Raw genomic sequence first — 144,179 nt, 5'->3', positions numbered from 1 at the left:
TTAGGTTTGAAGAGGGATGGAGAAAATGGAAAGGAGAGAAAAGATCTAGTATTTTTTTTTTTTAAAGAGAGAGCCTATATCAAATACTCTAGTGGCATTGCTAGTATGGACATTTTTGAGTTTAACCAATTGAGGCAGTGGGGATATTCTTTTGACAATAAGACACACTTTTACATTGGTATTATGCCATTAATACACACAAAACACATCACGTCAGCTTGAACACCAAATACATGGCTAGTATCCACAGATATTTGACTGGCTGCTCATTTGATCAACCCTGATAGAGGTGTGCAGGGGCATCATGCACCCCAAAATCAGATGGGGCACAAAGTACGTGAGGATGGCTTGGATAAAAAAATTAAAAAACACCTGGAACAGCTTTTTCCTGCAATCCAGAGCCATAATCATTATGCTTAATTCCTTGTAAAAAATATGTTTATTTTTCTGCATATTTAAGCATATCTAAGACTGGTGGTTATTTTAAGTGGTTATTTTTTTAAAATAAACTAAATATGCTTCCCTGCATCTCTGCTAAAATCTGGGTAACATTTTTTAAAGGAATGTGAGTCTTATTCAGTACATTTAGTAATTGCATGCCAGCAAAGATAGTTAGAAAAGCTTGCTACTAACGTGATTTATAGCCTGAAATGGCTTCTGGGGTAGCTAGTTATGAGGTTGGGAACCTATCTGGGCTAGCTAAAACCAACTTCATAAAATGCTAGTGGCTAGTAGTATTACAGAGAAACAACAACAAATTTAACAAAAAAATGCAATATATTTTTTTTAAACAGGACAAATCTGAGGGGGCACCTTCCCCTGTGCCTCCTATGGGCATGACGCCTCTGGAGGTGTGGGTGTATTCCCAGTTTCACACAACAGCATAATTACTCACCTATCCAGTCTATAGTGACACAGTTCCCCCAGTCACCTCTCTACAAGGATTCAGAACAACAGAAGTTGTGTTCCATCATCCTCTGTGAGAGAAATCAGTCAATGCAATTGTGCTCTCTGCCTGCCTTGGGTGGAGAAGGCTTTACTGACACAAACACGCTGTAAGGACAAACAAGTTCTACTGTTCCATTACAAAACATCTCCTCTAGACCGCAGGAAAAGTAATGAAGCCATTTATCAAAAATAACCCAATAACATCAGCAGTAAACTATAACTTTAAAACCTGCACAAGAGCGAAAAATAAGATGCATTATCAAATGTTTAGGGCTTATAGATTTAAAGGAAGGCTACTGCCTATTTTCATGAAATGGTTGAATAGAGGTATGGCATTATTTTTGTAAAAGTAGACCTGTGTTATATAGTCCAAGGTTTCACATTCTCTACTGTACTATATGTGCACCACATACTCTGCAGTCTCTGTGTTCGTTTAATTCCCCAAGCATCTCAATCTGTGAGGAGGCTGGAGAGAGAAAGATTTACCCTGTGTTACAACCACAGCCCATGACATTTAGCACATCCTTGAGCACTTTATGTATCAGGCCTTAAACGACTCCGTCTCCTCAGTATTTCATCCTCTCCACAGGTGTAAGGTGTAATGGGATTTAGCTCTGACAGCCTGATCATCTTATTGACCTCCATGAAGTGAGTCATCACTACCAGAGTCAAGATTTTCAACAGTGCAGTTCACATACAGTACCAGTCAAAAGTTTGGACACATCTATTCTATTATATCTATTATAAGGGGTTTTCTTGATTTTTACTATTTTCTACATTGAAGAATAATTGTGAAGACATCAAAATTATGAAATAACACATATGTTATCATGTAGTAACCAAAAAAGTGTTAAACAAATCAAAATATATTTTATATATGATATTCTTCAAAGTAGCCACCCTTTGCCTTGAAGACAGCTTTGCACACTCTTGGCATTCTCTCAACTAGCTTCATGAGATAGTCTCCTGGCAGTGGAGGTTCTAGCTTGCATGGCTCCCTGGGCTCCCTTTAGCACCCCCGCCCCCATATAAATATAAAATATATACAAAAATAAGACTCATAAATGTCAAAAAGAAGTAACAAAGACAAATAGAAACAAATTGTAGTATATAAATACAAAAAAAAAAATAAATTGTTAGTTTGTTGCATAGGCCTTTATCAATAAAACGCCACAATACAGTGCATAGAGTTCGATTTGGCTGCGAAAACCATTTTCAAGCATTGACGGTCTGGCAATTCTGGCAAATGCCAGAAGGGCCGGACCATCTTCTATTAAGGTGGGCTGGTCAAAAAATAAATACAAAATATAAAAAACGTTCATTCACATAAAAAGTCAAACACCCATCATCGAAGAGAATTTGTATTTTTATTTTATTTAACTAGGCAAGTCAGTTAAGAACGCTTCGTTTCCCAAGATGGCGTAGCAGTTCAGACGTCCTTTACCCCCCTCTTGTCGTGTCCTGTGTATATATATTTACATATTTTTCTTCGCATTATCTTTTTACATTTTTTCTTCTAAAACTCAATCCGTTGGAGTTCAGCTAGCCACTGTTAGCTGTCCTCAGCTATCCATTAGCTCGAAAAGCTATCGGCAGTTTTTGTACAGCGCGACTCAGACCAGAGCACACCGGACCTATTCTCTCTCCTTTCCCCGATTTCTACCGCAGGCTCTGGACAATTACACCTGGATCTTGCAGCTAACTAGCTGCTACCTGAGTGACTATTGACAATGTCGGTCCCGGAATTAACACACATTATCCCGGAGCTAGCCAGCTGAAGAGTTCCGTCAGCCACTCGTGGGCTTTTCCTGAGCTAGCCAGCTGAAGTGTCCCCTGGGCTACAATCACCTATCCTGACCCGCTTTACTGCCGATGCGGAGCCCCATCGGGCCCTCACGACTGGACCACCGACGTTATCTGCCCGAGGGAGTTATCCAGCTGGCCCCTCCTGTCGCGACGTAACCTGATCGCCCATCTGCGGCCCACTAATCGTTAATCGTTAGCTGTCTTATCGGCTGCGATCTGAATAGGTCTATCGGACACTTTTCTTGGGCCACTATAACTAACTATTTTGCCAACTTGGACTGGTCCCCCCTTCCACACGGAACCCCACTAACCCACAGACGGAAATGCACGAGGTGGCTAAAAACAGACCTCCCTCCATCTTCCACCAGCTTGCTACCTATGGCCCGGCTAGCTGTCTGAATCTCACTGGACCCTTTGATCACTCGGCTAAGCATGCCTCTCCTCAATGTCAATATGCAATGTCCATTGCTGTTCTGGTTAGTGTTTATTGGCTTATTTCACTGTAGAGCCTCTAGCCCTGCTCATTATACCTTATCCAACCTCTCAGTTCCTCCACCCACACATGCTATGACATCTTCTGGTTTCAATGATGTTTCTAGAGACAATATCTCTCTCATCATCACTAAATGCCTAGGTTTACCTCCTCTGTATTCACATCCCACCATATCTTTGTCTGTACATTATACCTTGAAGCTATTTTATCGCCCCCAGAAACCTGCTCCTTTTTCTCTCTATTCTGGACGTCACAGACGACCAATTCTTATAGCTTTTAGCCGTACCCTTATACTCATTCTTCTCTGCTCCTCTGGGGATGTAGAGGTGAATCCAGGCCCTGCAGTGCCTGGCTCCACTCCTACTCCCCAGGCGCTCTCTTTGATGACTTCTGTAACCGTAATAGCCTTGGTTTCATGCATGTTAACATTAGAAGCCTCCTCCCTAAGTTTGTTTTATTCACTGCTTTAGCACACTCTGCCAACCCGGATGTCCTAGCTGTGTCTGAATCTTGGCTTAGGAAGTCCACCAAAAACTCTGAAATCTTCATCCCTAACTACAACGTTTTCAGACAAGATAGAACGACCAAAGGGGGCGGTGTTGCAATCTACTGCAGAGATAGCCTGCAGAGCTCTGTCCTGCAATCCAGGTCTGTACCCAAACAATTTGAACTTCTACTTTTAAAAATCCACCTCTCCAAAAACAAGTCTCTCACCGTCGCCGCCTGCTATAGACCCCCCTCGGCCCCTAGCTGTGCTCTGGACACCATATGTGAACTGATTGCCCCCCATCTATCTTCAGAGCTCGTGCTACTAGGTGACCTAAACTGGGACATGCTTAACACCCCAGCCATCCTACAATCCAAGCTTGATGCCCTCAATCTCACACAAATTATTAATGAACCCACCAGGTACAACCCCAAAGCCGCAAACACTGGCACCCTCATAGATATCATCCTAACCAACGTGCCCTCTAAATACACCTCTGCTGTTTTCAACCAAGATCTCAGCGATCACTGCCTCATTGCCTGCACCCGTAATGGTTCAGAGGTCAAACGCCCTCCACTCATCACTGTCAAACGCTCCCTGAAACATTTCAACGAGCAAGCCTTTCTAATCGACCTGGCCCTGGTATCCTGGAAAGATATTGACCTCATCCCGTCAGTAGAGGATGCCTGGTTATTTTTTTTAAATGCCTTCCTCACCATCTTAAATAAGCATGCCCCTTTCAAGAAATTTAGAACCAGGAACAGATATAGCCCTTGGTTCTCCCCAGACCTGACTGCCCTTAACCAACACAAAAATATCCTGTGGCGTTCTGCATTAGCATCGAACTGCCCCCGCGATATGCAACTTTTCAGAGAAGTTAGAAACCAATACACACAGGCAGTTAGAAACGCCAAGGCTAGCTTTTTCAAACAGAAATTTGCTTCCTGCAACTCAAACTCTAAAAAGTTCTGGGACACTGTAAAGTCCATGGAGAATAAGAACACCTCCTCCCAACTGCCCACTGCACTGAGGATAGGAAACTCTGTCACCACCGATAAGCCCACTATAATTGAGAATTTCAATAAGCATTTTTCTACGGCTGGCCATGCTTTCCACCTAACTACCCCTACTGCATTCAACAGCACTGCACCCCCCACAGCTACTCGCCCAAGCCTCCCCCATTTCTCCTTCTCCCAAATCCATTCAGCTGATGTTCTGAAAGAGCTGCAAAATCTGGACCCCTACAAATCAGCTGGGCTTGACAATCTGGACCCTTTCTTTCTAAAATTATCTGCCGAAATTATTGCAACCCCTATTACTAGCCTGTTCAACATCTCTTTCGTGTCGTCTGAGATTCCCATAGATTGGAAAGCAGCTGCTGTCATCCCCCTCTTCAAAGGAGGTGACACTCTTGACCCAAATTGCTACAGACCTATATCCATCCTACCCTGCCTTTCTAAGGTCTTCGAAAGCCAAGTCAACAAACAGATTACCGACCATTTCGAATCCCACCGCACCCTCTCCGCTATGCAATCTGGTTTCAGAGCTGGTCATGGGTGCACCTCAGCCACGCTCAAGGTCCTAAACGACATCGTAACCGCCATCGATAAGAAACAATACTGTGCTGCCATATTCATTGACCTGGCCAAAGCTTTTGACTCTGTTAATCACCACATCCTCATCGGCAGACTCAGTAGCCTTGGTTTCTCAAACGATTGCGTCGCCTGGTTCACCAACTACTTCTCTGATAGAGTTCAGTGTGTCAAATCGGAGGGCCTGCTGTCCGGACCTCTGGCAGTCTCTATGGGGGTACCACAGGGTTCAATTCTTGGGCCAACTCTTTTCTCTGTATACATCAATGATGTCGCTCTTGCTGCTGGTGAATCTCTGATCCACCTCTACGCAGACGACACCATTCTGTATACTTCTGGCCCTTCTTTGGACACTGTGTTAACAACCCTCCAGACGAGCTTCAATGCCATACAACTCTCCTTCCGTGGTCTCCAACTGCTCCTAAATACAAGTAAAACTAAATGCATGCTCTTCAAACGATCGCTGCCTGCACCTGCCCGCCTGTCCAGCATCACTACTCTGGACGGTTCTGACTTAGAATTTGTGGATAACTACAAATACCTAGGTGTCTGGTTAGACTGTAAACTCTCCTTCCAGACTCACATCAATCATCTCCAATCCAAAGTTAAATCTAGAATTGGCTTCCTATTTCGCAACAAAGCATGCCTTCACTCATGCTGCCAAACATACCCTCGTAAAACTGACCATCCTACCAATCCTCGACTTCGGCGATGTCATTTACAAAATAGCCTCCAATACCCTACTCAACAAGCTGGATGCAGTCTATCACAGTGCCATCCGTTTTGTCACCAAAGCCCCATATACTACCCACCACTGCGACCTGTACGCTCTCGTTGGCTGGCCTTCGCTTCATAATCGTCGCCAAACACATTGGCTCCAGGTCATCTACAAGACCCTGCTAGGTAAAGTCCCCCCTTATCTCCGCTCACTGGTCACCATAGCAGCACCCACTTGTAGCACGCGCTCCAGCAGGTATATCTCTCTGGTCACCCCTAAAGCCAACTCCTCCTTTGGTCGTCTCTCCTTCCAGTTCTCTGCTGCCAATGACTGGAACGAACTACAAAAATCTCTGAAACTGGAAACATCTCCCTCACTAGCTTTAAGCACCAGCTATCAGAGCAGCTCACAGATTACTGCACCTGTACATAGCCCATCTATAATTTAGCCCAAACTACTACCTCTTCCCCTACTGTATTTATTTATTTAATTTATTCTTTTGCTCCTTTGCACCATATTATTTATATTTTAACTTTGAACTTTCTTCAAATTATAATTCTACCATTCCAGTGTTTTACTTGCTATACTTTATTTACTTTGCCACCATGGCCTTTTTTTGCCTTTACCTCCCTTATCTCACATCATTTGCTCACATTGTATATAGTCTTATTTTTGTCTACTGTATCATTGATTGTATGTTGTTTTACTCCATGTGTAACTCTGTGTTTTTGTATGTTGTCGAACTGCTTTGCTTTATCTTGGCCAGGTCACAATTGTAAATGAGAACTTGTTCTCAACTTGCCTACCTGGTTAAATAAAGGTGAAATAAAAAATTAAAAAATTAAAAAACGAGAAACACACAAACTCAATTGCACAACTGCCATCTAAACCCTGACCTTTCTTGCCTTCCTTGATGCAATTACATAAGAAATCTGCCCAGCAATTGCATGGTTAATACTGATGACAACAAGGCCACTAAGGCGTTCTTGTGACATGGTGGACCTCAGGTAGGATTTGATGAACCTCAGCTTTGAAAAGCTTCTCTCTGCTTCAGCCTCGATCAATGGAAGAGTAAGACAAATTCTCAGAGCAGTCCACAAATTTAGATACATTTCTGAGAGCTCCCTTTCGTGTATACATATCAGCAGCTCAAGCAGGGTCATGGTCTTCGATGGCAAGTCAGGCAAGTTCTTCAGTTCCTATGAAAGCTCTCTGTCATCCAAGTCGGAGTGTTCTTTATAGTGCAGTGTCATACTGAAGGCCTCACATTGTTCTGTCACCTCATTTGAGAGACATTGGAAGGTTGATAGCACTCCAAACTTCTCTCCCACATTTTCCAATGTGGATCATCTTTCCTGAAGGGCTGTTTGTGCAGTCATAAAGCCTGTTGCCCTGTAGTTGCTGAGACCTCTCTCTGTCTTTCTGAGAAGACTGACTGCAACATCCACATGCATACTTGGAGACTGCATCAGCTTGCTCACATGTTGGATCTGGCTCAAGATGTCATACCACACCACTGTACAGATACTGAAGCTGTATGATCCTATCTCCTCTAACAAGGACGTGTCTTTATCACAGGGTCTTTAGTTTGGTCCCTCACCTCAATCAGTGCCTCTCTCGCCACTGCTGCCTGATCCATCAGTTGCTCGACACTTAACTTTACATCTTCAAAGAGATGTCCACATGATTTCTCTGGATGGCCCATTGCTGTGGGGAGGCTGAGAACAAGGTGTACAGTTTGTGTAAAATGCCAAAGTAACCTGTGGCATCGACAGAACTTTTAGCAGCATCAGCCACAACCAGGTACAACGTGTGAGCCCCACCTGGCACAAATAGAGCTCTTGGATTAATTTCCAGGAGTCTGGCTTGGACACCTTTGTTTTTGCCTTTCATGTTGGCCCCGTTATCATAAGACTGTCCTCTGCAGTCCTCAAAAGGAATTTTTAGCTCCTCTAATCTTTTGAGAATCAGGGATGCCAAATGTTGGCCCGTGGACTCCTCTGCCTCCAAAAACCCCATAAAATGTTCCTTTATGTGGGGCTCCTTCTTCAGTGACACAATCCTAATAACAGCTGACAACTGTTCAGTGTGGCTGACATCAGAGGTGCAATCTAGAATGATAGAGAAGAATTTTGGCAGCTTGATGTCACTCACCATTATTGAAATGACCTTGCTGCTCAACAAATCAATTCAAATCAGTTCATTCTGCATTTGGTGGCCAAGGTAGCTGGTGGTGTGACTCGAGGTCCCTTTCTGGACACGGTTAAGGTGCTCTTTCATGACTGGATCAAATTGTGCCATCAGTTAAAACTCTTTGAGGAAATGTCCATTTGATGGAGAGTAAAGTGTTTCTGTGTGTCCCCTTAGTGTCAGATTTCTAACTGCCAGAGACTGCACAATAGCAGTCAGACGTGTCAACACCTCTCTCCATCTTATCCTCTCAGCCTCCATAAGTGCCACCTCATGCTTATCAATTGTGTCCCCTTTTTTAATCCTCATTGCCAGTTCTTTTCATGTTTTCATGCAGTTTTGATGTCGTGTGAAGTCAGCAAAGAACTTGCATGTTTCCAGTCTGTCAGTCCTGAGCTTGCTAAATTAATTTTCTTCTTAGAAAAGAGTTTGCAGCAGAAGCAGAAGAGGCTGTTGTTTCTTTCAGAATACACCTACCAACTTCTAGGGATTTTCACCAAGGTCTTCCTGAAATACTGGTGGTGGCAACTTCTTCCATCACTCTCATTCCTTTGGAAAACAAAGTTAGGTGGTACCTCACTTGGTCCTCTGCAAACTAGTAGTGTCCGAATTCTGTCAGTCAGAACTGAAGGCCAGTCAGCAGGATCTGAAGACAGTGGTTCATCCTCAGCAGCAGGATTTGGTGGGGATGCTGCTATAGGCATTTCTAATGGAGAGCACATGGGCATTAGTTTACACACGTTATTCACAGCATTTATAGTGGGGGATCATCCCACATACACACCCAGTAATAATAAAATCATCATTGTTACCTACAATATGGAAACTTAAAACTTTGCAGAAGGGAAATTATTTATTTTGTTTATGTTATGCAGGGATGCACACATAAACACGTGTGTGTACCCTCCCACACACACATACACGTGCACACAAACACACCTGAAGAATCCTATTGGGGAGAAGTGGAAGCAAATGGGTCTTCATCTTGAGGCTCTGAGATCATTTCTGAAGATGCCTGTGTGGCTGAGGAGGTAGATGGCTCCTCGTCCTGGCCAGTGCCAGAGGGTGCTCCAAAATATTTAATTAGTGCCCCTGAATTTGCATTGAAATACAGTATATGAGTCTGACACCCTAAATACATTTGTTGCACAATTAAATATACATGTCATTATGCACAATTTATCAAACTTTCAGAATTGGAACCAAAGGAACCATACAACCTCCTGGACTAATTCTAGGCATAAGACTAATTCTAGGCATATCACAAAAGATACAAAATATCAGCATAATATGAATATATATATATATATATAATATAAGCCTACAGCCTTGGATATTCCCCTTACTGAGCTCAGGACCTATTCAATACAATCACAGACAACCTTTATGATGTCCCCTCAATGAAAGTTAACCAAATCAATAATGTGCTAGTTAGGTTGTAATCATTTTGCTGCAGGCTACACACATCATCATGATGAAACTGTGTGAAATTATATCCAAGCTTTTATATATATATATAATAATATATATTCAAGCAATTATATGTAAGCTAGTTGGACAGAAAACGGAATATTGTCGCCCTATGTGTAATAGCATAGCAAGCAACATAGCAACATAGGATAACAAACACAACTGTTATACTAGCCTATTTCATGACATGCATAATATTATACTCATAAAGAGATGACATAGCTGCATACCTTTATCTTTTGCGCGTTTCTCCTCTTCTTCTTTCCTCTTTTTCCTAAACTGGGCACCTGATGGGTTAGATCTTTTCTTATCAATTTGTGTTGATTTGGCACTCGAGCATCAATACATTACCCATCCCCCAACACTGTCAACCAAGAGTCAAGACTAAACCAATTCACCTTGGTGGTGTGCAAACTGGTTTTATATTATTCTTAACAATTTCGCACAAACTGGAAAAAATGCAAACAATATGTCTGTGAAACTATATATTCACAGAATTATGAATGAATTGTGGTTTATTTGGTAGCATTTCGTAGTGTGACTGATTTGACTAATTTCATTAGTACTGTACAAAGTTAGAGGTGCGCTATTTGATAGATTCCCCCGCTCCCCCTACCTCGGGCATCCAGTGGGGAGACCTGAGGTCAACCTACCCCCGCCCCCCTACCCATCTCGTACTTCTGAGTGGGAGCTTCCCAGGCAGTACCCTGCCTAGCTCACAAACTAGAATCAGGGCGCCCACTCCGACAAGGTTAATTGACCCACAGTCCCACACGGTGACATGATATAATTGACGTGACGTGCAAATGAGCGATAGAAAACCGATCGCGCAAATGTCACCATTCCGAATTTTTTTGTGCGACTGCCCATGTCGCCCATACCTAAATCCGCCACTGTCTCCTGGAATGCATTTCAATTAACAGGTGTGCCTTGTTAAAAGTGAATGCGTTTGAGCCAATCATTTGTGTTGTGACAAGGAAAGGGTGGTATAGAGAAGATAGCCCTATTTGGCAAAAGACCAAGTCCATTTTTTGTCAAGAACAGATCAAATAAGCAAAGAGAAATGACAGTCCATCATCACTTTAAGACATGAAGGTCAGTCAATACAGAAAATGTCAAGAACTTTGAAAGTTTCTTCAAGTGCAGTCACAAAAACCATCAAGCGCTATGATGAAACTGGCTCTCATGAGGACCGCCACAGGAAAGGAAGATTCAGAGTTACCTCTGCTGTAGAGGATAAGTTCATTAGAGTTAGCAGCCTCAGAAATTGCTTCACAGAGTTCAAGTAACAGACACATCTCAACATCAACTGTTCAGAGGAGACTGCATGAATCAGGCCTTCATGGTCAAAGTGCTGCAAAGAAACCACTACTAAATGACATCAATAATAAGAAGAAACTTGCTTGAGCCAAAGACGAGCAATTGACATTAGACCGGTGGAAATTTGTCCTTTGGTCTGGAGTCTAAATTTGAGATTTTTGGTTCCAACTGCCGTGTCTTTGTGAGACGCAGAGTAGGTGAACGGATGATCTCCACATGTGTGGTTCCCACCGTGAAGCATGGAGGAGGAGGTGTGATGTGTGGGGGGGCTTTGGTGGTGAATTCAAGGCACACTTAACCAGCATGGCTACCACAACATTCTGCAGCAATACGCCATTCCATCTGTTTTGTGCTGAATGATGGAAGGAGAGTGATGGAGTGCTGCATCAGATAACCTGGATGAGTTGGACCACAGAGTGAAGGAAAGCAAGTGCTCAGCATATGTGGGAACTCCTTCATGACTGTTGGAAAAGCATTCCAGGTGAAGCTGGCTGAGAGAATGCCAAGAGTGTGCAAAGCTGTCATCAAGGCAAAGGGTGGTTACTTTGAAGAATCTAAAATCTAAAATATATTTTGATTTGTTTAACACTTTTTTGGTTACTACATGATTCTATATGTGTTATTTCATAGTTTTGATGTTTATTATTCTACAATGTAGAAAATAGAAAAAATAAAGAAAACCCTTTAATCAGTAGGTGTGTCCAAACTTTTGACTGGTACTGTTTGTTTTCCTAGAAACAAGGATTGCTCAACTTGCCCCTTTTGCTAAACTTGCCCCTGTCACGGTTGTCATAAGGAAAGGACCAAAATGCAGCAGGGAAGTGTATACTCATCTTCTTTATTACAGACAAAGAAGGAAAAAACCAAAATAAACACGTATACAAAAACACAGACGAACTAGACAGTCTTGTCAGGCACACACAGCAAAACAAGAAACAATCTCCCAAAAACACAAAACCAAACACATACCCATATATAGGACTGTCAATCAGAGGCAACTAGAAAACACCTGCCTCCAATTGAGAGTCCAACCCCAATTAACTAGACATAGATATACAAACACAGAACATAACCCGGAACTAACTAACCAAACACCCTACTAAATAAACCACCACCCCGAAACACATAAACAAAATACCCTCTGCCACGTCCTGACCAAACTACAATTACAAATAATCCCTAATACTGGTCAGGACGTGACAGCCCCTATGTTATAAATAATATTTTCCTTCCAATCTTTCAAATGAATAATTACACGATGTTGATGTAAGCAAAATTAAATCCAACTAAATTTGTTGAAAATGTGTCATTTAATGAGTATGAATGCAATACATATTTTAATATTTATGATTGAATATGTTTACCATAAGGAGGTTGTGCCTTGGAAAAGAACTAGGATATTAACTTAGTGGGCGAAATCAGGGTCACACAGAGTGTTTATTGGTAGTCTTAAATAGATCTACTTTGAAACAAAAGTATACACCTTCCACACATGGTTACAGGCTTAATTAAAATAAGATACCTGTACCATGTCAGATAGTTGAAATGTATTCAATTTTGAGTTTGCATGCCAATATTTCACTTTATATACATCACAGAAGACTGAAATTGTTTGACATAGAAACACCAGATTGTCAGCGGAAAGAATAAATGTTTATTCATTATGAAATTATGAAAAATATAAATAACATTCCACCCATGAGGCCTCTAGGTCATTTGACTGCAGGAAAGGGCTAGGACTGTTCACACTTCGACAAGTGTGCCAAGCCAACTCGCTACATGAATGCACCCTCATTCTCTGGATTACATACACTGTAATCTCCCAGCATGCTCCTTGGCTTTAGTGACCGCCTCGGCACCTGGAAAGGATACAACAACAGGTATGTTCTGAGTGAACCAAGCCAATTGATCAACAGTGATTTGATTTATAGTGAACTCTGCTGCTGAACTAGCAAAGACTGCAACATGCTCTGTTTCCTGGTGATTATACAGTGTCTTCAGAAATTATTCATACCCATTGACTTATTGCATATTTTGTTGTGTTACAGGCTGAATTCAAAATTGATGAAATATATATTTTTCTCACCCATCTACATACAATTCTCCATAATGACAAAGTGAAAACATGTTTTTAGAAATTTTAACAAATGTTTTCTAAATTAAATATAGAAATACTACATTTACATACAGTTGAAGTTGGAAGTTTACATACACTTAGGTTGGAGTCACTAAAACTCGTTTTTCAACCACTCCACAAATTTCTTGTTAACAAACTATAGGACATCTACTTTGTGCATGACACAGGTACTTTTTCCAACAATTGTTTACAGACAGATTTTTTCACTTATAATTCACTGTATCACAATTCCAGTGGGTCAGAAGTTTACCTACACTAATTTGACTGTGCAATAAACAGTTTGGAAAATTCCAGAAAATGATGTCATGGCTTTAGAAGCTTGGCAGGCTAAGCTGTCTGCCATCCAGGACCTCTACACCAGGCGGTGTCAGAGGAAGACCCTAAAAATTGTCAAAGACCCCAGCCAACCCAGTCATAGACTGTTCTCTCTACTACCGCATGGCACGCAGTACCGGAGTGCCAAGTCTAGGACAAAAAGGCTTCTCAACAGTTTTTACCCCCAAGCCATAAGACTCCTGAACAGGTAATCAAATGGCTACCTGGACTATTTGCATCGTGTGCCCCCCCCAACCCCTCTTTTACGCTGCTGCTACTCTCTGTTTATAATATATGCATAGTCACTTTAACTATACATTCATGTACATACTGCCTCAATTGGCCCGACCAACCAGTGCCCCCGCACATTGCCTAACCGGGCTATCTGCATTGCGTCCCGCCACCCGCCACCCACCACCTGCCAACCCCTCTTTAAGCTACTGCTACTCTCTGTTTATCATATATGCATAGTCACTTTAACCATATCTACATGTACATACTACCTCAATCAGCCCGACTAACCGGTGCCTGTATGTAGCCTCGCTACTGTTATAGCCTCGCTAGTGTATATAACCTCGCTACTGTTATTTTTCACTGTCTTTTTACTGTTGTTTTTATTTCTTTACTTACCAATTGTTCACCTAATACCTTTTTTGCACTGTTGGTTAGAGCCTGTAAGTAAGCATTTCACTGTAAGGTGCGAATACAACTGTACCTGTTGTATTTGGCGCACGTGACAAATAAACTTTGATTTGATTTGATTCCGACAGGCTAATTGACATCATTTGAGTCAATTGGAGCTGTACCTGTGGATGTATTTCAAGGCCTACCTTCAAACTCAGTGCCTCTTTACTTGACATCATGGGAAAATCAAAAGAAATCAGCCAAGACCTCAGAAAAAAAATTGTAGACATCCACAAGTTTGTTTCATCATTGGGAGCAATTTCCAAATGCCCGATGCTACCACGTTCATCTGTTGCAAACAATAGTACGCAAGTATAAACACCATGGGACCACGCAGCCGTCATACCGCGCAGGAAGGAGACGCGTTCTGTCTCCTAGAGTTTGACCAAGTTAAACAATTTAAAGGCAATGCTACCAAGTACTAATTTAGTGTATGTAAACTTCTGACCCACTGGGAATATGATGAAGGAAATAAATTATTAAATAAATAATTCTCTCTACTATTATTCTGACATTTCACATTCTTAAAATAAAGTGGTGATCCTAACTGGCCTAAGACAGGGATTTCTTACTAGGATTAAATGTCAGGAATTGTGAAAAACGGAGTTTAAATGTATTTGGCTAAGGTGTATGTAAACTTCCGACTTCAACTGTATATACAAAGATTTTTTAAAGTGACAAGGATTGCACAAGGATTGCAATGCCACCAAGTACTAAGTCATGTTTTGCAGAGGGGGTCAAATACTTATTTCCCTCATTAAAATGCAAATCAATTTATAACATTTTTTGACATGCGTTTTTCTGGATTTTTTGCTGTCTCTCACTGTTCAAATAAACCTACCATTAAAATTATAGACTGATCATTTCTTTGTCAGTGGGCAAACGTACAAAATCAGCAGGGGATCAAATACTTTTTTCCCCTTACTATAAGCATTATATTGTTAGATTATAGGAGTCACTCTGGTAGGCCTGAAACAGCCTTCCTCACCTCAAGTTCAAGTGTCGGAGTCAACTGTTGCACTGTCTTCATATCATCGCAGTGCTACTGTAGCTGTGCCACTAGAGATCCTGGGTTCGAGTCCAGTTTCTGTCGCAGCCTGCTGCGACCGGGAGACCCATGGGACGGCATACAATTGGCTCAGCGTCGTCCGGGTTAGTGGAGGGTTTGGCCAGCAGGGATGTTCGCAGTGCAAGTTAGGGCGCAGTGCACGTTAACACGGTCGTCAGGTGCACAGTGTTTCCTCCGACACATTGGTGCAGCTGGCTTCCAGGTTAAGCGGGCATTGTGTCAAGAAGCAGTGCGGCTTGGTTGGGTTGCGTTTCGGAGGACGCATGGCTCTCGGACTTCGCCTCTCCCGAGCCCATACGGGAGTTGCAGCGATGGGACAAGATTGTAACTACCAATTGGATACCACGAAATTGGGGAGAAAAAGGGCAAAAAAAAATAATATAAAGAAATAAATCATAGGCCTGCAATAGCTAAAGCTTAATAATACCATACCAAACATTCACAAACGTTTCTAAACTATATTAGGGTAATACCAAAAATAAGTCAGGCCATTGTTAATAGGGAAAATATGAGCAGAAGAGCAAATGTAAACCAGGGTAAAAACCCACTACCCTACCCAGTGCCCCCCCAAAAAACCACACAACCCTCCGCAAAGCAAAAACCTAAGTACGTTTTACAACCCTCCCCAGTACATTTGAATATGTCCCTTAGAATTACCTTTGACAGTGATTACAGCTGTGAGTCTTTCTTGGTAAGTCTCAAAGAGCTTTGCACACCTGGATTGTACAATATTTGCACATTATTATTTAAAACATTTATCTATTTCAGTCAAATTGGTTGTTGATCATTGGTTGTTGAACATTCAATGTCATCCAGTTTAAAAAAATACATATTTAACCTTTATTTGGTTAGCAACTCCAGTGTATATTTGGCCTTGCATTTTAGGTTATTGTCCAGCTGAAAGGTACATTTGTCTCCTAGTGTCTGTTGGAAAGCAGACTGAACCAGTTTTTCCTCTATGATTTTGCCTGTGCTTAGATCAATTCCGTTTATTTTTATCCTAAAAGACTCCCTAGTCCTTGACGATGACAAGCATACCCATGACATGATGCAGCCACCAACATGCTTGAAAATATTAAAGAGTGGTACTCAGTCATGTGTTGTGTTGGATTTGCCTCAAACATAACGCTTTGTATTCAGGACATAAAGTTAATTTCTGTGCCACCTTTTTTGCAGTTTTACTTTAGTGCCTTATTGCAAACAGGATGCATGTTTTGGAATAATTTTATTCTGTACAGGCTTTCTTCTTTTCACTCTGTCATTTAGGTTAGTATTGTGGAGTAACTACAAGGTTGTTGATCCATCCTCAGTTTTTCCTATCACAGCCATAAAACACTGTAACTGTTTTAAAGTCACCATTGGCCTCATGGTGAAATCCCTGAGCGGTTTCCTTCCTCTCTGTCAAGGGGTGAGTGTAGCTGGTGCATGGAAGTCAGGCGCAGGAGAGCAGAGATGAGTGGACAAAGCACTTTACTTAGGCAATCATTTGCACAGAATGCAACCGTGTCACAAAACAAATGCCCAACGAACAAGTGAGGCAGCACAAAGTACAAAAACCCAAGTACAAAGTACCGGCTGCCACAAAGCACGGGTATCAAACAAAACCCGGCGCAAACCAGCCGGAAGCGTACCAACCTTAACAATAAACAATTTCACACATAGACATGGGGGGAACAGAGGGTTAAATACACAACAAGTAATGAGGGAAATGTAAACCAGGTGTGTGGGAAAACAAGACAAAACAAATGGAAAATGAAAGGTGGATCGGCGATGGCTAGAAGACCGGTGACGTCGACGCCGAACGCCGCCTGAACAAGGAGAGGAACCGACTTCGGCGGAAGTCGTGACACTCTCTGGTAACTGAGTTAGGAAGGACACCTGTATCTTTGTAGTGACTGGGTGTATTGATACACCATCCAAATTGTAATTAATAACTTCACCATGCTCAAAGGAATATTCAATGTCTGCTTTTTTTTCTTCCATCTACTGATAGGCGCCCTTCTTTGTGAGGCATTGAAAGCGGTTGAATCTGTGTTCGAAATTCACTGCTTGACTGAGCCACCTTACAGATGATTGTTTGTATGGGGTGCAGAGATGAGATTGTCAAAAATCATGTTAAATACTATTATTACGCACAGAGTGAGTTCATGCAACTTATTATGTGACTTGTTAAGCACATTGTTAGTCCTGAATGTATTTAAAAATGTCTAAAAACACAAGTCCACTTTGACATTATGTGTAGGCCAGTGACACAAAATCTCAATTGAATACATTTTTAATTCAGGCCGTAACACAACAAAATGTGGAAAAAGTCAAAGTTTGTGAACACTTTCTGAAGGCACTCTATTTCAGTGAGGGACTAAACCACTCAGGCTGAACTAATCTTGATGGGGACAGAAATTTTCCAACAGCGATGAGATTTCAGGCCAAGAAAGGCTTTTGTTCATTGCTCTCTTTCACTTTTCCTCCCTTTCTCTCTATCACTTCTGAGTTGATGGTCTCATCCTCCATGGTCGCTTCCCCCAATTACAGAATATTAATCTTCCACACTGTACAGATAAGAATCCTCAATACTACTGATACCAGAATATACTCTGAATTGAAATAGCTTGCATTTCATTTTGAGTAATTTGATAAATCCATTACCCAAGACCACTTTCATAGGTCGGTTGCCCTGCCCAGTAATTGACTACTACCTAATACATCTCAAAAGGGTACAATTAGATTGATTCCATAACCATTCAATCATTTTCTTTAAAAAAATATTTTCTCACACTGTGCCGTTTGAATTCACTGAGCCAGAGTTAAAGCTGGAATCCTTAATTGTGAAACTGCCATGTCTGTTTGGGATATTACAACAATAAAGAAGTTATTGCAAACAACAAACACAGTTTTTTCCCTCTTAGATATCTATTACGAGCGTAATAGAACAGCAGAATACGTATAGAGTTTTTAAAACATGCTGTTCACTTCCATTAGGATGCTCCTCACCTCTGTTTAGTCAACATAACAAAAACAATAACAAATGCGCCTGAAGCGACCAGTGTCACTGTTTCCCCTTTTGTGGATCCCAGCTTTAAATAGTTATATATATATTCACCATTGATCATGACACACATAGATTTACAATGTTGGGCACGCATGTTTATCAAGGTTATCTGAATGAGCTGAAGTTTATTCACCGTAATTATACAGAATCAGTAAGCACTAAGATTACGTTGTTTCCCAATCCCTCTTCTGCATGAATTCACACAGCATCTCAAAGACTTGGCAAGCAGAACTCTCTCTCGGTCTGTCAAAACATAAACTTTCTAATAATGTACTACATTTCCTAATTAGTCTATTCAAACCTTTTGATCCCCTTCTCGTCTCAAAGATCAGAGTTTGAATTAGTAGGCTGGAGCACCCTCTGACCTTGCTGTAAAGGCACCACCTCAGATAGCAATGCTTTCCAAATACTCAGAGGAAAACTAAGCAATTTAGCTCGATTTCTTTTCTTTTTTTCCTAAAAGACTCTCTAGTCCTTGCCGATGACGAGCATAACCATACGCTCTTTCGGTTAAACCTGATGTCCTCTGCCTTTTAATGGCTGTAAAGTAAGCACATCTTCAGTAATACACTTGAGTTAATTAATTGACATTTCATATCTAAACTCAGTAATGAATTAATAGAAAAAGAACACTGTTTGACCCTTCTCTCACCTTTCTGGATAATAAAGAGATATACAAATAAATAATTTGATGCTTTCTTTTTAATTCCTCCATTCCTTTCAATCACCATCCACTCTGTACCACTCTCTCTCTCTCTCTCTCTCTCTCTCTCTCTCTCTCTCTCTCTCTCTCTCTCTCTCTCTCGCTCTCTCTCAATTTAATTCAATTTAAGGGCTTTATTGGCATGGGAAAAGCAAGTGAAATAATGTACAAAAGTGATATTGCTTAGTTAAATAAAGGTAAAATAAAATAAACAATAAACAATTAACAGTAAACATTACACTTACAAAAGTTCCAGAAGAATAAAGACATTTCAAATCTGTGCAGAAGATCTAGGTGCTGCTGTAGGCCCTCCTTGGTTGGAGACAGAAGCACCAGATCATCAGCAAATAGTAGACATTTCACTTCAGATTCTAGTAGGGTGGGGCTTAGGCTGCATCCCCGTCACACCCCAACACCACCTTCCATCAATTTGCATGGAAGGCCCTCATGCCAAATTGAGTCAAAAGCTGTTTGGAAATCAACAAAGCATGGGGAGACTTTGCCTTTGCCTTTGATTTGGTTTGTTTGTTTGTCAATTAGGCTGTGCAGGGTCAGTACGTGGTCTGTCGTTCGGGTAACTTGGTTAAAAGCCAATTTGACATTTGCTCAGTACATTGTTTTCACTGAGGAAATGTACAAGTCTGCTGTCAATGATAATGCAGAGGATTTGTCAAAGGTTGTTGTTGAGGCATATCCCATGGTAGTTATTGGGGTCAAATTTGTCTCCACTTTTGTGGATTGGTGTGATCAGTCCTTGCTCCAAATATTGGGGAATATGCCAGAGCTGAGGATGATGTTTTAAAGAGTTTAAGTATAGCCAATTGAAATTTGTGGTCTGTATATTTTATCATTTCATTTAGGATACCATCAACCACAGAGGCCTTTTTGGGTTGGAGGATTTGTATTTTGTTCTGTAGTTCATTCAATGTAATTGGAGAATCCAGTGGGTTCTGGCAGTCTTTAATAGTTGATTCTAAGATTTGTATTTGATCATGTATATGTTTTGTCTGTTTGTTCTTTGTTATAGAGCCAAAACAATTGGAGAAAGGGTTTATCCATACATCTCCGTTTTGGATAGATCTCTTCGTGTTGTTGTTTGTTTAGAGTTTCCCAATTTTCCCAGAAGTGGTTCGATTCTATGGATTCTACAATTACATTGAGCTGATTTATGTTCCTTCTTTTTCCGTAGTGTATTTCTGTATTGTTTTAGTGATTCACCATAGTGAAGGCGTACAGTAGGCTCAGGTTTTCTGGGTCTCTATGTTTTTGGTTGGATAAGTTTCTCAATTTCTTTCTTAGGTTTTTGCATTCTTCATCAAACCATTTGTCATTGTTGTTAATTTTTTAGGCTGTCTGCTTGACATTTTTAGATTTGATAGGGAAGCTGAGAGGTCAAATATACTGTTTAGGTTTTCTACTGCCAAGTTTACACCTTCACTATTACAGTGAAACATTTTGTACAGGAAATTGTATAGATGGGATTGAATTTGTTGTTGCCTAATAGTTTTTTGGTAGATTTCCACACTACTTTCCTTCAATCTATAGCATTTCTTCATATTATTCAGTTCCTTTGGCTTTGATGCCTCATGATTGAGCAAAGCTCTGTTCAAGTAAAGTGTGATTTTGCTGTGATCTGATAGGGGTGTCAGTGGACTGACTGTAAACACTCTGAAAGACTCTGGGTTGAGGTCAGTGATAAAGTAGTCTACAGTTTTACTGCCAAGAGATGAGCTATAGGTGTATCTACCATAGGAGTCCCCTCGAAGCCTACCATTGACAATGTACATACCCAGCGTCCGACAGAGCTGCAGGCCTTGTGACCCGTTTTTGTTGGTTTTGTTGTCATAGTTGTGTCTAGGGGGGCATTTGGCGGAGGGAATGCTGTCACCTCCAGATAGATGTTTGTCCCCCTGTCTACTGAGGGTGTCAGGTTATTGTCCAGTTCTGGCATTTAGGTCGCCACAGACTAGTACATGTCCCTGGGCCTGGAAATTGTTGGTCTCCCCCTCTAGAATAGAGAAGCTGTCATCGTTAAAGTATGGGGATTCTACTGCGGGTATATAGGTAGCACACATTAGATAATTTCCTTATTAATTTCTAGCCAGATGTAAAATGTTCCTGTTTTGACAAATTTAATAGAGTGGGTTAGGACCTTCATCATTTATTGTTAAAACGAGAGGTTGCCTGGATCTTTAACTTAAAGACCCTTGCACCCTTCGGTCTCAACATAGACTTTGACCTTAAGCCATTCTTGTGATTATTGTGACTTTGCCATTGTAATTGTTTGTAAGCTTGTGTAGTCTAAAATGAATCTATGATCGTATGCTATCCATTTGTTTTTTGTATGGTGTTCTTTGTATGCCATTTTTATATTTGAGAATTAACCAATGATATTAGGCCAAACTTGGCCATGATTACAGACACCTGTGTGTCTTTTGACACTATGTAAACGAGTCATCTCGCAGTGTTTGTGATCATACCCTGATGAAGACAGCTTGCCTGTCGAAACGTAGGATATAACATTTTTGCATCTGAGCTCCTAGAGTGTGCGGCTCTCCCTTATTTTCTAGGTCTGCTCTATACCAAATTAGCATACCCCCTGAGTCTCTTCCCTGTTTCACACCTGGTAGTTTGGTGGATGGGACTACCAGCTCTCTGTAACCTAGAAGGCAACCAGTGGGTCTGTCTCCTTTATACCATGTTTCTTGTAGGATGACAATGTCTGTATTTCCAATTTCTTTGATGAAGTCTGGGTTCCTGCTCTTTAGGCCAAAGGCAGATGTCCTCAGACCTTGCATATTCCAGGATGAGATAGTAAAACCTTTGTGCTCCATAGTGTCTAGTGTTATTTTGTGTGATTTAGGCCCGGACCATCACAGTTGGTGTGAGCAGATCTGATACATACCTCTTAGGTCGCAGGATGGGGCTTGGGCAGGTATAATAGTGAGGGTTGGGCCTGTTGCTCTGCTCACAGCACGGGCATATGTCCTGCTGTCAGCATAGGCACAGAAAGGGACAGATCCCCACAGTGGCTGGGTGAGGGATCAGCTGAGCGACTTGGGGACAGGTTCCAGGTGAGCTACAGTAATGTGACTGTGTTTCAGACCTTCTGCTCAGAACAAGGGGAGTCCGACATTCAATGGATGTGCCTGTGTGCCTGTGTGTTTAGCTCCCTCAGTCTGATGTTGCAGCTATTGTACACTGTGTAGCCCTGCCTGCTATCGCAGACTGCCAGGAGAAATCAGACTCAAACATGACTTGAAACTCTGATGCTCACTCACTAATTCAGCAAAGTGACTACATCACTACAGGCAACCTGACCTGCCTCACATCATAAGAGTGAAGTCAAATTCACTTTTTTCTACCCCACAATACCAAACAACGACTGTTTTAAGGGCTATGAAGCGGAAAACTCTAATGATGATGTACCCTGATGATTCAAGAAGTTACAAAAACATAAAAACTATATCAAGGGAAAGTCTGGTAAGACTCCTTTCAGTTTGACGGAATTCATCTCAGGTAGAGCTGTAATGAAATATACATATCAGAAATGTTTACTCCCCAAAGTATTCCTTTAAGGCTATGACGGCTCCGTGTGAAATTATTTCCTGTCATCATTAATTGGTTGAGTCATCAAGGCCAAACACAGCTTGAGTGATGGATAATCAAAGAGATGAGGAGGCTCTGACAATCAAATCAAACCGACATCTTCAGATACTGAGACGGAGGTTCCACTCCCTGCCTGCTGGAAAAGGCTCCTTTGATGTTCACTGTGGTTGGGCTGTGCCGATTCAATATCCGGGAATGAGAAGTAGAGGAGAGGCGCTTGCTTAATTATTTTCCTTTAGTACCATAACTCACTGTCAAGACAGGAGAGCTGAAGTTCCAGTCAAACATCGCCTGGTGAGAAAAACATTCTAATAAATCACAGGTGGTGTTAACACAGAAAGTATGAGACTGAGAACACAAAGGCAATTGCTCTGCTGGATGTTCAGTGTCAACCTTTTCTAAACAGAGGAAGTAAAACAAGGTTTTGTCAAATACCCCTCGCTCTGTGTGGTGTTCCGTTGTCTCTGTACTCTGAGACTGTGATTACAGCTCCTGTCAGGCTGGGCCGGTGATATTCTTCAACTACAATGACTATTTATCTCCTGCTTTTCAAAGTAATAAGGTAAAACATGGTAAAACAACCATGCAGGCAGTGTGAAACAAACAATTGTTGCCAACAGGGGCGCAACTTTCACTGGGGATGGGGGAGACATGACCACCACCCACATTCTGAAATTGTATTTTTCTCACCCCCGAGTTTATCATTGCCCTATGATACAAAAAGTGGCATCGGTGTGCTTTAGGACCATGCGGATGCAGCAGAGCGGTTGGGTAGGCTGTTTGGTGGTTTTACCCAGCTGGATTTAGGACCGCGTGGACACCACAGAGCGTGCGAACAGAGGCAGCTGTTGTCTGTGTAATTGACATGTAACATTAGCTAATGTTTCATCCCTCTTGACTGAAGTTCTGTCTGAAGTGAATGAACAAGCTAGCTAGCGAGCACAGCCAGTTCAGCTCTAGCCTCTAGCTAGCTGTCAGGTAGCAGTATCTAACAGCTGTTGTGTGTATGGAAATGTTTTGTAGACTTTGTTTTGTCCCATTTCAACAGAAGTAAATTTACTTGGCTCTTTTTTGCCAGTTGATATACCACTAGAGCTAGCCAAAAGTTGGCTAATGTTAGCTATTATATTTGCCTCAATCACACTAGACCTGAATCAAACGATGAAACCAGTGGCCAAATGATTGAAGACCGATATTCTGATGGTTTTTGACAGCGCAATGTGAGCTTTTTGGGGGTCGGTATAGCAATGTAATGTTATTGATCTGTCAGTTTCCCTAGCTAATTTCCTACTTTTCACACTGACACGGTCTAAATAGCTCTACAGGCTTCACTGTCATGGTGCACAGTTAGTACACAACACTATGCTCATCATGTCTTAGCAGGATCAGATGATGACAGGTGTTCCCAGCCGGGTCAGACAGCCAGTGAAGACCAGTCTATGGAGCAGAATTTTGCAGTATATTATAACAATCAGTGAATGGATACAAAGTTCCATCTTGAGTTGATGGGTAGGCTACAGTCTGGGATCTGGGAATAATGGTCATTTCAATTGTTGAACCATTGATTCTATTCTTGGATAATGTAATGTATAAATGTACACCAAAGTAATTTTTGTCATGCCTCATTTGAGCAGGATCAGATGGTGACAGTGGTCTCATCAGGGTCAGGCAACCAGGGAAGACCAGTCTGTGATGGCGCCGAGGTGAACTTTTGAAGATACACCACTTTATTCTCTCTGTGCAGAAAACACTGGATAAGCCAGAAGCTTCAGAGATTGAAACTATTTTAAGGCAGTCTGACAAACCTCTAAAGTTGATTTCCAAGCTGTATCAGGGTTTGATAGAGGCTTTTCCCAATGACACAAAACATGTAAAACAAAAATGTGAAGAAGACCTGGGAGACACTATTGATGATGATGAATGGATACAGATATGTTAGAATGCCCAGTCATGTTCATATAATCTCAGACATAAATTACTGCAGTTTAAGACCATCCATAGAACATACTATAGGCCAGTGAAACTGAATACCATGCACTCAGAAATGTTATTCCTCTGCTGGAGGTGTAAAACACAAAAGGGGACATATTTGCATGTTATGCTCTTGTGAAGGCTGGCTGAATTCTGGCAAAGAGTATGTTGTTTTATCTCAGCATGTCTACAGATTCTCCCTTCTCTCTGTTTTTGTTTATTTGGAAATGTTGATACTGGAGACTTTTATCAGAAGAAACTGTGTAACCAAGCATTCATAGCGGCTAAGAAATACATTTCCATTAATTGGAAGGTTGTTTATCCTCCCACAATGTCACAATGGATGGCAGAAATTGCAACATTCATAAGGTCTGGATGCCTTATATGGAATACTGTATGACAAAAATAGTCTGCATTGAAAACATGCCCACGTCAGGGGAGATACCTATTTAGGCAATCCCTAGCTGCTGGGCTCCACAGTCCTGGCCCTGGGGGTCTGTCGAACTGTTGGTTGTCACTCTGGCCTTGGCCTAACATACCTGAAACCAATAATGAATGTTTCACTCACTAAGATCCTAAAGCTGAGTGGGGTGTGTTGGGTTGGGGCGCTGTAGTGTGGTGGACCCCTTTGCCTAGTGGTTAGAGCTTTGGACTAGTAACCAAAAGGTTGCAAGATCGAATCCATGAGCTGACAAAGTAAAAATGTGTTGTTCTGTCCCTGAACAAGGCAGTTAACCCACTGTTGCTAGGCTGTCATTGAAAATAAGAATTTGTTCTTAACTGACTTGCCTAGTTAAATAAAGATAAAATAAATAAATAAAAAGAGTGCAGGACAGAGTGTAAAATAAGTAAAATAATCTCTACAGTACTATTTGGTCTATGGTATGAATTATAGTGCCTCTGTAACTATTGGGAGAGCGAAGCATTGAAATCAAAGAATGACTATGACGTTAAAGCGCAGACTGTCAGCTTTCATTTGAGGGTATTTTCATTCATATCGGGTGAACCGTTTAGAAATGACAACACTTTTTGTGCATAGTCCCCCTATTTTAGGGTAGCAAAAGTATTGGGACAAATTCACTAGTATGTGTATTAAAGTTCACACCACGCAATGACAACATCAAGCTTGTGACTATACACGTGTTCTATGCATTTACTGTTTATTTTGTTTGTGTTTCAGATTATTTTGTGCTCAATACAAATTAATGGTAAATAATATTTAGTGTTATTTTGGAGTCCCTTTTATTGTAAATAAGAATATAATATGTTTCTAAACACTTCTACATGAATGTGGATGCTACCATGATTACGGATAATCCTGAAAGACAAATAATGATGAGTGAGAAAGTTAGAGAAGCACAAATATCATACCCCAAAGACATGATAACCTCTCACGATTACAATAGCAGAGGGGTGGGGGTGGGAGTTTATAATGGGAGTTTATAATGGGGCGGCAGGTAGCCTAGTGGCTAGAGCGTTGAGCCAGTACCCGCAAGGTTGCTAGATCGAATCCCAGAGCTGACAAGGTAAAAATCGGTCGTCCTGAACAAGGCAGTAAGTCAGTTAAGAACACATTCTTATTTACAATGACGGCCTAGGAACAGTGGGTTTAACCCACTGTTCCTATTAACCCACTGTTCCTAGGCCGTCATTGTAAATAAGAATGTGTTCTTAACTGACTTGCCTAGTTAAATAAAAATTAAATAAATAACTTACTCACTCAACATTATTCACAATTCATTCAGGATAGAAGTGTTTAGAAACATTGTTATTTACAATAAAAGTGACACCAAAATGACCCCAAAAGGGTCATATTAAATTGTGTAGAAATGCAGGAAATTAGCTTTAGATGCCTAAACAATTCTGAGGGAGGATCCCCAGACCCCCCGACAGGATATATCCCCCCAACAGGATATGTCCCCCCCCAACTTCTAAATCCAAAGTTGCACCCCTGGTTGCTAATAATGTTTGTCATTGAACAGAAATGATTTGCTTCACAGTGAGACATTCACAAGATGCTGCTATTCAGCATTGTATTGAGCCTCACAACAACTATACAAGTCAATCAGAGCAGTTGCAACACAAAGAAAACACTCCTTTGGCCACATGCCCACTGTTCTCACTGCAACCCCTCTATTTACCACTATCTCTGTCCTGTCAGAGAGCTTCCATCCTCCTGTGAACTCTACCCAGCCATGCTCCTCTCCCTCGTTATCTGCCTGCCACGGAGGTGTGACTATCACGGATGACTGATTGTCTTTTGGGGCGGGTTGTCCTTCAGTCCCATAGCAGCATCTAATCGTGTCCTTGTCCCTTGCTAAACTGCACTAGCAGTCAAGTGCATGCATACTTTTATTACATTAGATTGTTTACGATAGTCTGATCCATAGCTATAATGAACTGTATTTCTGGGTAAAATCAAACTCTCTCACCTTTCCGACCGTCTCATCAAGGACAAGGTCACTTTTCTATTGTGATAGCTACTGCCATGTACTCATTCTTGGAATCAGAATGCTACTCTCCCCTCCAACTGTATGTGCTTTCTATGTCAAAAGAAGGTACATTTTACGTATATGGGAAGATACTCTGTTCCATGTCTTTATTGGTGGGGGGCTTACAAGTTGTTACTTTTTAACATCTGATTCCACTGAGGAAAATGTATACAGTTGAAGTCAGAGTTTACATTCACCTTTGCCAAATACATTTAAACTCAGTTTTTCACAATTCCTGACATTTAGTCCTAGTAAAAATTCCCTGTCTTGGGCCAGTTAGGATCACCACTTTATTTTAAGAATGTGAAATGTCAGAATAATAGTAGAGAGAATGATTTATTTCAACTTTATTTCTTTCATCACATTCCCAGTGGGTCAGAGGTTTATATACACTCAATTAGTATTTGGTAGCATTGCCTTTAAATTGTTCAACTTGGGTCAAACGTTTCAGGTAGCCTTCCACAAACTTCCCACAATAAGTTGGGTGAATTTTGTCCCATTCCCCCTGACAGAACTGGTGTAACTGAGTCAGGTTTGTAGGCCTCCTTGCTCGCACACACTTTTTCAGTTCTGCCCACACATTTTCTATGGGATTGAGGTCAGGGCTTTGTGATGGCCACTCCAATACCTTGACTTTGTTGTCCTTAAGCCACTTGCCACAACTTTGGAAGTATGCTTGGGGTCATTGTCCATTTGGAAGACCCATTTGCGACCAAGCTTTAACTTCCTGACTGATGTCTTGAGATGTTGCATTGATATATCCACATATTTTTCTTCCCTCATGATGACATCTATTTTGTGAAGTGCACCAGTCCCTCCTGCAGCAAAGCACCCCGACAACAAGATGCTGCCACCCCCGTGCTTCACGGTTGGGCTGGCGTTCTTCGGCCTCCCCCTTTTTCCTCCAAACATAACGATGGTCATTATGGCCAAACAGTTCTATTTTTGTTTCATCAGACCAGAGGACATTTCTCCAAAAAGTACGATCTTTGTCCCCATGTGCAGTTGCAAACTGTAGTCTGGCTTTTTTTATGGCAGTTTTGGAGCAGTGGCTTCTTCCTTGCTGAGCGGCCTTTCAGGTTATGTCTGCATAGGACTTGTTTTACTGTGGATATAGACACTTTTGAACCTGTTTCCTCCAGCATCTTCACAAGGTCCTTTGCTGTTGTTCTGGGATTGATTTGCACTTTTCGCACCAAAGTACGTTCATCTCTAGGAGACAGAACGCGTCTCCTTCCTGAGTGGTATGACGGCTGCGTGGTCCCATGGTGTTTGTACTTGCGTACTACTGTTTGTACAGATGAACGTGGTTCCTTCAGGTGTTTGGAAAATGCTCCCAAGGATGAACCAGACTTGTGGAGGTCTACAATTGCTTTCTGAGGTCTAGGCTGATTTCTTTTGATTTCCCCATTATGTCAAGCAAAGAGGCACTGAGTTTGAAGGTAGGCCTTGAAATACATCCACAGGTACAGCTCCAATTGACTCAAATGATGTCAATTAGCCTATCAGAAGCTTCTAAAGCCATGACATCATTTTCTGGAATTTTCCAAGCTGTCTAAAGGCACAGTCAACTTATTGTATGTACACTTCTGATCCACTGGAATTGTGATACAGTGAATTATAAGTGAAATAATCTGTCTGTAAAAAATTGTATCATGCACAAAGTATATGTTCTAATCGACTTGCCAAAACGATAGTTATCTTAACAAGAACATTTATTGGAGTGGTTGAAAAACGAGTTTTAATGACTCCAACCTAAGTGTATGTAAACTTCTGACTTCAACTGTAGGCTTCTTTATGAAAGATTATATGCATTAAACAGAATGTAAATGATTTAGTATCCACTCCAAGTAGGTACCTAAACAATCAGAGCAATGGTTGCCAAGGGACCATGGACTGCTATCCAGCATAGCAGGCACCCAGGAGGCCAAGCTTGCTTGGTGCATCTAAACACTAGATACCAGTTTTCTGTGTTGGAGAGTTACATTGTATTTCAAATCAAGATATTGGTTTTAGATCATTAAAAGGGTGGATTGTTTCTCTTAGCACTTTCCGATATGCAGTAGATGTGCCCCCAGCCACTTACTGATGAAGACTATAGTACTTTGTAGTGTTTTTTTGTTAGTTTATTCTAATCTCTCAAAGACAGATTCTCGTGAACCTATGAAACAGCAAGAATCTGTCATGGTTCACGTTGAATTAATTATTATTATTATTACGAGAAGCAGGAGTTCTTGGTTTTGGGTTTTCGTCATTGATTATTTAGAAGAATCAGTATTGGGCGAAGGCGGTGCTTAAACTGGTGCAGTGCTTTTCAAGCCTGTGTGTGGATAATAAGTGCTTCCCACTAAATTCCACAGCCACAAAGTAAAAATTGGCTATATCATAAAAATTCATGAAAACAAACATTTCCATTTTGACCATGATATATACGGATGAATTTTGCGGATGGAGAGGTTTGGCCGAGAGTTTCCGTTTGCGAGGGAGGAGACTTCGCTTCCTTCCTTTGCACAAAGGTAATCACAATTGTTAACGGCATTCCCCCCAGAAGTAAAACAGGAAATGACAAACTTTCGCGAGAGAATATTAGGTTTATTCTAATTCTCCTCTCATGTTTATATATTCATTAACATGTTTCTCCCCCTGTTGCCTGAGTAATAAAGTGATCCCAATATTCCCTCATCTCACAATGCTGGGGTAACATAGACATCAATAGCTTAATCCAATTATAATGAAGAATACACAGACTGTGTAATGGAAAATGTGTAAAAATAATAATCTAGTGGCTAACTCCTGTCTCTAGTGGCCATCAGCTGACATTTCTGGGATGAATTTAAAATAAAAAATGGAATAAAGCAATTTCTGGGTAGATAAAATATGTTGAAATTCATATTCCCAATTCGATGTGGAAAACATTTTAGATTTTACCTAATTCCTTATCTAATGAAGTCAATTACAAATCTGCACCCTCCGATTCGGGTACCTTACTCACAGTCAGACATCTATAACACTTTAAACACGTATCCAGTTTGGTGAAGTACTATGTAAGAGAAACAAAGCTTTAAGACAATTTAACACTCCTCTTTCCTCTGGTTCAATTTGCTTTGCCCAGTTCCTATTGATTTTGTTTCCTCAAGATTGAGACTGATGGGCTCTAAAGTTACAGTCAAATGAGATTCCAGAGGAGAAGTGTGGAAAGTTTTGCGGACTCATTCCCTGGGTGGCTTGTCTCTCACTTTCTTCTGGGCTCTGTGCAGTCTCTGTATAATTATTTTTGCTCAGTGCGTTAGTCGTTAGGAAACAATTTACTGCGGCTTAGGCTTTTTTCTCCAACAAATAAGTGACTTTTCTCGTGCCATTAAATATATTGTTTCAGATAGTATTTTGAGTGACGCCTGGATAATAAAAAAAACAATACTTTGCAGTAGGGAACTAATGTTTTAAGCAAATGCGAATTGAAAAGGAAGCAAATAATAACAAGATGCTGTTAAACTGAGGAAGAGTAGAGGAGGGATGAATAAAGTGTTATAATACACTTTAGTCTACCCTAATATAGGATACTCTATGCACTTAGTGATACTATATGTATGTACCTAACTCTACTCTAAAGAAACCCCTGAGATGTGTCTGTTACAGTACCTTGATTATTACTCAACTCAAAACATTCCAAAAGTCACGCCCATATATCACATATTAGAGTTCATTCAAGTACAACACACAGATTGTTTGGCACAATAAGACATTTTCAGACGTGGTGTTATGCTGTTGGAGTGGTGTGTCACTGAGCTGTCATCCCCCTGGCAGTGGCCTAATTCTCTGGGTGCTCCATTCCTGTAGACAGACAGGCGGTGTAGGAGGCAGATGCAGAGGGACCACTGTGTCTGTCTGCCTCTTCAAACAGCCACTTCACGCACGTACACACACACACACACACACACACACACACACACACACACACACACACACACACACACACACACAGGTGGCTGACGCAGAGGGACCACCTAGTCTGTCTGACTCTTCAAACAGCCACTTCACGCACGCACGCACGCACGCACGCACGCACGCACGCACGCACGCACGCACGCACGCACGCACACACACACACACACACACACACACACACACACACACACACACACACACACACACACACACACACACACACACACACACACACACACACCTTATTTGTCAAGGCTGGTGATGCCTGTCACTATATCTATCTCACAATACTAAAAAGGCAAAGAAATAATCCTGGCCCATACAAACGAGGTCTCTCATGAGATGTGGCAAGGGCACAATGTGTAGCTCAATACGTGGCTCAGTGATCAATATATTTGATAAACTGCTGGAGCACTCAGAAAGTTGATAGTCTGACTTCATCAGGCTGTCTCTGTGAGCACCACTCTGAATGACCTCACAGCACTTGGCCTTGCACTTCATCCTTCCCTGGCTGGCACCCCTTGTGTGGTCATTCCACAGTCCAAACTTCAAGGGCTTCCATTACTGTGTCTTAGCGCTGATATGAGCACATCGTCCCAAATGAATTACAGTAATGACTTCTTATTTTCTCCTCTCTCTCTCTCTCTCTCTCTCTCTCTCTCTCTCTCGCTCTCCCCTGTCTTGTTCTTTCTGTCTCACACATCCTTTGTCTCTCTGGGTAGAGTGCTGGCATGGATCAATATTTTGTACTTGCATATTGGTGTGTATGTGTGTGTGTGACCTTGCCCACTGCTGTGCAGTATCAAACACCCTCTACTGCTTCCAGTTTCCTCCTGACAGATATCATTAGCATATCAAACTATCTCAGCATCTGTCGCATCCCTTGTTCCGGCCAAGGAAACAACATCAGAGCTGCTCACTGTTAATGCGTCTGTGTTTCATGCTACTCAGGTCAAATGGTCTCAGTGGGGAAGGAGAGGCATATTAAATCTATGCCAAGTGTTTGTATGGTTTTGACCTAGAGACTGTCTGTTTGGATTCTCCCAGTTAAGTCTATTCTTCTACTCAACAAACTCAACACTAATATGATCAGCATGTGTGTAAATGAATGTTTATCCCTTAGAGAGTGCCATTTCTGGTTTCTTTAACCTGTTATGGCTAGGGGGCAGTATTTTCACGGCCGGATAAAAAACGTACCCGATTTAATCTGATTATTACACCTGCCCAGAAACTAGAATATGCATATAATTATTAGCTTTGGATAGAAAACCCACCAAAGTTTCTAAAACTGTTTGAATGGTGTCTGTGAGTATAACAGAACTCATTTGGCAGGCCAAAACCTGAGAAGATTCCATGCAGGCAGTGCCCTGTCTGACAATTTCTTGGCCTTCTTGATTATCTCTATCCATTACAGGGGATCTCTGCTGTTACGTGACACTTCCTACGGCTCCCATGGGCTCTCAGAAGGCAGCAAAAAGCTGAATCGTGGCTTTGCAGGCTCTGGCTGAAAAAAAGTAGCGCGTTTGGATAGTGGCTGCTCACAGTACTGTGAGACTCAGGTGCGTGCACAAGGGGACTCCATGTTTTATCTTTGAACGAAAACCACCGCTCCCGGTCGGAATATTATCGCTTTTTTACGAGAAAAATGGCATAAAAATTGATTTTAAACAGCGGTTGACATGCTTCGAAGTACGGTAATGGAATATTTAGAAATTATTTGTCACGAAATGCGTCATGCGCGTGACCCTTATTTACACTTCGGATAGTGTCTTGAACGCACGAACAAAACGCCGCTATTTGGATATAACTATGGATTATTTTGAACCAAACCAACATTTGTTATTGAAGTAGCAGTCCTGGGAGTGCATTCTGACGAAGAACACCAAAGGTAATCAAACTTTTCTAATAGTAAATCTGACTGGTGAAGGCTAAACTTGCTGGGTGTCTAAATAGCTAGCCCGTGATGCCGGGCTATGTACTCAGAATATTGCAAAATGTGCTTTCACCGAAAAGCTATTTTAAAATCGGACATATCGAGTGCATAGAGGAGTTCTGTATCTAGAATTCTTAAAATAATTGTTATGTTTTTTGTGAACGTTTATCGTGAGTAATTTAGTAAATTCACCGGATGTTTGCAGGGGGTATGCTAGTTCTGAACGTCACATGCTAATGTAAAAAAGCTGTTTTTTGATATAAATATGAACTTGATTGAACAAAACATGCATGCATTGTATAACATAATGTCCTAGGGTTGTCATCTGATGAAGATCATCAAAGGTTAGTGCTGCATTTAGCTGTGGTTTTGTTTTTTGTGACATTATATGCTAGCTTGAAAAATGGGTGTCTGATTATTTCTGGCTGGGTACTCTGCTGACATAATATAATGTTTTGCTTTCGCTGTAAAGCCTTTTTGAAATCGGACAGTGTGGTTAGATTAACGAGAGTCTTGTCTTTAAAATGCTGTAAAATAGTCATATGTCTGAAAAATGGAAGTTTTCGGATTTTAGAGGAGTTTGTATTTCGCGCCACGCCCATCATTGGATATTGGAGCAGGTGTTCCGCTAGCGGAACGTCTAGATGTAAGAGGTTAACATTATCAAACGATAAATCCTTTTCATAATCAATACAGTTGCATTGTTAACCCTGAGTGCCGCAGTACATTTCCAATATATACTGTATGTTTTGTTCAGCGGAGGTGATAAAACACAATCTCACACACTGACAATCTCAATAGCTATTATATTCTATTATCTAATTGTATTTATGGGTAACAATGGGCAACAAATAGTTTACGACCTGAACCTTTTTTTGTCATATCAAAAGCTATCATCTTCAGGCTTGTGGGAACTTTGCTCCCTGGGAAATGACTAATCTGAAACAAAGAGTCAGGGGGCAGGTTTGTCTGCAGGCAGCCTAATCAGTTCTGCAGCCAGGTTGCATTAGCGGGATGAGGATGATAAAACCTGCACCGCAGAGGGTAATACTGCAGCATCTGTGAGGCATGGAGCTTGTTATCACACATAGTTCTATCAGCATATTAATACAATGGTAACGCTCCTTCCTCCATGCCTCAGTTTCCCCTATTGTGTTTTGGATCGCAGCCATTAGACAATCATCGAAAGTCAGGAGAAGGGATGAAAGAGAACCTGGGGTGATCACACGTGAAAATACACATATAGACACTTACTCATAACACACACCTCCTGGCTCCCTACTGAGGCATCTGCCTCTGTGGAACTGTTCATATTGTTTGACAATACAAACCACAATATGAATGTGATTAATGCTGTGGTGAGGTTTGGTCCTGTGTCTAGTGTACAGAGTGAGCATCAGGTTGCAATATCTGTCCAAGATTAAACCTAAATCAAATCATATCACACATACAGTACAAGGAAGACAATTTATATTGTTGGCCAAGTGTCTAACTTCTGTTTAAATCTTTTGGCGCCCGGGTCTGGTCAGCCTCAGAAGGCCAGCCTAGTAGGAGGCCTCATTTAGTGTTGCCTTCTGTTTGTATCTATTCACCCCATGTCACTGTTCTGTGATCTCTACTTGACACAAACATGGGGATGTGCTGACATGTATTCCTGACATATACCTGTTCATTTTCCATTTAAAGCAAACCTTAGCTCAGCTGTATGAAAACACTGCCCCAGTGATTGAGCTGACCTGACCCCTATCTACCCCCCCACACACACACCCCCACACACACACAACCACCACTATGAGAACTGTCAGTCTTCTAATGGGGGGCTAGACCTCCCTGGTATTCTGAATGTATAAACTAATGGATTTCTTCGAAGTTGCAGTGTATGGCTTTCAGTTATCATCCATCCATGATAAAAGCCTGTTTTTCATTCCCTCATAAATTGCAGGTTGACGTTTACTTTCATGAGTCTTGTCCTGGAGGCAGAACTGAGCGATTTCTGCCAGATGGGCCAGCTGCTAAAATGTGCTTTTGGTCCTAATTTAAGGTTAGGGTTAGGCATTAGGGTTAGCAGTGTGGTTAAGGTTAGGTTTAAAATCAGATTTTATGACATTGTGGCTGTAGTGACCCCTCTGCAGAACTGCTTCCAAAACAAGATTCATGATGAAAAACGCTAACCTGCTCATAAATTAGCTCATGTCAAAGTGTCTTTAACTGTAAGAATTACAGCTCAAGTGAGAAGGTTACTGATGATGCAAAGGCAGAGACGTAGATAAAGAAATAAATATTGTCATTGCATGAACTTTTACTTTAGAGGAAGATCAGTAGCCTACACAAAAGATCAACCTTGCCTATAAAGGAGAAGTTTATCTCTCATATGTAGATGATTTCATTACACAGACCGCTAAAGCGCATGGAAAACAAAGTTGAGCTGAGATGTTGATCAAAAGTATATTAACTAAACTAGGAACGGCAGGGGAACAGAAAGCTTCTGGTCATGCTTCTGTTTTTGCAGACTTCAACGATGAGGTTCACATTACAACCCCGAAAATTATAAACGACTCAGACATTTATAAATCATTGCGCAAACTAGGACTCTAAACCCAATATGTAACACCAGGAATCACATTATGAGTTTCAATGCCATAAGCAATGTATTTTATGAAGCTGAGTCACAAGGCCATTCAGAAGTATTGATGGGTTTCCTACTGCAATATACAGAGGATTAGGGCTTATTGTATTGTGTGCACCGCCGAGAGAAGTTCACCACCAGGTGGTCATAAAATGGGTCTTTATCCCAGTAAAGTAAACACCATTGAAATATTGAACTCCAACTTGAAAGGTGCTGTTTGCCTAAGAGGTAATCTATGATTAATTTTGAATATAAGTCGGCGTATTTGATTGCACTTTTTAAGATCAAACATTCAGTACAACATCAAAATGTCAAGGTATTTTGCATGAAATATTCCTACACACTAATTGCAATTGATATTTGGTTGAGTTGAGAGGTTTTCTGAGCTGTGTGCATGTCTATTTATTTCAATAAAGATCCACTCACTCTTTTTATATTGCTTCCTAGGATAGTCTCTCCAAGTGATGAGCTCATGCTGAACAGAGAAATGCTGACTCTCCAAAAGGTTCTCTCTCCTCTCAGTATGTAATGAATTCATTTGCAGACTTGCTCCAAATCTGTCTGCTTCATGATGCCAAGATACCTGGGTAATTTACAGCTTGATTTATTCACACAGAGCTTAACAGAGGGTGTGGTTATATACAAGAGAAAAGTAATTTCACAACAGTCCACAGGAGGGTTTGGTGCAATTGGAGGGCCGGTACAATAACTATAGAAATGTTTACAGTAAGACTTGGCAAAAGAATAAAAGCAAAGCGCACTGGTATAAAAAGATGAGTCGACCTTTATTTAGAGGATTGGAACTCTTTATTCAAACACCATTCCATTGGGCTATGGCACAATCCGTCACTGCAGGCGCCGTCATACAACCAAATGGTTCTTAGGCAGTAATTGAGGTGTACAGACATACTGTATGTGTGCCTTGTGTAAATGAACAGTGTCATCCATCATACTGCTGTAATCCATAAGCATAAACAAAGTGAGGCCCAGGAAATGAGCCTTATGATTTATTAGGGCTCCCTCTGCCTCTCTGTGATGATCCAGAAGTTTGACAAATACAGAAAGCCGTACTATTCAGCTTCATTGCTCTATCTGGAGCAGAGAAGCTGACACTGACTGCTTCAATAACATGTATCGATCTACTGACAGACAGCCCACCTGACATTTGCTTTGGAGGAGCTTTGAAGTTGCACTAGTGGATGTCCAATTGAAACGAGCACTGTCAAAACAGTGAGGAAATGGGAAAGGACAAAAAAAAACTTTGAGTAGTTCATGGATGAGTTGCATGGCTTGAATTCACTTCAGATATGGTTTGAGTTTGGTCTGAGATGTACAAGGGGCCTAACCTAAAAAAGCTGATGGTACTGCATGCTATTGTGGTTGCTTTTTTAATACTTGTGAACCTCCGGAAAGCTATCCATCAGCGCATAGCACACCTCGTGAATGTTCTTTTTTCTCATGTCCCTTTTGTACCACACAGACCATAATATATGCAGATATAAGATGTTTGTCAGTCAGTTCCTGTGCATAGCTCAAGGCATTCAAGCATAATGTTAAAAGGTCAGAGATTAATCTTGTATCAGGACATGTGGATTTGTCAAGTTTGTATGTTCACCTCTGGTGTGATGTCTTGGGATCTGAAAATAAGGTGACTTAAATGAAGCCACGTTTCTACAGTATTGCAACATGAAACATCCTCGAAGAGACTGTGGGTAAAATGCACTTTAGATTTAGAAAACAACAGGGACATTTTACTATGTGTTGGATGTAGATTCACACTAAACCAGTGTTAAGCTATTTGACTATAAATCCATCTATTTTACAGCTCAGCAGGCTTGAAATATATATGCAATATAGATGACAAATGACTTTACTTTGAGCAAGATTTAATTGAATTTTCAATTGAAAGTTGGCTCCCCATCGCCAGCCCCAGTTCCAATATGTCTCTCGTATCCCCTGGGCCCTCCTGCGGTGGATCTTCTGCTTCACTTAGCCACCTGTATCTTACCTGCAGGATCCACAACTGATAAACTCTCTCCTCCAGTGAGTCCTGTGGGACATTTATTCATTCTCAATTCAGACAAGGCGCCGACTCCCTCCATTTGCTACCCAAACCTTTTCTGATTCCGATCATAGTGGGCTTGTTTTGTGCCAAGAATATATCTCCTCACTCTTTTTTATTGCGGCTGTGTCAGCAGTGACTGCGAGTGTACATGATTATCGCGGTGCGCCCTCTCATTGCCTTTCTCCCAAGAGGCAGAAACCTGAATTATAAATGTGGTTAAGGGTAATGGGACCGTCTCACGCACACAGAGCAAAGACACCACTACATTATTGGGTTAGGAATTCTAGATTTCTCAAAACGCTCTTGTTTTCAGATGAAAAAAAAAAAAACAAGAAGCGATGCCATTCATAGAATCATCAAACCCGTATTTCAGATATTGGAAAAAATGTTCAGTTGTCAAAGCAAGATGGTCATTACTCAGTGACATATCCAGGAATGCAATCAGTATCTTTACGTAAAGTTTGTACAATATCTGTAAAAATAAAATGTAATACTATTTCTCATATGATGCACGTTTTTTAGTCATTTTAGAATCACTGTTACTGGGATTGATTGAACAGGTCCATGTTGTCATCATGTTATACATCACGCTTCCATTTCTTTGGCTTTAATTCCTGAAACGGTATGTGAATCCTAATGCTTTTACTGTCACTATGAAGAGGACATTTCAAAGCAGGTGCTATCCCATCATTATGCTCATCTGAAAGGTTTTAAACATTCACGATTAACATTATGCAAAAAGGCCACCTACTGCATGCGTTAAGAAGAGCTCCAGTGTCATAAATAACTCAATGTCACGCTGAGATTCAAAGATTTGAATATCTCACTGAATGTGAGATTTGTTTGAAGAGTTCACTGTATGTGGTTCTGCATTATTTTATGAATTTAGAGCAATACAACTACTGTGGCAAAATTTGAGATGATGAATATGGTTTTCCACATATAAGGTTTGTGCATATCAGTTCGCAACCTTTGGAAAATCAATTCTGTTTTGAATATTTTCCTGATTTAAATCTGTTGGCGAAGGAAGCTCTGATGAAAGTGGGTTTACATGTATATTTAATGGCACGCCTCCCCTGGCCCGGCATGAATGTGGATGTTAATGAGGACTGGCATGTTGAAAACCGAATGTGCCACTCCTCTCCTCCCCTGGTACACACAACAGTCAGAATAGAAAGGCTTCGACAGAAACAAGCCCTGATTCTAGACTGCTGTCTGCTTCTACTGATATCACTCTGAGAAACTGACTAGATGTAATTTCTCCAATTTTCTCCCTGTGTACACAGTATGTGTGTGTGCGCGCTCACAAAATGTTTGATACATTACTGCACAAAACCATAAAAGGAGTATACAGATGTAGGATATTAATTTGAAAATAATCCTGCAGCAACAGGAAATGTGAATTATTATGTGGATAATTTTTCATTAGGGCAAATCAAGTCTGACATTTTAAAGTGGAAATTTGACACTGTAGAATACTTTTTAAACCTCGAATACACTACAAGTTCCTGCTGCTCAGCAACAAAAGAGTGATCAAATAAAGATCCTACATCTGTATGTGATCATTAATATAATTTGTGTAATCCGCATCCATTAAAAAGAGAACATAAATTATTAACTTCTGTATGTTGAGAGAGCTATAACCTTAAAGGCATGAGCGTAAGGGGAAAGACACGCATTCATTTTGATAACATGACATTTGCCTTGTGTCACATGGGACAGACGCACATACGGGACAGCTGGTGGCGGTTTACATGGAAAGGGCACACTCAACATTGTACCATTGGAAAAAAAAAAACACTACAACACATTCATATAGCATCAGTACTTTTACTGGCATATATTATAAATATTTACACTTAGAAAATAGTATATTATTTCCATATATATATATATATATATATATATATATATATATATATATATATATATATATATTCCAACATGTTGGCATTTCCCCAAAACTGTACAGCTTAATCGCATAATAAACTTCTCCTACAAACCTGAGACACTAGAAGAAAAGAAAACAGCGGAGAACTTTTCGTAATGCTTGCTACACAGTAGCAGTTATGTACCAAGTACAACAATGAACATATAGGACCCAGTACAACCTTCAAGTCAACAGAAAACCAGCTACACTCTTAACATATGTTTCATAACGTTGTAGTATCTCATAATGCACAATATCAACCATCTATGGCTGATCCATAGGCTAAAGAAAATGTTTAACATTTATCATGTGATGTCAACTGGTGAACAAAAGACATCATGGTGCTCCAATGACTGTCATTAACCATACACAATTCTCCTTTATCCACAACAGAAAGTCCAGAGGAGTAACAGAATAAGCACCCCACCCAGTCCAGTGTGCTACAGTATATCCAGTGTTCTCTCAGAGGAGCGCATCATAGGGCACTGCCAGGCAGTGCGTTTGTGATGGACCATTTCTGTCCAGTGCATTTTTGAAGGGCCAGCTGGTACCCAAACTCGTTGTCATTGCTGGCCACCAGCTCAAGGCATCGCTTCGATTTCCTGTTCTGAATGGAACCTCCCTGAAAGGAAAAACAGGTAGATCAAATTACAGTGGGATGCGACAGCATCATTGCTGTGTCACCTTAACCCCACAGTGCTATGAATTAATGGACAGGGTTAACAAGCACCCGCAGCTCTGTTTTGTACTGATTTCCCTTTGGCGCCAGCACTGGGGCCTTCCCAGATTGCATCAGCATGCTCACGAAGCAAGAACAACACTATCTACCATTATACTCAGTAGCACTCAGTAGGAATGCCAAGATTATGTGATAACAGAAGAAGACAGCATTAGATGAGAAGAAAACATTTTCACACGTCACCTGAGAAAACAACCCTCACACTTACGGGAAAAAAAACTCAATCTTTGTCACCTAAGGAATCGTGTGCTTCGAAGTGTCTCTCCATCTCATCTCTCTTTCCCATCTGTTAGAGTGGAGAGTCTCTCACATGTATTGGAGGCCTTAAAGCTTTGGGTTGGACTCAACTCTTGGGACCAGTGCGATGGGAGTCACTGCACAGATCAGATCAATTCACTATGTGCAACTTCAGGGCCTGGGATCAGAAAATCTCTCGTCACCTCTCAGTCAGGAGAAGGACGACTCAAACTGGAAAGGAAACCGTTTTAAAATGGGCTTTCGTTTTGGTTCAAGACTAGATGCTCTAATAAGAAAGAGGCTAGGGCATGTTAAGGTTCAGAAATTCAGACCAATACACATCCTTAAGATTTGCACTTACCAATTAATAATTAAGAGGACATTTTATAAGGGATTAATATTTATACGTGGAGTCAACAACCACCTCTAAGCAATCTCATTGTCAACTTGTCATTAATGTTTTGTTGCACATACAGCATACTGAGGATTTGGTCAGGTTCATTTGAAAGTGAATGAATCAATATGACAGAGTCGAGTTGATGTCACTCCGATTGAGGATATGATAGGTTTTCATTAGAATAGAATACTGTCTGTCTAGTTAAGAGTGCTTGTCAGGTCTTGCATGCCTAAAAGCTATGGAATGAAACAATTATCTGCTTGAGTGCATTCTGTAAAATACATGGGGGACGGATACAGTTTACATATTCACTAATAGTTTTTCATCAGTAATCAACATCTCCACGTGTAGTAATGGTTGTCAGATGTACAGCAGCATGAAATACAACATGGTGGATTCCATATGTTCAAGCAAATGAAAACAACATTAGCCATTAGATACACCTCATTGGTCACATGGTGCATATAGCCTGGAATGAGTACAAGGAAAACAACATTACCTGCAAATAAGATATGACAAAGAAAACAAATAGATCTACACAATGCAGTAGAACCAAAAAGTCCCATATGAAAAAAGTTGGACATGTACATTTGTTGTTATCATTGCTGCTGTATTTATTTAAGCTCATCAATTGTTAAGACTGTGTTTAGACATCTGAAGTTGTTTCAAAATATAAAACAATACTAAATTCATGTTTCATTCTGTCATTATCATACTTTGCCAGAGGCGCTTCCTGAAATATTTACGAGGCATCTACCAAACTGCTAAAACACGCATTTATTTACAGAAAATATTCATAATTTCATCCTGATTCTACTCATATTTGCAGGATTACCATCTTACAGCAGGAAGCCTGCCAAGTTACCCCAGGGCTTCGGCATAATGTTCTTGACCTGACGTTTTGGCTATACATGGCTAAATAGCAAACATTTTCTGAGGCAGTTGAATTCCAGTGAGTCACTGAACACTTCAGAACAATTTCACACAAGAACAAATATCAGCATTACTCAGCCTTTATCTGGGAAGTCAACATCAAAAGATTTAACACCAATAACCATGATAACCTTCAGGGTGCTTAAAAAGCCTGCGTTCTCTCCAGGAGAGGCTGCATTACAGTACGAGGCCTGAGGTTGAATTCTGTACTGGCAGAGGACCAGTCCTGTTTGCTCCCTGTGCTTGATCCCGTGGGCTGCTGCCAAACCAACATATTGATTTGCTATAGAGAGTGAACCAGCGAGCCAGAATGATAATGGTCCTGGGTTCACAAGCAGCAGTGAAAGGTTAACCAACTCTCCTGTGTTCTTTCATCTAATTGATCATTTTGGAGTGAACAGTTTGGGAGTCTGTGTGTGCATGCATGTGTTTATGTGTTGTGTTACATAAGGAGATAGGAAGTATTTACAGTGTGTAGGCCAACATGAGAGGTAGAAGATACACCGTGTAGTAGAAAAGCACAAAGGATAGTAGAAAACAGGAGCACTTGGGTAGGTGATGTCATCGAGTCAGTGAAAGCACTGAGGATGAACAGAAAGCTAATTAGATGTGTTTAATCAGCGTGTTAAGACTGTCTCCCAAGCAGGGCTCTTTACATCTAAACCCTCTGTCTCCATACTTCAGCCCACGCCACAGCCACCTTAACTGCTGACAAAATCTTTACAAATACAAAAACACCCACTTATTTTCTTCTGCTTCCCAAGATACATCATAATTATTTCACTTGTTGAATTTCCACTATAAGGCTCTAAAGCGAAGAAAAGTCCCAAAATTGTCAGGCACATTCAACCAGAGAGATTCATTGATTGCTGCTCGAATCCATCTCGAAGAATTTAAGTGTGGTAACACTTAAGCTAGAATGGGAATAGGAACATTCCTCCTCACTACAGCACTGTACAACCCTATGCTTGAGTTGTATTGATGCATCCTTCTTCCTTTTGAGGTAAAACACATTTCACACTATGTCTAGCAGAAATGTGATCAATAATGCATGGTGTCTGACTCCATTCCTTCCTAAATTATACAATGCTAAACCAAGTAACCACCTACAGAAGAGCCACGTAGATGTGTGACACGTGAGACAAAGCATTTAAATCATTTTACACCACAGAGCTACCTATACTTCAGTGAAACCAGGTCGGTACATTCTAACTAAGAATTTGACAGTTCCATCAACAATGATCTTTCAAACATAATCAAAGAAAACCAATCCAGGTATTTGACATACAGTACATACTACTGTATAGTATGTTTTCAAATGTCTCACTCCTTGTTATAATTTTTTGGGGGGGATACGGTACAGAACCTACAAGTTTGTAACATGTGCGGGCATCCACTCAAAATAAATAGGTGATCCACCAATGGAGAAAAAACACAATTCCTAGAAATTTAATTCAAGGTAAGCACCCCACTATTGAGTGGATATTTTGAGTGCATACATTATGACGACACCGAACATGATCAGAACGGTTTTAATTGCACCTTCAAAACTTCAGATGGGTGAAGCACTCTTCAGGCCATGTTGATGTAGCCCTCATTACAGGCCACTGTGCTCAGTGAGCCAGTCCAATAATGAAGACAGAGAGAGTCATTATGATGTATTTACTGTTCACGTCTAAATGGTTTTGAGGAATGTGGAGAGGTCTGTGGACCGTAAAACTCTTATTCCTGTGACACTCCTTAATGGGACCAACCCAACCACACTGAGCCATGGACTTCTACGAATATTACACCCTAAAATGTACCCAAGATATCAACCTCCACTTGTGCCACATTTACTAATGATCCAACTCTCTTGCAACAAAGTATTAATTTAGATCATTGACCTGCCATTTTCTATCGCTTGCTGGTCTATTTTCAGTGAGCAGTCAGTGTGTTGGTCAGGTCTGTATGGTTTCTTACCTGAGTAAATATCCAGTGGAGCTTCATGCGCTTGGCTGTGGCGTAGCTACACTCGATGAGGCGCGGTCGGCTGTTCACATCCACCAGGCACTTGTTGTCATCGTCATCGATGGTGGGACTGAGCACCCCTACATGTAACTGCTGACTGCTGGTGTAGTAAACATTCTGGAATGACAGAAGAGACAGCACATACATAAGCTACTGAGAGCTGGAAGGCATTCAAGCATTTCACTAAATGTTGATTTGTTTTAGGCTTTTCACTAGGACTTACATCACCCATATGGCATGTCTATTCATGCAGCTAACCTCACTGGACTGAAGCACAGGGCAGGAAATGGCACAGTGTGGGAAATGGCTTATTGTTTATGGAGAGGAGCGCTCTCCATCAACAATTCAAATCGACCAGCTAGCCCAAACACTTCTCATTGCACTCTCTGATGCGGTCCTTCCAGCCCGTATTTTCCAAGGGCACTTGAGTGCCCATATTTAGCCAACATGCCGTAAAACACCAGTGGCAGGAAAAAGCATCTGTTTGAACTGAGCGGAGCAGCAGAGTTAGTTGTGTGTGCTACAGATGGCAGCTACATCTGTGCTCTGACTATCACCGTGCATATGAGGGATGAGGAGGCTTGTCTGCACATGTGGGGTAGCTAGAACCCTGGGAGAGGCATGGGAATGTAACAGCTGGAGGGGAGGGAGGACATCACAGCTGGATAGGGGCGGGGATGGAGGTGGTAGGTAGCACAGGGTTAAATTAGGAGGGGTTTACTGCTACCTTGTCGCTCGCAAACAGTTGTCATAAATACACTGTATGCCACCTTAAACTATCCCATCAATCTTACAGGTAGAATACATCTCTATAGAATGACATGGCTGCCAAAGTTTTCGTTTTTATTTTCGGTACTACCAATTACCTCACCACCGACATTATTTTAAAAAGTATACTCGGTCATAGAATAAAAATTAAAAAAGTGTTACCTCTTCCTAAGTCCAAGGGTGGTTTTAACCTTCCACTCTGAATTGTATCAACTCGCCACCCAAGGCTTTTACTTGCCACATATAGTTAGATGCACCAAAGAGGAACAAGGGTACATATTGAAGATGCACATGCTCATCTCCAGAATATTTTTACTTGTCAATTTTCAAAGGATAAAGCTAAGAACATTAACAACTTCATAGTTAAGAACACTAGAACAATATGGAAGAAAATGAAACATTTTACAAGAACCAATATCACTCTAGAAACACAACCTTATGGAACAATCCTTGGATAGCTTTTCAGAATTCATCGAAAAATAGGCCCACATGGAAAACTAAAGGCAGAGAAACCGTAAATGACTTGGTAACAGGAAATACATTTATTTCCATGACAGAATTTCAAAGTAATTTTGCACTGACAAATGTAGATCGTTTCAAATAATTCACCGCTTTGTCTATGTTTTGATCCAAAACGGATCTTCGTCCGAGTGCTGACATCCCTATCATCCAACACATTTGCATACGCAGGATATGTAGTACACAGAGTGACTATGACAAACAAGCCGACTGTCTGGATGAGCTTTTCAGACAGCAGGGTTACCCAGAGGAATGGCTGCATGACGCAAGGGATGATAAAGAAAATGACCCAGAATGACATCCTCACACCCAAACCACCCCGGCCCCCTGACCAACGAGTTCAGAGTTTCCTTCAATACTCCCCACTTGGCAAACAGTTTGACCATATCATTAAAAAAAAACTGGCACATCTTGAGCCCTGATTCACAACTGGAAAATACGTTTTTTTTTTTAGAACCTCCACGGGTAGTCTCTCGACGCTCCCCCAACATCAGTCAAATGGTGGTGATGTCTGATCTTCCACCGGTGCCACGTAGTACCTTCCTAGACAATGTGCTGGACGGTAATTACAGATGTGGCCGATGTACCCAGTGTAACTTTACAAACAATGCACAATGTTCAATCACATATCATGATTAAGAGCATCATTACGTGTTCCAACAAAAATTTGAAACAAGGATAGCAGAACACAAGAGTAATATCAGGACTCTTAAATCAGAGAAACCCTGTGGCTGTGGATTTCATGGGGGGGGCTCTCAGATACATTGGTATCGAACATGTTAAGATTCTTAGGAGGGGGGGGGAGAGATGGTGATAATCTATTACTATGAAGAGAATTGTATTGGATTCACTATTTGTCGGCCATGTCTCCTAAAAGGTCTGAACCAGGAGTTTGATAGCAGACCATTACTTACATGAATTTGTCACGTTGATTTGTTCTGGCATATAGGTCTCAACTTGGTCATTTTGTACATATTCGATTTTTTGTAACTACTGATATTAAATTATTAGGAGGTACACAAGTTGTTTTTCAATAAGTCACTAATTATATCTATGGCCACTGCTCCGCATGTAATGGTCAAATGTGCGGGTATTCCAACAGTTTCCAACGTAATCTCATTATTGTTGCCTAGGTTTTAACTTGGACATTTTTGTATGTATATAATACTTTATGACCATATGTACAGTACCTATGTGATTAATTATGATTGACTATGCGCAAAAGTGAATTTAATGATTCACACCCACCATGCGTCATGGTGAGGTGAAATTTGTATATTTTGGGATGTGAGCACTCAGTCTGTTTGACCTGACGAAGATCAGGTTCGGATCGAAACGTAGTCAATAAAGCGGTGAATTGGGAGCAGAAACAGTGTGCGGGCCTTCAGGTTCTTTACTGGACGATTATTTTCTCATCACTCATCTTGAAAAAATGTATACTATAAACTTGGAAGTCAATCAATCTGCCATCTTTGACATAATGGAAAAAATAAACATTTATTATTGAAATAGCATGGGTGACCAAGAAAAAGAATTGGTACAATTTAAGGCCATTTGGCAAACAATAATGCAGGCACTAGGGATGGGGGTGTGAGCATGCGGATCTCGATAGATAAGATGTAGCCATTGTTTGTGTGTGTCTAAGTTGATGATCGTATGTATAAGTTTGTAAAAATAAAAAAATCTAAAAAGGGGAAATAAAATATTATAACAAAAAAATGAAAACTATCATTCAGTCCCTCACCATCAGTGGGAGGTAAAGCAGGAAGAAAACGGCATCAGTAGTGGTGTGAAATTAAAACGGATTCTAAAAGGAGTAACAGCACTGTAACCCGACAACTATTCAACATAGACATTTTAACAGATTTCGAACATTAATGAGTTCTTAAATTAGCCTTCTCTTGGGATGTGAGATTTGGTGTCATGTTCTCTCTGGAGTTATTTGTTAAGAAAAGTGTGCAAGGCATCTTGGGAAAGATCAGCTCCGACTGTCTTTCTTTCTTGTAAGAGATCACAGGAGATTCCTCCAGAGCTTTAATTTGTAAACCAGCGTAAACATCAATACATGTGCAATGAGTGTGAATGGTTTACCATGGAGATGTTTGAATAGGCAAGGATGATAGTGGATGCAACTTTTAGCTTCCCTTTCAAGGATTAGACCACTTTTTACTACACATCTGGCTAAAAGATTACTGTAGCTCTGTTGGCATAACTTTTATAGATAACGTTGACGCCTTTTGGAAATTGAATATACTCTACAGGAATGACGGAGTCCATCCAAATCATCTTGGTGCTTGGACCCTGTCCTCCCATTTCATGGCTGCGTTGAGACAATGATTTATCAGTGACCTAAGCCCTGCTCAGATAATCCCTACCATTGTGTTGCTGAGATGTCGTAGTGCTGCTGAGAATGTACAGTTTCCCAAGAGAGTTATCAGTCATAATGTAAGTAACCTAATTTATGTTCCTCTAACTCCCCTGAATGCCTCCGTCAATCTGACAGCAATTGTCAGCTGTAATCATGCGCCTATGAACCGGAGTTATACTGTTAGCACTGATACGGTTTGCTCTAGTAGGAAGTCCACAGTGAGTAGTTCACCTGCACTATCAGCTCAAATATAAATATCACTGTCATGTCTACCTCTGATAAGCCTCCCAGTAAAGCAATAACGTAACACAGAAGTGTTGAAAATAGCCCACATTACCATACTGTATGTAGCCAAAGAAACAAGGTTGATGTAATCAATACCTTGCAAGTAACGGATAGCCAGTATATTAATGCCATCTCTGAAACTCACTTAGATAATTCCTTTGATGATACAGTGGTAGCAATACTTGGCTATAAAATATACAGAAGAGACAGGAATACCACTGGGGGAGGTGTTGCTGTTTATATTTAGAGTCATATTCCTTTAAAATGAGAGAATCTAATTTCAAATGCTGTTGAAGTAATATGGCTACAGGTTCACTTGCCTCACCTAATGCCTATTCTTGTGGGAAGTTGCTATAGATCACTAAGTACTAACAGTCAGTATCTGGATAATATGTGCGATATCAACAGAGATATATTTTCTGGGTGACCTAAATATTGACTTTCATCAAGCTGTCCACAAAAAAAAAGCTTCAAACTGTAACCAGTGCCTGCAACCTGGTTCAGGCTATCCGTCAACCTACCAGGGTACTTACAGAAATCTGCTCTAAACTGGATGTAGTGATTGTAGTAGCCATATCTAACAAAACCAACATGTGGGCATAATATAGTGTTTAAGAGATCATACAAGAGGTTATGTACTGATCTTATGTTGAAGATGTAAATAATATTCACTGGTCTGTGTTTTTTAATGAGGAACAACCAGATACTGAACTTTAATAATTTATGAAATTGCTTATTCCAATTACTAATAAGCATGCACCCATTAAGAAATGACTAAAAACGGCTTAATCCCCATAAATTGATGAGAAATTGAAAAATTGTATGGTTGACAGGGACGAGACATAAGGAATTGCAAATAATTCTAGCTGGCTGCACAGCCAATTGGCAAACGTACTGTAAATTGAGAAATCATGTGGCAAAAAAGAAAGAAAAAGAAACTGTACCATGAAACAAAGATATAAAGGATGATAGTAAAAAGCTTTGGAGCACCTTAAATACAATTTTGGGCAAAAAGGCGAACCACTCATTGAATCAGATGGCTCAATCATCACAAAAACCCACTGATATTGCCAAGTACTTCAATGATTTTTTTCACTGGCAAGATCAGCAAAACTAGGCATGTCATGCCAACAACAAACTCTGATCCTACACATCCATGCAAAACAGACCAAAGTATGAAAGACTTTTAGAGAATGGCAATGGAGGGGATGGCTGCCGTTTCACGGGCCCTTAACCAACTGTGCTATTTTGTGTGTTTTTTCACATTGTTTGAAACTTATTTTGTACATAATGTTGCTACTACCACCATCTCTTATGATTGAAAAGAGCTTCAGATAAGGACAGCGATTACACGAACTGGACGAAGATTTTTTCTTTAATGAGTCCGAAGCAAAGGATACACTGTTTCTCCGAGACCAGGCCCAAATCCCAGTAAATTGCAGGAAGAAAAAACGGAGGTACAAGGGGCGGAAATCGGGGTGCTTTATGAGAATTCGTTGGTGAGTGGATAACCCAGCTCTACCATCTGTTCTATCGGCCAAAGTGCAATCACTGGAGAATAAACTGGATGAACTCCATTCGAGACTATCCTACCAACGGGACATTAAAAACGGCAATATCTCATGTTTCAGAGTCAAGGCTGAACGACAACACGGATAATATACAGTTGGCTGGGTTTTCTGTGCATCAGCAGGACAGAACAGCTACGTCCGGTAAGATCGAGGGTTGGTGGTGTGTCTACTTGTCAATTACAGCTGGTGCACTATGTTTAATATTATGGAAGTCTCGAGGTATTGCTCGCCCGAGGTAGGGTAACTCATGATAAGCTGTACTATTTACCAAGAGAGTTTTCAATAATATTTTTCGTAGCCGTCTATTTACCACAACAAACTGATGCTGTCACTAAGACCGCACTCAAAGAGCTGTATAAGGCATAAGCAAACAAGAAAATGCTCATTCAGAAGTGGCGCTCCTAGTGGCTGGGGTCTTTAATGCAGGTAAACTTAAATCCGATTTACCTCATTTGTAGAGGGGGAAAAAAAAGACCACCTTTACTCGACACACACAGATGCATACAAAACTCTCCCTCGCCCTTCATTTGTTAAATCTGATCATAATTCTATCCTCCTGATTCCTGCTTACAAGCAAAAACTAAAGCAGGAAGTACCAGTGACTCGCTCAATACAAAAGTGGATGCTACACTACAGGACTGTTTTGCTAGCACAGACTGGAATATGTTCCGGGATTCAACCAATGGCATTGAGGAGTATACCACCTCAGTCAACGGCTTCATCAATAAGTGCATCTACGACGTCATCCCCACAGTGACCGTACGTACAGTTGAATTCGGAAGTTTACATACACCTTAGCCAAATAGATTTAAAGTCAGTTTCACAATTCCTGACATTTAATCCTAGTAAAAATTCCCTGTCTTAGGCCAGTTAGGATCTCCACTTAATTTTAAGAATGTGAAATGTCAGAATAATAGTAGAGAGAATGATTTATTTCTTTCATCACATTCCCAGTGGGTCAGAAAATGACACACTCAATTAGTATTTGGTAGCATTGCCTTTAAATTGTTTAACTTGGGTCAAACGTTTCGGGTAGCCTTCCACAAGCTTCCCACAATAAGTTGGATGAATTTTGGCCCATTCCTTCTGACAGTGCTGGTGTAACGGAGTCAGGTTTGTAGGCCTCCTTGCTCGCACACGCCTTTTCAGTTCTGTCCATACATTTTCTATAGGATTGAGGTCAGGTCTTTGTGATGGCCACTCCAATACCTTGACTGATGTTCAGCCATTTTGCCACAACTTTGGTAGTATAATTGGGGCCATTGTCCATTTGGAAGACCCATTTGCGACCAAGCTTTAACTTCCTGACTGATGTCTTGAGATGTGGATATATTGACGCAACATCATTTTCCTTCATGACGCCATCTATTTTGTGAAGTGCACCAGTCCCTCCTGCAGCAAAGCACCCCCACAAAATGATGCTGCCACCCCCGTCCTTCATGGTTGGGATGGTGTTCTTCAGCTTGCAAGCATCCCCCTTTTTCCTCCAAACATAACAATGGTCATTATGGCCAAACAGTTTTATTTTTGTTTCATCAGACCAGAGGACATTTCTCCAAAAAGTACGATATTTGTTCCAATGTGCAGTCTGGCTTTTTTAATGGTGGTTTTGGAGCAGTGGCTTCTTCCTTGTTGAGCGGCCTTTCAGGTTATGTTGATATAGGACTCGTTTTACTGTGGATATAGATACTTTTGTACCCATTTCCTCCAGCATCTTCACAGAACATGTCTCCTTCCTGAGCGGTATGATGGCTGCGTGGTCCCATGGTTTTTATGCTTGCGCACTATTGTTTGTACAGATGAACGTGGTAGTTTCAGGCATTTGGAAATTGCTCCCAAGGATGAACCAGACTTGTGGAGGTCTACAATTTTTTTTCCTGAGGTCTTGGCTGATTTCTTTTGATTTTCCCATTGTCAAGCAAAGAAGCACTGAGTTTTAAGGTAGCCCTTGAAATACATCCACAGGTACACCTCCAATTGACTCAAATTATGTCAATTAGCCTGTCAGAAGCTTCTAAAGCCATGACATCATTTTCTGGAATTTTCCAAGCTGTTTAAAGGCAGAGTCAACTTAGTGTATGTAAACTTCTGACTCACTGGAATTGTGATGCAGTGAATAAGTGAAATATTCTGTCTGTAAACAATTGTTGGAAAAATGTATTTTGTCATGCACAAAGTAGATGTCCTAACTGACTTCCCAAAACCATAGTTTGTTAACAAGAAATTTGTGGAGTGGTTGAAAAACGAGTTTTAATGACTCCAACCTAGGTGTATGTAAACTTCTGACTTCAACTGTACATATCCCAACCAGAAGCCGTGGATAACAGGCAACATCCACACCGAGCTAAAGGCTAGAGCTGCCGCTTCCAAGGAGTGGGACACTAATCCGGGCACTTAAAATAAATCCTGCTATGCCCTCAGATGAACCATCAAACACGCAAAACGTGAATACAGGACTAAGATTGAATCCTACTACACCGGCTCTGACGCTCGTCGGATGTGGTAGGGCTTGCAAACTATTACGGATTACAAAAGGGAAACCCAGCCACGAGCTGCCCAGTGACTCGAGCCAACCAGACAGGCTAAATGCCTTTCATGCTCACTTCAAGCCAAATAACACTGAAGCATGCATGAGAGCACCAGCTGTACACACCTCCAAGCTGTGTAAGGGCTATTTTACCAAGAAGGGGAGTGATGGAGTGCTGTAACAGATGACCTGGCCTCCACAATCACCCGACCTCAACCCAATTGAGATTGTTTGGGATGAGTTGGACTGCAGGAAAAGCAACGAACAAGTACTCAGCATATGTGGGAACTCCTTCAAGACTGTTGGAAAAGCATTCCAGGTTAAGCTGGTTGAGAGAATGCCAAGCGTGTGCAAAGCTGTCATCAAGGCAAAGGGTGGCTACTTTGAACAATCTAAAATATATTTTGATTTATTTAACACTTTTTCTGGTTACTACATGATTCTATATGTGTGTTATTTCATAGTTTTGATTTCTTCACTACTATTCTACAATGTAGAAAATAGTAAAAATAAAGAAACTCTTGAATGAGTAGGTGTGTCCAAACCTTTGACTGGTACTGTATGCGTTATGGTTTTACTTCATATTTAACGGAAGCCTCTCCAATATAGTCCAGGTAGAGTTGTGAATACCTCAGGGCAGCTGTCGAGGCCACTTACTGTACCCTTTTCTATTTTCACTAATGACCTGCCACTGGCACTGAGTAAAGCCTGTGTATGCTGATGACTGAATATTATACACATCAGATACAACAGCAAGTGAAATCATTGCAACAAAGATCTGCAGCCAGTTTTAGAATGGTTGGCAAGTAATACGCCAGTCATTAATATTTAAAAAACTAAAAGCATTGTGTTTGGGACAAATCATTGTCTAAACCCTAACCCTCAACTATATCTTGTAATGAATAATGTGGAAATTGAGCAAGTTGAAGAGACTAAACTGCTTGGTGTAACCCTGGATTGTAAACTGTCATGGTCAAAACATATTCATACAATGGTAGCTAAGATGGGGAGAGGTCTGTCTGTAATAAAGAGCTGCTCTGCTTTCTTGACATTGCTATCAACAAAACAAGTCCTACAGGCCCTAGTTTTATCACACCTGGACTACTGCCCAGTCATATAATCAAGTTCCACAAAGAGAGAAATAGGCAAATTACAGTTGGCCCGGAACAGAGCAGCCCGGCTGGCCCTTTCGTGTTCACGGAGAGCTAACATCAATGACATGCATGCCAATCTCTCCTGGCTCAAAGTAGTGGAGAGATTGACTGCATCGCTACTTGTCTTTGTGAGAGGTATTGACAAGTTGAAAGCACGAGCTATCTGTTTAAACGACTAGCACATAGCTCAGACACCCATACATACCCCACAAGACATGCAACCAAGGGTCTCTTCACAGTATCCAAGTCCAGAACAGACTCTGGGAAACACCCAGTACAACATAGAGCCATAACTACATGGAACTCTATTCCACATCAATTAACTCAAGTAGTAAAATCGGATTAAAAAAAACTGAAAACACACGCACTGCACTCTACACAAGTACACTAATGTTGTAAATGTGTTGAATTGTGGTATTATACATTTTGTATTGTAGATACAATTGAAGTCGGAAGTTTACATACACCGTCGCCAAATACATTTAAAACTCAGTTTTTCACAATTCCTGACATTTAAATCCTAGGGACTTTCTACTGTTTTAGGTCAGTTAGGATAACCACTTTATTTTAAGAATGTGAAATGTCAGAATAATAGAGAGAATGATTTATTTCAGCTGTTATTTCTTTCATCACATTCCCAGTGAGTCAGAAATTTACACACACTCAATTAGTATTTGTTAGCATTGCCTTTAAATTGTTGAACTTGGGTCAAACGTTTTGGGTAGCCTTCCACAATAAGTTCGGTGAATTTTGGCCCATTCCTCTTGACAGAGCTGGTGTAACTGAGTCAGGTTTGTAGGCCTGCTTGCTCGCACACACTTTTTCAGTTCTGCCCACAAATGTTCTATAGGATTGAGGTCAGGGCTTTGTGATGGCCACCCCAAATACCTTGACTTCGTTGTCCTTATGCCATTTTGCCACAACTTTGGAAGTACGCTTGGGGTCATTGTCCATTTGGAAGACCCATTTGCGACCAAGCTCTAACTTCCAGACTGATGTCTTGAGATGTTGCTTCAATATATCCACAATTTCCCTTCCTCATGATGCCATCTATTTTGTGAAGTGCACCAGTCCCTCCTGCAGCAAAGCACCCCCACAACATGATGCTGCCAGCCCCATGCTTCACGGTTGGGATGGTGTTCTTCAGCTTGCAAGTGTCCCCCTTTTTCCTCCAAACATAACGATGGTCATTATGGCCAAAATGTTCTATTATTTTTGTTTCATCAGACCAGAGAACATTTCTCCAAAAAGTGCGATCTTTGTCCCCATGTGCAGTTGCAAACTGTAGTCTGGCTTTTTTTATGGCAGTTTTGGAGCAGTGGCTTCTTCCTTGCTGAGTGGCCTTTCAGGTTATGTCGATATAGGACTCGTTTTACTGTGGATATAGATACTTTTGTACCCGTTTCCTCCAGTATCTTTACAAGGTCCTTTGCTGTTGTTCTGGGATTGATTTGCACTTTTCGCACCAAAGTACATTCATCTCTAGGAGACAGAACGCGTCGCCTTCCTGAGTGGTCCCATGGTGTTTATACTTGCACTATTGTTTGTACAGATGAATGTGGTAGCTTCAGGCATTTGGAAAATGCTCCCAAGGATGAACCAGACTTGTGGAGGTCTACAATTTTTTTTCTGAGGTATTGGCTGATTTCTTTTGATTTTCCCATGATGTCAAGCAAAGAGGCACTGAGTTTGAAGGTAGGCCTTGAAATACATCCACAGGTACACCTCCAATTGACTCAAATGATGTCAATTAGCCTATCAGAAGCTTCTAAAGCCATGACATCATTTTCTGGAATTTTCCAAGCTGTTTAAAAGGCACAGTCAACTCAGTGTATGTAAACTTCTGACCCACTGGAATTGTGATAGTGAATTATAAGTGAAATAATCTGTCTGTAAACAATTGTTGGAAAAATTACTTGTGTCATGCACAAAGTAGACTTGCCTAACCGACTTGCCAAAACTATAGTTTGTTAACAAGAAATTTGTGGAGTGATCTAAAAACTAGTTTTAATGACTCCAACCTAAGTGTACGTAAACTTACGACTTCAACTGTATGTAGTGGTGTGGTGCATGTAGTGGTGTAATAATGTGCTATATGAATTTTTTATTTTTTGTGATGTAATTGCTTTAATCTTGTTTGGATCTCATTGGCTCATGGCAAAAAAATGTATCTTAAACAATTTGTTTTTTTATCTGTTTTAGTCAATTACAAAACTACATTTAAGAAAAGTACACCATGTCTAAAGATTACTTTTAAATATTGCCTGCTCCCTAGTGTTCTCACTACTTAGACAAAGTACTCACTACTTCCCTCAAGCCCCTTTTAATGACGGTGCTAGCTACCGACCGAAACATTAAGCTAGCCAAGACCAACACCACAAACAAATAGACTATACAGCTACAAGTGGTGAGTGGAATTACAACCAGACTGTACTTAACAAGTTAAATGTCTTACCTGTGATTAAATGTTTTACACACACATAGCTACGTGTAGCCTACTTGGACACCGCGTCCCTACATTTCCCACGCCGAATAGCCTGAAGCCACAGTGCTCTCCTCACAGGCTCTATTTCCCTACGTGGGAGCATTGCGAACCGTAGGTTGTGATTTTTGACCTGGCTACATGTACATTGAGAAATACTGCAGCTTTTCAGCATGTTTTGTTATTTATGTTTAACAAAAAATAAATAAAAATAGATGACGAAGTTGCCTCTCTTACAATGGGGTCAATAGAAAATGTGGTCGAGGGGAATTCCTTATTATTACGTGAATACCGACTGGGGATCATTACAAAATACAAATACTAGTCTGGTTAAGGATCACATAAAACTCTCTAGGCATTGTTCTTAGCCTCTGGCTAGCTAAACCACAGGCTAGTCTGGACCTGGGCTAATTTAGCCTGTGTCCACACAAGCATTTGTTAACCCTAGGCTAAGCTTGAGCCCCGGGCTAAGGATTCACACTTGTATTCCAAAGCCCTGGGATAACGGACAAACAACATGCGACCAACATTATATCTATGACACGCAATGTTATGAGCAATAAGACATTTATTAGCAGATGATTTCCTCTTGTTTCTAGTCTAGCATTTGATTTCCAACAGTGATGGTTTGTATAAACCTGTATAAGCCTGTCTAACCTCGGAAACAATGTTTTCATTTTGAAATTCGATCTTGCCCCTGTAGGTCTACACAGAGAATGCTGTGCACGAACAAAAAATCAATATAACTTTTCTGATCCAGGCCAAATTATTCAACAATATTATTGTCATGGATATATCAAATTAAAATGTCAATACAAAACCTATAAAAAGGCGAAGAAAATTAAACATATGCTGCACTTCCAGCTGTAGAGTTTGTAGCTTTAGTTGGCTAAGCGAGAAGACATTAAGCCAGCCTGCATAGCAACCATTTTTAGGCATAGCAACCAAGTATTTATTTTTTTATTCTTTTTTTCCCCTCAGATGGAAGGTTGAAATAGTATGAATTTACTAAATGATGTGCAGAATGCATTAGAGGCATCATCACAAGAATATGTCAATTAAGTGACAGTGCAGCTTTTGTGATTGGACAGTGAGCATTCCAGGCATTGTTCTTGACCCCGTTTCACACTGGCTATTTTGGCACTGTGTTTTCTGGGGCTAGCCCCGAAAAGTCAATGCTAACCCTGCTCCGGAAGAGGGCCAGCTACAGTTGGCCTGGGCTAAGGTTGGTGCTAGCCCACTTTAGAATGTGTAAGTATAAACACTCACCCTGGGCTAAAATCTCCCTAAGCCCAGGGCTAAAATCTCACCTTCTGCAAACGTGAGAGAAGTCTATTCAGAATCAATAGAACCAAAGCGCTAATAAGAAATGACTGCTGTGCATATTTATGGCAGAAAAATATACAACTAGGTAGCCGTTGTAGAAAGTTATTTGAGTTTCCATTTTTGTTTTAACATTTACATAGTCCATGGTATCTCAGTTTTCAAAACATTATGGAAATTGTTAGAGAAGGTGAGGCTGATAGTGCAGAGGCAGCAGTTGTGCTGAAATAGGGCTGTATCATTCTGCCAGCCTGACCCAGATAGAAACAGTGTCAGGGGATGCTCTCCATATCTCAACAGCGCTGTAGTGGCTTCCTGGAATTATCTGCTAATGCCTGTCTGGAGACCCGGAAAGTATACCATTTATAAACAATACTGGATTCAGATTTTTCTCCCTGTCTCTGGCAACAAATACAAACACAAAGTGAAGAAAGAGACACGTTTTGTCCAATCTCTGAGGAAGCTTCCTGTAAGTTTACTACTTCCTGCAGACTTGTCACTTTTGAAGTAGAAACAATCTACAAATGGATTCCACTTTGCATTCTGTCAATACAAGACAAATGCAGCTTAGGCTGAAGTTTAGAGACACGAAGCCCATGGTGGATGGGGGCCCTTGGCAGTGTGGTGAATGATAAGTGGAGTCCTGCTGGTCAGCTGGTAGATCATGATGGGTGCTGCCATTACTAAGCCATAAAAGAGACCAGACACATGTTTCATACAATAATAGCTCTTTAAAGGGACCAATCATACTATAGCAGAGTCGTGGACTGAATTTCACTGATAAGCCTTATGCAAGATAAGAAAGGGTCAAAAGGAGGGATAAGAAAAGGCGGGCTATACACATGTGGAAGATTTGACACAGACAGAAATGATGATGATGTAGTGATGTGGCTGAAGAGGGCTCGAGGGGGATCTAACCTGAGGTGTCATCCCATGACAGAGGTACAGGATGGGGATGTTGTCGGTGTCCGGCCCCTGGTCCAGACACAGGTCACTCTTCAGAGAGTTCTTCAGCTGAGGGAGGAAATTATCACAAAGGGAGTCATAATTTGATATGTCACTCAACCGGCTAGTTCAGGGAGAGGTTAGCTGTGTGACAGAGAATCGATGTGACCTTGAAATGATTCAATTATTCCTGCTATCACAGCTCCCTATTCAATCAAACCAGAAAGCAGCTTTCCGGTATAACTTCAAAACAACACATGGAGGGAACACTTTTCTGCTCTTTGCATAACAACATGACATAAATGGGACTTGTAATCCAAACATGAAGCCTTGTGTTTGCACAGTCATTTCAATATGTAGCAGTATTTATTTTACAGATCTAGTCAACAGGTTTGTGTGAGGAGAGGGGAGGTACTCTGGAGACAGGGATTGGTGGCTGGGCGCATTAAGATGTGTTTGCCTTGCTCTCCGTGAGGACAGGATTAGGTACAGATATGACATTACAAGGACACAGCCAGAGACTGTGCCTGTCAACTCCCCACTGGCACAGGATATGTCTCATTCTGTCAGCTGATCATTAAAAAGCCAGGCAGCACCTGGGATACTCTTCAGGGACTGAACATGATGGAATAAAGTCTGACAGACAACATCTAACCATTTCACTCAGGTTCCATGAAATGAAAAAACTAACATGCAAGGTTCATGCATGAGTGAATAAAACCTGGGGCTACTTGTCAGTGTGGGGTGTAGCATGACCTTTGACCTCAAATGCTGTGCTGAACAAAGTCTGCATTGTAGATAATGAATTCTCTGACAAAAATGATTGACAAGTTTATAAAATGCACCTAGCAAATGCAGAGTAATGAGGACATTCTATTTTTGAACCCACTTACTACTTGAATTAATTTTAATAAGGCTGACCTATTTTCCTCTCTTACTACCTTTCATAATAATATGGAAAAACAAAGAAACCAACCATGAAATGAAGATCGTACTCCAATGGGACTGCTTTTTGGGTGTGTCACTGTAGATTCAGGCATATTGCACTGACGCACTGTGGCCACACAGAAATAAAGCTGTTTGTGTTGAACATGAATTGCTAATATAAATACTGCCAGCGTGCCCTCATGGCCAGAATACAAATTCAGAAACATTTGTCTAGCATTGCTGAGAATTCCATTTGGCCACACAGGCAGATCTCTGCGAGAGGAAGTGACATAAAACAAGCTCTGCTCACCAGCCCCACCACTGCACAACAATATGTGCATACTCAATCGTATAACCTTTGGGTGGTGGAACATTGTTGACACACACAGGAAACTATTGAGCGTCAAAAATCCAGCAGCGTTGCAGTTCTTGACACAAACTGGTGAACCTGGCACCTACTACCACACCCTGTTCAAAAGCACTTAAATATTTTGTCTTGTCCATTCATCCTCTGAATGGCATGCATACACAATCCATCTCAAGGCTTAAAAATCCTTCTTTTACCTGTCTCATCCGCACTGATTGAAGTGGATTTAACAAGTTACATCAATAAGGGATCATAGCTTTCGCCTGGATTCACCTGGGCAGTCTATGTCATGGAAAGAACAGGTGTTCTTAATGTTTTGTATACTCAGTGTATGTGCATACTATACAATGGTTTGTCTCTTACTATATGTGTGTGTAAACAATAGACTCTACTCTATGTGCATACACAATGGACAGATTCCTCTGAGTAGACTGGAAAAATAAAGCTTTAGCACTTGGGCAGGTCTGTATACTGTATATTCTTCAGCAAGTGTTGTCTTCTCCCAGAGTCTGAGTTCCTGCACCTTTTCCACATCATGCCCACATTGCCCAAGCGTGCCAACCCTGGCAGTGCACACAAAGACTGAGGCTATGGTAGGCATGTCCACGCGTTTTAGAGCCAAGCTGCCACAGAAATGCATCTCTCTGTGAAATGAATGTATTCCTAACTGTAGTCATCCAAATCGCAACTCAATGGATTATGATTATTTGTTCAGGCATGGACAGCATGGTTTATTCTGTGGAGGCTTTACTTGACATAGCATTTCCATTTTTTTTTTTTGCAGAGGGAATGTTGCTTACCACTCCATATGCAATGGTGTCTGTGTACATCCTCATCTCTGGGTAGATGTTGACCAGGTACCACCGAAACGTCTTACACTGGAGTCTCTTCCTCAGGGCCTTCCTCTCAGAGATATCTCCAATGTCTATTCCTGAGTCCTGCACACACACACGATAAACAGTTTGACCATGATTGCTGTAAAGATACAAATGCATAAAGATATCATGCATAGGAAAGGGTATATGTGCCAAGCTTTTAGGTGGAAAGAGGAATCAGATTCCCAGTTTCCCTGATTTCAGAGAGGCAATGTGACATAACTCTTGCGAGCCTTTCATGTTCCTTGCATAAAGAACCGCAGGACTAAGTGACTGACATCATTTAACATCATCTGCCAGAGTCCTCACGCTGCAACAGCCACGCTCTGGCCCAGCCTTCCTTCTGCAGCAAGCTGCCGCTCCTGTCCACTCTACCCTAATTATCTTAATTGCTGCCTCGCTGACAAACTTAAAAGCTGAAGCAGACCTGATAGATCCAACATCAACTGCAATTGAGGCAACTTGCAGCCTACTGAGGTAAAATAAACGGACTAACGAGAGTCTAATAGACAAAACAGCAACAGCTGTGAATTGAAATGGAATAGGTTTCTAATACGTTTGGACATAATAAATTCATGAGGCTAATCCTGAGGCCAAATTTCCCTCCAAGCTTGTTGAGTACAATAGCAGAACTCAGTGTATCGACATCAATTTAGAGATTTGCCTGCTGATGCTCATACATTTGCTCATCTATTTGAAAGGAGATTTTACATAATTGTGAGTATTGAGTGCGAATAGGAAAACTATTAAGCATCTAATCAACTCTGCCTTTGTTCAAAGAAACACCAGGCATCTCTGCTAATGTATAACATCTACATGAGATCTACACACACACACAAAGTCGGAAGTCTACATACACCTAGGTTGTAGTCATTGAAACTTGTTTTTCAACCACTCCACAAATGTCTTAACAAAAATTGTTTACAGACAGATTATTTCACCATCACAATTCCAGTGGATCAGAAGTGTACATACACTGAGTTGACTGTGCCTTTAAACAGCTTGGAAAATTCCAGAAAATGATGTCATGGCTTTAGAAGCTTCTGATAGGCTAATTGACATCATTTGAGTCAATTGGAGCTGTATTTCAAGGCCTACCTTCAAACTCAGTGCCTCTTTGCTTGACATCATGGGAAAATCAAAAGAAATCAGCCAATTCCTCAGAAAAAAATGGTAGACCTCCACAAGTCTGGTTCATCATTGGGAGCAATTTCCAAATGCCTGAAGGTACAAACAATGGTACGCAAGTATAAACACCACGGGACCACGCAGCCGTCATACCGCTCAGGAAGGAGATGCGTTCTGTCTCCTAGAGAAGAACGTATTTTGTTGCGAAAAGTGCAAATCAATCCCAGAACAGCAGCAAAGGACCTTGTGAAGATGGAGGAAACAGGTACAAAAGTATCTATATCCACAGTAAAACAAGTCCTATATCGACATAACCTGAAAGGCCACTCAGTAAGGAAGAAGCCACTGCTCCAAAACCGCCATAAAAAAGCCAGACTACGGTTTGCAACTGCACATGGGGACAAAGATCGTACTTTTTGGAGAAATGTCCTCTGGTCCGACGAAACAAAAATAATACTGTTTGGCCATAATGACCATTGTTGGAGGAAAAAGGGGGAGGCTTGCAAGCCGAAGAACACCATTCCAACCGTGAAGAACGGGGGTGGAAGCATCATGTTGTGGGGGTGCTTTGCTGCAGGAGGGACTGGTGCACTTCACAAAATAGATGGCATCATGAGGAAGGGAAATTATGTGGATATATTGAAGCAACATCTCAAGACATCAGTCAGGAAGTTAAAGCTTGGTCGCAAATGGATCTTCCAATGGACAATGACCCCAAACATACTTCCAAAGTTGTGGCAAAATGGCTTAAGGACAACAAAGTCAAGGTATTGGAGTGGCCATCACAAAGCCCTGACCTCAATCCTATAGATAATTTGTGGGCAGAACTGAAAAAGCATGTGAGAGCAAGGAGGCCTACAAACCTGACTCAGTTACACCAGCTCTGTCAGGAGGAATGGGCCAAAATTCACCCAACTTATTGTGGGAAGCTTGTGGAAGGCTACCCAAAACGTATGACCCAAGTTCAACAATTTAAAGGCAATGCTACTAATTGAGTGTATGTAAACTTCTGACCCACTGGGAATGTAAAGTTGTGATCCTAACTGACCTAAGACTGGGAATTTTTACTAGGATTAAATGTCAGGAATTGTGAAAAGCTGAGTTTAAATGCATTTGGCTAAGGTGCATGTTAACGTCCGACTTCAACTGTATATACATATATACACACACACACACACACACACACACACACACACACACACACACACACACACACAGCCATATCAAATTGGGATCTACAAAAATAACTTCAGTAACAGTTCTCTTCACAATACAGGTGTAGGATCTTAATTTGAGCCAGTTTGCTATAGCAGAAAATAATCCTGCTGCAACAGAAAATGTAATTATGTGGATTATAATTAATGCACATGTTCTTTAGGGGTTGACACATTTTTTCATAAGGGAAAATTAAGTCTGACATCTCAAAGTGGAATTTACAAACTTCAGAACCCTTTTTAAACCTCATACTCTACAAGTTTCAAATGTCCTGCATTCTAGGAACGTTCTCCTGCAACAGGGTGATCAAATTAAGATCCTAAACCTGTACACTACCGTATTACACTATACATCACTCTTTATTTACAAATCCCCACTAGCGAGACAATATTCCCACCCTGACCACTTGCCCACCCTCCATTAGACATGGTTCAGTAGACCTGGTCCAGTTAGCAGCTGACAAACTCACCTCCTGAGGGATGTTCCAGGCCATATAGACATGGCTCTTAAACTCATCCATCCAGACCTCCGCAACCCTCAGGGCGTTCCGTCTCACGTGAGACGTCAGGTCCTCAGTGTAGGGCTTGTGGGCACGCTCTATATGGGCGATACGGGCACAGGGCAGGACTTCCACACTGCCCCCACACTGCCACACCTGGTATTACACATAAGACAGCAAAATTAACCAAGTTATGTTGCCAGGCAGAAAAAGACCCAGAGCAGATCTAGAGCTCCAGAGGGTGCTCCAGTAGAAAGACTCAGATCAGAAGCCTCTTACTCTGAGGCTGACAGGGCTACATGAGCTCCACCTCTCTACTTGATCCAAAAAGCCTGTCAAATGCAGCCAGGAAGAGGGGAACCTGGAGACTCCTTGGTCCAGATAACACCTCACAGTACTGAGGGTGCCAGAAGCCTCATCAAAAAGGAGCACCATGTCTTCACTGACATGCTGTGTCTGGCTTAGTGGTCTAACAGTTTTAATTGCTGATATGTGATGACATTTGGAGTCCCAGTGCCTTATGCTTAATGTCATGATTAATGGCTGCTAGGAGTGCGAGAGCGAGAGACAGCAAGTGCGAGAGAGAGGGGAAGAGGAAGCGAGAGAGTGTGTGCAAATGAGAAAAAGGGAGAGGGAGAATTCAGTATGTCAGTAACGACATTCCTATAATATGGCCATATCTCCTGTTCTTTCTTAGACGTAGTGTAATGCTGTGATTCACTGTGTTGTGATAAAACTGTCTGCTCTTTGTCCCCTGTGGCTCTGTGCTCTGCTTTCTTTTATCCCTCTGCTCTGGCCCTGAAGAGCTCATAGGCTCCAGTCAGGAGCCTCTCGTCTCCTCTCGTCTCCTCTCGACTCTCCCCACAGCACAGCACTAACTGACATCTAACCGGGCTCCAATGGGCTAACATTCCATCCTGAGAATTCCTGCACACCGACATTCATTCCACATCTCCTCTTACCAGGTCCTACGTGCAAAAATGTACTTCAAAGCTCTGATGTTGTTCCAGAGTTCTGACAGATTTTCTGGAGAGTTAATGCTCATTCCATAACGTTATAATTTCCTACATTGCTGCCCACAGCACAGAGCATTGCCTGAACTGGCATGGAGAGTAGATCCGCCCCAGCTGTCTGCAAGGAGTTTAACTTCCTCTGTCTACTTATAGCACTTAGGGACAGCCACAGAAATCTCTAAGTCATCTATCAGGGGATACGAAGCAGGACACATACATACATGCACACACACAGACAGGCCCAGAAAGAGAAACAAGTGCACACAGAACAAAACAGTTACAGACCACAACAGTCAGACTACAGTGTTATAGAAGTGATACAGCTCAATGACGCAAGTCATGTAATTGATGATATCTGACTGCTGTGATCTACTTCCAAGGATGAGGCACTGTCACTTTCTCTCACAGAGGCGTTCAGTTTTGCTTTCCAGAGTCACCTCTGTTTGCTGTGCTCATTTCTCCATGGCAAACTAACCAACTGGCAATGTCAACAGCCACATTCCCATTGTTTAGTAGAATCTCCAGATGGGGCAAACTGAAGGTGCAAAACAGGCATCTGTGAAAAAGTCACGTACATGCATGTCGATCTTTTCCCCTGACCTGAGTGAACTGGTGTTAATACACTACAGACAGAGAACAGACAGAAATCTTCAACACTCTGATTAGAGAGGTGCAGTAAAGGTCCTCAAGAACATCAAACTGCTCTCATCCTCATCCGCTCTTCTCAGCCCTTATGGCATTGTGTAGAGTATGGACACGCCAGATACAGACAGATGACCTCAGTGAACCTTCTTCAGGAAAACCATTTCACAACCCACTCATTCTCTCTCCTACATGTCAAGACTGCATTTCATGTTACAGGAGCTGTGTATACTGTGTATAGACAGAGGATGTGTTATGACAGTTTTCCAGCCATTGGCTTATTGAGTCAACATTGTGAACAGGATGTTGAACGGAGCAGTTCACAACATACAGCGTATAAGTGCCTTTGGAATCTATGGAATATTTCCTGCCTACAATAACTAATATAGTAAAACAGTCAAAGCCTATGGAGCTTAAAAAATTTTTTTACCTGACATGTTCAGTAAATGACTTCTGTGTGACATATGCTACATTAATATTCATTCTGTGCAGTATGTGTTGATTTTCCAAAATTTGCAGGTGTTATTAAAGAATATCTATGCAAAGCCATACATTCTCAATAGGGTTGAATGGCGGGAACCCGGTTACTGGTGAATTATAATAAATAATTCATGTGAACAGCATGAAATGGAACTGTTAAATTATATGCAATGTCTAAACCTGGTTTCTCTACGGCCTCTGCATGGCAAATCAACACTCAGGGTGTGGACAGACTACACGCATTGTGAGATGCGCTATCATTTCATCATAACTTTTTTTCTTATGACCGGAAGGCCTACATTTGCTGCAGAATAGTCTATGCTACAGCAATATAAAGACTGAATGCGTGTCTAATTTACACATCTCCACCTGTCTTCAAATTGCATCTAAAATACAGTAGCTAATTCTGTTCTCTCTCTCATGTATGTATGTATGTAGTATGAGAGATAGAGAAGATATATATATATATATATATCTCTCTATCTATCTACACACACACACACATATATATACACGTATATATACATATATATACATGTATATACGTGTGTGTATATATGTATATATATACACATATACATACATACACACGTATATATACACACGTATATATACACACGTATATATACACACGTATATATACACACGTATATATACACACGTATATATACACACGTATATATACACACGTATATATACACACGTATATATACACACGTATATATACACACGTATATATACACACGTATATATACACACGTATATATACACACGTATATATACACACATGTATATATACATACGTATATATACACACATGTATATATACATACGTATATATACACACATGTATATATACATACGTATATATACACACATGTATATATACATACGTATATATACACACATGTATATATACATACGTATATATACACACATGTATATATACATACGTATATATACACACATGTATATATACATACGTATATATACACACATGTATATATACATACGTATATATACACACATGTATATATACATACGTATATATACACACATGTATATATACATACGTATATATACACACATGTATATATACGTATATATACACACATGTATATATACGTATATATACACACATGTATATATACGTATATATACACACATGTATATATACATATATATACACACATGTATATATACATATATATACACACATGTATATATACATATATATACAATGTATATATACATATATATACACACATGTATATATACATATATATACACACGTATATATACATATATATACACACACGTATATATATATATATACACACAGTATATATACATATATATACACACCGTATATATACATATATATACACAACGTATATATACATATATATACACACGTATATATACATATATATACACACATGTATATATACATATATATACACACATGTATATATACATATATATACACACATGTATATATACATATATATACACACATGTATATATACATATATATACACACATGTATATATACATATATATACACACACACACACACACACACACACACACACACACATATATATATATATACATATATACATACATACATATATATACACACACATACACATCTATATCTATACATCTCTATCTATATCTATATATACACACACATGAGATTTACATAAGTATTCAGACCGTTTGCTATGAGACTTGAAATTGAGCTCACGTGCATCCTGTTTACATTGATCATCCTTGAGATGTTTCTACAACTTAGAGTCCACCTGCGGTAAATTCAATTGATTGGACATGATTTGGAAAGGCACACACCTGTCTGTATAAGGTCCCCCAGTTGAAAAACCAAGGCATGAGGTCGAAGGAATTGTCCGTAGAGCTCCGAGACAAGATTGTGGCGAGGCACAGATCTGGGGAGGGGCACCAAAAGAATGTCTGCAGCATTGAAGGTCCCCAAGAACACAGTAGCTTCCATCCTTCTTAAATGGAAGAAGTTTGGAACCACCCAGACTCTTCCTAGAGCTGGCTGCCCGGCCAAACTGAGCAATCGGGGGAGAAGGGCCTTGGTCTGGGAGGGGACCAAGAACCCAATGGTCACTCTGACAGAGCTCCAGAATATCTCTGTGGAGATGGGAGAACCTTCGAGAAGGACAACCATCTCTGCAGCACTCCACCAAATCAGGTCTTTATGGAAGAATGGCCAGACGGAAGCCACTCCTCAGTAAAAGGCACATGACAGCCCGCTTGGAGTTTGCCAAAAGGTACCTAAAGAATCTCAGACCATGAGAAACAAGATTCTCTGGTCTGATGAAACCAAGATAAACTCTTTGGCCTGAATAGCATGTGTTACATCTGGAGGAAACTTGGCACCATCCCTACAGTGAAGCATGGTGGTGGTAGCATTATGCTGTGGGGATGTTTTTCAGCGGCAGGGACTGGGAGACTAGTCAGGATCAAGGGAAAGATGAATGGAGTCAAAGTACAGAGAGATCCTTGATGAAAACCTGCTCCAGAGCGAAGGTTCAGTTTCCAACAGGACAACGATCCTAAGCACACAGCCAAGACAACACAGGAGTGGCTTCGGGACAAGTCGCCGAATGTCCTTGAGTGGCCCAGCCAGAGCCCGGACTTGAACCCGATCGAACATCTCTGAAGAGACCTGAAAATAGCTGTGCAGTGATGCTCCCCATCCAACCTGACAGAGCTTGAAAGAATCTGCAGAGAAGAACAGGAGAAACTCACCAAATACAGGTGTGCCAAGCTTGTAGCGTCATACCCAAGAAGACTCGAGGCTGTTATCGCTGCCGAGGTGCTTCAACGAAGCACTGAGTAAGGCGTCTGAATACTTATGGAAATGTGATATTTCATTTTTTATTTTTATTTTATTTTATTAGCAAACATTTCTAAAAATCTGTTTTTGCTTTGTCATTATGGAGTATTGTGTGTAGATTGATGATTTAAAAAAATTATAATTTTAGAATAAAACTAACCTAACAAAACGTGGAAAAGGTCAAGGGGTCTGAATACTTTTTTTTTCCAAAGAAGTCATAGCCTACATCTTCAAGTAATACATTCAATGCAGTATTAGCCTTATATTTAGCTAATTAATGATGGGTTATGCATAATAAGCTTCTAACTTAGTGTCCGTCTCTTGCGCGATTCACACGTACCTGTGCTCGCTGGTCTCTCCTTAAAAACGCTCCTTAGCTCTTGGAGTCCCATGCAGGAAAATCTAGACTAGAATAGTTTGCTGGATTAGCTTTTCTTATACCAATAGACTATTCAAAGAGGGACAGAAGCTCTTGTTTGCTGAATGTTAAATATAGCAGCCAGAAGAGTGAACGGCGGTAGGTTATAGCAGTTATTTATTCAGACTCAATCATTCAATCTTCATGAAGAGAAGTGAAAGGCTTCTGCATCCAATTCTGTCAATAGAATGATGAAGGACAACAAAACGTATTTCATTTAACTGTTAAAAGCGAGAAAGGAATGAAGCAAAAATAGAGAGAAAGAGGAGGTAGAATAATAACATTATGGGGAAATATTATGCAAGGTATATATGTGCCAGCCTAGTAATTTGAAAAATAGGCCCTATTATATTTCAAAATTATTTAGCCTATACTTGTAACTTTGTAGGCCGCATGTGCTGCACCAGAATTGGATGTTCTCTCCTTGCTTTATCATGGTTTGAACGACGTCTGTAAAATAGGCTACAATATAATACAATACAGTTCACAATCAAAAGGATTAGCCTACTGGAGCTAGTTTCATTTATTTACCCAAGCGAGCATATAGCTAGCTACATCTATCGGCTTTTATGTTTTCTGTCGTGAGTAATGTGCAGTAGCTTACACTACCGTTCAAAAGTTTGGGGTCACTTACAAATGTCCTTGTTTTTGAAAGAAAAGCACATTTGTTGTCCATTAAAATAACATAAAATTGATCAGAAATACAGTGTAGACATTGTTATTGTTGTAAATGACTATTGTAGCTGGAAACAGCAGATTTTTTTTAATGGAATATCTACATAGACATTCAGAGGCCCATTATCAGCAACCATCACTCCCGTGTTCCAATGGCACGTTGTGTTAGCTAATCCAAGTTTATCATTTTAAAAAGGCTAATTGATCATTAGAAAACTCTTTTGAAATTATGTTAGTACAGCTGAAAACTGTTCTCCTGATTAAAGAAGCAATAAAACTGGCCTTCTTTAGACGAGTTGACTATCTGGAGAATCAGCATTTGTGGGTTTGATTACAGGCTCAAAATGGCCAGAAACAAAGAACTTTCTTCTGAAACTCGTCAGTCTATTCTTGTTCTGAGAAATGATGGCTATTCCATGCGAGAAATTGCCAAGAAACTGAACGGCACAATCATTTGGGCTTTTTTGGGCATGGGCTCATTAAATGTCTTTAATGTAGGGCTCATAAAATTGATTTAATGTCTCAGGCTTGAATTTTTCGATCAAAGCTCTAATCAAATCCAGACATAGGCCAATTTATATACTTTATAATGCTTTTGAATGACACTCCCGGTTATGGCGGGAAATTCCAGGTTACCTGGGTGAAAAAGTGATTTTTGCTCAGGATGGAACATTTGTAAAATACTGGAAAAATATTATACCCTAATTCTCACCATCAGCACAACAAAGTACATTTCTGCTTTGTGTTTAATTACCAAATTAAATTTGAGGGATTATCTTTCAGAAATATAATTTAGATCTGGCCGCCGTCTTCAGCTGGGTTTTTCATCAGAAAGGACAGAAACATGTTGTGCCCTCTATCTCCTCTATTTCCATTCCCTAGCAACACATTCTGCAAGCTAAAGCAGCACACGGGACGGTTACGTTAAAACTCTGACACATACAATAAATTAATGAACACCATTCATTGTAAATGCCATTCACATGACATTTCATGATCCTTGTATATTTTCTTCCAGTGACAGAACATGAACATGGTGCAGCTGTCATCCTGATACACCCAGGACAACCCCCTACAGATTAAGTCCAAGCCTAGACCAGAGAGGTCCCCTGCGCTGTGCAGTAGTGTTGGCCTTGTGTGTGAGTATCTCTGTGAATGTCCCTTAGCGCTGTTCTGCTGTCAGCCAGAGTGTGTGCAGGCAGGTGGTCTGCAGGCAGGACCAATATGCTGCACCAGGCCGGCCCTGGTGGAGCTCAATGCACTTGCTGATATGGGATCAGTTCCAGGGCCTCTATGGGCTCCAGTCCTGCAGCTCTCAGTTCACTGCATCACCTTCTGTCAGACCAATGCCTCCCATCAGTCCACACATCCAGGACACAGACAAGGGCTGCAGGCTACGCCACATTAACCCTCCAACCAGGGACCAGGGGTCACTTCCTATAGGACTCAGTCCAGATACAGACCCCAGCCATTAAAACAGCACAGGGTTCAAGCAGCACATCTGGAGGCACAGATTTCCTTTGTCTCTATTTTTAGAGGTAGAGTTAACTGAAATTATTCATCAACTGTTTGTACATAGCGGTATGCAGGACACTGATGTATTATGTAGGTGATAAAAATCACCTACATTTTCAGCAGAAAGCAATCAGCGGGGCCATTATCAAGCCCCAAATCCTAAAAGCATGTAATTTTTTGGAGGAAAATGACTTATGGGACTAATCTCCTCCTCTTTCCTAAAGAGTGACTGATGATTACATCTCTGTCATTACCGAGGATGGATATTTCCCCACATTGGCATCACATCTCTCTCTCTCTCTCTCTCTCTCTCCTGTAATCTACAGAATACAGCTGGAGGATGACGGTGTTTGTCCCCTGTCTCTGGCTGTTATTGTTGGAGTTGATTGCTGTTTTAGTGGCGGTATATGTACAGTGAGTGTAGCTGGGTTATTATTAGACCTCCCTGGGGAAGTCGTGCCTCCTCTGGCCCATCTGCTCATTGTACTGCTGAGATCACACTGACTCTGCCTCGGAGACAGAGCTGAGGCAGGGGAATGGACCGTCACTCACACATACAGGGAATATACTTAACTGGAGGTATGCTCGACAGTCTGGAAATATGACGTAAGATTAACACAAAGAAATATAACTGGCAAACCCCAAAGTAGTCTTTGAAGTGTATAAAAGGTATTGATTTAAATCTGACATTTTCCTTTGCTAGGAAATAAGGGGTCCTTTAAAGATTGAAATAGAAAAAAAAAATGTAAATGGGTTTGGGGTGGTATAACTCCTCCTAGTCCTCTTACTATACATTGTTAATGTGTTCTAATTACAGACCGCACAACGCTTTGAGCCAGTGGACACTTTACATAATAAGTAGAGGGAGGCCAAACTCTAAAGGTAGGGCTGCCAAAAACAGTGTGGGTCATTATCGCTGTTAATTCTCCAGGATCAGAGCCACTGCCTAAATGAACGGTGCTCTGTGCCTGCTGGAGATGGCGTTATTACTCACCCTGACCCCCAGCTCCACGTTCTCGCCCCCATACACCTCCATCCCCTCATCAAGCAGGCCAATCTCCTCAAAGTACAGCCTGTCCACCACGAAGCAGCCAATCAGAGAAGGGCTCCTACACCATCACACATGGAGTAGATACAAAATGTATTTACAAAATGTATTTACACGTGTTAGTCGACCTACTGGATACTTTGCTGAACTAAAAAAAAGAATAACTTGGAGGCATGAACAAATTAAATCAATGTATATTTCAATGTGTTATGTCCTGCTTTTGTCCTACAAGAGGAAAAAAGTGTTTTTACGCTTTCATGTGTCATCCTCTCGGTATCTTGTACTTAAATACTGTATTTTTTCATTTGTACAAACTGTTTTACCCAAATAAAATGTATATATCAATCAAAATAATATTGTGTTCCCATGACTTACAGTATATTCTAATACACCTGGATGCTTAATTGGCATGTATACACTGCATGTTTTAACAGGTGTTATGTAACAATGCAACCATCACATTCTGCCTGCATACAAAAGAGCTGAAAGAATCTATATTCATAAGTCCCCACATTTCTACCTACCTAATTGGAGCACTGTTGTTGGCCTGGTGCCACCAGGACTTGGGTGGGTTGAGGTAGCGGCACCACAGCTCCCAGTCGAAGCCCTGAGCAGACAGTGGGTACTCTTCAATCTCAAACGTGTCGTATTTGATGTTATCAAACGACGGAGAGATTATGCGTGTTCTGTCCTCCTGAATTCTCATGAGAACAGGCTCAGCCCTTCAAACACATAGTAGAACGCAATTAAGTTTGAGTACATGAGAAGCTCAATTACCTACCCTACACATGTAAATGACGACCATGTGCAATAAATAAAAACTCTGCAATTAGCTTTCTGTAACAACCCCTAAAAAAGATCCAGGGTCCATTGTAACTAAGGGTAAAAAAAAAATGTTAAATATAAAAATGTGTATTATCCTACTAGCACTGACTTTGCTGATAACTACTTTATTGAGGAAAAATGTATTTGCGATGACTGTAGTATGTGGTTGTCTCACCCAGCTATCTTAAGATGAATGCACTAATTGTAAGTCGCTCTGGATAAGAGCGTCTGCTAAATGACTAAAATGTATATGTAAAGTTTAAGCCACTGGGAAAACAGAAATGTGAGAATAGAGCATAGATGTGTTAATGATTCATACTTCTCCAAATGAGCACCAAAAACAATGCAAACAGTATGCAATAGTTGTGCAATCATGCTCAGTAAAGGCTTGGATTAGCCACATACCAATAGTCACAAGTAGAGACAGGGTGGCAGGTAGCCTAGCGGTTAGAGCATTGGGCCAGTAAATGAAAGGTTGCTGGTTTGAATACCTGAGCCGAGAAAGTGAACAATCTGTTGATGTGCCTTTGAGCAAGGCACTTAACCCTAGTTTGCTCCAGGGATGCTGTACTACTATGGCTGGCCCTGTAAAACAACACATTTCACTGCACCTATCTAGTGTGTGACACTAAAAACAGATTAGTTTGTAGAAGCTGAGTTGGAAAATGAATCTATTGTATTCTGAACAAACCATGTGTGTAGGCGCTCCTGCCAAGTATTCAGACTGAAACAATGAATCAGCCTGTAGCAAGTGCACATCTAGGTAAAAGCATTCCTGAGGGATGCCATTTGTGCTATGTAGGTTTAATACCGAATCAGCACAGATTAAAAACAGAAATATTTTGGATGCTGTTCAAACCGCCCTGACAGATTTGGGTCAGGCTGTTGAGACCACAATTCGACGGTATGAGAACTGTCAGAGCAATGAACGTTGTACCCCAGGGAAGTATGTGTAGGGCCTACAGTAGGCCTCACACACTTCCTGCCACACTGTCATCATAGACAACATGTCATGCCAACACATTGGCAACTCTTAGCTATATCTCAGGAGGCAAAAGTAAAATGAAATGCATGCCCTTCAACCGATCGCTGCCCGCACCCTCCCGCCCGACTAGCATCACTACTCTGGACGGTTCCAACTTAGAATATGTGGACAAGTATAAATACCTAGGTGTCTGGCTAGACTAAACTCTCCTTCCAGACTCACATTAAGCATCTTCAATCCAAAATTAAATCTAGAATCGGCTTCCTATTTCACAACAAAGCCTCCTTCACACATGCTGCCAAACATACCCTTGTAAAACTGACTATCCTACCGATCCTTGACTTCGGCGATGTCATTTACAAAATTGCATCCAATTTGCTGAGTAGAGTGTTGGAGTACGATCCGTTTTGTCACCAAAGCCCCTTATACTACCCACCACTGTGACCTGTATGCTCTCTTTGGCTGGTCCTCGTTACATATTCGTCGCCAAACCCACTGGCTCCTGGTCATCTATAAGTCTTTGCTAGGTAAAGCTCTGCCTTATCTCAGCTCACTGGTCACCATACCAACACCCACCCGTAGCACGCGCTCCAGCAGATATATTTCACTGGTCATCCCCAAAGCCAACACCTGCTTTGGCCGCCTTTCCTTACAGTTCTCTGCTGCCAATGACTGGAACGAATTGCACATTTAAAAAAAGAAAATGTAGTCACTGAAGTTGTAGACTTATCTCCCTCACTAACTTTAAGTGTCAGCTGTCAGAGCAGCTCACCGATCGCTGCACACAGCCCATCTGTAAATAGCCCAACCAACCACCTACCTACCTCATCCCCGTATTTGTTCTAGTTTTTCTGCTCTTTTGCACACCAGTATTTCTACTTGCACATCCTAATCTGCACATATAATCACTCCAGTGTAAATTGCTAAATTGTAATTACTTCGCCACTATTGGCCTATTTATTGCCTTACTTCATTTGCACACACTGTATACAGATTTTTTTATTGTGTTATTGACTGTACGATTGTTTATCCCACGTGTAACTGTGTTGTTTTAGTCGCACTGCTTTGCTTTATCTTGGCCAGGTCACAGTTGTAAATGAGGACCTGTTCTCAACTGGCCTACCTGGTTAAATAAAGGTGACATTTAAAAGAAAGTGTTCGATCAAATGTGGCTTTGAGCATGGCCATAGAGTGCTGGAGCTGAGAACCCATATGCTTCACAAATCAGTGTAAGGAAGTGCTAATGTACTGTGTGTATGTCATGTGACTCACCAGCCTATGTTGAACTCCACGTGGGCGTCGAACAAGGCCACAACCGGAGCGGTGGCCGCCCTCCACCCACTCACCCTGGAGCGGATCAGACCCTCCTGCTTATTATGGCGCACCACCTTGATGAAGCCGGGACGCTGGCTGTTGGTCTCAGACACAAAGTCCTGTAGCTTCTCCTTCAGCTCATCTAAAAAGGAGAAACACAGACACAAGGCACGCAAACACACATGATTAGGCACACACACGCAAACAATAATGTGTTAAACCTCGAGTTTCCTCAATCTCTGGTGAGGTAAGTAAGAAAGGCTACTGGTGATAAATAGGACACCACACCCAATAGACTCCATCTTATCCACCTTGGGGTATTTAAGGGTAGGGGGAGGCAGCCAAAAAGCACTCATGCTCCACTGCTTTGATCACTAGACCAAAGAACTTGCCTCCAGTTGTAGGGCTCCATAGGGCTAGCTGTACATGAGGGGATATTGCAATCCTGAATAATCAGGATGCAATTCTATCAAAAGCGTGAAAGTAAAATCAGGAATTGGGCACAGTTGGGGTGCTTTTGGCCTCAATACAGTATTTAACTTTTCGATAAACCAACAAGTCACACAAACTGTAGGTTTATGGAAATGAACGGGCCTAAATAAAGATGGTGGCATAGTGCCACAGCTTGTAAAGTGTTGCTATAGAGGTCAACCAAAGACTGGTTTCTCTTAACCCCTTACACTCATGGGTATTGGCCTATTGGGCTAAATTAAAATGTTTCTTACAGAAGAAATATGGAAAGCATACTGTATGCATAACCATGGTAGCAATTAAAAAGGGAACAGCTTGGAGATTATGGGGAAATTAGTGTTAGTCACCAAAGGTGAGGACACAACAGTTCACATGACAAGACTCAATCCAAACATTACACTGTTGATTTTTTTTACTGTACTGTACTTTTTGCCGCATTTGTTAATAACAAAATCTGTAAATACTCTGGATACATTCAGTAATATGATAAGAATATTAATGGGAAATTTGGGGTAGATGCAACATAATTACAAGGGTTTGAGTAAGAGGTCTGTCTGGTGTCTCAAAATGGCCACACACACACACACCTCTCCAAAGTGTGCACAATTCCTCAGTTATTTCAAATGCACTTTTATGACAAAGAAGAGTCTTCAACTATAAGGTGCTTTTTATTGCTCTCCTAGATGTGCCGTTGAGGAACTAGTGCAAGTACACTTGTAGTTGTTTTGGACACAGAGCTGCATCCCCACCGTCACACAAATACTACTGCTGTTTACTCAATTCAAAAACGGTCCATTAAAAAAAAAATCAGAAGCTGAGTTAGGGTGGGCATCATTTCAAAGCTTGTTCTATTGCCAGCATGACTAGCTAAATTATAAAATATGATCTTGCAGTGTTAGGCTTTCACAAGGCAATACAGAGAAGCAGATTGTCATTTGTGTGCGTATAGAATGGAGTCATAAGTGGAGTCATGACTCCATTCTATGTGTGGTCTGTGGAAAGAAATGTATTCACAATACAACAAACATAGGCTCATTCTGTTTAGGACAACCCAATGTATAATGCCATGGCATCTTGCAACTGATCATAAACCACTGTATATTACATGAGTTTTATGATATGGAAATGTGAAGTGCACATTTGGCTTGCTTGTATGACATCAAAGCAGTATTTATTATAATCTCATCTTTCAAAATACATTGAGTCCTCGTCATATGCACACACCATTTCCATCACTCAAACAAAAAAGTTGCAAAAGTTGCCCAATTAGCAGGGGTGGTGGGGGCAACTTTGACCCTTTTCACACTACGACAGATTCTCTAGAGGTTGAGAGAATACCCTTGGCTATACTGTTTTTAATAATGTGAACTTGCAAACATTCTACATCTCTACATCTACCTTCAGAGGGAGCGCACCACGCTTGCCCGACAGTTGCCCCCCTTGAAGCAAGGCAGTGTGAACAGAATTGCTTGTTCAGGCCAACACTCCTAGAGCAATCATTTTGAAATAGCTGAAATGTTAACATTTTCCTAATATTTGAGACTGATTTTATTCAGTTTTTACCTGCACTGAGCCACATAAAACTATGGAAGCCCATCCCCACCACCAAAATAAATGTATAATGTCAATAGTAGACCATACAAAAAGGATATATACATTTTTAACATTGTGTGGTGATTTCAGAGGTGGCATCACAGGTCCCAGAGTAAAGTAAGTAAGTAGCCTTGGCTTGTGTAAGCTGGAACAGCACATATGAGCAGGAGCCTATCTCCTGTTTCTGTAGCATGAGGCAGCTTGATGTACAAGTAAACCCCTTGGACAGGACACTAGTCTATAGCAGGGCATTACCCCCAATCTCCTTAATGGTGAGTGTCAAGCAGACACACATTTTTTATTTAACCTTTATTTAACTAGGCAAGTCAGTTAAGAACAAATTCTTATTTACAATGACAGCCTACCCCGGCCAAACCCGGACAACGCTGGGCCAATTATGCGCCGCACTATGGGACTCCCAATCAGGGCCGGATGTGATACAGCCTTGATTCGAACCCGGGACTGTAGTGCAGTGCCTTAGACCGCTGTGCCACTCGGGAGCCCAAGTCAGGTCCCATTTTTACAGTCTTTGGTATAACTTGCCCGAGGATCAAACTCCCAACCTTCCAATCTCAGGGTGGGCACTCTAATCACAAGGCCAATGGTCCCAGAGTGGTGGGGTGGGAAAATAGTTTCTGGGGCCCAGTGTTTTTCCTGATCTGGTAACCTAACCAACTCCGGACCCTAGTTGTAGACAATTACTCAGCTGTAAAAACGGTTGTATATAGGTTATGATGGGACCAGATTATCTTTCTAATCAGATCATGTTGTTGTTTTTTAAACTCCTGGAAAAACTCCTGGCCATAGGTATGATGAAAACATAAAAATCCTGTAAAAACAGCAGAAACATTGTACTTGTTCATATTAATTGTATTTTAAAACTAACAAATTTACACACAGATGTACATGTCCTTCACACAGACAAAGAGACAACTGCGATTGGACAAATGACTAATAACAGGGCTGAGTGCGCTATATGCAGGTTTGCGTCGTGTAGACCTTGGCATCTGCAATTAAGTTATTAACACAGCATGCCATCACTATTGTGTTGATTGATTAATTCCAGTCAACAACAAAAAATATAAAAGGATAGATAGATATAAACCAAATTTGATCACATTCACATTTTCTCAGAATACAAATAAAATGGGCCTATACTAGGCCATAAATGCATAGCTTAGGCTATAAATACATGTTACCGCTTCGTTTCCCCTGACCAGCCCAGATGGGATTTAGGCTATCTGCAGCTGTAGTTGTTCTAGGCTGTAGTTGATAAGCCTGAAGCACAGATTAATTGCGCAAGAGTTGGAAAATCATGAGGCATATCAATACATTTCTTTTTTGGGGTGGCGGGTATGGGGTTCATATAAAAACAGCTCATCGCAACTCCCCAGTGAATTTGCTTATATAGTATACTCACGTTTTCAGTCAATTTGCTTTTATTTTACACACAAACACACACACGGGAATCATTGTAAATGAAACTAGGGTCAGCAATACAACAATTCAAAGTGATCAGTACAAATTAAATACAAATAAAACTAAATTAGAATCAACATTACAGCTTCAAAAATAAAATGATTTACATTCAATCCAACAGTTGCAATTCTCACTGAACACATTCAACATTAAAGTCCTAAACTGCCCTGTCACACCCGGATCTGTTCCACCTGTCTTTGTGCTGGTCTCCACACCCCTCCAGGTGTCGCCAATCTTCCCCATTATCCCCAGTGTATTTATACCTGTGTTCTCTGTTGCCAGTTTTGTGAAACCTACCAGTGTTTTCCCCCTTGCGCCTGTCTGTTCTAGTTTTTCCCGGTTTTGATCATTCTGCCTGCCTGCCATTCTGTAGCTTGCCACACAACACTGGATTATTGACCCCTGCCTACTGTGACCCTGAGACTGCCTGCCGTTCTGGACCTTTTGCACCCTATCTGGATTACTGACCTCTGCCTGCCCTTGACCTGTTGTTTTGCCTGCCCCTGTACTAGTAATATTCTGTTGTTGCTTTGACACTGTCTGCATCTGGGTCTTACCTGAAACGTGATACCCTAGAGCCATTTTACCACGTAGACCAAATTATTTTCATGATATTGATCAAAATGAAGCCTGACTTAGGTAGGCCTACTGTACTTAGGCCTAAACTTTCATTTTTGATAGGCTAAAGTTACTTGATAAAGACATGCTTTTACCAACTGTGCTTATGTCTTGAAGCTAAAATGCAATGTGTAGGGAAAGGGGATACCTAATCAGTTGCACAACTGAATGCATGAATCGGAGGGGTGCGGGGGGCTGCCTTAAATCGACATCACCGGTGCCCGGGGAGCTGTTTTTGTTGGGGGTTAACTGCCTTGCTTCGGTTACTGGCCCAACTTACTGTCTGCACACGCTTGTGAATTGTTGCCTTATTCAAGAGTATAATGTGGTTTGGTTCCATTTTTCAAACGTGTAATCTGGTTAAGATGAAGTCGCTTGCATAGTTGAAGCATACTGGTTGTGGCTATAGTCTACTGGGATAGTTCATAGGAATATTTATGGTAAAATGTCCGTTGCCGAGCGCCGAACCCTCTAGCGGCACATGACGTCCCGTTGCTAATGTGAATTGAAAAGTGAATATACATATTATGTAAACTGAAATGTTACGCTGCCTCTCCTTCAACTTTCGTCAATGAGATGTCGTCGTGCGCGGTGCTCAAATTCAGAACGGCAGTCATTGAAAACTCATAATGAGCTGTAAAGACCCTGAGCTCTGACGTCATGTATAGCATGTAACTGTGCAGCCACTGCGTTCCAATTTAGGCGCTTATCAGTGTCCAAATCTGCCATTTTCAACCCGTATAGGGGTACGAGTGTAAAGGGCTACTAAATCAACATATCAAAGCAAGTCTCCAACTGAAGGAAACATGAGGTCAACCACCTGATATCAACTGACGTCAGCGGACAGATAGTTCCAGTTAACACACAGGTGAAACAACTCTGTGGTACCACTGACTTAACCTGAAACATTACAATTCACTCTACAGGACAGGAAATCTTTACATTCAGAGTAATCACACATTGGGGAATAGCAGCCTATGAAATGCCAGCCAATCCAAATCAGTCAATTACAAAGAATATGAAATACACTTTAATGAGCTGTGTTGTGTAAACTTCCAGAGAAATGCCTACAGTATGAAGATAGCCTCTTCCAAAGTGCCCCTGTTCAAGTCTCAGCGTTCTGCTGCATCATTATAAAGTAGAAAGATGTGGTAAATGGCTCTGCACACCCCCACCAGGCACCTGCTTGTTTGCATCTGACGTGCTATCAGTCATCTCTCACAATGTTCACCAGATGGTATGACTACAGGCCAGGAACAGAGGGACCCCTAAGCACTACAACTACTGTGCTGTGTATGGCTGGCAGCCATAATCCAATAATCACACATTTCACCATGTGTAACACCACACTAAACAGTCCACCTGGGAGTAATGACTTACTGTAAACACTAATGGATCCACAGAGAATGGGACAGAAGGCCTCCCTGCCTACATTTTTTTGGGTGGTTCCCTTTTCAGTCAGTACACTCATTACAACAAAGCTATGGGGATTGCGCTCCACCGAGATCGACTGAAGAACCTTTGAGAAAGCATTTGTAGCGATCCAGCAAACTGGGAACATTCCTAACATTAGGATGATAACATCCCAAAAGCATTCAAAGAATGTTTTTGATAAAATGTTTTAAATGAAATATCCTTGGAATGTTCTCCTAACATTCACTAAAACATCTAACAACCACCACAGAACATTCCCCAGACATTCATTAGGTAGGTTTCCCAGTTATGCAATAACGCAGACAATGTGTTCTGGGAACATTCTTGCATCATCAGGCGAATGTTTTATACAAACAATGTATGATCATCAGCACAACTGGACAGTGTTTGTGTTATGAGAACATTTGCCGCACCTTAACAAATGTTCTGGGAACTTTCACAGAACCAATTTTGGTATTCTGGGTAGACACTGCACAGCTACCAGCTCTCAAGATTTTATAAGACACTTTGATGGTCATCCCGTTCAGAGGGAAAGCATTGAGTGTCATTATACTCAGAGGCATTGATTTCATTACAACCCAAGCAGAGGTAAGTAGAGAATGGAGAGTGTTATCTTTACTTGGCCATTTTGCTTCCTCATTGTTTTCCATAATGCAGCTGTAGTTCCCCTCAAGCAGCAGTTTCCATTCTAACCTTCTCCCATAGTGAACAGCAGCATACTAAACATTGTCTGAGGGAGTGGAACTCCAGGTACTATAGAATCTCACATGAGATCTCTACTCGACCTAAGATGCATTTTCCAGCAAATATAATACATGCAGCAGAATTGGAAAAAAGTATGAATCCTACATGACTGAATTAGATTATTTTATAATACAATGGTACATGTTTATAATAACCACTCCAGCACCATGCAGTCCCAGTTCAGGTCAAGTAGATTGTGTTCTGAGAGAACCTTGTTTGCTGCCTTGAAGCACAACACCTTGCCCTTGAAATAGTTGTTCTTTTTGGCTGAGCGCACTAGTGTTTTGTTTATCCTTGAGCAAAATTTGTCCCTCATCGATCTTTGGGGAAAGTTCAATAGCCCAACTGGACGTGCTGTGAATGATGGTGCTGTTCTATTTCAGAAAATGAGCATTGGTTACAAGTTGCTAGATGTTTCACAAATTGTGTTAATGCTTTCAGAGTGGCACATATCAGTTCAGTGATGGAATGGGGAGTAGCTAAATGACATTCTCTGTTCAGATCATTCTCCTCAGGAAAGCAATTGGCACCTTATGGGCACGTGCTGATGACATTTCATCAGCCGCATTAAGTCATTTGTTTTATACAATTAATAATTAAGAGATTCAGATGTGTGTGAATTGAGAAGAAGAATGATGAAGTGTAATGGTTTCTAATGAATCATAATAAAGCACATGCAGTTACAGGTTCATTACCCTGGGAACGGCTGATGACCAAGAACATCAATCTTTTATGACTGATACCCTAACTGAAGCTTCCTAAGAAATTCTCATGTTTGAATGTAATAGGCACAGTCCTACAGTTAGAGCTGTGGGAGTACCCAGCTGCACAAAACTGCAACATGTGAAGTCATCAAGTGCAAAGTGTTTTTCATATAGATTCAAAGTTCCTTTCATAAATATTATTCCATTTTGTAAATTTGTGGAAAAAGCTAATGAAGACAACTGCAGAATCATGGACATAATAGGTTGCTATAAAGCAAATGCACAGTACAGATGTAGGATCTTAATTTGATCACCCTGTTGCAGGATAACTTTCCTTTAAAACGTGTAGTGGTTGAGGTTTAAAAAGTCTTCTGAGGTTTGTTATTTCCACTTTGATTTTTCCCTTACGAAAAATGTATTAACCCCTACAAAAATATCCATTAATTACAATACACATCATAATTCACATTTCCTGTTGCTGCAGGATTATTTTCCTGCTGTAGCAAACTGGCTCAAATTAAGATCCTACGTCTGTATAAGAAGCATAATGAATAGGTGATGATATACAGTGAGCTCCAAAAGTATTGGGACTGACTATTTTGTTGTTGCTTTGGCTCTGTACTCCAGCACTTTGGATTTGAAATGATAAAATGACCATGAGGTTAAAGTGCAGACTGTCAGCTTGTTTAGTATGCTGATGAAAATACCCTCAAATTAAAGCTCACAGTCTGCACTTTAACCTCATGGTCATTTTATCATTTCAAATCCAAAGTGCTGGAGTACAGAGCCAAAACAACAAATTCGTCACTCTCCCAATACTTTTGGAACTCACTGTTAAGCCATTTCCTATATTCCAAATGTGCCTTTCTAAATTGGGCACAGCTGAGGAGTTTATAATCCAGGGGGGATGGACCCAATCCTTGTTGTTGAGTCAAAGTTTCTGTATGTACTGTAGCTAAAAGCTGGGAGTTGGCGAGACACAGAGGCTGCCATCCATCACTCAAAATGAGCCTGGGTTGGCAACTGTCAGGGCTGTGAATGTAATACATGAACAAATCCTCGTCACTCCACCCAGACCAAGAGAGAGCGAGGGAAAGAGAGTGCGAGAGAGAGAGAGAGGGCAAATGAAAGAGAGACTGATGTATGGAGTCTGAGAGAAGATGAGGGCCCAGAGAGCGACAGAGTAGACGGACAAAGATGGATCCTCCTTCATGCTTCTTGCTCTAGCCCTGTGATATACGGCCTTTCTCCCTGCAATGGAGAGTAGCTGGATAACAAGGCATGACACCCTCATAGATATTCTACTCTGTCTGTTAGGATGTGCCTAAGGGGTTCTCATTGCCTGTTTGTAATGATAATCATTTAGAAACTCACTCTGTGATACAACCCTGTCAGATGACCTCATGCTGATTTGAATACAGAGAAATACACAAGACGACAGGTTCAACTAAGGACTGACAACATTCCAAACAATATAAGTTCTGCTGTCTACAATTATCCTTAAATACAGTAGTGTGTAGCTCAATGTTGAAACACTGAGGAGTCATTGGCAGCCATTCCAAATCCTGCTTGGCTTCCAATGAAATCTTGAGCCTTCCTCCAATCAGTCAGATGATTGGACACCTGTCAGAGTCCCTGTGGCACGGAGACATGTCTTCCTCAGGCCGGGTACATCATCCAATCAGCCAGGTAAATTGGCCTTTCTTCCCCTCAACGGTCACAGTGTCTCCTGCATGCTAATGCTGGGTGGAGGTGAACTCTCTCTGCAGACAGAGATTCCCATTATGATGCTCCTGGAGGACCGCAGCTAGATGGTGACCCCCTGAAACGGCCTCGGCAACAGCACGGGTCAACAGGCTGACAATGTTTAGTAGAGATAAGATTAGCAATCATGACGATAATGATAAGGGTAAATCTATCAGCTTTAATCTGACAGAATGCTCTGGCAAACAGGTTGCAATGCCATTAGCAAAATGTCACGGCGTGACTAGCTTTCCTGAGGGACCTCAGGGGCTGCTCTCTGCCTCCCAATTACGTGATAAAATCAAAGACTCCATGGGACACGGTAATCCACTTGAGCTGAGAGAGGACGGCAACAACCTTTGGAATTTCACCTCACTTAGGGGGGGAAACAGATGGCATCTCCAGACAGGGGCACTCAGCCTACCCCCCGTACCCAGGTAATAATGGACTGTCCCAGGAGGCTGTCAACTCGCTGAGGCAATAAAGTGTGCCTCAGGTACCTACGGATTAGAAGAAGGGTGCAGGAGGTTGAGTGCACAGCAGGATAGAGAGGAGAGAAGAGACTAGGGAGAAAAGGAAAGAGGGATATCTTTAAATTAGTTCTTATACCAGCAGGGAGAGTATGAGGTTCTTCTGTCTGACCCAACCCACTGACCCACCCAACAGCATTCTCTCCAATCAGCAGTCTGCACCAACTGATAGCTGGCATTATTGAGTTTTAGTGATGTAGTCCTGCAAACTCTACAACAGCAGGATGTTTGCCTACATCTCACAGCTGGCTTCATCTTTAATCAGCCTTCCCCTCCACACCAGACCGTGTGACGGTGGCCATTAACAGTAGACACAGGCCGCTCACCGATACGGCTGCACTGTTTTAAAGACTGTGCTTGTGGTGAGACTCCATAGGATCAGCTGGTGTTTTAAACCAGGCACAGTTTGAGACAGATCTCAGAACCAGTGGGCTCACACAGCTGGGAGGCCATAATAAAATTCAAAATACTTAATTACCTTTCTGGATGGTAATCTACCATCAGGCAGATCTCCCTGCTAATTAGTATTCTTTCACCTATCCTTTAAATTCAGTGAGCACAGCCCATAATTAAGGACATTAAAGAGCTAGATTAGAGAAAGATAGTCTACAAGAAACAAAGGGGTAATTACTAAGACTAGAAGATTCTCACAGAAACTGGAGGCCAACAGAGCCAAGGCCCAGAGCGAAAGAGAAGTACCACTGCTCAAGTTCTCAAAGGAAAAGGCAATCAAACAAAATATGGGCAAGCTGCGGCTGCTTCAGACAAAACACTTTGTTGCAGTACACTTTCATCATGGGTCATTTCAGTTCTATACAGTCGAATGATGCTCACCGTTGTCACTGTTGTCGTCAACCAGGATGATCTCTTTGAGGAGGTGGGAGGGGGTCCTGTGCATGGCAGAGTGGATGGAACGCAGGATGACGGACAAGGCCTCGTTCACAAAGATAAACACAATGCTAACTTGAGGGAGGTTAGATGGATACGTGATGTTTTTACACCTGGGGAGAAAACAGACGTGTTGTGAGCGGAGTGTGGAAAGAAGGGACCTGATTTAGAGAAGTGGACATTCATAGCAATAACATTCTAGCTAGATTAAACAGATGTCTGTTTCTCAGACACTTGGACAACTTGTAGTCTCAATGTTGAGGTGGTTGTTATGTTAACGTCCCTGGCAGACCTCCAAACCCAACAGCAGATGTGACAGCAAAAATACAATACGTGTATTTCAGTGTGATCCAGATAAAAGCATCTGTGAAGCAAACAATGGGATAAGATATGACACTATTCACAATGTAACTTTACAGTGTGAGAACCACAGATAGACAGGGGGGAGTGAGGGTCTTTTATGCTCCTACTGGGTAGACAAGAGTTGGTAATCATGGGAGATAAAAATTGCACCCCGCTGTTTTGAAGTAACACTTTCCTCCTCTGTTGCCTGTCAAAACAGTGAAGGCTTGAGTCAAATGCAGAGGCATATTCTCAACATGAAAACCCACTAGGCAGCTTTGTTTTTTATGCTCTCTACACAGTCAAACAAGTGGGGACTCTAATGTGTGCTCTTCCGTATAGTCTGCATCCAAAACTATCACAACTAGTGTGTTATAGTGAGACCATAGTGAAATCAGACAGTCTGGATATGAAGGTCCTGTTAGCCCCTGGGCTGCTGGTATGACTTGATGGGGGACAGCAGAAGTTTAAGTGGGTAATATTGTCAGTGGTTTTCTGTGCTCTATTCGGATAGCTCAGCTTACCCATCAGGTCTGAGGTCTGGGATGGCTCTGTCCAGGGAGAGGCGGTCGCTGAGGTAGCCGTTGTAGCCGTAGTACTGAAACATCTTCAGGGCCACCCTGCGGCTGTCAGCGCTCAGCTCCTGACCCCAGTGGGCAAACAGGGACGAGTCAGAAAACGATTTGTCTCCTAGAACATCCTCTCCTTTCAGGGGGGTTTCTGTGGGAGCCAGAGAGGGAGAGAAAAAAAATATAGAATATTTGTATAACCCAGCCACACATAGTTCCTGCCTGTTACTGAGGGTGCATGACAGGTGAGAGGAACACTTCAATAACAAGGTCAATGTAACCGCCCTTAGAACACTTAGTAGAACTCTTACATTAATACATGAATTGATGTTACACTGCTTATGTCCACACCGCTATCACACCTTAGAAAGCAGTAACAATACTCACATCAATAGAAAGTTCTGAATGTTGAGTAAATAATTGTATAGTATTACATTCGTATACAATGATAAAAAAATAGACTATCCATTTATACAGCTTTTCAAGATAGATTTCCATGGTCACTGAGAAAGATGTAGTCAATCATTGTGATGCGAGCCCTCGCAGAACGCAGCCACAGGCTAGTGGTTTGTAAACCAAAGACACATTTAACCAAGTCGACAAAAATAAAGGCTCCAGTGAGCGTGATAAAGTGACACATTAAAGCTGTCAAACAGACTCAGTGTTGGTACATGTGATTAGTGTTTACTCCTGGAATCCAATTGAATTTAAATAGATTCTGCGTCTTCCTCTATGACTCTCACAGCCACACACTGTATGCCCCAGGGCTGTCATTTAATGCACTCATTCCTTTAAATCCCAGTGTGGAGGGATTCTACACTGTCAGTCAGAGTGAGGACAGAATGATACATCTGAAAGCTCTGTAAAGCTGAACGCTGCAGTGTGATTTGAATGTGACATTGTTGTACAGCTCGATTACATTTATGATCGCTGTGAAGACGAGGAAAAAAAGACAATACATTTGTGCAAATCTTGAATGTCGCTTCATCATACACTACTCTAAAGGGGATCAGCGGAAAAGGTTATTTTACGATGGCTCAGTATAGTGTGTATCTAGGAGCTTTCAATGGATCCGGAATGATCCTAGAGAAAACTGCAGAAAATCAAGCTGAAGTGCTGTAGGTTTTCATTCTGCTCATTTTGTTTTGGCTGCTGTGATGACCTTAAGCCTACAAGGTCTCCCATTTCTTCTCAAATGCACATCTCACATGGTGACCACAGTGGGGCTCAAGTTTAGCAGGAGGACAGTCTTTGTTTAAGGGGTTTAGCCAATACCTTGTAACACAGGGGAGTTGGGAATGTCACTGAGTAGTCATTGGTTTCTATACACAAAACAAGGCCGAGTGTGCACGGCCATTGTAACAGAACAGTAAGGGAGAGCAGCTCCAGAGACACCGGTCAGGACTGAGCGGTCAGGGAGGTCCCTGGGCTGAATGAAAACCTTGTCTGTCAGATGTGGGCATGTGATAGGATGCACTACATGAAGGAAAAATAAGGCAATTCATATGCAAAATGTAACTATTATACAGTGCTTTTTTCAGAAACCTGGGTAACAACATACCGTAAGAAAAAAAATGAGAACATGAAACCAAACAAAATGTCAAGGGGCCAATGAATCTAGATTGCCTACAGCTATTTCCAGATTAACTCAGCAGGCTAAAACAATTGCTTTGACAAGACAAATTACATTTCCCCTAACATGAGGTCATCTAGAAAAAAAATGGGGTGAGAATCAGACTAGAATTGAAATAACAGCACTATGAGAATCTGTTTGATGGCAGCACGACAATGAACCATTACCCTTTCACAGAAACCCACTGTTACTGATTAAAAGAAAATGAAGCTTGACAGTGAGAGAAAAAAAAACACGTCCATTTATTTTCCAGGTATCAAATGTGTTTTCCCAAACCAAGAATAGACAAACATTACCAACTAATGCTACTGTTATACATCCAACAAATTCAGAAGGAAATATGTGCTTTTAATGAATTATCTAAAACTCAAAATAAACATAGCAGATGGTTGATTATTGTTTACCTCAGATTGAATGGTATACTTTCAGAGACAGAAAACAGTACCTCCAATGGTCTGTCTATCTGTAGGTGAAGGTCTTTATCAGGAACACACCTTATAAATCAGTGCAGCATCTCTGCCCTTGCTAGCCTGCTATGGTGACAAAGTATAGCATTTAATCTTATTACTTGAGTCAGTGTGCAGAGCGGCATTGGCTTTCCTAAACTTTCCTGAACAACCTTGTTATTGGCTGCGTTTCAAACTCATAAAAGACACACCACTCCTCCACTTACCATGGTCTTATGCCCTTGGTGGAATCCCCGTTGCCATCTTTTGCTGTCAGTCCAAACAATTAGCCAAGCAAGGGAAGTTGGCAACATATGTTGATGGCGTTGCGAGCAATTTACACATACGTGTTATTCAAATCATTGCACCCACACTGCTCGCGAGCATCTGCGTGGCCAGGTGCTAAAACAGAAATTGGTTCTATTTTTGACGCCCAACGCGCTGCAAGTCCGGCCTCTCCCATATCCTCATTGGTTTTCAGGAGCATATACCCACGTGGGTGATTGAAAGAATAACTTAGGTCCACACTCCAGTAGGTTGTAGTAATGCTGTAAAGTTGGTTGCCATATAAAGTCCAAAGAAGAAAAAGAAGCCTGAAGGAAGGAGGACAGATGTTTCATAGTTTTGATGTCTTCACTATGTAGAATAGTACAAATAAAGAAAAACCCTTGAATGAGTAGTTGTGTTCAAACTTTTGACGGTAGTGTAAATATAAAGTTGACACACAGGTCAAGTTCCCATAATCATTCATCACTATGGTAAAGATCCGAGAACAGTAATGATGTGCGGCCAACGGTTGTGGAGCTGCACAAATCAGGAAATGGCTATAAGAAAACGGTTGAAAATGTCCACTATCAGGGCAATAAGAAGTTTAAAGCAACTGGAGATGTTAACAATCGGCCTGGAAGAGGACGTGTGTCTATATTGACCCCACACACAGTGAGGAGGATGGTCCGAGTTGCCAAAAAATCTCAAAGGATCACAGCTGGAGAATTGCAAAAGTTAGTTGGGTCTTGGGGTCAGAAAATGTCCAAAACTACGATCAGACGCTACCTACATAACCACAAGTTGCTTGGGAGGGTTGCCATAGCAAAGGCTTTGCTGTCAAACAAACAAACTCAAGTGCCTACAGTTTACCAAACGTTACTGGAACTTTCAATGGGACCGGTTCTATGGTGAAATGAGACCAAAATAGAGCTTTTTAGAAACAAACACCAGAGGTGGGTTTGGTGTAGACAGAAAGATAGCCATACAGAAAAGTACCTCATCGCAACTGTGAATTATGGTGGTGGATCTTTGATGTTGTGTGGCTGTTTTTCCTTCCAAAGGCCCTGGACAACTTGTTAGGATACATGGTATTACGGACTCCATCAAGTACCAACATATATTATATCAAAACCTGACTGACTCTGCTAGGAAGCTTAAACTGGGCCGTGGTTGGATCTTCCAGCAGGACAATGATCCAAAGCACACCTCAAAAATCAACAAAAATGGTTCACTGACCACAGAATCAAGGTTTTGCCATGGACATCCCAGTCCCTTGACCTAAACCCCATATAAAACCTGTGGGATGAGCTGAAGAGGAGAGTCCACAAGCGTGGACCTCGGAATCTGAAGGGTCTGGAGAGATTCTTTACGGAGGAATGGTTTCAGATCCCTTGCCATGTGTTATCCAACCTCATTATGCATGATAGGAGAAGACTCAGCTGTTATCTTGGCAAAGGGAGGTTGTACAAAGTGTTATTATTATTTGAGAACAATTTGTTTTATGATAATGTATTTTTTCTTTCAATTATTTGACTTTAACTAAAAAGGTTAGATTTTTTGTGGATATTTTGAATGAAAGACCAAGAGGATAAAAAAATGAAAATGTTGCTCATATTAACCAAGGGTGCCAATATTAGTGTAGGGCACTATAATGCCTGGAGCTGTGTACCGTATGTTAAACATACAGCATTGAACATTTCGGTTGCTTTGATGAACAAGGGAATGCCTCCATTCTTGATGGGAGAAGAACACAATTAGGCTCAGACCGGGATGAAGTTCTAAAAGTGTGCCAATCCCAGCAAACATGCCTCCAGGCTCATTCATGTGACTACTTATGCTGGTGATGAATTAGGCCTTCTGAGACGCTTTCCTCAGGAGTGAAAGGCTAGAGCGTCGGCTGGGTCAGGGGTTGATGTTTAGCAGACAGGGTAACCTAGGCAACTTGTACTGGCTTAGTCTGGGCAGTGTGTCATCCCAAAGGCTCTTCTGTTTGGACAAGAACTCAGAAACCCCTAAAACATGTAGGCAGCCTCTCATGCCCATTGAACACAGTAGAGGAAGCACTCAACTACTGCATGATCAGTGCTCTCTGACAAAAAAAATGGTACAGTAACTAATTCAGTGATGATCGCCTCTAAGACAAAAGATAGTGTTACTGAGTTTGACACTATGAACCAAGTCTGTGTAATGAACTATAAATGAATGCATTAATATATTTATAAATGCTTATTGCTAGTCATATTATCCCACTTTCTGCTGACACACAAAAGTCCCAGTCACAGTTCAATAACTCACAGCACTCTGGCCTCAAAACAAGACTTAAAAAATGTAGAAGGCAGAAGAAATGTATCTTAAAAACATGACAGTAGGAGAAGAGGGAGAAGAAGGAAAGGATGCATGTCAATACATGTCTAGCTATGGAATGCTGAGTTTTGATAGCATGTCACACGTTTTGCTAGCAACAACATTGAGTTACCAAGCACATTCCCATTGAGATGAGTAACACAAATGAGGAAAAAGTTGGTGGTTGTATTCAATAAAAGTTATTAAAAGCATGAATTTAAGCACACAGCGGAAGGACAGCAGTTGTATAGGACAAACATGGGTACAAGTAAGCGTTTTCAGAATTACATTTTTACAAGTATCGACTGATGGTGGCTCAATGTTGTTGATAGCAAATCGCGCAACCAGTTGTCAAAACTCAACCCCGCCTCAATATAAGAGAACAAAGTTGAGCGTTCCTCAGCTAATACTGAGCGGTTCCATTTAAGTAGCCTACAACTGCAACTCCTATAATAGGAAGAGGAACACCCTGCCTGTCTCTCGCTCCTGGCTTGTTTCTCTGTGGGTGGGAGTGTGTGTCTGTGTGTATGCGGTGGGTTCTGAAGGGCTCAGGAAGGGGGACCCAGCGGGGTTTTGCTTTAAACTGTGATGGCTCTGGTCCAGACACAGAACAGCAACATAGGCCCAGAGCTTATCAGCAGCAGCCCAGCCTAGTGAAGTGAGTCAGTCAGTGCGCTCCATTGTGTGTACATCAGGACAAGTCAGTTAGGGCCATGTGCTTACTGTGGCACATCCACAGAGGAGGAAGGCTGAGATACAACATGAAGAGGGAAACAGGACACACAAAGTGCCTTTATTCCTGGTTCAGGAAGGCAAACAGCACAATATAGCGAAGGGATTATGGCAACGAGAGGCGAGGGGAAGGTTTACAAAACGAGGTCCACCGCAGAGGGAGAGAAAGTTAGATACATTGAACAGGTCTGTATGCTGCAGCAAAACATGTGTTCCCTATGCTAACCTCCATGACAGAACACACAGAATCAACCCAGGGCGAACCGTACAAGGGAGGATTTCTGCTGTATTATGGGAAAACAGGGATTTCAGAACAATAAGACATTGCACCAGAGCTCCGCTCTTGCCTGCCGATCACTGTTCTCCTCAGTTGTTCAGTGAGATGAATGTCTCGTCTGGGGTATAATAGGTAATTAAGACTTAACAGCGCTCATCTGTGCTGCTGTACCATGAGGCACCATATCAAATACTATACATGATGATGGATTAAAGCTGCTCTCCAGCAGAGTGAGGGGAGGTCAGCAGAGACAGAGGGAAGAAACACACTGAAGGTCTACATTAACCCTCTACATCCCCTTTCCAACCCAATTAAGTAATTATGACAAAGTATTATTATATTTTTAAAGCTATCATATCTTGCCATCATTTTCAATTACATTTTCCCCACAAAACACTAACAGTATCCTATCTGATGAAATCACTGTGATAAGAGTACTCTGAAGATGAGATAAACTGAAGAAATCACATTACAACTCCCGGTGGCCTCGCAGGGGGAACATATTTCAACCAGGAACCGTTTGTCTTTGACACCACCAAGGTGAGGCCCTGCACAAATGGTAACTCACTGAGGCAAAGTTGTGTTGACAAAAACACTAAATCTTTACCTGTCGAAAAAAAAAAAGGAAAATGTACACCCTCAGTACACACATTAGGCCCTCATAAATTGCCCTTGTGTGTAACGTTATTACCCAGAAATCCGTCCGGTATGACGCAAACCTGTGATAAGTTCTAGTGTAGTGAGAGCCGACTTTAACAGTAATACGACTTTTAGATTATGATAAACGTTTTCGCACATGTCAGATTTGAACACTAGCCGATGCCATAATTGGAGGATGTCTTCTCTCGAATGAGCCACTGATCTTATTTCTGCGATATTCCAACCTCGAGAAATGTGTAATTTAATGGAGGGCTTAGCGCATTTTTCCTATTTGTCTTCCTCTTTAGTCCAGGGTGCATTGCATGTTGCCGTTGCCAGAGATATTATAGAAAGGAGATAGGAATCCAATAAATGATGGACCTTAAAATGCCCCACCCAGCATACTGTCGAACTATTGTACTCATGTGGTCATGCTGTGTCACGCAGTTGCTAAGCTAATGGTCACACAATCCCTTCTCAAAGACAGTGTATATGTCGAGAAACGTGCCTATTTTCCTCAAGTCCCTTATGTCACGATTCCAAAACTACACGATACTACAGATTACAAGTTAATCTCACATCTCGGAAAATATTTATAATGTACTTCTTGTTGCCAAAATTTGTGCTAATGTTGGGTTTATGAGCTAGTGCCCAATAAACTCCTATTCCCTCCTTGAAGGAGAGCACTCCTTATCCCAGAATCGCCCAGAATGCACCACGCTTCTCATTGACGTAGCATGGGCAACGTTTCCCCATCTTCTCAAAAGTATATCTGCTGTTGCGAATGCTGACCCCACTCTGAGGGACATCGATCTGCAGGTTGAACATGGTGCGATTGTAGACTAAATTGATAGTGTATTTTGTTTTGCCAATTTTACAGCTAACTAGCTACGTTACATGCTGATATTGTCTTTGGTATTATTGTGTGTTGCTACGTTTGCTAACTAGCTAGCCACCAGCCAGTCCATGGAGAGAGCATTGCATTGCTTTACTCTACACACAGAGGAGAGGGACACTAATCCAGACGCTTACAAGAAATCCCCCTATGCCCTCAGACGAACCATCAAAAAACAGGCAAAGCGTTAATATAGGACTAAGATTGAATCCTACTTCACCGGCTCTGACGCTGGTCGGATGTGGCAGGGCTTGCAAACTATTACGGACTACAAAGGGAACCCCAGCCGCGAGCTGCCCAGCGACGCGAGCCGCCCAGCGACGTGAGCGTACCAGATGAGCTAAATGCCTTTTATGCTGGCTTCGGGGGAAGAAACACAGAAGCATGCATGAGAGCACCAGCTGTTCCGGACAACTGTGTGATCACACTCTCCGTAGTTGATGTGAGCAAGACCTTTAAAACAGGTCAACATTCACAAGGCCGCGGGGACAGACGGATTACCAAGACGTGTACTCAGAGCATGTGCGGACCAACTGGCAAGTGACTTCACTGACATTTTTAACCTCTCCCTGACCGAGTCTGTAATACCTACATGTTTCAAGCAGACCACCATAGTCCCTGTGCTCAAGAAAGCGAAGATAACCTGCCTAAATGACTACCACCCTGTAGCACTCACGTCCGTAGCCATGAAGTGCTTTGAAAGGCTGGTCATGACTCACATCAACACCATCATCCCAGAAACCCTAGACCCACTCCAATTCGCCCCAACAGATCCAGATGACACAATCACACTCCACACTGCCCTTTCCCACCTGGACAAAAGGAACACCTACAGCTCAGTGTTCAACACCATAGTGCCCACAATGCTCATCATTAAGCTAAGGACCCTGGGACTAAACACCTCCCTCCACAACTGGATCCTGGACTTCCCAGGTGGTAAGAGTAGGTAACAACACATCTGCCACGCTGATCCTCAACACTGGAGGTGCGTGCTTAGTCCCCTCATGTACTCCCTGCTCACCCACGACTGCATGACCAAGCACAACTGTAACACCTTTTCCCCCTTTGGCATGGGACCTCAGATCATCCAAAAGTTATACAGCTGCACAATTGAGAGCATCCTGACCGGTTGCATTACCGCCTGGTATGGCAACTGCTCGGCATCAGACCGTAAGGCGCTACATCGACTGTTCTCTCTGCTACCACACGGCACCAGAGCGCCAAGTCTAGGTCCAAAAGGCTGCATAACAGCTTCTACCCCTAAGCCATAAAACTGCTGAATAATTAATTAAATGGCCACCCAGAATATTTACATTGACCCCGCCCCTTTGTTTTTACACTGCTGCTCCTCACCTTGACAAATTACCTTGACTAACCTGTACCCCCACACATTTACTCGGGACCAGTGCCCCCTGTATATAGCCTCGTTATTGCTAGGCTACGCTAGGTGGCAACGTAGCCTAGTGGTTAGAGCTTTGGACTAGTAACCGAAAGGTTGCAAGATCGAATCCCCGAGCTGACAAGGTACAAATCTGTCATTCTGCCCCTAAACAAGGCAGTTAACTGTTCTTAGGCCATCATTGAAAATAAGAATTTGTTCTTAACTGACTTGCCTAGTTAAATAAAAGGTAATAATATATATATATAACATATACATATACATATATATACACACATATACTTTTATAATATATGTTACTTTTATTTTGTAAATATTTTCTTTAAAATATTTTCTTAACTCTATTTCTTGAACTGCATTGTTGGTTAAGGGCTTGTATTAAGAATTTCACCTGATGTATTCGGTGCATGTGACAAATAAAAGGTGATTTGATTTGTGGATTTTGTAGTCAACTTAAGCTGCAACAGATTCCCAAAACCATTTTTCCATGTTGCTACCAACCTTACTATAATACCAAAATGAAACATTTGTTTACATATTAAATGTTTTTTAACACTCTCAATTAAAGGAATTTGTGTTTGTTGGTGGATTTTTCATTAAATATATATGTGTTTGACTGTGCAGGTGTTCAGGTGAGCTGGGGTCTGGAATAGACACTAGTGTGCTACTGAAACAAGAGAGGCACCTGGCTCATTGAACAGCGTCAGCATACCGCGTGGATAGACAGATGGAATGCTTTGGCTTATGCACACTGCCAGGAATTATTACCCCCAAAAAACTTGGACCAGAACACAAACATTACCATGAACATGCTAAATTGATGCTTAAATAAAGAACCAATGGTGCTGCTATTTTAATGTAGTGCATAATCATGAAAAACTCTAGTATGTGTGGGCTAAAGAGGTGGAGTACTGTTGTTATTCCCTGTGTGTACAAAGCCGAAACTTCTACCGCTCATCATCTATTCATGCTACAAGGTTACATAACTCCAATCCAGCTATCAACCCCCCCCCGGCCCCTTTCAACAGTCAAAGTCCTTTACCACTCACATCTTCACAGAACAAGACTTCTCCTGTGAAAATAAACGCACAATTAGCTTAAACTCCAACTCCACACGGCTCAGCTCAGTGCCGTGACATACTGAATCACTTCTCTCTCAACGACTGTAGTTTGGTTGGTGCCAGCACCCGCTAGCTTGAAAGCACATATTACAGCTAATAGCCAATTAACGTGCTCACAGGTTGGGAGGCTGTGTACTCTGTCATACTGGGGCCCAGTGGAGACTGATGAAGTTCTCTGACTGGGTCTGTAAAGGGGGCACTCTCTCATTAGAACACATCAGCAGCTGACACGTCTTCCTGACACCGTTCTTTCTCTGGGAGTAGGGGAGGATGAATCAAATCAAAGTTTGTCACGTGCGCCGAATAGAACAGTGAACTGCTTACGTAAAGGCTCTAACCGACAGTGCAAAAAAGGTATTAGGTGTAGAATAGGTAAGTAAAGAAATAAAAACAGTAAAAAGACAGTGAAAAATAACAGTAGTGAGGCAACATACAGACACGGTTAGTTGGGCTGATTGAGGTAGTATGTACATGTAGATATGGTTAAAGTGACTATGCATATACAATAAACAGACAGTAGCAGTAGCATAAAAGAGGGGTTGACAGGTAGCGGGACACAATGCAGATAGCCTGGTTAGCCAATGTGCGGGGGCACTGGTTGGTCGGGCCAATTGAGGTAGTGGGTGCATGAATGTATAGTTAAAGTGACTATGCATATATGATAAACAGAGAGTAGCAGCAGCGTAAAAGAGGGGTCTGGGTAGCCATTTGATTACCAGTTCAGGAGTCTTCTGGCTTGGGGGTAAAAACTGTTGAGAAACATTTTTGTCCTAGACTTGGCACTCCGGTACCGCTTGCCATGCGGTAGTAGAGAGAACAGTCTATGACTGGGGTGGCTGGGGTCTTTGACAATTTTTAGGGCCTTCCTCTGACACCATCTGGTGTAGAGGTCCTGGATGGCAGGCAGCTTAGCCCCAGTGATGTACTGGGCCGTACACACTACCCTCTGTAGTGCCTTGTGGTCGGAGGCCAAGCAATTGCCGTACCAGGCAGTGATGCAACCAGTCAGGATGCTCTCAATGTTGCAGCTGTAGAACCTTTGGAGGATCTGAGGACCCATGACAAATATTTTTAGTTTCCTGAGGGGGAATAGGCTTTGTTGTGCCCCTTTATTGTGCCCTCTTCACGACTGTATTGGTGTGTTTGGATCATTCTAGTTTGTTGGTGATGTGGACACTAAGAATTTGTAAGATTTTCTACTTAGTGTGCCTCTAACATGCACCAAGCTAACAAACGTTATTACCATGAATTGCAGCTATTACACATGTTTTCCACTAACCAACTAGTTGTGTCTCAATGCAGCTTACACAAGCAAACTGATGTTTCCACTTGCAGCACCTAACAGGAACTGGCCCAACCACAAGCCTGCGGGGGCCCCATCTCGTGATAACAGCAACAGTGTCTGGCATGCTCGACCCTGTGAAAACAGGAACACACACACACATATGCCATAGCTTATCCAAGGCACTCGCACCCAGATTTAGAGCTTTGATAGAAACCTAACATCATCAGAACATTGTGCAAGATCGCAGGAAGACGCATGAACAGATGGAGCCAATCGACGGTGACAACGCCTGGACCTGAGCCAACCAGAGGATCGGGACTTCAACACTCAACCTACTTTCTGTGTTGTATAAAACATGTAAACAAATTGTTTTAGGGGCTCTCTTCCGCTGGCTCCCTCAGAGCTACTGGAACGAGTCCGTGCACGCTGTACCAAATATCTTCACTCTGAATAAACTATCGCTTGTCATATAATTTAGCGCCTTGTCCGAATCAGTCCTTGACCGACTCTCCCTACTACTCATTCCATTTACCAACAACACCAACGAACTTGAAGCTCTCAACCTGCTGCACTACAGCCCCGTCGATGAGAATGTGGGCGTGCTTGGTCCTCCTTTTCCTATAGTCCACAATCATCTCCTTACTCTTGGTTACATTGAGGGATCGGTTATTATTCTGGCACCACCTGGCCAGGTCTCTGACCTCCTCCCTATAGGCTGTCTCGACGTTGTCGGTAATCAGGCTACCACTGTTGTGTCATCTGCAAACTTGATGGTGTTGGAGTCGTAACTGGCCATGCAGTCGTGGGTGAACAGGAAGTACAGGAGGGGACTGAGCACGCACCCCTGGGGGGCTCCAGTGTTGAGGATCAGCGTGGCAGATGTGTTGCTACCTTCCCTCACCACCTGTTGGCGGCCTGTCAGGAAGTCCAGAATCCAGTTGCAGAGGGAGGTGTTTAGTTCCAGGATCCTTAGCTTAGTGATGAGCTTTGATGGCACTATAGTGTTGAACTTTTAGCTGTAGTCAATGAATAGCATTCTCACATAGGTGTTCCTTTTGTCCAGCTGGGAAAGGGCAGTGTGGAGTGCAATAGAGATTGCATCAACTGTGGATCTGTTTGGGTGGTATGCAAATTGGAGTGGGTCTAGGGTTTCTGGGATAATGGTGTTAATATGAGCCATTACCAGCCTTTCAAAACATTTCATATCTATGGACGTGAGTGCTACGGATCTGTAATCATTTAGGCAGGTTGCCTTTGTGTTCTTGGGCACAGGGACTATGGTGGTCTGCTTGAAACATGTTGGTATTACAGACTCAATCAGGGACATGTTGAAAATATCAGTGAAGACTGCCAGTTGGTTAGCACATGCCCGGAGCACACGTCCTGGTAATCTGTCTGGCCCCGCAGCCTTGTGTATGTTGACCTGTTTAAAAAAGATCTTACGTCGGCTACTGAGAGCGCGATCACACAGTTGTCCGGAACAGCGGATGCTCTCATGCATGCCTCAGTGTTGCTTGCCTCGGAGAGCATAGAAGTGATTTAGCTCATCTGGTAGGCTCGTGTCACTGGGCAGCTCGCGGCTGTGCTTCCCTTTGTAGTCTAATAGTTTGCAAGCCCTGCCACATAAGATGAGCATCGGAGTAGTATGATTCAATCTTAGCCCTGTTTAGACGCTTTGCCTGTTTGATGGTTCGTCGCAGGGCATAGCAGGATTTCTTGTAAGCTTCCGGGTTAGAGTCCGGCACCTTGAAAACGCCAGCTCTGCCCTTTAGCTCAGTGCAAATGTTGCCTGTAATCCATGGCTTCTGGTTGGGGTATGTACGTACAGTCACTGTGGGATGATGTCCTTGATGCACTTATTGATAAAGCCAGTGACTGATGTGGTGTACTCCAGTCTGATAGCAAAACAGTCCTGTAGTTTATCTGCTTCATCTGACCACTTTTTTTATAGACCGAGTCAGTGGTGCTTCCTGCTTTAATTTTTGATTGTAAGCAGGAGGATAGAATTGTGGTTGGATTTACCAAATGGAGGGCGAGGGAGAGCTTTGTATGGAGTATGGGTGATCAAGAATGTTTTTCCCTCTGGTTGCACATTTAACAGGTTGATGGAATTTAGGTCGAACTGATTTACGTTTCCCTGCATTAAAGTCTCGGCCACTAGGAGCGCTGCCTCTGGGTGAGTGGTTTCCTGTTTGCTTATTTCCTTATACAGCTGACTGAGTGCGGTCTTAGTGCCAGCATCTGTCTGTGGTGGTAAATAAACAGCCACGAAAAGCATAGCTGAAAACTCTAGACAAGTTGTGTGGTCTGCAATTAAATCACAAAATACTCTACCTCAAGCGAGAAATCTAGAGACATCCTTAGATTCATGCATCAGCTGTTGTTTACAAGTATGCACAGACCGCCTCCCCTCTTTTTACCGGAGTGTGATGTTCCATCTTGCCGGTGCAGCATATATCCCGCTAGCTGAATATCCATGTCATCATTCAGCCACAATTCCGTGAAACATAGGATATTACAGTTTGATGTCCCGTTGGTAGGATATTCGTGATCGTACCTCGTCTAATTTATTGTCGGCGAGTAATATTGACGGTAACGGCAGCTTTCCCACTCGCCTTCTACGGATCCTTACGAGGCATCCCGCTCTGTGTCCCCTGTACCTGCGTCTCTTCCTCTTGCAAATAACTGGGATGTTGGCCTTGTCGGGTGTTCGGAGAATGTCCTGTGCGTCCTGCTTGTTGAAGAAAAAAAATCTGTGTCTAATCCGAGGTGAGTGATCGCTGTCCTGATATCCAGCAGCTCTTTTTTGCCGTAAGATACGGTTGCAGAAACATTATGTACAAAATAAAGTTACAAAACGCGAAAAAAAAACACATAATAGCACAATTGGTTGGGCGCCCGTAAAACTGCTGCCATTTCTTCCGGTGTGGTGGGGAGTAGGCCTACTCTGGGTTTATTCCTGAGAGGGGAAATACACACTGGCAGAGTGGATGTAGGGTTGTCTCTGCTCCCCACAAACTATTGTTTACCCTGCTCCTTCTTCCTTTCTGCTCATTAAAGTAATACAATAACTAGGCCCTTCAGGAAGGCACTCATATTTCCATCCCCGACGTCCCTTAAGAAACTAATGTGTGGTTCACGGATGATAGATATGGCCTATTCCAACAATTCCAGGCTAGAAAATGAAAAATAACGTAAAAAAAGGAGATCAGAAGGGGACATCTCTCCCCCCAAAGCAAAGTACATGTTAAAAAAAAACAGTACAAAAACACTGTTTTGTTTATGTACATTTTTCAGTCTCTTCAATGAGGTACACAGCAGTCTTTGAAAGACTAGATGTGTCACTCTATTAAACCAGTCAGTGGAGTTGCGTCTCCTGTTGCCTCCTATCATGTTGATCTGACTCCCACTACACTTGGTGCCTGTGGATTAGTGCTCCCTCTCTGAAGAGGGGAGATTTTAAAAGATTCTGTTTTTAATTTGTGAGTCTCATCTGCACAGCGCTCTGAGCATGATTTCTCATGAAGGGTTTCTATTTTCAGTGTAGGGTATGGCCTCTGCTCAGAAACAAACTCACCACCGCAGGAAACAAATCAAAACATTTCACAGCAACACATTACAGTGGCTGAACAACAGTGGTTGCCAAAGGCATGCAAAGACAGTCAGGAATCAATATGAAAATACTGTGCATCTTCTTATCGAAGCACAGGCATCTTTACAGTACATGTCTCAAGTACCATTGATGATTGCCTCTCGTCTGTTTGATGGTAGAGCAGCCACTTAAGCAAAGGTTTTTACAATAAAAACCCTTGATCAATGTTTGTATAGAAATCAACAACGGGTGATATTTTTTCAAACAAAGAAATGTATTTCAGATCGATACATGTTTACTCTAGGACAAAGACTAGGAAATACAGCGACAGATGCATTCTTCAGGAAATAAATCAGTCAACTATTTCTTCACCATTTGACCAGTCTTAAATTGCTACAAAACCGTCATACACCCTCAGAAATATTCAGCCGTATCAGAGGGCCGATCTCAAGTTTAGAACCCCAAAATCTGTCTAATATTGTTTTCTGAGAGACGAGGAGTTGAGTACGGTACAAACTACTAAATATAAGAGAACATTTAAAAATAAGTACATTGAAAATGTAAATGAAATATGGATAGTGTGGGATAACGTGTGTGGGCGTTAAAAATCTGTTGCACTGGTGCTATTTATATCTCCTTGAGTCATTCATTTGATTAAATGTCACATGGTCACAGATGGAGAGCACTGAGCATGCTTTAGTGAGTGCAAATTAGCATGGAGGTGTGGTTACACTTTAAACTCTAATTTCCTTTGGCTACGCCACAAAACTGCAAACCTAGAGGGGTATCAAGAAACACTGCTAACTTTATGGGACAGGCATGTCCCCCGAAAGTCTAATTTCTTATGTAAATGATCCTGTGTCTCATTTGCTCAGATCTATACTAGCCTATTGGGAATCATCTAACGGATTTAATGTCCTCAGTTGCCAGACAGTCTGACTCACAGCGCATCGCTCAGCTAACAAGTTTGGCAGGGCTAGAGCAATTACACCAATGACATACAATAAGCTCTAGGGACGCACTGTCTGAATATTCCTCAATGAAAGACCTATAAAAAGTCAACATGGCTCACATTTACTTTGTATCAAATTAAGTTCTAGTATGTGCACCTTAATGTTTGACTACATTGATTTCCAGTAAGCTATTACTTGCCTTGATTGCTCACCACCTAAACCTCATTGAAAATGTTTCTCCTCTGCCACAAATTAAGTATTGTAATGGAATTCCAAAAACTTTTTTCAAAATTGAGAACATTAATCTGAATGTCAGAACTTTTTAAATCAAAGTTTCAATAACAGCCAATTAATCAATGTAATATAATGCTGGGAGGACAAGTTAAAGACTTCACCCAATAACAAAGCATACTTGAAAGTTTTTACTGCATGAGAGAGCGAGAGATGCGCCTCCCTAAACCTTTTGAATATATTCTAATATGGTAATAAGACTGAAGCTGGAAAGAGGCAGAAAATGACTTTCATGCCCATAACATTTCACCTTCCCTTACCTTTTAGATTGGATCACAAGATTCAGGAAATAAATACTTGGCTGAGCCAAATGAAATGAGATCAAGGCGGCTAATGCTGCCAAGATCTGTCTGCTGATAATAGAGAGTTATCTGGTAAAAATCTATTATAAGTACAGAATTATGGTGCTTGATCCATTACAGAACATGAATTTCCACTAACTTGGATCAAAGCCCTGCAGGTTAATAAGTTTGATAAAAATATCTCAGAGATAATACTGAGAAGATAAAGATTTTGCAAAGGAACCTGCTTAAGCAAAGTTAATCTAAGAGCAAGATAACTTTGTGAGAGTGACATTGTTCAAATAATGGGTCTGCATGTCTGCTATGATATCTAAACTAGAGGTCGACCGATTGACTTTTCAACGCCTATACCGATTCCGATTATTGGAGGACCAAAAAAAAAGCCGATACAGATTATTATTATTTTTTTTTAAATAAATAAATATATATAAATAAAATTCGGCCGATTTTTATATATTTGTAATAATGACAATTACAACAATACTTAATGAACACTTATTTTAAGTTAATACATAAAAGTACATTTAGTCTCAAAATAACGAAACATGTTAAATTTGGTTTAAATAATGCAAAAATACAGTGTTGGAGAAGAAAGTAAAAGTGCAATACAGTTGAAGTCGGAAGTTCACATAAACCTTAGCCAAATACACTTAAACTCGGTTTTTCACAATTCCTGACATACAATCCTAGCAAAAATTCCCCGTCTTAGGTCAGTTAGGAGCACAACTTTATTTTAATGTGAAATGTCAGAATAATAGTAGAGAATGATTATTTCAGCTTTTATTTATTTCTTTCATCACATTCCCAGTGGGTCATAAGTTTACATACACTCAATTAGTATTTGGTAGCGTTGCCTTTAAATTGTTCAACTTGGGTCAAACGTTTCAGGTAGCCATCCACAAACTTCCCACAATAAGTTGGGTGAATTTTGGCCCATACCTCCTGAAGGAGCTGGTGTAAGGGAGCTGGTGTATGCTCGCACATACTTATTCAGTTCTGCCCACAAATTCTCTATAGGATTGAGGTCAGGGCTTTGTGATGGCCACTCCAAAACATTAACTTTGTGGCAAAATGGCTTAAGGACAACAACTTTGGAAGTATGCTTGGCATCATTGTCTATTTGGAAGACAAATTTGCGACCAAGCTTTAACTCCCTGACTGATGTCTTGAGATGTTGCTTCAATATATCCACAATTTCCCTTCCTCATGATGACATCTATTTTGTGAAGTGCACCAGTCCCTCCTGCAGCAAAGCACTCCCACAGCATGATGCTGCCACCCCCGTGCTTCACGGTTGGGATGGTGTTCTTCAGCTTGCAAGCATCCTCCTTTTTCCTCCAAACATAATGGTCATTATGGCCAAACAGTTCCATTTCTGTTTCATCAGACCAGAGGACATTTCTCCAAAAAGTACAATCTTTGTCCCCATGTGCAGTTGCAAACCATAGTCTGGCTATTTTATGGCGATTTTGGAGCAGTGGCTTCTTCCTTGCTGAGCAGCCTTTCAGGTCATGTTAATATAGGACTCGTTTTACTGTGGGTATAGATACTTTTGTACTGGTTTCCTACAGCATCTTCACAAGGTCCTTTGCTGTTGTTCTGGGATTGATTTGCACTTTTCACACCAAAGTACGTTCATCTCTAGGAGACAGAACGCGTCTCCTTCCTGAGTGGTATGACGGCTGCGTGGTCCCATGGTGTTCATACTTGCGTACTACTGTTTGTACAGATGAATGTGGTACCTTCAGGCATTTGGAAATTGCTCCCAAGGATGAACCAGACTTGTGGAGGTCTACAATATTTTTTCTGAGGTCTTGGCTGATTTCTTTTGATTTTCCCATGATGTCAAGCAAAGAGGCACTGAGTTTGAAGGTAGGCCTTGAAATACATCCCAGGTACACTCAAATGATGTCAATTAGCCTATCAGAAGATTCTAAAGCCATGACATCATTTACAGGAATTTTCCAAGCTGTTTAAAGGCACAGTCAACTTAGTGCATGTAAACTCTGACCCACTGGAATTGTGATAGTGAATAAGTGAAATAATCTGTCTGTAAACCATTTTGGGAAAAATACTTGTGTCATGCAAAGTAGATGTCCTAAACGACTTGCCAAAACTATAGTTTGTTAACAAGAAATTTGTGGAGTGGTTGAAAAATGAGTTTTAATTACTCCAACCTAAGTGTAAGTAAACTTTCAACTTCAACTGTAAGTGCCATGTAAAAAAGCTAACGTTTAAGTTCCTTGCTCAGAACATGAGAACATATGAAAGTTGGTGGTTCCTTTTAACGAGTCTTCAATATTCCCAGTTAAGAAGTTTTAGGTTGTAGTTATTATAGGACTATTTCTCTCTATACTATTTGTATTTCATATACCTTTGACTATTATTGGATGTTCTTATAGGCACTCTAGTATTGCCAGCCTAATCTCGGGAGTTGATAAGCTTGAAGTTATAAACAGCGCTGTGCTTCAAGCATTGTGAAAAGCTGCTGGCAAACGCAGAAAAGTGCTGTTTGAATGAATGCTAATGAGCCTGCTGCTGCCTACCACTGCTCAGTCAGACTGCTCTATCAAATCATAGACTTAATTATAATATAATGAACACACAGAAATACAAGCCTTAGGTCATTAATATAGTAAAATCCAGAAACTATCATTTCGAAAACATAACGTTTATTTTCTGTGAAATACAGAACTGTTCCGTATTTTATCTAACGGGTGGCATCCATAAGTCTAAATATTGCTGTTACATTGCACAACCTTCAATGTTATGTCATAATTATGTACAATTCTGGCAAATTAATTACGGTCTTTGTTAGGAAGAAATGGTCTTCACACAGTTCGCAACGAGCCAGGTGGCCCAAACTGCTGCATATACCCTGACTCTGCTTGCACAGAACGCAAGATAATTGACACAATTTCTCTAGTTAATATTGCCTGCTAACATTAAAAGAAATTAACTAAATATGCAGGTTTAAAAAATACATACTTGTGTATTGATTTTAAGAAAGGCATTGATGTTTATGGTTAGGTACATTGGTGCAACGACAGTGCTTTTTTCACGAATGTGCTTGTTAAATCATCACCCGTTTGGCGAAGTAGACTGTGATTGTAGACTGTGATTCGATGATAAATTAACAGGCACCGCATTGATTATTTGCAACGCAGGACAAGCTAGTTAAACTAGTAATATCATCAACCATGTGTAGTTAACTAGTGATTATGTTAAGATTGATTGTTTTTTATAAGATACATTTAATGCTAGCTAGGCTCCTTGCTGCACTTGCGTAACATGTGGTCAGCCTGCCACGCAGTCTCCTTGTGGAGTGCAATGTAATCGGCATCCAAAAATGCTGATTACCGATTGTTATGAAAACTTGAAAAATCGGCCATAATTAAATCAGCCATGCCGATTAATCGGCCGACCTCTAATCTAAACCATATCTAAATCTTAATTATTGTATCAAGCAAATGAGACAATATTTTATAAAGAAACCTTTGAACAGAAAGAACAATAAACAAAAATCTCCAAAACTGACTAGAATTCAAGTCATGCTCCGCCATGACCTATTCCTTTACCTGTACCAATCCATGAAGACACCAGTAGATAAAGTAAAAAGGAACTTGAGAAGACTCAAAGTTTCTTCTATCTGCTGTGTTAAAATATTTCAGTAACAGACTGCTGTCTTTAAACAGCCATTCTACAGATGTCACACCAACCACTTGTGATGTGCTCCTGAGCTTGAGTTGTTTCTCACTGCAACTAAAAACAGACTTCACTGGCCTATATACTAGAACACTAGGTCCACATGGATTTGGATTGCAGGCCCAATCACTGGGATCTCTCATCAGCATAACATCAGTTATCCCAGCTGGTGTTGGTTTTCAATGAATTATTCAAGTTGGGAGAGCTAAGATTTTTACTGAGGGAATGTTGATGGGAATCTGGTACAGGTCAGTCCAGCATGAGCCTTTTACAATTACTTCAAATCAGATGAGGTGCTGCTCTCTTGGTGCTTGGCTTTTGGCTATGAACATAAGTTCCTAGATGACACTCTGTGGCAGAGGCTAGGATCACACGTACACCACCCTTCTTTACCAAAGCACAGAGTTGATGGAAGTACAGTAAGCGTGTGATTTATTTGTCTGGCATTATATTCTGCTAACCCAGTTCTGGTAAACTAGCCTCCTCTGTTCTGCTGCCGGTGTGAACAGGTTTGCTGCATCAAGGAGAGATGGGATTGGTGGAATGACAGCCTGAGGTAGTAGTGTTGTTGTTGTTTAATAGCAGAGCCTCCTTAACTGAACCAGCAGGCTGAACGTGTCACCAGCCATTGAAGGTGGAAAACAAGCCCCAGAGCCCAAGAAGTCTCCCATAAGGGTGCATGATGGAAACAGGCTGCCAACCTAATTCAAGACATCAAGATGGGAGCCTGGGAATAATACAAAATAGATGGTGAGCCTCCCTATTATAACATGTATTTTCTGTACCAGACCATCCCACATGCAAACAGCAAGAAATATGTCCACCATCTTTCTATTCTCCAGCTCGAATACAATCCTAGCCTTTTCCTCCCATGCATTGACAGAATATATGTATGATGAGAAATGACAAACAGCTGAATGGAAGTGAAGGGAAAGTCAGTCATCTGTTTTTATCTATTGTCCTCCCCTTGCCTTTATTCATCACTTACATTCCACTCCAGTTAGACTGCAGTCTGAAAATAAACAGCTTTCTCTTGAGTCCTGTCGTCTCCACAACCTCCCACTCTCTCTGAGGGAGTAATATGGGCACAAGGAGAGCAGAATTTAAATGGTTACCCCTCTCCAAATGAACCTGACCCCTCCCCTCTACCACAGAGCCACTTTCTGGTGACTATGGAAACCCCGTGACAGGACCAATGAGCACCATCACTTCCCCCAAATGAAAAGGCCTGTCCTTCTCAATGAGGCCCAGATCCCCTCCTCTTCCAGAAGCTATTAGCTCTCTAACCAGAAGAAGCAGGACTGGAGAGACCGAAGGAGGCAGGGGAAGGCTGAAGGAGACTGGGGAAGGAAGGAAGAGGGAGGAGGCTAGGGGTGACTGGATGAGACTGTCCTTTAAAACAGGGCCTGACTGACTGGGGGGGCTCTGTGCTGCTGAGCGTGCTCAGTCTGCGTGCTGCAGAGACAGACATCCAGCGGGGAGCTTTAGGCTCCTCTCAGAGGAAGAAGTGCTTGGCCGATTCTGCATTGTGTGTACCAGAAACATTACGCTTTGTTTGCCTGAGGTGGAAGGCTACTCAATGAGGCTACAAAGATGTGCATTCAGATGTCTATTTTTTTCATGGATGTTTTTCCTCTAAATATTTATGGAAAGGTAAAAGCGTTCTCATTTGTGATAATTACCATTTCACCAACCTTGCTACAGCAGATAACTTTTATTTCTCTCAAAGCTGGAGGGTTTGACCTCTCTACTTAGCAAAGTTTCTCAGACACAAACACATTCTTTAAAGTGAATCACAACAGGGAACGGCAGCTGCATGGACCACCAGTTAATGCCGCGTTCATGTGCTTGTCGGAAGTAGGAAACTCTGAAATGTTCTATTTGCTAACTGGTTGAACGAGGCACATGTATAACTACAACCTGTTAGCAAGTCGTAAATGTACGAGTTTCCTAGTAACGACTAGCACATGAACGCGGCATTAGGTTATGGGAGTGCTGAAGAGTTTGTGAACAGTTATGAAAACAAGCTTATATTCATACACAGCCTACTACGTCTCCAGTAAACAATAGATAACCAAGGAAGAAAAGACATTTCAATTATTGACGTCGCCTACGGTTTACATTCTAATTCATTGATGAAACTTTCAACAGTATGTAGTCCCTGGAAGTTTCTGCATTTTGGAGAATAAAGCATTCTACATCACGCACGTCTATGCTGTTTCTGTCTCCTGGCATAGAAAACACTAGAGCCATCATTCTTCATACTATATACAGAAGGAAATGTTTCCTTCAAAATCATTAAAATGGAGTAAAACGCCCATGTGAGGTGAACGTGATGAATTGAAATTGACTAGGGGATGTGAAATTAGTAGTAACACTGATACTCAGATGCAATAAGATTAAGTTTAAACTGTAGCTCTAATTCAAAGAAAAATGGCATATACAGCACAGTGAGAAGAAGAAATGCTTAGATGTTCAATAATTCTGTAATCAGAGTAAAGCACATCCATGCTTACCTTACTGTTTGAGGGGTTTATAACAATAAACCCAGCTATCATTTTACAATATGTTCTATCACTATCACGACTGGGGTTGCAAATTCATAAATTCTGAACCAAACAATTTCCCTAACTTAAATTCCAAAAAGTGCTATGAAAGATTTAATTGACTCGAAACTGTCTGCAGTGAGGGAAAAAATTAAACAGTCCACTCCTTATCACCACTCTACAGATGCCCCACTAAAGCACATGAGAGGGAAGGTTTTCGCTGTGCTGCTTCGCTAACACCTCAGGTCAGACAGAGCGGTTGGCCGCTGACGGCTGCCATTGCCCTCTGTGCCAGACTGACAAAGCGCTGCCTGGTGGCTATATTCCTCCTATCATGTTTTGTCAGAATATCTGTTTTCCAAAGCTTCAAACTGGGTTTTTATGAAAGGCAGCTCAGAAGTATCCATTTAGAGCATTCAGAAGTAACACACAATGCCCTGTCGCCTTTTAATTCAAGACCATTCTCTTTTCTGTTCTTCTCAAGCTGCTGGTGGCAGGACAATATTATCCAACCATAGCATGAAGACATTCAAAGCTGTGACCGAAGAATGAAGATCTTGGTACTAAATAGGAATTATTTGCATTGTGCTCTGTGCAGCATGCCTGCTGTAGAGTTATTACTAGAGATAGCGAAAAAAAAATGTATACAGTTAAATATCAGGATATTATTTTTTACAATATATTGTATCATATCAGTTTGAATATATTGCAATATTATTTTTGCGCTAGTTGGCTGTACCTGCACCAAAACCAGTATTTTCCTTCATAGCTTGTTCTCCATCTCATTTTTAAGTATGGAGCTCATTTGTTTTTAGCACTTTCATTTCCATGGCTCAGTCTTGTCCCTCTGCAGCAGATGTAACTGACAAATTGTTATTTTATTACAGAGCAGTACTGTACTATCCTTTCTACAATGGGGAATTGTCAGAGTTTATATAAACCTGTAATAAGAGAATACAATACACTGTTGTGGAACTAACTTTAGAAAGTAAATACCTGCATCAGGATTGTTAACATTTCTCTAACCTTCTCCACGCTGTGCTATTTGTCTTCACATAGATATTTCTCTGAATAATTGCTGTGTAGGGAATATATTGAATAACTGATAAAGAGCGGGAGTAGCTAATGAGGCTGAACCTGAACCCGTGACCTGAGGTCTGAGGGGTCATGTCATGTGTGCGCAAAGTACTAGCAGATGCACATCATACACTTCAGGCTATCCTCTTTGATTAATGCACCACTACCATTTAAAAAAGAGCCTTTTGTGGGTCCAACAGAATCAGACTGCAGTGAGCCAACACTACCACTATTGGAATGCTCAACCTGAGTTCATTCGAGTTCCGCACACAATTCAGTGTAGGCAGTCGGATGCAAATACAAACAGCATTTTAAACATCTTTGGGGAGAATGTGTAATGACTCATTCCTTCCAGTATCACCACCTTAAAACATATTGGATCTATTTTTACACTTTGCATTTGCATTCTAAAAAAGGCAGCAGTGAATATTTGATGGCTTGCACTTGTGCAGTGAGGAGGCGGAACAGAGAGGCAGAGGAGAGAGGCTGGCAGAGCAGAGCAGAGCACTCCAGGCATAAACTCCTCTTATGACCAAAGTTTCTGGCTCCACTTCAACCTGACTGGCGTGGGCTACTTCTCTATAGAAGCTGATGGCCTTGATGAACATAGGAGAGATTCTAAATCAATACAAAGAATAGCAGCTCAAAAAGAACGCCTGCAGAAGCAGGTTTCATAAGGAAGTAGAATATAGAAACCACACAAGCTAAAGATAATGAGGTTTACAGATCCATACCTCTCAAATGTGCAAAACCTCATGCTGATTGAGAAACACATCTGTGATGCCTGTGTGTCAGATGTATTTGTTGGAACAAGTAAAATGTCAGACTATTTCAGGAATAGAGACGACATGTTTCAGAACACCACTCATCTCGCTGGGCATTCCTTGAGGTATAGCCGGCAGTGACATAGTGACAGCTCTAGAGAGGTGGATAGGACTTAACCAGTGTTGACAAGTTGAAGAGACCTTATCAGACAACATTTAAAACAGAAAACATTTGATACTCCTGAATATTGTTTATGATAAATACCCACACATTGTTTCTGCTGATGTACCTGCTATAGTCAATGTGGAGAATGTCCCCTGTGACACTGATCCAATTCAGGTGCAAGCTCTGAGCTTCAAAGGCTCTGCTAACTTCACCTAGCATCACGTCCTACAGTAACAGAGTCATCTCTGTATTGGTTCCCTGTGAAAACAGATGTGTATAAAGGGCTCTCCTCCACCAGCCCTGTGGTCTGTGCTCTTCAACATGAGGCATCTAACACCGACACTCCAAGTCTAAGAGTTTACTGAAACAGCAGAGGACAGGCTGCTATCCGTCCTCACATCTGACGTATGCAAATGCAAATGTCACAGGGGCTTTCAATTTCAACTGGAGAGAAGAGGAAGAGTGAGTTGAACTTGGAGGGTAAATAGATGATCATTCTCTTAAAATAAGAATTTAAGGCTGTCTTTCATGCTAATGTCACAACTTAAAGTTAAAATAATTAGGGTTTCTCTCTGATGTAAGGTGAATGAAGTAATCAAAAGAGGATGGGATAATGAGAGTGGTTGATATTCTTTGAAGCAATTTTATCTCGATTCAAAGATTACAAGACGCGCCTACATGGTAATGCCAGAGGCAAAACATACCGACACAGGTGGCAAAGTTAACACAGTGGGAACGTTTACACATCATTGCATCTTCTTTCTGAGCAGATTAGGGCTTGCCTTGAAGCCTACCTGAACCGTTCCTGGGAAACTGCTTTAAAAATCTTTAAAGAAACAACTATTAAACCTAATCCAATGTTTTGTTTCAAGACAACAGTCTCTTGAGTGAGCAATGCTGAATTTGAGTGTCTGTTAGGCCACTGTCTGCTTCTACAGCTCTGTTCTTCCTTACGAGATGAGTCAGTCTATGAGACAGATGACTAAACCGCTGCCCTCCGCCCACTGGCCAGAATGGAGAGGTTTTATAGTGCAGGCATGGATGATTTCCCCCTCATAATAAAATCTGTTCAAAGTTAGTCTTTTGAGTCATCTGTGGTTTACAACAGAAAACAATAACAGCAGGTGCACTCAATGGGCTTCAACCGAAACGTGCACGCTGCTCTAGCTTCAAAACAAATCAGCACTTCGAGGATTTGTACACTACCGTTCAGAAGTTTGAGGTCACTTAGAAATGACCTTGTTTTTGAAAGAAAAGCACATCAAATTGATCAGAAATACAGTGTAGACATTGTTAATGTTGTAAATGACTATTGTAGTAAAATGGCGTCGGAAGAAAAGGCAGCAGTTTTACGGGCGCCCAACCAATGTGTTTTTTTTTTTTTGCGTTTTGTAACTTATTTTGTACATAATGTTTCTGCAACCGTATCTTAGGTCAAAAAAAGAGCTTCTGGATATCAGGACAGCGATCACTCACCTCGGATTAGATGAAGAGTTTATCTTCAACAAGCAAGACGCACAGGACATTCTCCAAAAACACACAACAGGGCCAACAACAGGAAGAAACGCAGGTACACGGGACACAGAGCGGGATGCCTCGTGAGGACCCGCAGAAGGCGAGTGGGAAAGCTGCCGTTACCGTCAATACTACTCGCCAACATGCAATCATTGGACAATAAATTAGACGAGGTACGATTACCCTACCAAAAGGGACAAACTGTAACATCCTACGTTTCACAGAATCGTGGCTGAATGACATGGATATTCAGCTAGCGGAATATACGCTGCACTGGCCAGATAGAACAGCACACTCGAGGGGGGGGTGGTCTGTGCATATTTGTAAACAACAGCTGGTGCACGAAATCTGAGGAAGTCTCTAGATTTTGCTCGCCTGAGGTCGAGTATTTTGTGATAAATTGCAGGCCACACTACTTGCCTAGAGTTTTCAGCTATACTTTTCGTGGCTGTTTATTTACCATCACAGACAGATGCTGGCACTAAGACCTCACTCAGTCAACTGTATAAGGAAATATGAAAACCACTCACCCAGAGGCGGCGCTCCTAGTGGCTGGAGACTTTAATGCAGGGAAACTTAGAAATTAAAATCAGTACTACCTATCAGCATGTCAAAAGTGCAACCGGAGGGAAAAACATTCGAGATTACCTGTACTCCATACACAGAGACGCGTACAAAGCTCTCCCTCCATTTGGTAAATCCGACCACAACTCCATCCTCCTGATTACAAGCAAAAATGCAAAAACGGGAAGCACCAGTGACTCGGTCTCTTAAAAAAAAAGCAGATAAACTACAGGACTGTTTTACTATCAGACTGGAACATCTTCCGGGATTCTTCCGATGGCATTGAGGAGTACACCACATCAGTCACTGGCTTTATCAATAAGTGCATCAAGGACGTCATCCCCACAGTGACTGTACGTACATACCCCAACCAGAAGCCATGGATTACAGGCAACATTTGCACTGTGCTAAAGGGCAGAGCTGCCATTTTCAAGGTGCAGGACTCTAACCCGGAAGCTTACAAGAAATCCTGCTATGCCCCGCGATGGACCATCAAACAGGCACAGCGTCAAAACAGGGCTAAGATTGAATCGTACTACACTGGCTCTGACGCTCGTCTTATGTGGCAGGGCTTGCAAACTATTACAGACTACAAAGGGAAGAACAGCCGCGAGCTGCCCAGTGACACGAGCCTACCAGACGAGCTAAATCACATCTATGCTCGCTTCGAGGCAAGCAACACTGAGGCATGCAACACTGAGGCATGCATGAGAGTATCAGCTGTTCCGGACTACTGTGTGATCACACTCTCAGTAGCCGACGTGAGTAAGACCTTTAAACAGGTCAACATACACAAGGCTGCGGGGCCAGACGGATTACCAGGACGTGTGCTCCGGGCATGTGCTAACCAACTGGCAGGTGTCTTCACTGACATTTTCAACATGTCCCTGATTGAGTCTAATACCAACATGTTTCAAGCAGACCTTTGTGCCCAAGAACACAAAGGCAACCTGCCTAAATGACTACAGACCCGTACCACTCACGTCCGTAGCTATGAAGTGCTTTGAAAGGCTGGTAATGGCTCACATCAACACCATTATCCCAGAAACCCTAGACCCACTCCAATTTGCATACTGCCCCAACAGATCCACAGATGATGCCGTCTCTATTGCACTCCACACTGCCCTTTCCCACGTGGACAAAAGGAACACCTATGTGAGAATACCATTCATTGAACGCCGAGCTGTAGTCAACACCAGAGTACCCTCAAAGCTCATCACTAAGCTAAGGATCGTGGGACTAAACACCTCCCTCTGCAACTGGATCCTGGACTTCTTGACGGGTCGCCCCCAGGTGGTGAGGGTAGGTAGCAACACATCTGCCACACTGATCCTCAACACTGGAGCCCCTCAGGGGTGCGTGCTCAGTCCCCTCCTGTACTCCCTGTTCACCCACGACTGCATGGCCAGTTACGACTCCAACACCATCATTAAGTTTGCAGATGACACAACAGTGGTAGGCTGATTACCGACAACGACGAGACAGCCTATAGGAGGAGGTCAGAGACCTGGCGGTGCCAGAATAACAACCTATCCCTCAACGTAACGAAGACTAAGGAGATGATTGCGGACTACAGGAAAAGGAGGACCAAGCACGCCCGCATTCTCATCGATGGGGCTGTAGTGGAGCAGGTTGAGAGCTTCAAGTTCGTTGGTGTCCACATCACCCAACAAACTAGAATGATCCAAACACACCAAGACAGTCGTGAAGAGGGCACGACAAAGCCTATTCCCCCTCAGGAAACTAAAAATATTTGTCATGGGTCCTCAGATCCTCCAAAAGGTTCTACAGCTGCAACATTGAGAGCATCCTGACTGGTTGCATCACTGCCTGGTACGGCAATTGCTCGGCCTTCGACCACAAGGCACTACAGAGGGTAGTGTGTACGGCCCAGTACGTCACTGGGGCTAAGCTGCCTGCCATGCAGAACCTCTACACCAGATGGTGTCAGAGGAAGGCCATAAAAATTGTCAAAGACCCCAGCCATAGACTGTTCTCTTTACTATCGCATGGCACGCGGTACCAGAGTGCCATGTCTAGGACAAAAAGGCTTCAGTTTTTACCCCCAAGCCATAAGACTCCTGAACAGGTAATCAAATGGCTTCCCAGACTACTTGCATTGTGTGCCCCCCAACCCATCTTTTACGCTGCTGCTACTCTCTGTTTATCATATATGCACAGTCACTTTAACTATACATTCATGTACATACTACCTCAATTGGCCCGACCAAGCAGTGCTCCCGCACATTGGCTAACCGGGCTATCTGCATTGTGTCCCGCCACCCACCAACCCCTCTTTACGCTACTGCTACTCTCTGTTCATCATATATGCATAGTCACTTTAACCATATCTACATACATCAAATCAGCCTGACTAACCGGTGTCTGTACGCTGCGTGCACAATTATTAAGCAAGTGAGTTCTGATCTTATCATTGTTTCTATTCACATTTTCGAACTCCAAACCATATAAACTTGAATGCTTATTGTATTTAATCATTTTCAGGTGATATGTATTTGTGTAATGTGGGAGGGTGTGGCGAAAGTGAATAACACCTTATATCAAGGTGTGCATAATTATTATTAGGCAGCCTCATTACCTCAGGTCAAATGGGCCAAAAAACAAATTTAACTGACACTGAAAAGCCAAAAATGTCAAATTCCTTTCAGATGGATGCGACACTCTTTAAATAGCTAAACTATTGAGGTGTGACCACCGGACATTCAAACATTTTGTTGCGAATAGTCAACTGGGGTGCAAAAAAAAGAAAAGGTGCAAATTAACTGCAAAAGACTTGAGAAGAATTTAACGTCAAATTACCAGGAACCCATTATCCTCCAGTGCCACCGTATTCCAGAACTGCAACCTACCTGGAGTGTTCAGAAGTACAAGGTGTCAAGTGCTCAGAGATATGGCCAAGGTCAAGAAGACTGAAACAAGACCACCACTGAATAAGATTCACAAGTTGAAGCGTCAAGATTGGGCAAAGAAATACCTGAAGACAGATTTTTCATAAGGTTTTATGGACAGATGAAATGAAAGTGACTCTTGATGGACCAAATGGATGGGCCCGCGGCTGGATCAGTAATGGACACAGGGCACCACTTTGAGTCAGGTGCCAGCAAGGTGAAGGAGGGGTACTGGTATAGGCGGCTATCATTGAGGATGAGGTAGTTGGACCTTTTCGGGTTGAAGATGGACTGAAACTCAACTCCCAAACCGACTGCCAGTTTCTGGAAGATTCTTTTATCAAACAGTGGTACAGGAAGAAGTCCTCAGCATTCTAGAAGGCCATGATCTTTATGCAGGACAATGCTCCATCACATGCATCCAAGTACTCTGCTTGGCTAGCCTGCAAGGGCCTCAAAGATGCCTGAATAATGACCTGGCCCCCTTCCTCACCTGACTTAAATCCTATTGAGAACTTGTGGGCCCTTCTCAAACGTGAGATTTACAGTGATGGAAGACATACCTTTTTGAACAGCATTTGGGAGGCTGTGGTTGCTGCTTCAGCGAAAATTGATTGTGAACAGATCAAGAAACTGACAGACTCCATGGATGGAAGGCTCATGGCAGTTATTGAAAATAAGGGTGGCTATATTGGTCACTGAATATTTTTGAAAGGCCAAAAATGTTATATAATTGTCATTTTGTGTTACTTATGTTACACTTACTCTAAAAATTGAGAATAAACAAGTGAGTTGAGAGAAATTATTTTTGTAATTTAGTTGCCTAATAATTGTGCACACATATTTCCCTGAGAAAGACAAAACTCACTTTTCCTTTGTTAAACATTCAGGTTTGAGGTTCAATAACATTTTGGATTGACTGAGAGCATTGTGTTTGTTCAACAATAAAATGAATCCCGAGGAATACAATTTGCCTAATAATTGTGCACGCAGTGTATGTAGACTTGCTACTGTTTTTCACTGACTTTTTACTGTCGTTTTTATAACTATAAATACCTGTAGTTCACCTAATACCTCTTTTGCACTATTGGTTAGAGCCTGTAAGTAAGCATCACACTGTAAGGTCTACACCTGTTGTATTCGGCGCACGTGACAAATCAACTATGATACGGCAGATCTCTTATGGAATATCTACATAGGAATACAGAGGCCCATTATCAGCAACCATCTCTCCTGTGTTCCAATGGCACGTTCTGTTAGCTAATCCAAGTTTCATTTTAAAAGGCTAATTGATCATTAGAAAACCCTTTTTCAATTATGTTAGCACAGATGAAAACTGTGGTTCTGATTAAAGAAGCACTAAAACTGGCCTGGAGCATCAGCATTTGTGGGTTCGATTACAGGCTCAAAGTGGCCAGAAACAAAGACCTTTCTTCTGAAATACGTCAGTCTATTCTTGTTCTGAGAAATGAATGCTATTCCATGCGAGAAATTGCCAAGAAGCTGAAGATTTTGTACAATGCTGTGTACTACTCCCTTCACAGAACAGTGCAAACCGGCTCTAACCAGAATAGAAAGAGTGGGAGGCCCCGGTGCACAACTGAGCAAGAGGACAAGTACATTAGAGTGTCTAGTTTGAGAAACAGACGCCTCACAAGTCCTAAACTGGCAGCTTCTTTAAATAGTACCCACAAAACACCAGTCTGAACGTCAACAGTGAAGAGGTGAATCTGGGATGCTGGCCTTCTAGGCAGAGTTGCAAAGAAAAAGCCATATCTCAGACTGGCCAATAAAATGAAAAGATTAGGATGGGGAAAAAGAACACAGACACTGGACAGAGGAACTCTGCCTAGAAGGCCAGCATCCCGGAGTCGGACCTGATCACCTGACGGGCATTGGTTTAATAAGAATTGAGATATCCCAAAGAACCATGTGAGTGAGAGGCGCTTTGGAGTGCCACAGCCAGGAGAAGGAAATTATAATATTCAGCCCAAGGGCACAACGGATAACGAAAAAGGCATGGTTTTTTTAGGGGGCATTATGGCCACACAAGGGGGATGCCGCTGGGAAATTCATTTTTTTATTTCACCTTTATTTAACCAGGTAGGCCAGTTTACAACTGCGACCTGGCCAAGATAAAGCAAAGCAGTGCGACAAAAACAAGAGTATCAAACAAACATACAGTCAATAACACAATAGATTTTTCTATGTACAGTGTGCGCAAATTTTATTTTACCTTTATTTAACTAGGCAAGTCAGTTAATTACAAATTCTTATTTTCAATGCGGCCTAGGAACAGTTCAGGGGCAGAACGACAGATTTGTACCATGTCAGCTCGGGGACTCGATCTTGCAACCTTTCGGTTACTAGTCCAACACTCTAACCACTAGGCTACCTGCCAAAATGTAGAAGAGTAGGGAGGTAAGGCAATAAATAGGCCATAGAGGCAAAATAAATACAATTTAGCATTAACACTACAGTGATAGATGTGCAAGTAGAGATACTGGGGTGCAAAAGAGCAAGAGGATAAGTAACAATATCAGGATGAGGTAGTTGGGTGTGCCATTTACTGATTGGCAGTGTACAGGTACAGTGATTGGTAAGCTGCTCTGACAGCTGATGCTTAAAGTTAGAGGGAGATATAAGTCTCCAGCTTCAGTGATTTTTGCAATTCGTTCCAGTCATTGGCAGCAGAGAACTGGAAGGAAAGGTGGCCAAAGGAAGTGTTGGCTTTGGGGATGACCAGTGAAATATACCTACTGGAACGTGTCCTACGGGTGGATGTTGCTATGGTGACCAGTGAGCTGAGATAAGGCGGGGCTTTACCTAGCAAAGACTTAGACGACCTGGAGCCAGTGGGTTTGGCAACGAGAGCATACAGGTCGCAGTGGTGGGTAGTATATGGGGCTTTGGTGACAAAACAGATGGCACTGTGATAGCAAATTGGATGCAGTCTTGAGTAGAGTGTTGGAGGCTATTTTGTAAATGACATCGCCTAAGTCAAGGATCGGTAGGATAGTCAGTTTTACGAGGGTATGTTTGGCAGCATGAGTGAAGGAGGCTTTGCTGTGAAATAGGAAGTCAATTCTAGATTTAATTTTGGATTGGAGATGCTTAATGTGAGTCTGGAAGGAGAGTTTACAGTCTTAACCAGACACCTAGGTATTTATAGTTGTCCACATATTCTAAGTTGGAACCGTCCAGAGTAGTGATGCTAGTCAGGCGGGAGGGTGCGGGCAGCGATCGGTTGAAGAGCATGCACTTAGTTTTACTTGCATTTAAAAGCAGTTGGAGGCCACGGAAGGAGTGTTGTATGGCATTGAAGCTTGTTTGGAGGTTTATTAGCACAGTGTCCAAAGAAGGGCCAGATGTATACAGAATGGTGTCGTCTGTGTAGAGGTGGATCAGAGAATCACCAGCAGCAAGAGCGACATCATTGATATATACAGAGAAGAGAGTCGGCCCGAGAACTGACCCGTGGCACCCCCATAGAGACTGCCAGAGGTCCGGACAACAGGCCCTCCGATTTGACACACTGAATTCTGAGATGTAGTTTGTGAACCAGTCATTTGAGAAGCCAAAGCTAAGAATGCGGTGATTGACAGAGTCGAAAGCATTGGCCAGGTCGAAGATGGCTGCACAGTACCATCTTTTATTGATGGCGGTTAGGATATCATTTAGGACCTTGAGCGTGGCTGAGGTGCACCCATGACCAGCTCAGAAACCAGATTGCATAGTGGAGAAGGTACGGTGGGATTCGAAATGGTCGGTGATCTGTTAACTTGGCTTTCGAAGATTTTAGAAAGGCAGGGCAGGATTGATATAGGTCTATAACAGTTTGGGTCTAGAGGGTCTCCCCTTTGAAGAGGGGGGATGATCGCGGCAGCTTTCCAATCCAGACGACATGAAAGAGGCTAGTAATAGGGGTTGCAACAATTTCAGCGGATAATTTTAGAAAGAGAGGGTCCAGATTGTCTAGCCCAACTGATTTGTAGCGATCCCGATTTTGCAGCTCTTTCAGAACATCAGCTGTCTGGATTTTGGTAAAGGAAAAGCAGGGGGAGGCTTGGGCAAGTTGCTGCAGAGGGTGCTGAGATGTTGGCCAGGGTAGGGGTAGCCAGGTGGAAAGCATGGCCAGCCGTAGAAAAATGCTTATTGAAATGATCGATTATCGTAGATTTATCGGTGGTGACAGTGTTTCCTTGCCTCAGTGCATTGGTCAGCTGGGAGGAGGTGCTCTTATTCTCCATGGACTTTACAGTGTTCCAAGACTTTTTGTAATTAGTGCTACATGATAAAAATTTCTGTGTGAAAAAGCTAGCCTTTGCTTTCCTAACTGACTGAGTATATATTGGTTCCTGACTTCTCTGAAAAGTTGCATATCGCGGGGGCTATTTGATGCTAATGCAGAATGCCACAGGATGTTTTTGTGCTGGTCAAGGGCAGTCAAATCTGGGGTGAAACAAGGGCTATATCTGTTCTTAGTTGTACATTTTTTGAATGGGCATGCTTATTTAAGATGGTGAGGAAAGCTCTTTTAAAAGCGCAACCAAGCATCCTCTACTGACGGGATGAGGTCAATATCCTTCCAGGATACCCGGGCAAGGTCGTTTAGAAAGGCCTGCTCGCTGAAGTGTTTTAGGGAGCGTTTGACAGTGATGTGGGGTGGTCGTTTGACCACGGACCCATTACGCACGCAGGCAATGATCGCTGAGATCCTGGTTGAAGACCACAGAGGTGTATTTAGAGGGCAAGTTGGTCAGGATGATATCTAAGAGGGTGCCCATAGTTACGGATTTAGGGTTGTACCTGGTAGGTTCCTTGATAATTTGTGTGAGATTGAGGGCATCTAGCTTAGATTGTAGGATGGCTGAGGTGTTAAGCATGTCCCAGTTTGTCACCTAACAGTACGAACTCTGAAGATAGACGGGGGGCAATCAATTCACATATGGTGTCCAGGGCACAGCAGTGGGCTGAAAGGGGCCTATAACAAGCGGCAACGGTGAGAGACTTGTTTCTGCAAAGGTGGATTTTTAAAAGTACAAGCTCGAATTGTTTGGCCATAGACCTGGATAGTATGACAGAACTCTGCAGGCTCTCTCTGCAGTAGATTGCAACTCAGCCCCCTTTGGCAGTTCTATCTTGTCTGAAAATGTTATAGTTAGGGATGGAAATTTCAGGATTTTTGGTGGCCTTCCTAAGCCAGGATTCAGACATGGCTAGGACATCTGGGTTGGCGGAGTGTGCTGAAGCAGTGAATAAAACAAAATTAGGGAGGAGGCTTTAATGTTAACATACATGAAACCAAGGCTTTTACAGTTACAGAAGTCAACAAATGAGAAAGCCTGGGAAATGGGAGCGGTGCTGGGGGTTGCAGGGCCTGGGTTAACCTCTACATCACCAGAGGAGGAGTAGGATAAGGGTACGGCTAAAGGCTATAAGAACTGGTTGTCTATTGCATTCGGAACAGAGAGTAAAAGGAGCAGATTTTTGGGCACGGAAGAATAGATTCAAGGCACAAGGCACAGACAAGGGTATGGTAGGATGTGAGTACAGTGGAGGTAAACCTAGGCATTGAGTGACGATGAGCGATGTTGTGTCTCTAGGAGGCACCATATAAGCCAGTTGAGGTCACCGCATGTGTGGGGGGGTGGAACAGAAAGACTAGCTAAGGCACATTGAGCAGGGCTGGAGGCTCTACAGTGAAATAAGACAATCACTACCCAAAACAGCAATAGACAAGGCATATTGACATTAGGGAGAGGCATGTGTATCCGAGTGATCATAGAGTCCAGTGAGTAGCTAGGCGAGCTGGAGACACGGCGATTCAGACAGCTAGCGGGCCGGGGCTAGCAGATGGGCCTCTGGGGACGTCGCAACGGAAGAGCCTGTTGAAACCACCTCGGATGGTTACGTCGGCAGATCAGTTGTGATGGATTGGCGGGGCTCCGTGTTGGCAGTAAAGGGTCCAGGCCAATTGGCAAAAGAGGTATTGTAGCCCAAGAATTGGCTGATGGACCTCTTCAGCTAGCCGGGAGATGGGCCTAGCTTGAGGCTAGCTGGTGCTTGCTTCGGGACAGAGACGTCAGCCAGGAGTAGCCACTCGGATAGCAGCTAACTAGCTGCGATGATCCGGTGTAAAGGTTCAGAGCTTGCAGTAGGAATCCGGAGCTGTGGTAGAGAAAAAGCAGTCCGATATGCTCTGGGTTGATATCACACTGTGCAGACTGGCAGGAATTGACCGGACTGAGGCTGGCTGATGTCTGAGTTAACGGTGATGACCGCTAGCAGTGGCTAACTGACTACTAGCTGATGGGGGTTCCGGTTCTAAAGTATAAAAAAAAATAGCAGATCCGTACCACATTGGGTGAGGCGGGTTGCAGGAGTGCATGTTCAGTCCGTAGATGGAAATTGAGATTAAAAATGATATACTTAGAAATTATATACACACACGGGACAAGACAAAACAGACGTCCGACTGCTACGCCATTTTGGAACAATGGGCTGTTGAGAATATTATCAATTGCTTGTCAAATTGGGAATGAGTGATTGACGAAGTTTGTGCAGCCTGCACAACAAACAAATCAGAGCTCATGCCTAAATCTAAACATACACCCCAACAATTATATCACAACTAAAGTTGCATAAATAACTCAATATTAATCATATATCAGTACCTGTTTCTTTGTTAACACAGAATAGCGTACACTTCCTTGGAAATCATTGAGAATTTTTTTTATTCAGCTATGTTCAATTGTATTCTTCATACTATAAAATAATAAATAATTATGTGGAATCTAAGCAACTCCTCTGCTAAATGAACTAGCGTAGCCCACAGCCATATCAGGGCCTAATATAAGGACAACTCAGTATGCTATTCTGTTCTTCTGAAATAAACATTTTCTTCATTTCATATTTCTTTAGACCGGGATAAAATAAAATCATGGATTTATTGTGATGGTGTAGGCTATATTAAATGGATTAATTAAACTTTTTAAAATGTAGATGTTCCAAAGGTTGCATCAGTGGCTTGGACGCTATGCGTCGAAGCCAGGAGATGCTAAACGTGTTTATGTTAATTAACAGTCAATTACCATGAGACCGGCAGTTATTTTGCTTGACAATCACCGGCTGACAAAATGTCATGACCCCCACAGCCCTACTCGGAATATGTTCAATATAATGATAGTCATGTGCCTTCCTGTGTAGTCTATAACTGGTAGCATGTCTTTAATGCGCACAGGGCAGATTGCGATTATATGGATTGGTGATAACTATTATGAATAACAGGACGTGTTGCAGCCCAGTAGACAAAAGTGGCCAGATGCTAATTGCTATAGCAATTTTAATGAACATCTGAAAATAAACCTGTGTGGTGTGGGTGTTGCCTTCAGGTGTTTTGTGAGGAATACTGAAAAACAATTAGATAACAGGAGAATTTAGCGGTACGAAGTAATTAAGTTCCAGGGTAAAAATTATCACGAGACATGGTGATAATTGAGGCTGATTTTCAACATCCTGTGGGTATGAGATGCCTTTGTAGCACTCTCTCCCAATACATCAGCACAAATGCCTGTTTGCAATGGAACGCTAATTTCTGTCAGGATCAGGGAATGTTCAACTCTGGCTGATTGGGCCGATACTCACAGCTCCTCACAGGTTCCTCATTCCCTCTAATTAACTAGCAATTAGGTCCCATTGCCGCTAATTAGAATCCCCTGCTCAAGATATGGGAGCAAAAAAGTGGCTTCTCTGTAATTAGCTGCTTCATACACTCAATAGTTAGTATAAGTTAGAAAGCCTCTCCACTCAGTACACTCCATAATAAGAACACTGACGCAGGGGGGAGTTGTTTCACTCACTGACTGTTCAACAACGACATAGCAACAACCTCAATAGTCTCACAGCTACGCATGTGCCAATGCATAACGATCATAGAATAACACACAATGACAGTTAGTTAGGTCCATTCGGTTCACTTCTGTATCAGTGATGGATTATTAATGTTTTATGAGCCCTCGGAGCCAGTGAGCAGGGGACATGAGACATACGCGTTTTGATTAACATCCCAATTAGGGTTAACAGGGATGAATCCCCGGGCAGGTCACTGGTGATGCGGCCTCCTGCTGAGTCTCCTCCTTCCTTCCTGTCATCATCTCTCTTCCTTCAGTCTCTGGGTTATCAATCCACAGTTTACACCAACCTTCATCAGGATACAGATGTAGGATCTTAATTTGAGCCAGTTTGCTACAGTGGTTAAAATATCCTGCAGCAACAGGAAATGTGAATTATTATGTGGATTATAATTAAGAAATTTTTGTAGAGGTTGATACATTTTTCATAAGGGTAAATCCAGTCGAAATGTTTGTGAAAATATCAAAACCTCAGAAGCCCTTTTAAAACCTCAAATACACTACATTTGAAAGTTCACCTGCAACAGGGTGATCAAATTAAGATCCTACATCTGTAGTCTGCTGATTCACCAGGGAGAGGCGCAGAGGCATAAAGAAATTAGGCATGCAATAAAGAACAACTCTTCTTTTCCTCTTTGCCAATAGACTCCAGCAATACCCTACCTTAAATGTATTGACCTGCAGACACTACCTACGGAATAATACATCTTCATTACAGATATAGGATCTTAATTTGATCACTTGTTGCAGGAGAACCTTCCTGAAATGCAGGAAATGTAAAACTTGTAGTGTATTTAAGGTTTAAAAAGGCTTCTGAAGTTTGTAATTTCCAATTGAAAATTTCAGACTTGATTTTCCCTTTGAAAAATGCGTCAACCCCAACAGAATTGTCCATTCATGATAATCCACATAATACCTCACATTTCCTGCTGTAGCGAAATGGCTCAAATTAAGATCCTAGATATGTAAATATCTCCAGACCTGTTTTTGAATGCAGCCATCGACTGTGCTGTGCATGACCTCGATTTGCACCACTGTGCCAACTCTTCCTTCATGCTTGTCAGGGAGTTTCTATATGAATTCCTAAATAAGAAAATGTGTTTGTGCATTTCCCCTGTGTAGTACATCCTGGTATGTTTCCTGCTCTGAGAAAACAGTCCTACTCATAAATCAATACATCAAAGACTAATAGGGTATTAGAAAACTAGAAAGACTGTAGAACTTCAGAAATAATACGTTATTTTTTGCTCAAACCAAAATGTTACTTTCTTACTCAGAGGCATGAATTATGAAGTATATAGGATGGCAGATGAATATGGGTAGACAATCTATCATGTAAAAACAAAGCACTCCAATTTGTCAAAGTTACTGTCACCTTCACTCAGCTTCCTCGTTTCGCCACATGGAGATGAGCCTTCCCTAAAAAGCCTGTCTGGTGGAACACAAGCTGTCTTTGTGCCCATGTGTGCACTTAGCAAATAGACCGGGCAGATATGAGGGACTGAGACAAATTGCTTTGGATGATGGTGGGGTATAGAGGAGAAGAAGAGTCTGCATGGGACCATCTTAATCACGGTACAGCCAGAGAGGGCTGTCAAACGCTTTTGTTTCAGTGGGACACTTCTAAACGCTGTCCTGAATTATCTGTACGTTGCCTTCTAGATATTATAGCAGATACGGAGTAAACCGTAAAAATAACCCCCTCCTTACATTTCTCCAGCAATGAGACATGAATCAGAGTAGTGACTAACAACAATTACATGAAGACACTATTTAATCATTTAATTCAAATAAACAAGGAATAGTAGCCTTGAAGAAGTGCCATAGATATTTTCCTGTTTAGAGTAAATTGTCAGGGGAAACTCTGAACTGAAATACTTGCAAGGGAGGTTACACTTTCTAATTTATTCAGATTTTCTTCATGATGCTTTTGCCCTCTGGATTCATGGTAATTAATTGTTTTCATTAGCAATCGTCCTCCAGTGCATTTGTTTCTCTGTAATTCAATAATCGTTCCATTACTGGTAAAGGAAATCAACCTTCTGGAGACTCCCTTTCCCCACCCTATCCGCACTGTCACACTTCAGCTCTGCTTCAGGACACTTTCACTGACACCACAATCACTTAGGATTGGTCGATCTTTGTCATTCCAGTAAGTTTACATTCCCAAAACCACTACATTCATTGAGGCTGTGTTCTGTAAAGAACAGACACCCTGTAGAGAAATGACAACATTTCTACTCGGTTATCGTGGCACCAATGTTACCCTGACACCCACATTCTACCAATCCACAACCTGCTAAGGTAATTAACTGTGGGAGTTGCTAAGAGGAATTCTGAGAGAAAAAAAAGGAAGTATGGGAGAACAAGATGCTGTATCTCCACTTCCCTTTGAGGGAAGAGGGTTACAGCATATCTGCATTCTGCTCTGAAATGAGGATATTCATTGGTCTCTGAAGAGTAGGCTACATAAAGACTGTCAGTGAAAGGAAGCAGGGTACTTAACTAAATATCTAATGAAAACTCTCAGACAGACATCCCCAGCCTGTCAATCAAATGTTAGTCTTTCATGCATAAAGTAAGATTACAAATACAAAAGTAACCTGGCATCGCCAATGATTTGATTAATATTTTGGGTAGCTTCCCAACCGTCAGCAGATCAGCTGAACACGACCGGTTCAGCCCTAATGTTAGATCAAGAGAACCACTTGTTTGCGATCCATATTTAACCTATATTCAGCAAGTTAAGCATTATGACACTTGGTCAACGCCTGCAGCCCCTTGCAGTCATTATGTCATTCAATATTTCATTGAAAGGATATAGGGGCAAACTGACTTGGCATGGCAGAATGTGGAGTGATATTTTAGTGGAAGCAACAAAGCAGAGAAGTGCTCTATAGCCAAAACCATGCAAAAAGATACCATCGGATATACATTTCTTGTTCCATTATACAACATCTATTACTGGCCCTCCAGCATGGAGCGTGTAACACACACACACACACACTCTTTCACTCCTCTTCTCAAGAGTCAACACTCATTATGATTTAGAGGGTTTTTCAATTGATTTGACAGGTTGATTCGATTGAGGCATCATCATCTCCCTCTGAATCAGCACCATATAAGTATCCCCAGGGGTAATATACAGCCCCTGAGGTTAAATCAACCAGAGGACCACTGCCTTCTCACAAAAACAATCACCATTAAATAGACCCATACTCTGTCTTTGCTTTCTTCATGTTCAGAGGGGAGATCTATAGTAAAGTCACTGAGGCACAGCTGTACTTTATGGAAGAAAACTCCTTTGGAGTTATGTCATGTCTAAATTCATATTCACTTTTTGATGACTCAAGAAGACCTCTCAAGTGAATTCGCAGTTACCTGTGTAGAGGAGCACTCTGAGCGGCTCAAAATGTGAGCGCTGGTATGCTCATAAAAAGCCAGGTAAACACATTGCAGGAGGAAAGACACTTCACACTTACAATACAAACACCATCATTCTGAGTGATTGATACCTGAATGATGCCCAGTGTTATACAGTGCAAGACACATTTCTATGTTTCTGTACAAGAACACTCCGTCATATCTGGTTGTCACATACTAAATGGTTTAGAACGATAGTCATTTGTTCATGGTAAACAAGTGTCATGGCAGCGCATTTATTAATAGAGGACTATGTAAGTTGTCCGTTTTGTACAGCAGCACCCTCTCACACATGCATTAACAGTATGAAGGCTTTTGGGAGCATGAGGAAAGCCACAGAGTGCAGTAATAGCACTTATGGTGGGCGTGTGTGGACTTGTCAGCTACGCAAACTAGAAATGTTTTCATTCTTGGCACTTACATTGGCAAGATAAACAGAACTCTAGATGTGTTCTGAGTAGTAGTCTTCCTAGTTTACTATTCTACAAAATGAATCCAAATATTTTATGCCTGCCCAAGCCGTGTCTTCAAACCTCTCTCAAACCTGAGGCCCACCTCTAATAGGCTAAGTGATGATGCATGTTGATTTGGAATGTAAGTACAGCTGAGTTCCAGTGCATGTTTTATCAGTCCACCCTCCATCCATACACTATAGTGCTATAGACAGAGGGCATTCTGTCCTTCCAGCCGTGTTCTGTGCCACATTGAATTGATCTTTACAATCTGACCGAATGCAACATTTCTCCTTTTGAGTAACACAAATAGTCCAAACATTTCCTGAGGAGATGAGACAGTTAGGCAGACACTCTTACACAGAAAACGTACAGAGTGCTGTTCAACAGGCTGCTCTCTGTCAGTGCCAAACAGTGAAATGTAGTCTTGGCACCACAAAGAATGTTTACTCAACTGACCAGCCAGGCTTGACTATGTACAGTGCCTCACAGCTCAGTGAAGTCCACCTCTGCCCGTGACCTAGGGATGGGTGTCTCCCTGTAACTCATACTCTACCTGTCCTCTCATCAAATCAGAGCCTGTGTAACATTATTCTCATGTTGACAATAGTAAAGCTCAAATCATGACACAGAAAGGGAGGAAGAGAATTGCAGTACGAGTATGGAGTAACTGTATGCTGTAGCGAGGGGCAAAGCCTGAAGGAATTTGAGAAGGGAATTCCAGACATTCCCAAGAACAATCCAAAGTCAAAAGGATATTCAACAAAAAAGAAAAATAATAATATCAGATTCCCATTAGATTACCTGATTTAATGGCACCATTCTGTAGCATTTGAGCAAGTGAGATAATAAAGTACAGTATAAAAAAATTATGTCTGTGGAAATTCACTTGTTGCAAGTTCAACAGTATCTCCAACGCTATGTCTGGGGAAGACAGACCAACCTCTGTTTGGGTACAGTATATACTGTGTGTGCTGTATTACATTGACATAACATCCTTCAAAGGGTAGTAGTCCCAGTACATTTGACATTGAGTTTATAGCTCAAAATAGATGACATTGTAGCGATACGTACAGTACGCTGGGCTAGTTTTCACATTCACAGTCTACACTACAAAGTGTAGACATTGAGAGAATTAGACTGTTTTCTACTATTGGCCTAACGGACAAAAACTTCAAGAGTTTCACAATAGGCAGTCATAATAAACCTGATGAGCAGATGCAAAAAAAAAAATAGACAATTATGCCAAAATGTATAAGGAGACAGACTTGGGTTTGAAAAAGGTTTTAAGCTTCAGCATGTGAGAGACAGCAAACTGAACAATAAGGTTGAGTATAACTGCAGCTATACATTTATTATATGTATATTTCACATTGTGGGAGAAGCAATTATGGTCACCAACACTGTTCGAATTATAATGCATAGACTACTAGGAATTTTACCCCCAGAGTATGAATGGCCTTTGCAATGATCTCATTATCCTTTTCCCTTTCTGTCACATGGTACAGACAGGCAGACCATTCGAAGTAAGGACATGACAAATGGTGGTCGCATTATTCATAAAGGAAAATGTTATGGTCATCTTATTTTATAAATCAACAATGTCATTATTTGCTGCGTTTGGAGATATAGGCTCATTCACATAGGTCGATATCATTAATAAATCACAAACCATGCATTCAATGCAATTAAACATACGCAACTCAGAATCTACCAAATGGTAAGCAAAGGATACTTGCTCAGTGTAGTGGTTACTTTACCTTGTATGTGCTGGTTGACCACATTCTCAAGTCGATCAAGTCTTTCTATGATCCGTAGGGTGTCCCCCTTCTTATCGCCTTCTAACTTTTTCTCTGGGACAGGCATAGGGACTTTGATGTATACATTCGCGATATAATTAGTGACCCATCCAACATAGAGGAGACACACGATGTTGGTCATGCCACTCAAGATCACGCATGTAGACACCAAAGTTTTGGTTCTCCTGGTGCAAGCCATCCCGACATCCCTCCATACAGCCAACGAAATTCAGTACACCAGAGGACAAGTGCGACTATCGCCCAACAAAATCCTAGAATGTGCTAAGCGCGTCACTTGAGAGCAACCTGGATAAATTACTACAACTCCACAACGTTGCAATACGTTCTGCAAACGCGGGCAACAGAGCCAATAACCGCACTGTGTCTTCACACGCAGAAGGCTATGATTTAATCCAAATAGGTAGGTCAAAGATTTAAAAAATATCTCAGTTGTTGGAAAGTAAAGTTGATTGTCTTGGTGACGAACGTTCCCTATTTCGCTTCATTTGCAATGATTTCACCGACCGACCGAAGGCGTGTGGAACATACGTTCAACCGCTGTCCAATGAGATACGATAGTGAAATTGTGTAATAGGCTACTGTGCATTCATTTCCACAATTATCCACTTAGATTAGAATGTGGGAGGGTTTTATTGTGAACGTTTTCAATTGTACTAATAATTAATATATACTAATTGCTCGTTTACAATGTCGCAGCAATTATTAACTGTAATTGTTTCAATAATTTCCTATTTTGACATAAAGGTAGGCTACTGTACAGTCCAATAAGTCATACAATGATTCAAGTTTGACTTTACTGTTTTCCAATCAAGGAATAGATTAAACCTAGGCAACAATTTATATAGCGTTATGACGTTTACATTCTTGTCAAATACTTATTTATTGTCACATGCATTCTTGTCATCTACAACCTGTCACATACTAAGAGTAGGCCTAGTAAACATATACTAGAGATGACAGCATATTAAATATTGCCACTTTTACTGACAATCAGACTGACTGGCTTGGAGAAAGCACTCCCCATTTTGAAAAGTGGAATCAGTTGGTATGTTATGATCTTGTGATAAAAGTATCCCCATATTGCTTATGGTAATTGTTGACACCTAATGGTTTCTGTATCCAAATAAATGATTGACCTATTTTATATAGTGTCTCTCCCTGCAAATTGAACATTCAACTTTGTTTCCAATGGATGAAGCACTGAGCGTGAGAGATCACTTGCGATACTTAATTAAGCCACAAGAGAGAGACACTGGGACCTAAATGACAGGGTGTATTATAAGTGTTTGTACACACTACTTCATGAGTTCGACAGGAGAGGTTCATGTTAGAAAATGAACACGTTTATCTCATAACTGTGTCCTGCTTGTTGCTCATAGATTAAGTCTATTCTCTCTCCAAAGGGGGGAACACTGGACAACCCAATTACTACATTTCAATTGATCATCACAGTTACGCTATGTGAGGAAACAGTGGAGTAGACAAACAGACAGCCAAACAAAACAATAAGGTGCTGAAACACATTCCCATTTTCATCCTCATCGTCATCATTATTATTATAATCAAAGCCGCTTAGAATACACATTTTCCTTGCATGCACAGCAACATACTTAATTGCACAATGGCACAGAAATCAATATTTGCTGTGTGCATTTAGGTGTCCCTGAGTGAGAAGCCTACTTGAAACAGGCTACAACTGTTTGGGTGGGGACCATGGGGAAAGCATTTGGCCCAGTCCTTCCTTCAGTGGTCTTAGAATTGACCCCATCATGCACAGTGGCTCCTTCTGGAGGGAACCCAGTGTGCCCAGTTGCTCCTGCTGTGTGCATCAGACAGGGACTTGATCCCTCTCCCCCTGTATTCCTCTGGAACATGAACGCATGAGAGAAATGTCACCCCTCAGGCCTAAAAATGATTTCACCCCTGCAGGCCTGAAAACGGTAATAAGCACTGAAACATCTCAGCAGCCGCTCAATGGGGGGCATCATGGAAGATGGATATGCAATATTATATTGTAAGGTTGAGAAGGCTATTGATCTCTGATGCCAGCGTGAGTTCAGTGGAACATTGAGACTTTGACTTTATGCCTCGTAGGGATGCAAATGTGCTGGTGCAAGTCCTTATTTCCTCCCCTCTAACGAGTGATTCAGTGCTTGAACAATATGGTGTCTGTAACGATCGTCGTGCAGGAAGGAAGAAGTGGACCAAGGCGCAGCTGGGAGCGAACTCATGTTATTTATTACAGACTGAAATAACACGGTCAAAACAGAGAATAAACGTATCGCTACTGCTCCAACAAAAAGAGACAACAACCCACAAACATCGTGGGGGGAAAAGGAACTTAAATATGATTCCCCAATCAGAGGCAACTAGTGACAGCTGTCTCTGATTGGGAATCGACAGAACCCAACATAGAAATACGCCCCAAAGCAAGGCTATACCAAAAACATAGAAAATAAACTATAGAAATGCCACACCCTGACCAAAATAGAAGAGTTCACCTGGTCAGGGCGTGACAGTACCCCCCCTCCAACGGTGCGTACTCCCGGCGCACCAACCTAAAGTCTATTAGGGGGGGGGACCCGGGTGGGCGCCTCACCCTCGGTGGAGGCTCTGGCCCCGGGCGTGTTTCTCCCCCTGCCTCCACCCTAGCCCTACCCCTCTGGCCCGGACTGGACCACGGTGGAGCGGCATGCTCAGGCTCCGGAGCGGAGCCGGCGACCGGAACAGGACTGGTCACCGGTGGACCGGACACAGGCCGTGCCGGACTGTGGACACGCGCCGTGGGCCTGGTGCGGGGAACAGGGACGGGCCGGACAGGACCGGGGACACGCACCACCAACCTGGTGCGGGGAGCAGGGACGGGCCGGACTGGACTGGGGACACGCACCACCGGCTTGGTGCGGGGAGCCGGGATGGGCCGGACAGGACGGGGAACACGCACCACTAACCTGGTGCGGGGAGCAGGGACGGGCCGGACAGGACTGGGGACACGCACCACTAACCTGGTGCGGGGAGCAGGGATGGGCCGGACAGGACTGGGGACACGCACCACTAACCTGGTGCGGGGAGCAGAGACGGGCCGGACAGGACTGGGGACACGCACCACTAACCTGGTGCGGGGAGCAGGGACGGGCCGGACTGGACTGGGGCCACACACCACTGGCTTGGTGCGGGGAGCAGGGACGGGCCGGACTGGACTGGGGACGCGCACCACTAACCTGGTGCGGGGAGCAGGGATGGGCCGGACAGGACTGGGGACACGCACCACTAACCTGGTGCGGGGAGCAGGGACGGGCCGGACAGGACTGGGGACACGCACCACTAACCTGGTGCGGGGAGCAGGGACGGGCCGGACTGGACTGGGGCCACACACCACTGGCTTGGTGCGGGGAGCAGGGACGGGCCGGACTGGACTGGGGACGCGCACCACTAACCTGGTGCGGGGAGCAGGGATGGGCCGGACAGGACTGTGGACACGCACCACTAACCTGGTGCGGGGAGCAGGGACGGGCCGGACTGGACTATGACCGCACACCGGCGACACAGTGCGCATAAGCGGCGCCGGATATCCTGGACCGAGGAGGCGCACTGGAGGTCTGGAGTGCACAGCTGACATCACCCGTTCTGGCTCAACACCCACCTTAGCCTGGCAAGTGTGGAGCGCTGGCACAGAACGCACTGGGCTGTGCAGCCGTACCGGAGACACAGTGCGCGTCCTCAGCGCAGGATACATCGGACCGAGAAGGGGCACCTTAGGCCAGGAGCGCTGAGCCGGCACAACACGTCCTCGCTGAACACTCCCCCTAGCCCGGCAAATGTGGGGCGCTGGCACAGAGAGCACTGGGCTGTGCAGGCGCACTGGCGATACCGTGTGCACCTCTGCCACCCAAGGCTCTTCCTCTGCCCTTCCGGACCACCCCATTAGCCCCCCCAAAAATTTTTCTTGGGGGTGTCTTCCGGGCCTCCTCGACCGCCGCCTGCGACTCCTTCCACCGGCTGGCATCACCTCCTCGACCTGGGAATCCTTCCGCCAGGGTTCTTTCCCCGACATGATCTCCTCCCAGGTCCAGAACTCCTTTCCCACGCGAGCCCATCTCTCGCGCTCCTTTTCCTCCCGCTGCTTGGTCCTGGTTTGGTGGGTTGTTCTGTAACGATCGTCGCGCAGGAAGGAAGAAGTGGACCAAGGCGCAGCTGGGAGCGAACTCATGTTATTTATTACAGACTGAAATAACATGGTCAAAACAGAGAATAAACGTATCGCTACTGCTCCAACAAAAAGAGACAACAACCCACAAACATCGTGGGGGGAAAAGGAACTTAAATATGATTCCCCAATCAGAGGCAACTAGTGACAGCTGTCTCTGATTGGGAATCGACAGAACCCAACATAGAAATACGCCCCAAAGCACGGCTATACCAAAAACATAGAAAATAAACTATAGAAATGCCACACCCTGACCAAAATAGAAGAGTTCACCTGGTCAGGGCGTGACAGTGTCATTATTTTGTAAAGTAATGGATTTACAGTAAAGCAAAGATAACATATTCAGCACCACAACGATTCATTGACACATGGTTTTGCATTGTCTTTTTCAATCGACACTGCATTCTGAAAGTATTCAGACCCCTTGACTTTTTCCACATTTTGTTACGTTACAGCTTTATTCTAAAATGGATTCAATAAAAATAAATCTACACACAGTACCCCATAATGTTAAAGCGAAACAGGTTTTTAGAAATGTTTGCTAATTTATTACAAATAAAAAACAGAAATACCTTATTTACATAAGTATTCAGACCCTTTGCTATGAGACTTGAAATTGAGCTCAGGCGCTTCCTGATTCCATTGATCATCCTTGAGATGTTTCTACAACTTGATTAGAGTCCACCTGTGGTAAATTCAATTGGTTGGACATGATTTGGAAAGACACACATCTGTCTATATAAGGTCCCAGAGTGGAAAGTGCATGTCAGAGCAAAAACCAAGCCATGAGGTCGAAGGAATTGTGCTAGAGCTCCGAGACTGTATTGTGTCGAGGCACAGATCTGGGGAATGGTACCAAAACAATTATGGAGAATTGAATGTTCCCAATAACACAGTGGCCTCCATCCTTCTTAAATGGAAGAAGTTTGGAACCACCAAGATTCTTCCTAGAGCTGGCCGCCCAGCCAAACTGAGCAATAGGGGGAGAAGGGACTTGGTCAGGGAGGTGACCAAGAACCTGATGGTCACTCTGAAAGAGATCCAGAGTTCCTCTGTGGAGATGGGAGAACCTTCCAGAAGGACCACCATCTCGGCAGCACTCCACCAATCAGGCCTTTATGGTAGAGTGGCCAGACGGAAGCCACTCCTCAGTAAAAAGCACATGACAGCCCACTTGGAGTTTGCCAAAAGGGACCTAAAGACTCTCAGACCATGAGAAACAAGATTCTCTGGTCTGATGAAACCAAGATTTAACTCTTTGGCCTGAATGCCAAGCGTCACGTCTGGAGGAAACCTGGCATCATCCCTACGTTGAAGCATGGTGGTGGCAGCATCATGCTGTGGGGATGTTTTTCAGCGGCAGGGACTGGGAGACTAGTCAGGATTGAGGGAAAGATGTACGGAGCAAAGTACAGAGAGATCCTTGACAAAAAACCTGCTCCAGAGCGCTCAGGACCTCAGACTGGGGGCGAAGGTTCACCTTCCAACAGGACAACGACCCTAAGCACACAGCCAAGACAACACAGGAGTAGCTTCGGGACAAGTCTCTGAATGTCCTTGAGTAGCCCAGCCAGAACCTGGACTTGAACCGGATCGAACATCTCTGGAGAGACCTGAAAATAGCTGTGCATAGACGCTTGAGAGGATCTGCAGAGATCAACAGGAGAAACTCCCCAAAAAACAGATGTGCCAAGCTTGTGGCGTCATACCCAAGAAGACTCGAGGCTGTAACCGCTGCCAAATGGGCTTCAACAAAGTAGTAAGTAAAGGGTCTGAATACTTATGTACCATTTTAGAATAAGTAATGTAACAAAATGTGGGAAAGAGTCAAGGGGTCTGAATACTTTCCGAATGCACTGTATATCCAACCTTTATGTATATGACATTGGTCAGAGGTGAAAGGCTAATAAAGGTAAAGGTTGGGGGCGCTGCACCTCTTCCATCACGTCCCTTCATTCCTCATCCTCCACCCCAACAATGTATCCTCCTTCCTGAATGACATGCCCCACTGTACACTAATTGCCTTTCTGGGCCTCCCTTTTGTTGTGACGTCGTTAATGGAATTCAAATCGTCTAGTCGTATGAAACTTTAATTTGGAAAATTGGTATTTGCGTCTGCCCAGAGTGCAGGCCCTTTGTGAATCGCTTCAGTGGCAGTTTTGTAAGTGCCAAGCACACTGCAGCTGTGGGAGAGAATGGAGACTCAATTAAGGGGCACAGCAGAAAGCTATGCTTATTCCGCAGAACCTAGTCAGAGTGGAGAGGGTTTTGTAAAAATCTCAGTCCAAATCATCATGCTGTAATTCTCATATCTGCTGGAATATAATGTTCTTGGTGCAGTGGGGCCAATGGATTTTCTGTTGTGTACCTGTTGGAACAAAATGTCCCCAAAACCCATTCTGATTCACTCTTCATGCTGGCTGCTTTTAGAGATGACAGATCTCTGTGTAATGCCTCAACTGTTCCTCTGATACCAGCAGCTTCCAACAGCCCTTTTCCTGTCGCCAATCAAGAGGAAGTAATTTATACCTTTTTACAGGTCAGTCCACTCTATACATTATATTCATAAATCCCGCTGGCCCCATGGTCCTCTTGTGAGGTTTGTTGCAGTGTGACCAGAACATGACTTTTGTGTAGCTCCCTATTGCGAAAGCACCGGGTTTCTCAGCCTCCTCTCACACAGGATTCCTAATGGGCATAAATGGCAGTATCAAAGTCTGGTATCAGCATCCGACCTAAAACTAAATTTCTCAATATGATCTGAAGGAGAGCTAGAGGGTCATTGGCACTCAGTGTCTTAGTCATCACAAGCACCAGTCAAAGATGGCAGCAGGGCCAGACTCACAATAGATGTGATGAAAGAGAGGCAGGGAATGTTGCCCCAGCAGGCCAGTTGTGTTTTCAACACCGGATTAAAGGCGGATAATTATGACGTTCTTTGCCCCTGACAGTCGTCTGCACTGCTTAAGGAGTTTGACCAACATATTTATGCCACAGCAGGGAGGTGGCAGTTGCCCTCTCAACCTTCGCTGTGGGACACTCACATTCCCTGCCTCTTCAGAACAGAATGAATTACTGGCCGCCTGTGTGACTGGTCTTGATTACAAACTTGATTAGAGAGAGGATGCCACAAGTAGAGAGCACCAAGCAGCCTCAGCATCTCTGGGAATTAAAAGGCTTTAACAATTTCATTGATGGGAAATTTGTAAGGATCAGTAGGGGAAGACATTATGCAAACACAATTAGAAGATGTAATACCATCTGCTTACCATTTGATATCAAATGTATTCCTTTATAATCCCATTAGAATCACATCACATTTGAACATAGATGGCACTGTTATTTAAATATATTTGATAATCAAGATTTCTTTTATTTTTTTTATTTCACCTTTATTTAACCAGGTAGGCTAGTTGAGAACAAGTTCTCATTTACAACTGCGACCTGGCCAAGATAAAGCAAAGCAGTTCGACACATACAACAACATAGAGTTACACATGGAATAAACAAACATACAGTCAATAATACAGTAGAAAATTCTATATACAGTGTGTGCAAATGCGGTAGGATAAGGGAGGTAAGGCAATAATTAGGCCATGGTGGCGAAGTAATTACAATATAGCAATTAAACACTGGAGTGGTAGATGTGCAGAAGATGAATGTGCAAGTAGAGATACTGGGGTGGAAAGGAGCAAGATAAATAAATAAATACAGTATGGGGATGAGGTAGTTGGATGGGCTATTTACAGATGGGCTATGTACAGGTGCAGTGATCTGTGAGCTGCTCTGACAGCTGGTGTGTAAAGCTAGTGTGGGAGATATGAGTCTCCAGCTTCAGTGATTTTTGCAGTTCATTCCAGTCATTGGCAGCAGAGAACTGGAAGGAAAGGCGGCCAAAGGAAGAATTGGCTTTGGGGTTGACCAGTGAGATACACCTGCTGGAGCGCCTGCTACAGGTGGGTGCTGCTATGGTGACCAGTGAGCTGAGATAAGGCAGGGCTTTACCTAGCAGAGACTTGTAGATGACCTGGAGCCAGTGGGTTTGGCGGCGAGTATGAAGCGAGGGCCAGCCAACGAGAGCATACAGGTCGCAGTGGTGGGTAGTATATGGGGCTTTGGTGACAAAACGGATGGCACTGTGACAGACTGCATCCAATTTGTTGAGTAGAGTGTTGGAGGCTATTTTGTAAATGACATCGCCAAAGTTGAGGATCGGTAGGATGGTCAGTTTTACGAGGGTATGTTTGGCAGCATGAGTGAAGGATGCTTTGTTGCAAAATAGGAAGCCAATTCTAGATTTAATTTTGGATTGGAGATGCTTAAAGTGAGTCTGGAAGGAGAGTTTACAGTCTAACCAGACACCTAGGTATTTGTGGTTGCCCACATATTCTAAGTCAGAACCGTCCAGAGTAGTGATGCTGGACGGGCGGGCAGGTGCGGGCAGCGATCGGTTGAATAGCATGCATTTAGTTTTACTTGCATTTAAGAGCAGTTGGAGGCCACGGAAGGAGAGTTGTATGGCAAGATGGGATCCATTTGTTTTTCGTTCCCTCTTCCCAGTGTAAGCCCTGAGGTGACATGACAAACAACCACTGGTCTCCTCTGCTGCTCCATCTCATCAGCTTCACACTCATGCGAGAATGAGTCAGGCCCTTATACAGTATGATCAGTGTGCTCCATTCCTCCCAGCTAACAGGCATACAGCCTGCATCTGTGATTTATTACAGTGTGGAGGCAGCGGTTTGTAGAGCTACCTGGGTGTGATGTAAAATGGCAGTGCTTATTTTCACCTGGCTCTGATTATTTACACTTACATCAGAATGAATGTCAACCCCACCACTCAAGCCCAGCCTCCATTCCTTTCATTTAACCTTGCCATATCTATCTACACTACAGTATGTGTCTTGGAAATCTTGGAGTCTTCAGACTATCCTAAAAAAACATAGACTTGGATTTTTCCAGGTCAGTTGAAGTGCTTTTTAACTAAGTTCTAACCCTGCACAGTTCATAACAAGGTACAGAACTGGCCTTAAGCTCTCCTGCTTCAAGTTATGGCATTAGCGTTTTAATCAAAGCGTATAGAAAGCAGATGGCAACTCTCCTTCGGTTTAGACCAGCATATTATTAATATGATATTCTCTGTCTTTAATCACTCTGATGACAGACATGGCTGAGGTTTTGAGGCCATCAAATCGTGAGAGTGCTATAGTCTAAATTATGCTTATTCCAGCCCATGCTGCTGATGCAAATATACTCCATCCACTTTAACCCAATACATCTAGTCCTGACTGCATACAGTAGATGCCTGTATTTCCCAACATAGGATTATCTCACATGTTGTGGTCAAAGTATCCTCAAACGATCTCTGACTACAGGTATAATAATGGCCGAGGATTGCAACCATGGAAACCTTGCTTCCTCAGTGTTGTCAATAAGCTTGGGGCCCATGCGCCTGTCATCTCACATTTATGTCTAAATTGTATATATATTTTTTTATAAATAATTTTGACAGTAACCCTCCTTTTTAATTTCCACATGTAAATTAAAAAGGAGGTTTACTGTCAAAATTCCTGTGTTGTCCAATCTACAGTAGGTGAGTCAGACAATATAGTTTCCATGAATCGAATTAGCCTATTTCTCAACGGCGCCGGCGGCGGCCCGCCTCGGCCTCATCACCTAATTGCCTATCAAGTTCAAAAAAGTTAGGGAATCGGATCGAACTCGGATGGAGAGTGAGTGAGTTGTTCAAGGTGGATAAACAATAGTCAAGACCAATTGGTGCACAAATACGCCGCAAAAAAAGCTTTATCTGATCAAGCTCGTGCCAAATTACCACATCAGCAAAGCTACTCCCTCGTCCTCGTTTGACGAAACACCATCGCAGGTGGAAGCTAGTAGGCCTAGTTTTGCCGCAACTAGCACTAGCAGCCTCCCAGGCCCGACAGAGACCCGGACTTTGCGGGGTCCAGAGAAACTGCCCTAAGCCAGTAGAGACAGGGTCCATTAATCAACATACCTTACACTGGAGTGGGTGCTGTATATTTATAGTCTGACCTTTACATTACAGAGAGAACAATGATTCACCGTGAACGGATGTAGGAAGTTTTATGTCTATTGTCTAAGTACCAAGGATGCAATCTGAACTATAGCCTGCAAACATGGATGTGACTCAACCCATGGTGCTTCTACCTTGAAATTCATTTCCTCTTTGCGAAAACTTGCTAGAGAGGAATGTTACAAAACTATAAAGTCTTGCAAGACACAAAACTGTACTTAACTAAACTATGCTTGTCAAACTACATGATGCAGTGGTGTAAAGTACTTAAGTACAAACACTTTAAAGTACTACTTACAGTAAGTTGTTTTTTGGGGGTACAGTGCATTCGGAAAGTATTCATACCCCTTGATTTTTTCCATATTTTGTGATATTACAGCCTTATTCTAAAATGGATTTTTTTAAATATTTTTTTACCTCATCAATCTACACAAAATACCCCATAATAGCAAAGCAAAAACCGATTTAGACTTTTTTTTAGCAATTTTTTGTTGTTTTTGAAATATCACATTTACATAAGTATTCAGACTCTTTACTCAGTACTTTGTTGAAGCACCTTTGGCAGTGATTACAGTCTTGAGTCTTATTGGGTATGACGCTACAAGCTTGGCACACCGGTATTTGGGAAGTTTCTCCCATTCTTCTCTGCAGCTTCTCTCAAGCTCTGTCAGGTTGCATGTTGAGCATCGCTGCCCAGCTATTTTCAGGTCTCTCCAGAGATGTAGATTGGGTTCAAGTCCGGACTCTGACTGGGCCACTCAAGGACATTCAGAGACTTGTCCTGAAGCCACTTCTGCCTTGTCCTGGCTGTGTGCTTAGGGTCGTTATCCTGTTGGAAGGTGAACCTTCGCCCCAGTCTGAGGTCCCGAGGGCTCTGGAGCAAGTTTTCATCTCTCTGTACATTGCTCTGCTCATCTTTCCCTCGATCCTGACTAGTCTCCCAGTCCCTGCCGCTGAAAAACATCCCCACAGCATGATGCTGCCACCACTATGCTTCACCGTAGGGATGGTGCCAGGTTTCCTCCAGACGTGGCGCTTGGCATTCAGGCCAAAGAGTTCAATCTTGGTTTCATTAGACCAGAGAATCTTGTTTCTCATCGTCCTTTAGATGCCTTTTGGCAAACTCCAAGCGGGCTGTCATGTTTGTTTTACTGAGCAGTTGCTTCCGTCTGGCCGCTCTACCCTAAATACCTGATTGGTGGAGTGCTGCAGAGATGGTTGTCCTTCTGGAAGGTTCTACTATCACCACAGAGGAACTCTGGAGCTCTGTCAGAGTGGCCATCAGGTTCTTGGTCACCTCCCTGACCAAGGCCCTTCTCCCCCGATTGCTCAGTTTGGCCGGGCGGCTAGCTCTAGGAAGAGTCTTGATGGTTCCAAACTTCTTCCATTTAAGAAGTATGGAGGCCACTGTGTTCTTGGGGACCTTCAATGCTGCAGAAATGTTTTTCTACCCTTCCCCAGATCTGTGCCTCGACACAATCCTGTCTTGGAGCTCTATGGACAATTCCTTTGACCTCATGGCTTGGTTTTTGCTCTGACATGCACTTTCATCTGTGGGACATTATAGAGACAGGTTTTTACCTTTACAAATCATGTCCAATCAATTGAATTTACCACAGTTGGACTCCAATCAAGTTGCAGAAACATCTCAAGGATGATCAATGGAAATTCTCTAAAACTTGCTAAAACTTCTAAAAACCTTTTCACTTTGTCATTATCGGCTATTGTGTGTAGATTGATGAGTAAAACAATGAATTTGATACATTTGATAATAAAGCTGTAATGTAACAAAATGTGGGAAAAGTGAAGGGGTCTGAATACTTTCCAAATGCACTGTACTTGTACTTTACTTTACTATTTATATTTTTGACAACTTTTACTTTTACTCCACTACATTCCCACAGAAAAGAATGTACATTTTACTCAATACATTTATCCTGACACCCAAAAGTGCTCATTACATTTTGAATGCTTAACAGGTTAGAAATATTGTCCAATTCACACACTTATCAAAATAACCTCCCTGGTCATCCCTGCTAGCTGTGATCTGGCAGACTTACTAAACACAAATGCTTCGTTTGTAAATTATGTATGAGTTTTGGAGCGTGCCCCTGGCTATCTGTAAAAAAAAAATGGTGCCGTCTGGTTTGCTTAAGATAAGGAATTTGAAATGATTTATACTTTTACTTTGATACTTAAGTATATTTTGGCAATTACATTTACTACAGAGGTGGAGGGAGAGAGAGAGAGAGAGAAACAGCTGCATGTGAGTTCTCACATTTTTCAACATGTTTTTTACAAAAAGATAGATTTGGAGTTAGATAAACTTGGATTTTTCGGCAGGGACATATACAGGATGCTACCCTCCACAGCATAACATTCACTCCAGATCAAAACTCACAGACAAAATTACCTGGAAGGATTAATACACCATGTAACCTGGAAGTGAGACAGACCAGACTGTCAAGGGGTGCATAACTGGTGGCAGGGAAGTCAGACGCAGGAGAGCAGAACTTGGTAATAGCTGGAGCAGTTTAATTGCAAAACCAACGGCATTTAGAATAACAAACATGGGTACAAAACCCGTTGCGCACCAGTAAACATGTGCACAAGCACTTACAACAAACAATTCCACACAAAGACATGGGGGGAACAGAGGGTTAAATACACAACACTTAATGAGGGAAATGAGAACCAGGTGTGTAGGAAAACAAGACAAAACAAATGGAAAATGAAAAGTGGATCGGCGATGGCTAGAAGACCAGTGACGCCGAACGCCAAACGCAGCCCGAACAAGGAGAGGAACCGACTTCGGTGGAAATTGTGACACAGACAGAGTAGATACAACTTCAATTAGCACTGAGGTGTGAAGTGAGAGGTGTCGAAGCCTATGAGCCCAACACATGGCAGGCTACTCCACCCAAATCCAGAGGCCTTGAAGCCCCCTCCTGCTGTTCAGTCCATCCACTGGCATTTTCTACAAGAAATCTGCCTCCAGAAATAAAAGCTTGGGCGTGACACCTACTCTCGTTGCCTGCTGCACTGCTGCTTGGATTCCAGCTGGTGATCTGTTCACCTTCTGCTCTGGTTGTCTCCCCCACCACACTCCCTCCTCTCTCCCGAGCTTTCGTTCACCTCCAGCACACAGGCACTGTTGGGGCGAGTGACTCTGAACTTACAATGGCCAGCCCCAAGTTGTTATATTTTTTTTCTTCTGCATTTTGCTATTTTGCTATTTGCCTCATGACTCCTGCATGCTTTGTTGACTATGAACTTTCTTGTTTGCCCAACTGTGGGACAGACTATGTTTGTTCCCACACTCTGGATTCTGACTCTCTATTGGTTACACTGACTTTTGGCCTCCCATCCTATTCTAACCACCTCTCGCCGGCTTTGTATTCATGTTACCTGATGAAATTGCTGTATAATATGATCTTGTTGCCATCAAATGCACATTCAAATGTCATAAATCAACACTGCAGAGCTCTCCCTGTCCTCTGCCGGGCTTTGATTTTATTACTGTTGATGATATCTGGAAATGTACATGTACACCCTGGCCCATCTACTGTTGCTAGCCCCAATTCTGACTTGTGCTCTGATATCTGTTTCACAGATTTCTGCTCTCGTAAAAGCCTGGGTTTTCTGCAGGTTAACACTAGAAGCTTATTACCTAAAATGGATCAACTGAAAATGTGGGTTCACAGCTCCAATCCAGATGTGTTGGTCATTACTGAGACGTGGTAAAAAAAGAGTGTTTTGAATACTGCTGTTAACCTTTCTGGTTATAACCTTTTTTGGCAAGACAGATCTTGGGGGAGTGGAAATCTTTACCAAGGATCACTTTCAGTTCTAGGTTGTCTCCACAAAGTCTGTCCCCAAACCATTTGATTTGTTGGTTTTAAGCATTAAACTTTCAAATAGCTCTTCGTCCTCCATCAGCACCGGCCTGTACCCTACCTGCCCTAAGCTTTCTCCTGACCCCTTACACTAAGTCTGAATGTGTCCTGCTTGGTGACCTAAACTGGAACATGCTTAAACCACCTGACCAAGTCCTAAAGCAATGGGACTCGCTAAATCTTTCTCAGATTATTACCAATCCCACAAAGTGTGACTCCAAACACCCAGAAAAGGCTACTCTCCTCGATGTTATCCTCACAAATAATCCTGATAGGTATCAGTCTGGTGTTTTCTGTAATGACCTTAGTGATCACTGTTTTACAGCCTGTGTTCGTAATGGCTGCACAGGGAAATTACCTTGCCTGATTTGTCATAGACGCTTACTAAAATGTTTTAATGAGCAAGCCTTCCTTAGTGGCCTGGCCTCTGTAAATTGGTATAGAATCAGCTTGATCCCTTCTGTCGAAGACGCTTGGACCTTCTTTTTAGATATTTTCAGTGATATTGTTAAGAAAATGAGAGTTTTAAACAGGTTCAGCCCCTGGTTCGACGGTGATCTTGCAGAGTTACTCCACCTCAAGAATTGCATTTGGCGAAAGGCTTGGCACATGCATACTCAGGCTGACTGCCTCTCATTCAGGAAAATGAGAAAAAAGTGCATTCAGGCTATCCGGAAGGCCAAAGTTAGTTACTTTAAAGAGCAGTTCTCACTCTGTGGGTCTAACCACAAGAATTTCTTGAAAACGATTAAAGACCTGGAGAATAAACCCTCCTCCTCACAGCTGCCCATGTCCCTTAAAGTTGATGATGTGGTTGTTACTGATGAAGCACATGGCTGAGCTTTTTAATCACCACTTCATTAAGTGAGGATTCCTATTTGACTCAGCCGTGCCTCATTGCCCATCCAACATTTCCTCATCTCCCACCCATTCTAATGCCACTAGCCCCGATGCTCCTCCCTATTTTTCCCCTGCCCCACTACAAAGTCACTGAGTCCGAGGTGCTAAAGGAGCTCCTGAAACTTGACCCCAAAAAAACATCTGGGTCAGATGATTTAGAGCCTTTCTTCTTTAAGGTTGCTGCCGCTATAATCGCCAAGTCTATCTCTGACGTTTTTAACCTGTCTCTCCTCTCTGGGGAGGTTCCCATTGCTTGGAAGGCAGCCATGGTTCATCCTTTATTTATTTAAAGGGGGAGATCAAGCTGATCCTAACTGTTATAGGGCTATTTCTATTTTGCACTGTTTATCAAAAGTGTTGGAAAAACTTGTC

The 144,179-nt window shown here is 42.1% G+C and overlaps 1 protein-coding gene across 6 annotated transcripts; it reads right to left on the bottom strand.

Moving 5' to 3' along the window:
• Positions 1-38,664: 38,664 nt before the first annotated feature.
• LOC106587200 (polypeptide N-acetylgalactosaminyltransferase 18) lies at positions 38,665-129,308 on the bottom strand. Of its 6 annotated transcripts, none has more exons than XM_045708033.1 (12): positions 128,690-129,307; positions 96,780-96,889; positions 85,676-85,871; positions 84,756-84,922; positions 74,564-74,747; positions 72,006-72,203; positions 71,428-71,542; positions 62,792-62,977; positions 59,905-60,042; positions 57,784-57,879; positions 43,821-43,985; positions 38,665-40,174 (listed from the first exon to the last, which is right to left on the bottom strand). In XM_045708033.1, exons 3-12 carry the CDS (start codon positions 85,756-85,758, stop codon positions 40,028-40,030), a joined length of 1,479 nt encoding a protein of 492 aa, XP_045563989.1. In that variant the 5' UTR covers positions 85,759-85,871; positions 96,780-96,889; positions 128,690-129,307; the 3' UTR covers positions 38,665-40,027. The 6 variants fall into 6 exon arrangements, 2 of the variants coding, with proteins under 2 accessions (XP_045563989.1, XP_014030803.1); XR_001324384.2 differs by lacking the exon at positions 96,780-96,889 and adding an exon at positions 40,500-40,759 and having other exon boundaries at positions 39,897-40,174; positions 128,690-129,308; XR_001324386.2 differs by lacking the exon at positions 96,780-96,889 and adding an exon at positions 40,500-40,665 and having other exon boundaries at positions 39,897-40,174; positions 128,690-129,308.
• Between the last annotated feature and the right edge of the window lie 14,871 nt (positions 129,309-144,179).

The sequence above is a fragment of the Salmo salar genome, chromosome ssa26 (assembly GCF_905237065.1).
Source record: "Salmo salar chromosome ssa26, Ssal_v3.1, whole genome shotgun sequence".
In the NCBI taxonomy this organism is placed as follows: domain Eukaryota; kingdom Metazoa; phylum Chordata; class Actinopteri; order Salmoniformes; family Salmonidae; genus Salmo; species Salmo salar.
This window is presented reverse-complemented; position numbering and strand designations above follow the sequence as displayed.

Excerpts from the sequence above, each read along its gene's own strand:
- LOC106587200 (XM_014175328.2), bottom strand. The coding sequence starts at position 128,927 with ATGGCTTGCACCAGGAGAACCAAAACTTTGGTGTCTACATGCGTGATC. Across the intron at positions 74,748-84,755 it reads TGACGACAACAGTGACAACG|ATGAGCTGAAGGAGAAGCTA; the intron begins GTGAGCATCATT and ends TCTCCTTTTTAG. Across the intron at positions 40,175-43,820 it reads TCCACTGGATATTTACTCAG|GGAGGTTCCATTCAGAACAG; the intron begins GTAAGAAACCAT and ends TTTTCCTTTCAG.